The 144,179-nt window shown below is 37.6% G+C and overlaps 7 protein-coding genes across 11 annotated transcripts; 2 read left to right on the forward strand and 5 right to left on the reverse strand.

Moving 5' to 3' along the window:
* Positions 1-2,593: 2,593 nt before the first annotated feature.
* LOC117568318 (uncharacterized oxidoreductase SAR2567) lies at positions 2,594-26,722 on the forward strand. The gene is made up of 4 exons (XM_034248895.2): positions 2,594-2,769; positions 3,187-3,287; positions 25,240-26,012; positions 26,071-26,722. The coding sequence occupies exons 3-4, from the start codon at positions 25,250-25,252 to the stop codon at positions 26,289-26,291; spliced, it is 984 nt and encodes a 327-aa protein (XP_034104786.1). The 5' UTR covers positions 2,594-2,769; positions 3,187-3,287; positions 25,240-25,249; the 3' UTR covers positions 26,292-26,722.
* Positions 26,333-30,363, reverse strand: LOC117568317 (molybdenum cofactor synthesis protein cinnamon). The gene is made up of 7 exons (XM_034248882.2): positions 30,203-30,363; positions 29,342-30,123; positions 28,833-29,281; positions 28,613-28,771; positions 28,390-28,552; positions 27,120-27,221; positions 26,333-27,040 (listed from the first exon to the last, which is right to left on the reverse strand). The coding sequence occupies exons 1-7, from the start codon at positions 30,231-30,233 to the stop codon at positions 26,897-26,899; spliced, it is 1,830 nt and encodes a 609-aa protein (XP_034104773.1). The 5' UTR covers positions 30,234-30,363; the 3' UTR covers positions 26,333-26,896.
* A 176-nt stretch (positions 30,364-30,539) lies between these two features.
* On the reverse strand, positions 30,540-31,255 carry LOC117568330 (cytochrome c oxidase assembly factor 6 homolog). Its single transcript, XM_034248916.2, has 2 exons — positions 31,178-31,255; positions 30,540-31,100 (listed from the first exon to the last, which is right to left on the reverse strand). The coding sequence occupies exon 2, from the start codon at positions 30,964-30,966 to the stop codon at positions 30,661-30,663; it is 306 nt and encodes a 101-aa protein (XP_034104807.1). The 5' UTR covers positions 30,967-31,100; positions 31,178-31,255; the 3' UTR covers positions 30,540-30,660.
* A 2,166-nt stretch (positions 31,256-33,421) lies between these two features.
* LOC117565094 (platelet binding protein GspB) lies at positions 33,422-46,666 on the reverse strand. Of its 4 annotated transcripts, none has more exons than XM_034244056.2 (11): positions 46,527-46,666; positions 43,660-45,225; positions 39,653-41,818; positions 38,304-38,554; positions 37,810-38,234; positions 36,759-37,000; positions 36,500-36,690; positions 35,222-35,383; positions 34,619-35,156; positions 34,179-34,552; positions 33,422-34,108 (listed from the first exon to the last, which is right to left on the reverse strand). In XM_034244056.2, the coding sequence occupies exons 2-11, from the start codon at positions 45,037-45,039 to the stop codon at positions 33,907-33,909; spliced, it is 5,931 nt and encodes a 1,976-aa protein (XP_034099947.1). In that variant the 5' UTR covers positions 45,040-45,225; positions 46,527-46,666; the 3' UTR covers positions 33,422-33,906. The 4 variants fall into 4 exon arrangements, with proteins under 4 accessions (XP_034099947.1, XP_034099953.1, XP_034099960.1 ...); XM_034244062.2 differs by having other exon boundaries at positions 46,453-46,666; XM_034244069.2 differs by having other exon boundaries at positions 46,279-46,666.
* Positions 46,667-47,449: 783 nt separating this feature from the next.
* Positions 47,450-49,616, reverse strand: LOC117577796 (uncharacterized). The gene is made up of 2 exons (XM_034262724.2): positions 49,312-49,616; positions 47,450-49,254 (listed from the first exon to the last, which is right to left on the reverse strand). The coding sequence occupies exons 1-2, from the start codon at positions 49,386-49,388 to the stop codon at positions 47,565-47,567; spliced, it is 1,767 nt and encodes a 588-aa protein (XP_034118615.1). The 5' UTR covers positions 49,389-49,616; the 3' UTR covers positions 47,450-47,564.
* Positions 49,617-50,455: 839 nt separating this feature from the next.
* Positions 50,456-52,069, forward strand: LOC117577958 (beta-1,3-galactosyltransferase brn). Its single transcript, XM_034263003.2, has 2 exons — positions 50,456-50,894; positions 50,953-52,069. The coding sequence occupies exons 1-2, from the start codon at positions 50,615-50,617 to the stop codon at positions 51,861-51,863; spliced, it is 1,191 nt and encodes a 396-aa protein (XP_034118894.2). The 5' UTR covers positions 50,456-50,614; the 3' UTR covers positions 51,864-52,069.
* Positions 52,070-53,356: 1,287 nt separating this feature from the next.
* Positions 53,357-104,493, reverse strand: LOC117571695 (uncharacterized). Of its 2 annotated transcripts, XM_034253992.2 has the most exons (9): positions 103,953-104,493; positions 95,272-95,317; positions 78,119-78,160; positions 56,166-57,321; positions 55,682-55,857; positions 55,336-55,609; positions 54,979-55,273; positions 54,790-54,911; positions 53,357-54,716 (listed from the first exon to the last, which is right to left on the reverse strand). In XM_034253992.2, the coding sequence occupies exons 4-9, from the start codon at positions 57,319-57,321 to the stop codon at positions 54,565-54,567; spliced, it is 2,175 nt and encodes a 724-aa protein (XP_034109883.2). In that variant the 5' UTR covers positions 78,119-78,160; positions 95,272-95,317; positions 103,953-104,493; the 3' UTR covers positions 53,357-54,564. The 2 variants fall into 2 exon arrangements, with proteins under 2 accessions (XP_034109883.2, XP_051864525.1); XM_052008565.1 differs by lacking the exon at positions 95,272-95,317.
* Between the last annotated feature and the right edge of the window lie 39,686 nt (positions 104,494-144,179).

The raw sequence follows: 144,179 nt of genomic DNA on the forward strand, positions 1-144,179 counted from the left end.
TGGTTAACGAGAAGTTTTGTAAGTGGGGTAAAAGCATCAACAACTTTGTACCATAAAAATGCGAATCTTATAAAAAAAAGATTGTAAAAGCAGAAATATACATACACTTTCAGGAAAATGCTTAAGTAAATTATAAATTGCTGAATTGCAATTCAACAATACTTAAAAGGAATATTGTAAGATCTTTCTTGAAAATATATTTCTGCTTTTAGCACAATGTTTTAGTCAATTAGAAACAATTCTAAAAGCATTTAAAATGCGTAATTTGAATCTTTTGATTTTCATATGTATTCCAATCTCTAATCTCTGAAATCTAAAAGTACTAAAATCGTTTTCTCTAACTGCAAGTGGCTGCATCTTTAAGTACCTCAAGTATCTTTAGCTTTATTTACGTTTGTAAGTATCTGCATGTGTATCTGTCGTTGCCAAAGTATCTGTATTTGTATCTGTATCTGTATCTGCATCTACATCAGCATCTGCAGCTGTGTGCTGTGTGATGGCTTCACTTCGCTTTGCCACTGCAAATCCTTGCTGCATTTTCTGCAGATTGACATTCGCACTGGAAAAACGAGTTTTGTTGCTGTTTGTTGTTGATTGTTGATTGTTGTTTTTGCTTTTTGTTATTTATCGTTAGTGCTTGTTTTGTTTATGTGTTTGCCATTTATTGTAGTTGTTGTAGTTGTTGTTGCTGTTGCTGATGATCAAAGCCAATAGCAAAAGCTAATTTGAGACGTTTCCCAATCGCTTGGCACGGGCTTTATTGAAAGTTTTTCGAATTTCCACCACACACATACATATGCACATGGTGTGACTCTGTGTGTGTGTGTGAAATATATATTTCACAGTTTGCAGTCACATGAGATTTTCCTCAAATCAATAACAGGTTTTTGGGCCTCTTGGCCTGGCCAATTTCAACGGCTGCAGCAACAGCAGAAAGTTTTTCTCTTTGCTGTTTTTCCATTGCTCTTTCTCCTTCTTTGTGTACTTCTCCTCTCCTCGTATCTTTTCTATTTGCTTCTTGGCCCGGACCTGAAGCTCATTGAAGTGCAGCCAAGTTGCGGTCAGAAATATGCGGATGACAAGCGACCAAATGTTGTCGCTCTACCAACTCATTCCAGCTCTTTCTCTCTCTCTCTCTCTCTCATTTTTCTCTTTTGCACTCTCGTTCTCTGTCTCTTTCTTGATGTGCAAGTCTATTTGCTATCGCTTAGCCTTCGCTACGTTCCGTTCCAGCCTAACTGCAACTCAGTGTCAGCGTTCGAGTCTGAAAATTGTCCGTCATCATCGGATGCATTCCAAAGTGCCCAGGTTCTGTTTGGCCCACTTCGACTCTGGCTTGTTGGCTTGTTGGTCTCTTGGCCAACTCAGTTGCTGTTGCTGTTGCTGCTGCTGCAGTCGCGGGGCAATCCGCTTAAATGGGCGTGCCATTGCCACACTGCAATTGGAGCAAACGGTTTTAGATATGGCACAACTGCAACTTACTCCATCCGCAAGTCATAGGCCCAATTTTCAGCTGCATCGGTTTTTCAATTACAATTTCCTAAAATGAAAAAAAGATTAATCATCGATTGTTAATTGTTTTTCTTCTAACACAAAACCTCTAGCTGCATATATGTATATATTTAAAGAAAATAAAGAATACTTGGCAAAATGGATCAATTCATTAAAATTGCAATAATCTTTAAGAAGATATCGTAATGAAAAGGCCTCAGAATTAAAAAGAATTGTACTTTCATAAACTTTACATAATTTAATACAGGTTAGGTTGATTTTTGTTATTTTTTATTCATTTTCAGAGACCTGCCTTTATGTGAAATTTTTTTGCAAGTTCAAATTTCACAAAAATGATTTCGTACTGTTGACAAAAATCATATCTGATGTATTTTTATAAAAAAATATTAGTATCCAATTATAGAATGGATTTTTATATTGTTGTATTTTTGTAATTGCTAAATTTGGCACAGTATTAAATGCAAAACTGTGCTTACCGAACTAAAACAATATTTTAACTTGGTTGGTCAAGTTCACACTCTAAACACAAAAAGGCTACTCAAATGTATCAATCAGCTTTTGTTCGACTCTAAGCACAGAAAGGAGTTGGCTACATACAAATATTGTTACTGCGTCTGTATCAATCAGCTTTTGTCAGTCGTGAGTGATACAGTTATATTATTATATATTATGCAGGGCAAGCACGTACACCAAAAAAAAAAATACTTATTGGCAAATGTTTTGGTTATGGCCAAAAACAAAACTGGCACATTGCGAGGAACTGCGAAACTGTAAAACCAGTTGAAAAAAACAACAACAACAACATGAAAAATAAACGCAAAAAGAGGAAGGCAATCAAAAAAAAAACAGAAACAGTGGCCAAACATGAAATCTGCACTGAGGAGGATCACCTGGCTGTGGCGATGGCGATTGCCGATGGCGTTGATATGACATTTTGTCGCCTTTAGCCGACAATTGCCGAATGCTGTAGCGAACGACGACGACGACGACGAAGCTTCGTTGAGCACGAACGAAGTTGAGCACGAACGAAGCGAGTGTGCAGCGCGCGCAGCTGAGCTCAACTTGCAGTTGCCTTTCAGACAGTCTTCGGTACGAACTCAAAGCGCCAAGTCGAAGCTCAGCTCAGCTCAAGTCGCGGCAGTTTTTGCGTGTCGCGTAACGTTCAACAGAAACCACACACACACACACAGGCACAACAAAAATAGACGAAGCCGAAGACATACGAATCGTCGTCGTCGTCAAGTTGCTGACCAAACTGTGCGTGAAATTTGGTAAACAGCAAAGGCAAAAAGCAAAAACAAAACGAACCGAACCGAATACAAGAAAAACAAAAACAGAAACCGAAACTCGTACGGTTACATTCCACATGCCGACAACGAAACTCAAGACCATTTTAATGTGATTTGTTGTTATTTTCGTTTAATTTTTTTTTTAATTTTTGTTGTTGTTTTCGTACGCGTCGCGTGTTTTAAAAATCAAACACAAAAATTGCTTGTATTTATTTTTTTTTTCCTTTTTTTATTGCATTTATCAAACGTTTTTATTTATTAGTTTTCAATATCAAGCTGAAGACGCATCGCCAAAAACTCGCTTAGTGTTTAAATTATTTGTTGAATTTTGATTTTGATTTTGTTTACATTATTTAGGTTGTTTTTTCTCTAAATTTATTAATAGCTATTGTGCGAATGAGATAAAGAGAGAGAGCACTATATAAAAAAACATCTAAACTAGGAATTAAACTTGATCTTCTTTTGCCGCACGCGTCTCTATCAAGGGTAAGTCTCTCCACAACAAATACGTACTTAAATGTGTGTTATATTATTTTAATTGACTGCCAAGAAATCGGGCCAGTAAGACAACCCTCCGCACTCCCCTCCCCCTTCCTCGTCAACTCAACTCTTTCCTAGCCTCCGCCCTTGCGCACTTACAGTCAATGTCAATGGGGGGGTTTTGACTTTCAAAAGCCAGTACAATAACTCAATGGAAACAATCGGCATTCAATCAAATCGTATCGATAGACACCTGTCGGCGCCCAGCCAAGCATAACCTATCGATAGGTTCGATAACAATGGCCATCCTATCCAGCTGCATTTCGAAATGCGAAGAGCCCAAGCAAAAGAAAACGAACAATATGTCGCATAACCATTTGACCCCAACTTCGTAATCATCTTCGTCCCTCATTCCGCATTCCCTTCGCCACGCCCCTTTGATGCTTACGCAGTCATCATTTCGGGCAGCAGCAGCAGAATGAAGCGAGACAACAACAACAACAACAACAATAACGACGACGACATGCTGCGTTGTCTCGCTCGTGCCAAATCGCTGGAATTATCATCAATCTTAAGTTAAACAATCCAACAATACCTGTATGCAAATGAATGTGGCATAAAAGCAGCCACTTTGTCTTGGGCAGTTCTTGTTTTAATGTCGTCTCAAAGTCAAGACAACTCAGTTCACCTCAACTCAAGTTAGCGCGACTAAGAGATACCTAAACGATTAAAAACGATTAAAAAAAAACAACAAACTTCCTGAACTTTTAAATGCCAACAATATTGCAAGAACACTTTAATTTGCTTTGCTTTAACTTAAGTTGTCTTTAAATCATTTGTGAAATTTGTGAGTTCAAATCACATTTAGTGCATGTTTATTTTTAAGATTCAGTATTTTTCCTAGCTTTCTTTATGTATTTCAACTAATAGAATAATACTTCTGATGATGATGTTTATATTCCAGTTATACAATATTGATTATTGTTTAAACTTTAAACTTGAAACAAAACATGACTAAGAGAACTCAACTTTTTTATTATAATAAAAAAAATGCTAAAGTTCAATAAGTTCTTATGCTTTAAATTCCAAAGATTAAAGAATGAAGCTTATTGATTTTTTTATGGATGTTTTAGTGTATAATTTGTCAACTTTCAAATAAGAGTTAAAGTTAAAGTTAAAGATTGCAACACTTTGATTGTTTGTATGGAAATTGTAATGTATTATTTAAAAAAAAAAAAATGTTTTAAATAGATTACTTGCTAAAGTATGAATAAGTTCTGAAGCTTAAATTCCAAAGATTAAAGAATGAAGCTTATTGATTTTTTTATGGATGTTTTAGTGTATGTCAACTTTCAAATAAGAGTTTAAGCTTAAATTCCAGAGATTACATTTTTTTTTGAATATTTTAATGTATTATTTTCGTTGTAGTAACGTTTTTAAAACGATTACTTACTAATTTTCGAAATAAGTTTTGATGCTTAAATTCTAGAGATTAACGATTCGAGCTCTTTGATTTTATGGAAATTGTAATATATTTTTTTCTTTGCAAAAAAGTTTTAAAACGATTACTTACTAAAGTTCGAAATAAGTTTTGATGCTTAAACTCCAGACATTAAAGAATGCAGTTCTGTAATGTATTATTTTTGAACTTATTTATTATAAAAAAAAATCATTTGGCTAAATTCCAGAGATTAAAGAAAGGAACTCTATGGAAATTGTAATGTAATAAAGTTTTAAAGAGATCACTTTACTTTGGTAAATGCTAAGCAGAACATTGACATTTAAATTACAACATAAATTGTGTAAGTTTATTACCCAATTAATTGATACCCTATATGGCAAGCAGCGACGTCAAGGGTATAAGATGGTATATGGTTGAGATGAACAAATGAGTTGTTGAAAAGGTCAGCGAGAAAAATCAAAGCACTTGACCAACATTTAGTGAATAATCTCCTGTGCTGTGATGCGCTGTCTGCATTCAGCTGTCACTCGATCAACTCGATTCAACTGGTCTTTAGCTGTAAATGTTGTTGTTGATCTTAAGTATGCTGAACTTTGATCTCTATTATTGCAGTATTTCACAGCTACAGTTAAGCATTGTTTTCCACATGCCTCCCAATTTTTGTGTATGCTTTTTTTTGGAGTCTGAGCTGAACATCTCTTAGAAATGCCATACAAAAAAAAAAACATCACGCACGACAACGACGACGACACAAATAAAAAGTGTGAAATGAGGAAAAAAGAAAAGAAAACTGAAATTAAGGTAAAGAAAAACAATAAACAAACAGTTGAGGTCATTGCTCAAAACATGCGAGATGCGAAGCTGAGCTCTACAAATAGACAACTTGAAGCTTGTCTTCGCATAACTTTAACTCCAACTACAAGTTTATCTTAATTTTTGTATCTCTGTATCTGCCGCTGTGTATCTGTATCTGTATCTGCTGTTTACTGTCTGCTGTGTCCGCAGATTTGTCTGCGTTTTCGTATTTGCATCTGTGCGTTTTTAGCTACACGAAATTCTACAATCAACATGCGTGTCTCAACTTAATTCTGGCGAATTGACAGCTTCATTTGTTGTTTGTAATTTTCTTTTTTTTTTACTTTTCACTGCTGTCATTTTGAATGCTGACTTTGAGCAGTGGGCTGGAGGGCGATGGCTTGACCCACAACTGTGACCACCCAGTGGGCTGAGTCCATTCGAAGAGAGCTGAACTGAAGACACATCAAGAATTTCGCTTACAGAGTTTGAAAAGCTTAGCTTAAAAACTGTATTATATGTAAAACAAAAGTGTTAGAAGAGTAATATATTGTATTAAAATAATATAATAGATTGCTTGAAATATCAAATTAGAAACCAATCTATATAACGAAACTAGAGAATGCTTAAGAAGTTTGGAACCTTAGCATTATGTTATGTAACGTAACTTAACAGAAAACTTAACTTTAACTGTAACTTTAGCAGAATTTGTATAAAATTTTCTGAGATTTTTAAATTTAATTAAAAAGTTATCGCAAAATTATCGCAAAAAAATGAAGTTATTATACCCGCTACCCATAGCGTAAAAGTAGTAAGCTAGAGTGTCGAATTTACAAACAATAATAATATAGTTTTTATGAATCCTGAAAATTTGGTAGCGATCGAATAAAAATTGTAGAAATTATATAAGAAACACTTTTGTATGGGGCAAAACTACAACTTACTGGCTGACAATCTGGTATATTTTGCACTCTATGGTATATTCTGACTATATACTATGAATATACATATATACATATACATATATATATATACATATACTATATCAATATACCAAATATAGCCTTTAGTATATTTTTTAAAGTATTTCTGTGGTATGTTCATTTGGCACAGTTTAAAATATTTTGGTATATTTTTAATATTTTTTCGGTATATTAATTTGGTATATTTTAGAATTAATAGCTAATTGTTCCGCTTTTATTAAAAAAAAAATGGCGCATATCTCACAGTCGAGCACACTCAGCTGTAGTTTTCTTATTTGCTTTTGTTATAAACTCTTGTTTTTTTTACTTTTTATAGTTTGAAATATTTATGCTTTGCTTTACATAATTGTATAAGTATATTTTAATATTGCATAATTTAAGCTACTTAACTTTGTGGGCACATTATTAATCATTTTATTGTCAGCTCTCTGCTTTGTGCTTTTTAATTGTTAAATATTTGCATAAAATATGCTGAAGATTTCATATGAAGTGCAATATTCAGTACCAAATAGCTTTCTAGGGTAACTAACAAGTGTGGCATGCTCGACGAATGCATTCTAAGTTGTTTGCTGTAAGTACTGATAAGTATTCGACAATTGGTTTTGTGGTGAAAGCGAAGCTTTAATTATAACTTTGGTCGGTTTGCTTGGCTGACTCACATGCTGCACTTGCTGCAACTCGCTGTTGCAAGTTGTTGTTGCACGTTGCACGTAGTTGTTGCTGTTGCTGGAGCGGATCTGGCTATTAGGCATATTGCAAATCATCCTATTCCCAAGCTGCACGTAGTACTACGCTCCAAATGCCAAGTGACTAACTAAAAAAGTTCAAACGCAACGCACAGATACAAAAATCAAAACAAAAACAAAAGCGAAGAGTGAACAAACAGAAAAAAAAAGTGAAATTTTCAAATCGAACAACGTCTTTGACGTTGTCCATAATTGGCAGCAAAGCAAAGCAGCTCCAAGTAGGACGCTTGGGTGGATGCCCCCAAGCTGCAAGCAGGTCTCCCCCTATCCCCTCCCCTCCTCTCTGCCCCTTCCCGCTGCTGCAGTTTGCCCCCCGCGCGCTCTTGAGGTTTCAATTTCAACTGCGGCCCGGAATTGAAATTGGCATTCGCATTTTTATTTATAGACTCTTTGCAATCCATAAACGAAAACATTTTTGTTTTCTATCGAATTGAAATGGAAATCGAATTGCCAACGCACAAAACACATAAAAACAAACAATTAATTAATCAATATATATATATGTACATATATAAATGGATGGAGGCAAGAAAATAAAAGTAAAACAAATGCAGCACAAAAAAGTGATTAAAATTCCTGAAGCGTACGCGTAAAGACTGCGACTTTGCCAGTTAATAACACTAACAAAAATAACAACAACAACAACAAAAATAGCAATAACAATGCCAGCGGTTACAACCAAAAAAAAAAAAAAAAGCTAAACAACAAATTTTTATTGTTCATAAATATTTGCAATGCTTTTGAAAATGTTTTTTTTTTTTTGTTGTTTTCAATTTTAATTTCTTCCATTTTTTTAATTTAATTTTTTGCACGCATGCGCAACGAAGTGAGGTTGAAACTGAGGGGGGAGACGAAGTGAGTGAGTGACTAAATTGATGACTTCCAGTTAAAGTCACCTCAAAACTCTTAACACACTGCCATGAAAATGCCAATCGCAAAAAAAAAAACCATTTAAAAACTCATAAATCTTTGGCATTACTTGGAGCTAACATTCATTTTTTTTTATGATTATTTTTAACAATTCAATCTAGTAGCTGGTAGTAAAATTTAGTATTTACTGTCAGGGCCTTCGATTCAATAATCTTTTTGGCAACAAACTTAAATTTAATGAATGTAGTGTTTGAGCAAACTCAGTGGCAAATAATGAAATTCTATTTTAAAGCTAACAACACAATCATAATTTTATGGGAGTGCCGTGAAGTGTTGAACAATTTATCTTAAACTTTGGAAAAGAAACAAAAAAAAATGATTGCATACTAAGAACTTGGATAAAGTTAAAGCAAAGTCTTAAAGAATTTATCTTAAAGTTTGCAAACTTAAAAAGAAAAGTGAAAATATTGCATACTTAGAATAGTTAAGCAGGCATTTGGATAAAGTTAAAGTAAAGTGTTAAAGAAGTTATCTTAAGCTTGAAAAAAAAATTTTTTCATACTAAGAATAGTTAAAGAACTTATCGTAAACTTGAACAAAATGAAAAAATATTGCATAGTAAGAAGAGTTAAGAAGGCATTTGGATAAAGTGTTAAAGAATTTTTCCTAAATTAAAATAAAAGATTGCATACTAAGAATAGTTAATAAAGTTAAATCAAAGTGTTAAAAAACTTATCCTAAACTCGAAAAAAATGAAAAAAGATTGCATAGTAAGAATAGTTAAGAAGGCATTTGGATAAAGTGTTAAAGAAATTATCCTAAACTTGAAAAAGAGATGAAAAAAGATTGCACATTATTTGAAAAAAGTTAAAGCAAATTGTCAAAAAAGTTATTCTAAACTTTGGAAACTTTGAAAAAAGATTGCATACTAAGAATAGTTAGGCAGGCATTTGGATAAAGCGCAAATTTAACTAAGATTCTCTCTTTTTTTTTCTTTACTCTAACAAAACATGACCCATTTATTGCGCAGCACAGAAAAAAACAGAAGAGAGAGGGCGAAATGTGGGTGATTTGCGTTAGTGGAACGTGACTTTTAGTGACATTTCTAAGCAATTGGCGTTGCTGATTGGATGGCAAATCGCATCCATATGAAGCATATCGCACTTACTTACACTACATATACATACTATATGCAAACTCAGGAACGAGATACAAACTACTCCCCAAAAAGTGAATGCAAACTCTGCACCTGCTGCAATTGAAGTTGGCAGCTGATTTGAACTCGTTGTTGTTAAATGCAATTGACGATTTAGTAACACAAAACAAAAAATAAAACGAAACTCAGACAAAACAATGGTAAAGTCTAGCTAGAAGACGATGTCGTAGAAGCAGCACAAATAGAAGGTAAATAAAAAATAAAAATGATGAAAAAAAAAACAATTCCACTTGAAAGTGGCACAAAGCAATTTTAAAGCTGAATGGAGCGTTAAGTTTTTCAACTGCAATTGCAGTTTGGCTTTTCAACGAAAACACAATACAAACACACACACAAATAAAACAAAAGAATTCAGCAAAATGAAAAATGAGAATGAAAATGTACGAAATATGAAAAAGGCGAATGCAAACTGCAGACTGTAATTAAAATTGGCAAACACTTCCCCAGTGCAACATAACGGAAGCGAGTAATTTCGTGACTAGAACCTAAAAAGAAATGTTAATAGTCGAAATGATATGCGAGTTCATTCAGCTCAAATAAAAGACAAAAATATGTCTGTTGTGTTTTAAACTTGTTGCCAAAGTTATAGCGTATCTAAAAGTCGAAGCAAGAACACAGCACATACAATTATCGGAATCCAAATCCGACAATTAAGAACTGAGTTTCCGTTCCGCAAAAGACAAAAAAAAACAGAAAAACAAAACATGACTGTGCGTGTCGCTGCAAGTATAGACGTGTTTCTGCACATATACAATATAGATAGCGACCACACACACACACAAACACAAACACAGAGAGCAAGCTTGTCGCGTCGATAGTTTGCATAATTGATCAAACTATATCGTGAAAATGATCATCATAAAAGCACGCCGCATCGTCATGGAATGAGGGCTATTCATTAACATGAGAAAGCGCTCAAGGGGGGTGAGCACAAAATGCGGTAATATCTGGTAAATAGGCGATTAAGCGCCCAGCGTTCATCGTCCAGCCAAAAATGATCAAATTTACAAAACCGAAACAGTTAAGATAACAACACATCAACAGCATTCAAGAGTTGGCCAATAAAACGGCTCTAAATCAAATGCTTTAGTCAAGAGGTTGCGATGACATTACACAGCGAGAAAAAATAGTTTAGTTTGTAATAAATAACTACATTTTAATATTATTACTACTTCTGTATTCCTCTTTCCATTCTTCCTTATATACCCTTTCCTATTCCTATTCCCGTTCCCGTTCCTATTCCTATTCCTATTCCTATTCCTATTCCTATTCCTATTCCTATTCCTATTCCTATTCCTATTCCTATTCCTATTCCTATTCCTATTCCTATTCCTATTCCTATTCCTATTCCTATTCCTATTCCTATTCCTATTCCTATTCCTATTCCTATTCCTATTCCTATTCCTATTCCTATTCCTATTCCTATTCCTATTCCTATTCCTATTCCTATTCCTATTCCTATTCCTATTCCTATTCCTATTCCTATTCCTATTCCTATTCCTATTCCTATTCCTATTCCTATTCCTATTCCTATTCCTATCCTTATTCCTAGTTTGTAATAAATAACTACATTTTAATATTATTACTACTTCTGTATTCCTCTTTCCATTCTTCCTTATATACCCTTTCCTATTCCTATTCCTATTCCAATTCCTATTCCAATTCCTATTCCTATTCCTATTCCTATTCCTATTCCTATTCCTATTCCTATTCCTATTCCTATTCCTATTCCTATTCCTATTCCTATTCCTATTCCTATTCCTATTCCTATTCCTATTCCTATTCCTATTCCTATTCCTATTCCTATTCCTATTCCTATTCCTATTCCTATTCCTATTCCTATTCCTATTCCTATTCCTATCCTTATTCCTATTCCTATTCCTATTCTTATTCCTAGTTTGTAATAAATAACTACATTTTAATATTATTACTACTTCTGTATTCCTCTTTCCATTCTTCCTTATATACCCTTTCCTATTCCTATTCCTATTCCAATTCCTATTCCTATTCCAATTCCTATTCCTATTCCTATTCCTATTCCTATTCCTATTCCTATTCCTATTCCTATTCCTATTCCTATTCCTATTCCTATTCCTATTCCTATTCCTATTCCTATTCCTATTCCTATTCCTATTCCTATTCCTATTCCTATTCCTATTCCTATTCCTATTCCTATTCCTATTCCTATTCCTATTCCTATTCCTATTCCTATTCCTATTCCTATTCCTATTCCTATTCCTATTCCTATTCCATTCCTTATCCTATTCCTATATTCCTATTCTTATCTTTTCCCATTTTTCTGTCTGTACATTAAAAACAAAAAAGCTATCAAAGCGACACTAGAGAGCGACTCGAATGCCACATAAAGAAGACAACTTAATTTTGAAGTGTTGAAAAGAAATGCGGAGCGCGAGTCGGGGAGCGTGTGAAAATGCTCGGTTTAGTGTTGTGTAGGGTAAATCGCATATACAAGTATGAAGTCAGTCGTACTTCACCACTAAGTATTACCTCATAAAATTCCATATGCGATAATGATAATGCGATGCACTGTGACGAGACATGCGATTTGTGTGAAAAATGCTGCGAAGAGAGCTCATGAAGTTATAGCATAGCTTAAGCTGATTAACTGACGGAATTCACATATGTATATGTATATATAGTATTATGTATGTTTGTACACTCAAGTGCGAGCTCTCACAGTTAATGCCTCAGTCCATTAATGACATCTTTACTCAATCGCTTCATTAAGCATTTCAAGACACACACTTTGTTTTGTTTTGTTCTCTTTTTCTTTTTATATACATTCAGTTTTTTATGCTTTCTTCGCTTTAAATCAATCTACATTTTTATTGCCATTGTGCTGACATTTATGGCTTTTGCCACTTTACATAGTTTTTGTTCTTTTATTCGCTTCGAATTGTGAACATTTTTAGTCAACCCTCAAATTTGCATAATATAGATTAAAAATAAAAAATAAATGATTTTCGTAAGCATGTAAACATCAAATTTGAACTCTTTGCATAAATTTATACTTTATCTCAGCTGCAATCTTATAATCTTGTCAATCAACTGACCCACAAATAGATTACATTTGTCACACATAACCTCACTTTTTGTCTCTTCAAAATTACACTAAAAAAGTTTACAATTACATTATAAAAACTAACATTTGCAATAAGTTGGTCACTCGTTAGTCACTTTGTGCACTTGCAATTATAAGCAACAATTATATTTACTTTTTTTTTGTTGACACTCCCTTTTATTCACATACATAACCTCACATTCTCCAAGTGTTGCCTATAAAAACCCAACACTTTGACGTATAATGAAATGCATTTTGCATTTTACCAACTATCTATCAATTAACTGGCAATTTAAATGGTATTTTCGACCAAGTCGCTTTATTTAGTACGAAGTGCCGAACATAACCTCACATTTAAAAGACCTTAGCATTATAATTAAGGCGTTTACCAAGCAGTCGCTCGGATAGCTTCATAATTAATTGCTGGCAAACAAAACAATATAATGAACGACTGACTTAAGTCATTCTAAATGGAACTCAAGAGATAGACGAGTCTACATGAGTGTAAATCTCAATTCGCTTGCCTCTAATTTTGCCATCTTCTCGCTGTCATGTGGCTGGTGTCATCTTGAAGCTGTAATTTGTCATCAGTCTTTGAGATGAGGGGGATGTTGTTGGAAGTGTGCCGTCATCTCGAGAGCGTCGTCAACGCCCTCGCTTAGCTCACCTCGTCGCGACGATGATCTAATCTCAAGACTTTGTGTTGACAAAGGAAAGCATTGCAAATGTTTTCATTTTATTATCAACTATATTTCACTCTCCCCCTCGTTTTTTTTTTTCTTTGTTTTTCGCAATTTTACACCGCATTTCACAGCGGTTGAACTTGAAAATGCGGTAGTCAAGGGACAAGGACAGCATTAGGGTCGACTTTTTGGGTGGCGGTGCATAAAAACACACAACTCTATGCAAGGCGGGTCTTATTACCCCCCTCCCTCCATCTCCATCTCTTTCCCTTTCAATCTTCTCCTCTTTCTCTCACTTTCGTCTCAAAACATCATCAACAGCAAAGAAGACAATGCGAAGACAGCGAAGACAACGCGAGTTGATGTTGCGGGTAAACGCTTTCAAGAGTTCAGCGAACTTCAGTGAAAATTGCTGAGTGTTTATTGTCGTTGTTATTGTTATTGTTGCTTAAATTGTTGTTGTCGAGTCAAACAAGCAGACTGACTATAAGGAGAGTAGACAGACAGACACAGCGAAACGGCGGCGTCATTGTGATCATTATTGATACCTTGAAACGCCCGTTGAAATGTAAAAATATCTCGTCAAATATTTACAAGTATCTTTGAGATCTAAAACTTTATCTATATCTACATAATACATTGACTGCTATCATCAAAATGAAGTTGTCATTATGTCATTATAAAATCAATCGAATGAAATCGAATGCAATTGCATCAAGTTCGGTTCGCTGAGTTGAGCTGGTCACGTTTATTAATGAACGCCAGGGACGAATGTAAAGTATAAACTATATGTACTATATATATTTAGTATATACCAGCTGAACCCTGAGACGACGTTGCAGCAACGCATTTCAAACAGTTCAAAGAGAAACACGTTAGAAAACTACAGTCGAGTGTGCTCGACTATGAGATACTCGCACTTTAGTCTGTATAAAATGAATAAAATATACCAAAATAATATAGCGAAAAAATACTAAAATATACCGAAAACAAAATTATTCATCTGTCTCATAATGATTGCATGCAAAACAGTGCGGTGTTGTGCTTAAAATATACTGAAATTATATACCGAAAAAATACTAAAATATACTGAAGACAAAATTATAGCTGTGCGGTGTTGTGCTTAAAATATACCAAAATTATATACCGAAAAATACTAAAATATACCGAAAACAAAATTATAGCTCTGTCTCATAATAATTACATACAAAATATACGTAATTATATACCGAAAAAATACTAAAATATACCGAATACACTATACTTGTCCTGCTCTATCTTTTATAGAGATACCCTTCTTTCCTTTGGGTAGCGGGTATAAAAACAAAAGTTTCGTAAACGTAACCAAACCCGAAACTTAATAAATCTATTGAAATTCATAACAAGTTTACACCTACACAGCGGGACAGCGATAGAGAGAGAGAGAGAGTGAGTGAGATGGCAAGCTAGTCGAAAGATATCTGCATATTTTCACCTTTGTTTGTCTGGAGAGAGATCCGCGTATTTAGGCCAAACTCAAAGGTGGGCCCAGGAATGATGACTGACTGAGAGACGAAGGTGTAGTAGGCAGACGAAAAGTTGAGTTGAGTCGCGTCTCTGTCCAGCGAAATTAGCGCTCTCGTAGGTTACAAACGTCGCGTTTCCCCCTCCTTTGCAATGCGTGTCTAAAATGTGTTAAACCGAAAGAAATCGCCAAGCCGAACGGGCCGAAAACAAACCAAACAAACATCAAAATACCAAAAGGTAGAAAAACAAAAAAACAAATACAAACTGAAATCGCTGAGTTATGCGAGTGTCCATATAAGCGAGAGACTCGTACTACTTATAGACATGCTCGGCATATGTAAATCCGTTGAGTGCCAAACTGCTGGCGACCCATTGGCACCTGTTGCCATACCTTGGTTAAAAATACCCTGCAATCGCCAAGTCTGTCCATATAAGGTATATGCTTGAGTTAGGAGCAGCTCTGGAAACTGATAAACTGGGAAATTTGCCAAATTTGGCTTGTAGGTTAATTTGAAATTTACATAATTGCCAAATAATTTAAATATAGCTAAGACAGTTTGTAAACATATTCAAGAAAAAATTCAAGTCATGCTAATAATAATTCTATTTGCTAATCCAAGCGACATTCTAGACATTCTAGAAGGTATAGGAATACAAATAAGAAATAAAAAAGAAATGACAAGGGAAAATGAATACAAATAAGAAATTAAAAAGAAACGGCCAGGGAAGCTATAATTATAATAATAACAAGAATAATAAGAATAATAAGAACTAAAAGTTATAATGTGAAACTTTAATGAAATTATGCAAAAACAAAGGAACACAAATAAGAAATAAGGAAGAAACGGCGAAGCACATATTATAATGATAATTGCAAGAATAATATGAATTACAAATTATAATATGATATTATAATTATAATAATTAAAAGAATAATAAGAAATAAAAGTTATAATGTGAAAGTAATAACTGAAAATGATTAAGAACACTGCAAAAAAGTTTTAAAAGTTTTTCAAATTTGTTTTAAATAAGATCCAAATATTATGTTTACTATGGTGAAGATAATCCCGACAATATTGACAATGAAAAACTATCTCAAGATAACAGCGTAGTTATTATTTCTACACAAAATAGAAAATCAGGAATAAATATGCAATAGCTGGATAATTTCGAAATTACTTGAATTACAAAAAAAAGTTGATTTTTATAATCTCCAGAATCCTAAAAAAGCTCAAAAATGATTCATTTTTCTTGGAATATCAAAGTTTTTAAAAAAAAATATTGAACAATTGAACAAAAAACAAATTGAATTGATATTAAAAACAATATACTTTTTTAATGTATCTTTTATTATATAGGGTATCTTAGAGTCGAGTACAATACGCTGGCTACGTTCTTGTCTGCAATTGTTATTTTGAAGTATGTTGTTGCTTTCAGCTTTCGAGGTGCAAATTAATTGGGCTACTCGAGTTTCGTATTTCATTTCGTTGCGTTTCGTTTCGTTTACCACGATCATAATAAAGTTTTTTTTTATTTTGTTTTCTTGTATCTTTTCTTTGCATCGATTCTTTAATTATGGCAATTAGCCAATTTCGTGCGCGGCAAAACGCCAAAACCAAAACGAAGCCAGGCCACAAAAAAAAAAACAAAGCAAAACAAAAACCAAACAAAATAAAAGTCCAAAGAAAAGAAATAATTGCAATTGCAATTGCGGTCTGAATTTTGCGGCATTAGAGTTTTTCAATTTTGCGCATTTGCTTTGCGCACTTAATAAACAATTTTCACTATTTTTACACCATCAATTTCCATCAAGCATTCCATCGCAATACCAAACCAATTACAATTGAAAATCGAAATATATATATCGGAAGATATTTTACCCAATTATACAAGTCTCAACTAATCAAAAAGAAATGCCTTTCGGCCATAGACGCGTAACACTTGCGATTTTTCAGGAAACAAACTTCAGAGAGTTTACTTTATAATCCAGTTGAAAGTTAAAGCAAAGAGCGAACTATCTTTAAACACAGTCCGAATGCCAAAGAAAGGAGAATTAGACAAGAAACTAAACTGATGTACAAAAAAATGTTAATCACAATAAGTGTAACTTCAAATGTTAACTTAATTAGAAAGGTCGCAATTAAAACCACAATTGAAGCATGTTTTTTGAATGTGCAGCTAATGAAAGTAATTAGGGAAATTATTGTGGTGCTAAACATGAATTTTAAGGAGTGAAATTTAGTATTTCATTCAAGAGTAAAGTCAACAAAAATTAACTAAACTAATCGCTATGAAATTTGTAATGAGAAATTTCTACTACTAATAAAAAATATATATCAAATGCAAACTAATAAATAAATATTGAATAAAATTGATACAATTTAACGTTGCAAAATTTGAAAAATTTGTATAAAATCAATGAAAGTATGTTATTTATTACTCGACAGAATATATAAAAGTTTAATAGGAATTATTTGAATTGTAAATTAATAATTGAAAATATAAAAAAATGAGATATTTGTCAAAAAAGTAATGAAAAAAAGTGTGTATAAAAAATATATATAAAATGTAAACTAATAATTACAAATACAAAAAATTATATAAATTATATAAAACCAAAAAAATTAATAAGAATTTTCTACTACTATATGTTTAAAAGACATATAAGAAATGCAATTTATAATTACAAATAGAATGAAATTATTCAAAAATTGTAGTTAGAGAAATTCTTAATACTCGATTGAGTATACTACATATTTAGATATAAAAGATTATTAAGATTTATAAGAATTGCAAATTATTCAATATTATATATTAGAAACATTGAACAAATTTGTTTATAAAAAGCAAATATCAGAGTGCTTATTATTTCTACAAAATCAATAAAATCAGGAATAAATGCGCAATATTTAGTTAGTTTAATTACAGATTTACTCAATTGATTTACGAATCTTAAATCTCGTTTTATAAGTATTATAATGTAAGAATTAAAAAAGGAAGAAATATTAACTGAAAGTTAGAAAAGAGTTTCTAGTATTTATAGTTTCAATATTTAAGATGAAAGACATCATTTTCCAATTTTTGTACATCTATATCTCAATGTTATATATTTCTATGTATTCATTGATATATTTTTATATATATTTGCAATAATAAAATGCATCAATTCAGTTAGTTTTAAAGTCAATCTCTACTACTTTTTGCTATCTCTCTCATCCTAAGGGAAGAATTATTGCTCACTCTCTTTCTCTTTCTCTAGCTCTCGATCTCTCCTCTCTCTTTAATTGCAGCTTTACCTCAACGCTGACTCATTGGGGGCGTGGGGAGGGGCAGAGTCAACTTGTAACTTGATATCTCTAATCATTTAAACAAACGATTTTAAATTTTTGTTAAGTTTTGTTTTAGAGTTTTTGGCTGTTTGTATCTTAAAATGTAGTGTCAAAATCGTGTCTTACTCACATGTTTGAACAGAGTCGTGTCTCCGCTGCTGTTGTTGTTGTTGTCGTTGTTGTTTGCATTACGACGATGGCTTCATGGCAGCCATGTTGTGCAGGGTGTGTTAGCAACACACACACACACACACATAGACACTTGCACATACTCACACACACACATCGCACATACCTTTAAAATATGTTAATTGCGACATTTGCCGATTTGTTGCGGCGATTTCAGCAGCAGCAATTGTTGTTGTTGTCGTCGTTCGTTGTTGTTGTTGTTGTTGTTAACATTCAACCCAAATATGTCAGCCTTGTCTCGCCGCATACTCAACTGGCATCCATAATGCACATCCATATTAATCCCAATGGCAAAAGATGCTTATTATTAAGCATTATTAATCATACGTACATATGAATATTGCGTATACGCAGTGGGTTGCAAGCAAGCAGCATCATCATCAAGCTTTGCTTGCTTTTGCTTTTGCCAGACAGCGTGAGTTTAATTAACATTATTTGCCTGGCATTATTATGATTTCATTGATGATAGATTAAAGTCTCATTTATGGCCGAAGAGTGCGCAAGAAAGTTGTTGCTCAAGTGCTTTCCAAGTGATTGTCAAGTGCATGACAGAGATGACAGAGTTTGAGCTGAGCAGCTGTAAATTGAATGAAGATGAAGAGAAAAACGTTTATTAATAAAATATATATTTCGCTGAGATACAAATGGATTCAAATGTTGACTAACTAAAATGATTCACAAAGATACTTTGTTTATCTTTGTTTTTTTTTTTGGGCTGACATAGATAACATTTATTCATGCCAAGTATGCGGCCGAAAAGATACATCTCGAGACGCTGACAGATACATTTTTGTGTGTTTGCTTTTTAATGAGCCGCACTTTGTGTGCAGAAAATTAGCTGCGACAGCGACAGCGGCTCACTAAAAGCCAAACTTGAACTCGAAAGAGAGTCAAGACTCTTTGTGCTACTCTAATTGCCAACAACTATTTGTATCTGTATCTACGAAATGTACATATATGTATCTATATGTGTCTACGTCTAAACTTGAGTTCTATGCAAACGTTGCTAATTTTGTGGCTGACTTTGACTTGATGATGTCAAAAAATGTGAGCTAAGCTCACAGCTTACTTATTTTATGAATGTATCTGCGGCTGCTGCTGTAATTGTATCTTGCTATCTGTACCTGAGTTTGGTTTTGTTTGCCTTTGGCCAACTTCTCTCTCTCTCTCTCTCTCTCTCTCTTTTCTACTCTATTTCTTCTGCTCTACCTTTTTTTCCCTCCTCACTCTCTCGCTTAACTCTATTCCTTGCCTTAAGCTGAACTGTAGTCGAAAACATTTCAATTAGCGTTGATTTTTTTTTCGGGCCTCGCGATTAGCATAAAAGGAAATAAACAGTAGAGCAATTGTTTGAGTTATGTGTGAATGCATTCACATAAATCTTGATGAATATGTATGAGTATAACGAATAACGAATACTTGAACATGAATTGGCAAGCAAACAAATCTGCGCCTCAACAAACAATGAAGCGTCACACAAAACAGGTGGCCAAAGCTAAAACTAAACTCAATGTTATAGTTGAGTATGAATTGTTTTAAGAGAGGGGGGAGAGAGAGAAGAGAGAGAGAGAGAGAGAGAGAGAGGGAGACAGAGTATAGTTTACATAGTCATTAAATTTAAAGTTAAAGTCCCCAAAACTTTGCTTATAGAACTGTCCAATAAAAGAGACTTTGTGAAGCATAAAATATATTTTTACAAAGTGATTTCAAATAATGATGAGTTTTTGTATTTTCACATAAATTATTTTGTATATTTGAAAAGAATTAAATATAAAATTTTAGGAAATTTAATTGAATTGTTATATATATTACAAAATAGAGTTAGTTTAGAGTTTTAAGCTTTGTAGAAAGTCATCACTTTAAGCTCATAATTGCAGACAACTATCTTTGTATCTTTATCTGCAGCTATTATTTGTAGCTGTATCTGAACTGGCTTCTTAATCACTCACAATCAGCAATAAACAATTAAAATCAGATTGCAATTGGCTCATTACTGACACAGTCTCGCTGCCACTTGTGGCAAGTTCAACGCATTGAAAATGACCAATTAACTTGGTCAACTGTTGTTAACTCAAATCGTGAAGATTTTCTTGTCGTGTGTTGTGCAGCAACTGTTAGAACTGCTTGACATAAGCAGCCAAGTGACAGGCAACATACAAAGTGCAACATGCAACATGCGAACGTGATGCAACACGACGCATTCGATTATGCAACACATCAACATCAAGACAGCTAAGCACATTATGTTAATGGTCAATCTGCAAAGCAAGCATTCCAAATTGGCCACAGAACTGGGTCAACGCTGTGGCAGTTGCAGTTGCAGTTGCAGCCAAGTGCCGCTAACTGGTTGCCACTCAACTGGCTGCACTTGCTGCTGCTGTGGCTGTTGCTGCTGACAGACACGATGTTGCCCAAAATTCAACTGCAGCAACTGCTTCAAAAAATAAAAAGCTCAATGAACTTTAAGCGCAATTTAATAGCGCACAACTTGATTGAGATAAGTTACAGATATATATATATATATAAGATACAGTAACTACTTATATTATACTATTATATATACTATATATACCATACTATACAATTAGTATATATAATATAATAACCTTATCTTTGCTATAAAAAGTTATTCAGTGATTACCAAATCAAAAATATACAATTCAGATAAAAATATATTAGTCAGAAAAATAGATTGGAGGAAACTAGATAGTACAAAAATTAGTGAAATAAGCATTTATATTTTTACATTCTAATCGATTTTTGGTACCTACATCCATAGTCTTTATAATTATTGAAAAATTGTCGAAGTTATCAAAGAAATACTTTTGTATTGGCAAATTCGTCAGATTTGGCGACAATCTAGTATATTTTTAATTCTATGGTATATTTTGAATGTAGTACAATATCAATATACAATATATATGGTATAATTTTAGTATTTTTGTGGTATATTATTCGGTATATTTTAAGAATAATACCGAACTATGTATTTTGCTTTTATTCAAAATATGTCGCGGGTACTTTTTTACTTGTTTTACTTTCTAGTTTCATTCAATCTATTTTTGTTACTCTTCTATTTGTATCTGAACTATCACTGAATAATTTTTCATAGAAAAGTTATAGTTACTATATATATAATATATATACAAATTATTTGCCCATATCTAGTTGAATATACTTAAATAGTTTTTACTTTCTGGTTTCATCTAATCCGTTTTTTCTTTCTTTTCTATTTGTATCTCTTTCATAAATTTTGAATTGTGCTTCACTCATTGATATTTTTCATAGCCAAATTCCATAACTATTTTGTAGTCACTTAATTAGCCCTCATCTAATAAAGTAAATCACTCTTTTCAAAAGTAGAGCAATCAATCATTTTAAGTGCTTTTTAAAGATGCAACTGTCAATGCAGTTAAACTAATTTTTGAACCTGCCACTTTAAACATAAATTGTTTTACATTTAAAACACGCATCGCAAATAATAACAGTGCTTAAATTTTAAATAGATTTAAATGTGGAATTTTTAGGATATTAGTTTAACATAAATTTAGTCATTGAATATTTGATAATTAAATACTTTTTAGTATGAATTTTTTTATTTTTTCTACAGCCTCTAGTAACATAAATTATTTTGCATATTTAAAGTGAGTTAAATATAGAATTTAATAATATTAATACTTTTTAAGTATGAATTTTCCTGTTTTTTAAAAAGAGTTAAATATGAAATTTAAGTATATTAGTTAAATGTAAATTGAACCATTGAAAGACGTGTTTATTTCACTTTATCTACAGCATAAATCTTTCTACTGGTTAAGTTTACTTTTTTTTTTTTAAGTTGCGATGCAATTTTGACATGACAAAACGCAATTATAATCTTGTGATATCTAATTGTAACTTGAGCAGTTTGTAACTGCACGAAAAGTATCTCGTTGAGAGAGAGAGGGAGAGAGGGAGAAAGAGATACAAATGTATCTAATGTACATTTTCACTTTAATTATGAGTTGCAGTTACGACGACAGCAACGCATCAAGTTACAGCGACTGCGACTGCGATGCGTTTGCTTTTAACTACGTATGAAATATGTATTATATTTAGTTAGTTCGTCTGTTGCTTGGCTTAATTATTTCGCTTTTTTTACAATTTACGAGGCAGTAAGCTCGACCCTCTCAGTCTCTCAGTCCTCTGCTTGTCAGTCTATCTTTCTATCCCTCTACCTATCTATCTCTCTATCTATCTGTCTGTCTGTCTGTCTGTTGGTTTGGTCATAGCAAGCTTCGCTCTTCCCTTTGCCAGAAATCGAAAAGCGACTTCACTTTTCCAAGCGGCAGACCATATACATACATAGACTACAACTTGGCTGGCTCTTTGTGGCGTCTCTCTTCACGTGGCCAGCAATGCGTGTCCAGCCCCCCATTTCGTGCATTTGGCAATAAATTATGTCTACGTGCTTCACAAGTTTTCACTGCACGCGCCAAAGCAGAAGCTCGTCCTCTCTCCCTCTTTCTTTGTCTGTCTCTTTCTTGATCTAGCTACTAACTCGTCAGTAAAAGTTGTTGTGGGCGAATGCCCAACCCAAAAAATCAACAAAAAACAAAAGAAAAATGCCATCCAGAAGATCGACAACAGCCGCATATCTCGGTGCATCCATCTTTACATCATTCATGCCCCCAAAATGCGGCAAGTTGCAACTCCATAATGTTGCAAATGTTTCGAGTATGTTCCGGTGTTTTTTTATTTTTAATGAATTTCACTGCAAATGAAACGCATGGCAAACGACGACGACGACGACGTCTTCGAGTTGTCGACATGCGGAAATGGCTTTGCCATATGCGATGTGCCACGCCCACTCGCAGTAACACTCCCACTCCCACTCCCACTTGCACTCCCCCACCCCCTCGTGACCAAAGCGTTACATCCGCCAGCGGCAACCGTTACGCAATTAAACGTCGCTAATATGCGTCGTCAAGCGGCAACATTCACGCACTTTCTTCCGCAATCAAAATGCACAAAATATTATCGAATTCTACAAGATACAATACTTAAAACCCTAGCGAAGTGGTGACAAATTAAAGATATAATATAAAATAATATTAAATTATATATAAAAGAATATTTAATTATATTACTTTATATTACATATTTAGTGAAATATTCAACTATATTAATATTGATTATATTTCACAATATCATTTTTGATTATATGTTTCATTTGTCGTCATTTCTCTAATTTTGATTTCAGTTACAAACTTAAAGGTAGCATTAAGTTCTACTTAATTAGCATTAAGTTCTACTTTTAGGTTTGTAACTGAAATGAAAATTTGTGAAATGATGACAAATGAAATATATGATATAATACAAATTATAAAGTTAAATATTATTTTATATTATATATTTCAAATGGTGACAAATGAAAGATATAATATAATACTACAGTTGCTGATTGTGAATGATAACAATTGAAAGATATAATAATAAATGATATTGTGAAATATTATCAATATAGTTGAATATTATTTTACATTAAATCTTCAATTTGTCATAATTTCTCTAAATATTTATTCGGAATTCTTTTCAATACACAACTACAAACTTTAAAGTATCACTAAGTTCATTCGCTAAAGAAGTTTCTCATTTGAAATGTTACCACATTAAGGAATAAATAAATTTTATGTGATTATGTATTGTATCATTTTAATGGAATGCTTATTATCAGAACTATTCGTTATAGTTTTATTATAGGAACCACAAAAAGAGATTAACTAAAATCTTTATGATGCTTTAAAATTTCACAACTGATTTCTTACCACTTTTAATGACACTTTAAAAATCGAAATTTGTTAATGTTAAAAAGTTTCCTTCGCAAAAAAAGTTTCCCAGTTTAATTTGTATTACTTTAAGGATTGTGTATACAATTTTATAGAATTATATATTAGTTATTATTATTTTTATCGAACAACTATCCGTTTGTGTTTTTGGAATAGTTATTAAAAAAAATCATTCGTTATATTTTTTTTTGGAATAGTTATTATAAGATCCATTCCACAAAAATATATTAACTAAAAAACTTGCTGCTATTTTTAATTTCACAGCTGATTTATTTCAAATTTAAATGACATGAAAATCTTTTCTGCTTAACAAAAGTGAAAAAGCTATGAAGTCAACTTGATGTCATCAATCTATTACTCATAACTGAAATGTAATCAAGCTATTTATGGCATTTCTGCGACCTTAAATAAGCTAAATTCCAGCACAAATGAATGCATTAAGTCAATTCAACAGCTACTTTAGGCATTTTTATTGCCTTAAACTTGCCTTTTGCTAATGCAGATGAAGTTCACTTTTTGATAGGCTCTATAAACTCGAATTTAAGCAGCTAATGAAATCTGAATTATTAAAAAATATACATAAAATTGCCATATACAAAAGCAACTAGCAATTGATTTTTATAGTGTGCGGGAGAATTTCTTTGAATTTAAATTTTAAGTAGCATCTAAAAGTGCATATATAGTATGTTATATTCCTCGCATTACTTTTTTTTTAAATTATTATTGAGGGCTTAAAAATTATAAAGAGAGTCGGACAGGCGTATTAAATTTATAAGTCAGCAGTTGAAAATTATCGCCTTGATGATAGTCCTTTAATAATTTATTATTAGTTTGCCAAATGAGGTTTTTGTAAATAGTTATTCCCAAAGAAATCTCTATACTTATTATATTATATGTTAGATGCGATACTAGTTTCAAAATTACGCTTGTTATTGGATTTTTCCTATTTTGGGGAGAAATGTTGCATGCAACATAAAGAGTGCTGTTGAAAAAGAAGGAGAACTCCAGCTCTTAAGGTCTCTGCGATCGAGGTGTTCATACGGACGGACAGACAGACAGACAGACAGACAGATGTGGCTATAGAGTCTCAGCTGTTGAAGCTGATAAAGCTACTTTATAGGGAGATGCTTCTTTCTGCCTGTTGCATACATTTTCTGCAGGCACAAATTTATATTACCCTTCTACCCTATCTATAAGTTGAGGGTATAAATATGTTCTCAAGCTCTTTTACGAATCAATGACTAATGGAAAATGTTTACCTTTTCATTGCAGCGATGCCATAATGGAGCCAATGACCATGCTGGTGTTGGCCTTCCAGCTGCTGGCGCTCTTCTCGATCGCCGGCGCGCTGTTGATCTATCTGATATGCAAGGTGCGCGAGGAGAGTCAGGCGTGCAACGCGGAGCAGCCCGTCAGCCGTGTGGTGCTGGTGACCAGCGCTGACACCGCACTCGGTCTGCAGCTGTGCACGTATCTGGCGAACAAGGGATGCCGAGTGTTTGCTGGAATGAAGGAGGCAAAGGACTCGCTGCCAGCGAAACTGCTCTGTGGCTGGATGAAGATACGCGAGTACAGTGAGGAGCCCATAAGTGGCACAATCATTCCGATGCGACTGGACGTGACACGCGAGGATGTGCTGCGTGAGGCAACGATTGCCATGGGCGCCCATTTGAATGCCAACGAACGTGGCATTGCGGCGGTGATCAATACGAGCGGCAGCGTTTATCGTGGACGTGTCGAGTCGCAGGATGTGCAGCAATGGGAGCACATGCTGAAGACCAACATCCTCGGCACGTTGCGTGTGGCCAAGGCATTTGTCGGCTTCCTGCGTCCGACGCGTGGTCGTCTACTTTATTTGGGCGGCAGCACAGCGGGCGCCAGCATGGGTGGCGATGGTCTGGTGGCGTTCAATGCATCGCGTGTAGCCGTCGAGAAGTGTGCCGATGAGCTGCGCAAGGAACTGCAGCCGTATGGCGTCAATATTGTGGCACTCGACACTTGCGGCATGACCGTTGAGTCGCTGTACAAGGCGCCCGTGGCGCAGAGTGAGTAGAGAACAACTTTTGCAATTTCAATCCTCATTCTCATTCCTATATTTTACAGCCATCTCGCAGGTGCCCGGCGCTCCGACACAGTATACGGCGGATGTTTTAAGTGCCAGCGCCCTGCAGGTCATTGAGCGGGCGCTGTGGGATTATACGCCGCAGCAGCGCTACACGTTGCTCTCCCACAACAAGTATCAATTCACGTTGCCATGCCGCTCATCCTTGCGTCTACATCGTCCCAGCAGCGAGTCGCCGGTCGCCGCCACGCAGTCCGTCTAAACACAGCAAGCAAAGAGAAAAGCACATTTTTTTGGGAAGAGAATTCGCAATCGAAGCCGAAACTGAAACCGCAACTGAAACCGAAACCGAAACCGGAAATTACGATTGCAGCAGCTAAACAACTTTCTTTCTTTCTGTACATATGTTAAACGCGTTTCAATTGTGCAACTGCAACACTGCAACACAGCAAACTCTGCATCTTTCGTCCTTCGTCTAAAGCATCCTTGTCTGTATCCTTATGTATCTGCAGCTTCGATCTTCTACGGATTTTTTTGTTTGCTGATTATTATTAATATTATTACGATGATTTTTATACGTGTTTTTTTTTGTGCATATTTTTTTTTTTTTGAAGGCTACAATATTTTTATTTGTAGTCCTGCTGCCGGTGTTCGGTAAATTTCGGCAACCATTGCGTATACATAATGTTACGATTTATACACAATAAATATTATACAAACATATCAATATATAAATACATATATAGTTATATGTATCTTCCATGTATGTATACAAAAAAATTAGTAACGTTTATTGTCATTTTGTTTGTGATGCTTTTCTTGATTGTTTTGGGATTGGGATTGCGATTGCGATTGATTTGTCGCAATCTATTCGTATTTTGAGATGAAATCGTAGCGCAGCACGGAGGCGCTGTAAACGTCACCCGAACGCGCCTGCGTCTTGTCCGCTGTGCGTCCAGGCAAATGGATGAGCACATCGGCACCCACAATGCTCTGTAGTCGACTGCTGATCTGTTGTTGATGGTAAGAGAAATGCGATTAGCGAGGGAGTGAAAAGTAGGAAGCTGTCCTCTCTAGGCTCCAGACTTACCTGATCCCCATTGACGCTGGCATGCAGCTGGCCCTTAATGCTGCTCACTGCAGCACGCACGTATTCCGGACGACCATCCAAGTCGATGGCATCGTTCAGCAGCTGCAAAGGAGTGCAAAAAAAAAAGAGGATTAGTAAAGAGATTTACTTTTATAATACATAATGGAATGGAAAGCAAACGAGTAAGAAAACTTACACGCAAACAATGCGGTATTAATTTGAAAATATACCGAATTAATATACCGATAATATACTAAACTATAAATATAATACTGTATTTGGTATATTGATATAGTGCGTCTTACTAAATATGTCGCAAAAATGATACAAAAAAACCAAATGCAAATTTTAGTATATTGATATAGTACTACACTGAAAATTTATCATAGACTGCAAAATATACAAGACTATCAGCCAAATTAACCAAGTCTTCTACTCTTTGGGTATCGGATATATGCACAAAAGAGTTTACTAAAGAAAGAGATTTACTTCAAAGCTACATAATAAACTATCTGCTCTTGTCTTGTGCATGCAAATCGACATAAATACCTATTTTACAAAGCAACTGAACTATTAATAAAAAAAGCTAAAGTTTAACTACTAATTTGCTGCCTGTCAAACATTAAATCATTGACAAAGCAAAACTGAATCGTTGACTTGCTAACTAAATTCCAACATCCAAAAACTAGCTCATTTAATTAAATCAAAATTGACTATAAACTAAATTCACTGCGCTTTTAAATGTTCCAGTTTATGCCAAGCATTTAAAGCATTTAAAGAATAGTCTTATCTACATTTATCTAGCCATAAATCAATTTTACGTATGTTTTTGGCCAACATTTCTGCATTAGCATAGTGAACGTAATCTTAAAGTTAACTAGTTAACTTATAAACACTTGTGAAAGTCATATTTGTTTATGTGCTAGCCCGATAAGAGCCAAACACTTCAAGTTGCTGCATGATTTTGACGAAAGCCTTTAAGACGTTCTCGCGCTTATCGGAAGCAACTTAAGAAAAGAGATAACGACGCAGCGCAATAGCGTCATAGAATCGAGTGTGCGGGGGGAATGCGCATAGGAAATTGATTGATTGGTTTTTGGCTTTCTCAATTGTCTGCGATATGTGGTCGAGTGCTTTCTACACACACTTCGCGTCTAATCTACGCTCAGCTCAGAATATGCTGGCAAAAAGGTCGCGCGATAACGACGCCGACAACTGCAATTTCACAACATATTTTTGTATTAATAATTAAAACGTGTGTGTTTCATACCGTCACATTGATCACGGGCAGGGAGCATTTGGCACGCGGCCAGCCGGCGGCCCAGCGTATCGCTGGCAATGCAAACAGATGGAATGTGACAAAGGCGGAGACGGGATTGCCGGGCAGGCCAAAGAAATACTTGCAATCCTTGCTCGCAAATGTCATCGGTTTGCTAGAGAGAAAGAACACATTTCAAATTCAATGCTTTTTGCTGCTGCTTCTTAAAGCTTACCCGGGCTTCATGTTGACGCGTCCGAAATGCAACTTAAAGTTAAGCGCCTGCAATGCGGGCTTAATAAAATCCTTGTCGCCCATGGAGACGCCACCGCTGCAAATGATAAAGTCCGCAGTCTTAAACAGTTCCGACAACGTCTGCTCAATATTGTCCAAACTAAAAGAGAGCATAAGTTTAGTTGACAAATTCCCTTTGGTAATACTCGTCTTTGACTTACTCGTCGCTCAGCACACGATGCTGTAGACAATCGAAGCCAAAGTAGGCCAACAGCTCCTCCAGCATTGTGGTATTCGAATCATAGATTTTGCCATCAGCTGCCGGCTGATTGGGTGCCAGCAGTTCGCTGCCCGTTGAGATTATGGTCACGGTGGGCTTGCGCTGACTCAACTGGCTGCCAACGGAGGCCAGCAGCGAATTGCTGACAACGGGTGAAGCATCGTAGGCAGGGAACACACGCTCACCCCTGGCCAGATCATGACCGACAGGGCGCACATCCTGCCCAGCCTTGGGCTCGACGAGAATGTCCACCAGACTCTCGTCGCCATATTTGTCACGCTGCAGCAGCTTGGTGTCCTCCACCTGCACTACACAATCCGCATGCAAAGGCAACGGTGCACCCGTATTGATCTTAAAGCACTCATCTTCCTGCAGGTGATGTTCAACGATCTGCAGCGAAATATTGTTTTAAAAACATATGAAGCTGATGAAGTCAATCATTAAGCTTACCTTATCGCCAGCTGCAATGCAGCCCAGCACGCGTTTGGTGCCCGAGAAGCCTGTCGACTTCATGGCATAGCCATCCTTGATCGAGGCACGAAACGGCGGAATATTCACCGGTGACACCAGCGCTTCCAATTGCTGCACATCCTTGTAGTTGAGGCGCTGCACAATGCTCAGTATGGTGTCAAGTGCCTGTTGCACTGGCAACATGGGATACGGTGAATTGCGATCCGTATCGTTGCCAGCGCCAGTTTTATGCGGACAAACATGTCGATGATGCTGACGCTGTTCCGGTTGATTAGTTTGCTGCAGTGCAGCATGCGTGCGCTGCACTAGACGCAGATTGTTGCGCATAAGATGGACGGCATGCGGCAACAGATCACGAACCACATCAAAACATTCGATGACAGCCTTCTCGCTGCCCGGGAAATTCAATATCAACGTGTTGCCGGCAATGCCGCAAATGCCACGCGATAATGCCGCAAATTTCGTCTTTTGCAGCGATGCCATTGCAATGGCCAGCGTCAGTTGATTGCATTCGCGGTCGATCAACGGTCTAGTTGCCTCCGGCGTGACGTCACGTGGCGCAAAACCGGTGCCGCCGGTGGTCAGAATGATGTGGACATCGCCACGATCAATCCACTTGCGCAGCTCGCGTTGTATCAGATCGCGTTCATCGGGCAGCACGCTGGCAATAACATCGGCATTGTCGAAGGATTCACCAATCAGCGTCACCAGCCGTGGTCCGCTGCGATCCTTTGCAGGCTCCTCATAACAGCTGTCACTAACTGCTCCCAAAAAAAAAACAAAAAAAAAAAGTTTGTAGATCGTTCTCATAGAATTGAAGTTTTGAGAAGTTCTACTTACTTGTTAATACAGCAAATGTGATGGCATCCATGGCGACATTTATGTAAGCTCTGTTGCGCAGTTGCTCACTACTTGCTGCTACCAATTAAATTAAATTGTGTTTAATAAAGCGTTTAGCACTCAAAACGAAACACGCACCAAAAAAACTTTTCGATTGCTTCGACCGTTTTTGTAAGCCACAACGCGTTTTGGGCATTTTTAGTGCATTTCACTCTTTACTTCTGATTCCAGGCGCGTGTACACACTGGCAAGGCAACATTTCAAAAAATTGCCAATTGGAATTTTATATTTCACTTAAATAATGGGTTTTACCAATTTGCATATAGTTGTTGTACAATCGTAATGTTAATTTATGTTTTATTTACACTACACTACAACAATAAAAAAAAATAATAAAGATTTATATAGCGTAACAATTAACTGAACATCACGAATTCCACTGGGTCATTTTTATGTATTTATTTGCCTGGTGTTGCGCCAGCTCCAGCTCCAGCTCCGCCAGCAGCCTTTGCGCGCTCCTCCAGAGGATCGTAGCCGGACGCCATCTTCTCTTTAAACTGTTCATACGTGCGCTTGCGATCGAAATGTTTCACCCATTGGCCAGGGCAGGATTTCTCAAAGGCCTTGCGCATTGCTTGACAGGCACTGGGCACTTTTTCGCCGCTTGTCGAACTGTGCTTGGGCGCATTCTCGTCCAAACACTTCCAGTAGTCATCACGATTCGCCCAGCACTTGGCACGCTCCGCTTTGTCCGGAAAACTCATATTGGCAGTGAACGATTTGTTTTGATACGATGGGGGGATGTGCTGTGATTTTGTAGTCTGCTTCTTAGTCCACTATCTGGTTTTGCATGCTACACGGTCGTCAAATCGTCTCCTGTTATTGCAGTCTTGCAAGTCTGCATTGTAAAACATTTTAAATACACGTAAATTAACATATAAGTTTAGCGTTTAACAAATATTCATCAGAACCAACCTCAAAAAATTACAAAACATACAATTTGCCGAAACTGTGTGCCCAGCTGTGCGGTAATATTGCCCTAACAGCTGTGCGGCAAAATTAAATGACTGGCAATATTGCACGCAGGGTTGCACTGAGAAATCGATGCGCGCAATCGATATCGAGCTTTTGAATTTCAAATATGACTGTTACACACAGCACACACATTTGATTTGATTAAACGCATGATTTTTCAGTTGTATTACAATTTTATTTGATTTAATATCTCTGTGACCTATATTTAACATTATTGGCTTTCAATTTCAACTAATCAGTGTGTGTGTGGTCTATCCAAAATAATAAAAATATTGTACTTGCTTATCAATTCCAAAAATAAAAATAAAATATATGTATATGGAACAAAACAAATAATCGCATACCGATAACAATAAAAACGTGAGTGTATCTACTTAATTGGTAAATGTCGTGCGTGGAAACCGTTATACATATACATACATACACATATTGTATTTATGCAAATATTGTTTATATATATGATACATAAATTACGTATTGAAAATGCTGCTCTGCGGTTCATATGCAAAATAGGGGGCGCAATAACTGCCCCGTTTTAATTGAGCAAATGGCCACGACGAGCTCTCTAGACATACATAATACAATATAATAATAATAATGATAATAAAATATGATGTGTGAACTCTAGGAACACTGCAAATCTCAATGCGGTGATGTTCGTTTGTATTACAAATTGGATTTCTTTTTTTTCTCTTTCTTTCGATTCTCAAATGACATTTTAATATCGTTAGATATAGCATAGTTATACAATTATATTTGATTAACAGTTGTGGATCTCTCTATAGTGTGTGGATTTATTTCAGCAATGATTACTTATCCTTAATGTATATATATATTTTTTTATATTTATATATATCTATTGTACATACATATAAACATTTACACAAATACATTTATTAAGTTGGGAGGCCACGCTGTAAACGCTGCAATACCTCTATGTACATCTATGTATATATATATTGTATATATATTCTATATTTCTTAATAGATCTCAAATGATGTGATTCGTTAGACGCAAGGATATGGTTGGAACTCAAAGATTAAGTAAGATGATTAAGATGATGATGATGCTGCTTTAAGTGGTCACATCTTAAAATGCATTGCAGTCAATGTATTGTATTGTTTATTTTTTTTTTTATGTTGTATTATTCCTGTAGTACCTTATGTCCTGGCCTCCACACGTAGTATTAAACTCGATCCAGTCGAGGGAATGAGCCATACAGTGGGGCGGCGCGGGGTTCTTTGAAAGCTTTTGAGGCACTTGTGGCTTTCTAGCGCAAAGCGAAAATGCAGCAGCCATTACAGTTCAATTAACCATAACAGTAGCGACCAGGCTGTAACTTCGACGTCAACATCCGCCGTTAACTGTTACAGTTGCTTTGCCGTTTAAACTACAAAACCAAAAACAAAACAAAAAAAAAAGCAACAAAAAGAATTCGGAAATGGGCGACACGACAATGGGCAACACCTCTTTTATCTCTGGCACACAATCTCAATCTCTGCCTTCAAAAAAACTAGTTTTTCCGTTTGCTATATATGAATCTGTGTATGTGTGTGTGTGTGAGTATTTATGACTAAAATACAATGTTCAATGTTACAAGTATTAACGACTATCAGTACTTTGCCCAGCACAAACATTCAATGATCAATTTTGATTCTTTTGTTGTTGTGTATAATTTGTTATAGATTTATGTTTAGTTTGAATGCATGCTCAATCGAATTGGTCTAAATAATGTTTGCCAAAGAAACACATACACAAACATACATACATACACATGCATATTAGACATAACTAGTTATATATTGTAGTAGAAAACAAGTTATAATTTATTGTTAAATTCACGTTGTGAGTGCGATTGGTTGTTGCTTTTGCTGTTGTTGTTATTGTTGTCTCGCTATTGTGTGTTGCATTGTTGCTGCTTGTTAAAGCTCGTTTAACAATTCCAAAATTACATACATACATATAGTATATAGTATCTGTACATACGTATTATATATATGTGCACTCTATATGCTTATGTATTGTTGCCTATGACTAGATACAATTCTATCTCTGCTTTTCGCGTTTGTTCTTCGCTCTCTCAATCGTTTAGCTTAACATTTAAACAATACAAAAAAAAAGGGATGTCTTAAACATTTATGTATACATATATCTTGTATATATATATGTATATATATTTATAGATTGTTTTGTTTTGCCATTATTTTTGTATTGCACAATGCGGCATGCAGCTTATTGTATGATTTTGTGTGTGTTTTTGTTTTGTTATTAAAAGTAGTAAAAAGAAAACGTATTTAATTAGCTCATAAAAACAAATACATAATAATAATAATAAAAAAAATTAATGTGTGTCATCACGTACATGCTACATACATATACATACATGTATAAACAAATAACTAAATTAAATGTGTCGGTAGATAAAACCTTCAAACATATTTTGGCAGTCGCAGATTGCCAACACATCAACAATTTGAATTTTGTTGCTGCTGCTGCTGCTATTCTTGTTGTTTCTTTGTGTTGTATTTTGCATATTTATTTGTAATATGGCGCTTGCAATTCCTTTTTCCTTTGTGTGTGATGCTTGGCAACTTGGCTTGGCCAAGAGAGTCCATGTCGAATTGATTCGTTTTGACGTATTCCGTTCACTGTTTGTTGTGTCCTCTGTTTAAAGTGTTGGCGTTTGGCATTGCTCTTGTCGCACAGCCTCCGCAGCCACTGGCAACGCTTCCTCCTCGCCGCCCGTCACTGTGGGCGAAGCATTCGAGCTTCCGCTATGCAACGCGTACTTGCAGCTGGCTGTGAGACAACGACAACCGCCGCCGCTGGCACGTTGCTCCGCACGCCAGAACTTGTCACCATAATCGTAGCTAGAAAAAAGTTGAAGAAGTAAATAATCAATCTGCAAGTGAATGGATATCCTACTAGCTTAGAGCTTACCAGATTTCCTCGCCGGCATCGATGTCGCGGCAGGCGAAAAAGGCAATTTTGGGAAAGCGATAATCCTGATGCTCGTAAAAGACACGCACAGGCAATATATTTGGTTCGCACGAATGATTGAAGAAGCGACTGACATTGCCGTAATAATTCGCATCGATGCAATGCCCATTGTCCAGATCAAAGTAATAGCTATCATCAGTGCGTCGATCCGCCTCCGGTGCGGTGAGAATCTCGCCCGTATAGCTGGCCACAAAGGTGCCCTTGGGCACATTGGCCAACGCACGCACTCCCCAACCTTTGGCTGGCTCCTCGCACTCCACAATCTGCAGCGGCGTTCGTGTGCCATTCTGCACCACGCGATTCTTGCACGACAACTGCAGAAGAAAGTGAAAGAGAGCTGTCAGTTATTGTTGAGAATGATTCCCCATCAGCACACTCACCTGATTGCAGCCACAGACATCGTTGCATTCAAAGATCACCGCCGGATCGTCGTAGTTGAAGTCACAATTGAGTCGACTCTCGGCCGTGTACCAGTTCTGCGATGAGGCGCCGTTGCACTGGCACAGATCACTGCTGCAACTGTCAAGGCACGAGCAGATGCGCATCTGCGACACCCGACGATCGATCTGCACCGGATTCTGCAATATTATGCAATTGGTAATGTACTTGAAATCGGGCCACATCAATGCGTCCGCCTCGTCCTCGTGCTCCGACATTGTCAGCTCGTTGCGCACCGCCTGAATCGGACGCGATTCACGGCCATTCGAGGCATCGGCACACACAACTCGCGTCCTCAGTCCGAGTGGACGGAAGCTGCGCATTTGCATGTTGAAGCCAACGGTTCGTCCGCATTCCGACTCCTCGTTGGGTATGCAATCGAAGGGCAGCTGCTCCGCCTTGTTCTTGATCATCAGATCGGCGCCATTCGCTATCAATGCGATGCACATACGCGTCACCGAATGACGACACGCAATGTGACTGTGAAGATAATATAAACATTAATGCAAGTTTCTTTTCTTGTTTGCCTCTCTACTTCTACTTACAGCGGCGTATCGCCCTCGACATTCTGCACATTGCAATCGGCGCCCGCTTGCAGCAGCACCGTGATCGTCTCGAGGCCATCGTTGTGCAGCGTCGACCAATGCAACACCGTGTTGTTGTCGTTGTCGCAGATGTTCGCATCTGCGCCATGATTAAGTAGCAAACTAAATAAAAGAGTTGTCCATTAACATACATATTATAAGAATTGAAGTTGAAAGTGTCAGTGTACTTTTGTAACTAACTTAATACAATATATTATTTAATTCTTGCTTAAATTGTGACTAATTGTTTCTATATGATATGTTAATTTGTTGCAGTCACGTGAAACAACTAACTAAGATATTTTTGCACTATCTTATCTATTTATATTCAGGGTAATCATAGATTTGGTTACTACATTTGAATAAATAATAAGTTTACTAAACAAAAACATAATGAAAGTTGAATAATACAAGGCGAACAGCCTAAGCTAATAGAAAATTGCACAAGTAAGAAAGCTACAGTCAAGTGTACTCGACTTTGAGATACCCACTACCCATTGTGAATAAAATCAAAAGAGTGGCGTATTATTCTTGAATATATACCAAATATTTATTTGGTTACCGCAAAATATTTAAGAATATGAATAATATTTAAGAATATGAAGAATACCGAATTCTACATTTTGTACCAAATTAATATACCGCTAAAATAGTAGAAATATGCCAAAGGCTATATTTGGTATATTTATATAGTTACTCATTAATAAATTTACCATAAAATGGTAACTATACCATATTGTCAGCCAAAGCAACTAACTACAAAAATATTTCTTAAATAACTTCTACAATTTTGATCTGATTGTAACCAAATTTTCAAGAATCATAAAAACTATAGTTATTATTCTATCTCGACTCTAGCTTCTTACGGTTGTTATTCGATTTGTATCGATTTGCGGGGGCGGAAGTGAACATGGCAACAATTTTGATACGTGATCTGCGTACAAATATTACAAGTGCTGTCGATAAAATTATATTTTTATCTCTTATAGTTTTTGAGCTCTAGCTGCTCATGTGGACGGACAGACAGACAGACGGACATGACTAGGGTGCTGACGCTGATCTTTCTGCCTATTACACACATTTCCATGAGGAACAAAGTTATAATACCCTTCTATGAATATCGAGTATAGTTACAAAATACTTGCAATAATAAGCATGTTATAAACTGACTACAATAAAAAGTGGCAGATAGTTTTGAAAGTTGAGAAACTCAGTTCACTAGAGAGTAGACCCACACACCTGACGATATCCGTGTGTCCCAGCTCAGCTGCCCAGACCATCGCCGTCCAGCCGCCCTCGTCTTGGGTGTCGATGAAGCTCAGAAAGTTGGCAATGTTGCGCGAGGCGCGATAGCTGTCCACAATGAGCTGTGCCGCATCCAGATTACCCAGCTTGGCTGCAATATGCAGACTCGTCATGCCATCTGGACCCTGTAACATGAACAGATAAAGGTCAGATAAGTCAGAGCAATACACAAAAAGAATATCTCTCCACTTACCTTGATGGCCACATCGGCGCCGCATTGCAGAAACAAATTGAGCATATCGCATTTGTCATTGGTGACAGCGCACATCAATGCGGTGCGCAATTCGCTGTCCACGATGTTCACGAAATCCTGCGAGCTGGCGCCCTTGCAGAGCAGCAAATAAGCCATCTGGAGAGTGCCCGAGTGAGCGACCAGATGCAGGCAGGTACCGTTAAGATATTCACGCATTCGAGTCAGCACATTGTAATCGGCAGCTTGAAGTGAGAGGGAGAGAGAGGGAGGTAGAAATGCAATGAATTAGAGCGAGAAAGTTGAAATAGATTGAAGAAAATAGCGAGAGCTGCTTTTACAGTTTCTCTAAAGAAATTACAAATTAACAATAAGTTCAGTGCAATCAATTATGTTTGCATTTTAGAAACAAATTATTCTGTTTTTCTATAAGCATTGGAATTCTTTATAATTGGTATTGATTGTACAAAATAACGAAAGCTGATTTTATAGTTTCTCTAACAAAATTACAATTTAAGAATAATTGAATCGGATTCTTTGCATTTTATAAACAAATTGGTTTTAGTTCGGTTTTTCTATACGAATTGAAGTTCTTCATAATTTGACATTGATTGTACAAAATAATGAAAGCTGCTTTTACAAATTAACATTGGTAAGTTAAGTCGATCAATACGGAGAGGACTGTAAACAGTTATTTGAAGCATTGCAATTCTATAAACAAATTAGATTTAGTTGTTTTGCTATAAGAATTGAAATTCTACATAATTTAAGTTAGTTTATAGTTGTTGCACATATAACATTCTAAATAAATGTTGATGCCAGTATTTAGTTTGCAAATTGACTGACTAAACAATATTGCAAAAGGCAGAGAGCAAGCTACAATGAACTATTAATTATAGCAGCCACAATTATACATTTTTTTAACTTGGTTTTGCAAATGTTACCAAATTTAGCTAAAACGAAACGAACGCTAAAATAATTCACTTGACTTTAGCATATGTTTATCTAGAGCAATTAGAGAAACCGGAAAGCAGTTTGTGCGTGTTCTATCTACCTAGTATCTCGGCCACACGCTCCAGATCATCGTTCTGCACCGCGTAGTACATGTCGCGTGAGTTGAACTCGGTGGTGACGCGACCGCTGGAGGAGACCATGCGACCACGTTGCACCACATTCATCACGGACTCGGGTATCAGCTGTTCAAAGTTGATGACGTTGAGTGCATTTCCCGCGCTGTTGCCGCCACTCGCTCCCGCTGCTGTTGTTGCCGCTGTTGACGATGAAGTCGAGGCTGCTGTCGATGCCTTGCCATTGCTACTGCTGTTGGCACGCGTGCCATTCGATTTGCTGGACGTGGAGGCGACGTTGCCGATAGCTGTGCTGCTCTTGCCACGTGTGGCACTCGATGTTGAGGCGCCTTTGGCGCTGGGCTTGGCGAACTGCGTGAGATGCGCTGACGTCGTCAGCTTGGCGGGTTTGCTGTGAGAATGATTATAAAAGATTAGTAGTTAAAAGTTAAACTTTTGGTAATCAAAGACATCAACTTACATTTTGGTCTTCTGGGCGGGCAGAAAGACGGGCAATGTTTGGCATTTCATGGTTACGGTTGAGGTGCGCTCCGGCGTGTCGAGGCCGCAGTGCGGACACTTGAGCACCAGCAGCGGACTGGGATAACTGTGTGAGGAGGAGGAGGAGCCGTTGTTGTTGCTGGCGCCATTATCGTAGGGACTGTTCAAGATGAAGCGTTGCGCACAGTCCGGATGAAAGAAGTGCTGTTGCTTGCACAGCACGAATTTGCCCTGCAAAAACAAAGGATTGATTGAGTGATTGACTGATTGAGGTACTAAATATTCACGGCTATCATTCAACACGATTCATTGACTGCAATTAGCTAGGCGATAAGGGTTTATTGATTGATTGATGACGATTGAGTGATGAAGGCTTTGAAGAATGACCAACATGTTTTGATTGATTAATTATTTATTCAATCATAAGTATAGTAGAGCATATTTAAGGGTTAATTGTTTGATTGATTATTTGCTCAATGAAATGGTAAGCATCAATGGCTTGATCGATTAAGTCTCAGAATTAACAACATATTTTGAATGATTGATGAATCGTTCAATCAAAATTATGGTAAAGTACTTAAAATTTAATATTAATATATTTAATCAAATTTTTGGTTATATAAAGCAACTATTATTTGGTAGATCTTTGATAAATGTGTAAGGCTATTCCAACAAGAAGGCTACAGTCGAGTGTACTCGACTGTGAGATACTCGCTACCTAATTTTAATTAATTGTGAAATATACCAAATTCAAAAAAAACTTGAAAATACTATGCAAAAAATATACCAAAGGATATATTTGGTATATTGATATACAATAGGATGCAAAATATACCATATTGTCAACCAAAGCACCCAAATTTTGGAAAGTTTAAAGAATTTTGAAAAAAGCCAGCCTGCCAATTTACGTTAACCAAGCAAAATTCACCCTTCTAGCTGCTTCCGCTTAAAAAAATAAGGATTTTTGCCCTAATTTTAATGCGCGATTTAGGAAAGTTTAAAAGTAAGTAGTATATTGAAGAAAAAAAACCTTGTAAATGATTTAAACTGTGCTGTGTTCAAAATTCAGCCTCCTAGCTTATATCGCTTATAAATTTATGGATTTTTACCCTAAATTTAAAGTTTAAGAGTAGGAATTTCGAAGAAAGTTGTGTACAAAATTCAGCTTTCTAACTGCTACCGCTCATAAGAATAAGAATTTTTACCCTAATTTTAATACTCGATTTAGCCAAAGATAAAGATTAAGAATTTTGAAAAAAAATGGTTACAAAATGCAGCCTCCTAGTTCCTACCGCTTGAGCGCGTTAATCAGTCAGTCAGAGCACTCACCTGTGTGCAAAAAATGCCACAGCCGGCGCAGCAATTGTGGGACTGCAATCGCTTCTTGTGCTCATCACAGAGTATCATGTAGCCGACGCGTTGGCTGGGACGCAAGAGATTGTGCACGCCGGCAGAGAGCTCATTGCAGCAGCCAATCTTCTGCTCATCAATGTTGTCGATGGCACAGCAATACGAAGCATCCGGCGCATTGGGCGCATAATACGGCGAACTCTTCTGGCACAAACAGATGAATTTGACAACAGCAGCCGCTGCGGCAGCGGCAGCCGAGGTGCTGGCCACAGCATCGCTCGCATCATGAGCAGCGGCCAAAATGGCGCTATTCAATGCCTGCAACTGAGCATGATCCAGCGTCGTGGTCGTCGCTCCTCCTCCTCCTCCTCCAGCTGCAGCAGCTGCTGCTGCGTTGGCGCCACGCACGCCAACGCGTCGACTTAGCTTGCCACTCGCTGTGGTTGTTGCTGGAGGCGGTGCAATCGTGGCTGCTGCTGCTGCTGCTGATGATGGCGGTGGCAACGAAAGCGATTGCTTCGTCCGGCCGCCGACAGTCGTCTCCTTGCTGGCATTGCGCAGTCGCAGCGTTACACTTGGTTTGCCCACTTGGACTCGGGTGGTGGGCACAAACTCCTCGTTGTCCGTGTTGGAGCTATCGTTGTCGCTGGCCTCCTCGCTGTTGTTGCGCCGCAAGCCCAGCGTCTTCAGATGCTTCTCCTTTTGCTTGGCGAGCTTGCGTTGCTGCTTCTTGTTCAGCTTGCGCTCCTCGGGCGAACGATTCGCATTCAGTTTGGCCGCCTTGATGTCGCTGATGAACTGCTCGAGATCGGGACACGGCGGCAGCAGACTTTGCGCCAACAATGCCGCCCCAGAGTTGTCAATGTCACGCTGTGACTTGGAGAACAGACGCTTCTTAATCGAATTACTCCCAGCCGGATGCTGCTCGAAGCCGCTTCCCCCGCCATCCGATTTGTCGCTCTTCTGACGCGACGTCGATGAGCCGCCATTCGATCCTGCGCCACCTCCACATGATTGCAACGGCGTCTCAAAGTGTGCGGCAGCGGCAGCTTCCCCTTCGGCAGCTGCCTCCCAGTGGGTCAAGCGTTCGATGCGCTTCGTCTCGAATTCGCAGCGCAGCTCGTCGTTCTCCAGTATCTTGGGCGTTGGCTTGATGCGTCGCTTCGATCGCTTTGGCAGCTGGACATCACCCACGCTGCTGCCTGACATCGAGCTAAGCGCACGCTTGTTGCCATTGGACAGCGCTGCAGCTGTTGCTGTTGTGTTGCCCATGTTGCTGCTGGCAGCTGCAACACTTGCCGCTTGTGGCATTGATTGAACGATTGTCGCCGCTGTCGCTGTGGCTGGCAATTTGGCCTTGCGTCCGCGCTTCTTTGGCGGCGTCTTTTCGTCCAGCACCGTCGCAACAACGGGCAGCGCTTCCACAATGGAAGCTAGAGGAGCTGCAGCAGCCACTGTTGCCACTGACAGCTGCTGGGTGTGGGATGACTGCACCTGCTCCTGGGCTGCCGTCGTCAGTGGCTCCGCTTTGATCTCCTCCGGCCAGCAGACTGCAACAGCCGCAGCAGAGAGATCATGACGATTGCCTAGACGCACGCTGCGTCGCATGCGCTTTGCATCGCCACTGGGTGCAGTTGTTGTGGCTGCAGCTGTTGTGTTGCTGTCATCCTCGTGCTCCAGCTTCACCACCAGCAACTCCGTTGTCAACTCATCCTCCGGCAGCTTGCGTCGTCGTCCCACTTTACGCTCTGGCTGCGTGGGTGTTGGCGTCGGCGATGTTGTCTCCTCAGCTGTTGGCTGCTCCGTTTCGGCAACTGTGATTTGATCCGCATCGGTTTTTATCTTTTTGGCACGTCCACGTCCGCGTTTTGGCGCTGGCGTTGCGGCTGGCGTCGCCTCCTCGACAGCCGTCTTTTCTGGCTCCTTCTTCACATCGCTGACCAGCGGCGTTTGGTTATTCTCCTCGGTGGCCAACTCTACCGACGTCGTCGCCTGCTCCAGCTCCGGCAGTGGCTGCTCCTCATCCTGCTTCTGCTGCTGCTCCTGTTCCACTGGCAGCGATGTCTGTTCCGGCTGCAGTTCTGCTTCGTCTGTGGGACGCGGCGTGCCACGAAGTCGCCGCATGCTGCCTGCAGCATTTTGTTCCTGCGTGGAAGAAGCAAACGATAGCGTTTAAATATTTTATGTTTAAATCTTTTTTATCTGTCTAAATTTTATTTTCTATTCATGTTTTTCACTTTCAAAGCTTTCGCACTTCTAACTCCTTTTCTTTCAGACCACCTACTGACTCTCTCCTTTCCTCTACCACTGACTTTTCCTCACTGCATAGCAAATTTCCTTTTATTTTACCTTCTCTAAATTTCTGTGTAACTTTTAGTGCACTTCATTCATATAAAAACAAAATACACATTTCACTTTCTATGCCACATGTTCTCTATTTTCTTCTTTTTCTTTTTTTACTCATCTACAAACCATTTGCTCCTATTGCTGTGGGAATTTCTTTGAGCTTTGTGACTCCTCGACCAGCAGCAGACCAAATGGAGTTCCAGCTGCAGCTGCAGCGTCCAACTGCTGCTCTCAGGCTACTCCCTCAATACCACAACTCAACTCAACTCAATTCAGCAATTCCAACAATTGCGAATTCCAGCTAACAACTGCTGCTGCCATGTCCTGGCTGATATGACGCCACAGCGTTGTTATGACAACAGCACTTGCCCCAACACACATGCCAAAACGCTGTGGCACCGCAAAAAGGGGGGCGGCACTCAGTACACAAGCTGCCACATTGCCACTCTTTGCTCTTTGCTTTGCAATGCTGCCACACTCAGGTGCAGCTTAGATAATTGAATCATTTGCTGTGCGGTCGGTTAAAGCAAAGGATGCTTTTGCCTTTTATTTTTTGAGGGATATTCGAGCATATCAAAGTTAATGTGGTTCAGAGCATTAATTATGCTAAATAATAAAGAATTTGCAGAAACTTTATTAAAAAAAAAAACCAGACGAAAAAATGAATTTCTTAAATTTTCAATAATCTGTCAGTGTAAATTTTCCCAGAACTTTCTTATGTCAGCATTAGACAGTTTCAAATTACCAAAGTTTTTTGAGTTGATGCTCAGCATTCAAATTGAATTTACTCAATGCGTTTCTCTCTTTGCTCTGTCAAATTTCCTTCGTTGTTTTTCACATTGATTGAAAGATTTATTAGCGCTTAGCGAAGCCGATTTCATCATCAATTTGTTGATGTGCGCGTAGTTCTCTTTGTTTTCGGTTGCGACTCTTTATTTCCCTTGATAACATTAAAATTAACTGTGAAATTTCGGAATTTTGTAATTTTGCCAAATTTATCTATAACCTAAATTCTCTGCTAATCCCATATAACTTTCATTTACTATTACCGTCTTTGAATATATTTTTATCATTCACTTTGGAATGTCAAGTTCCATATTTTACTAATTAAACGAAAATCAAAAAATCCTATATGAACAATGAGCACGTATTCCTCGAAATCTCCATAAATAATCTGTCTATAGTATAGATTTGCTCTGAATATAATTGAATCAAGCTTAGCGCTGTTATCGCTTTTTATTTGATTTGCAGTGAATTATTTCTGCAGTTATTTTTAGTCTCAATAAACCGTTGCAACTATACACAGACTATATAGTTATCTGTATATACATGGTTACATTACATATGAATCATATTCCTAGCCTAAATTCGAATAATTTGCAAATTATATTTGATGTCTGGGGGGAAATCCCAGTTTCATACCATTTACATGCTCTGTCTTGCTCACACACACACAAGCACACACAGTAAGCCCTTCTCAATTTGCAGTGTGGCCAGCTTGTGTTGTGTATGCGTCTAATTGGGACGCAAAAGTAAAACGGAAAGTGAATCAAACACAAAATGAAAGAATTCGAACATTACCAATACACACCCACACACACACATGCATAGCGCAAGCACGCACACGCGCACACACTTACGTTTTTATCAGCAGCCAGCGCTGCCTCTGCGGCTGCTTCTGCTGTCACTGTTGTAGTTGTAGTTTCTGCTGCTGGCGCTGCTTCGGCTGTGACGTTGTCGCTGCCAGCGTCGCCGTGAGCAGCTTTCGTTGATGTTGAATCTGTTGCGTCAGCAGCGACGTCGGCAGCGTTGACAACAAGTGGAGCGTCGTCCAGCAGCATTGGGGATGCCGTTGATGCTATTTCTGCTGCTGCGGTTGTTGTTGTTGTTGTGACCTCGACTCCAACTTCAGCAGCAGCAGCAGCCGCCGCTGACGTTTGCTGCTCCTGCGTTTCATCCAAAAGCTCTTCTTTAGGTGTTGTTGCGGTTGCGTTTGCGGTTTCCAATTCATTTTCATGTTCAGTCTTAATGCTTTCGGCTGTTGTTGTAATTGGTGTTGCTGCTGTACTTGTTGTTGTTGTTGCAACTACTGTAGCAGCTGCTGCTACGGTCACAGCTGCTTCTGCTTCTGTTGTTGTAGTTGTTGTTGTTTCTGCTATTTTGCACGCTTCCTGCTCCACTTTGACTGCAGTTGTTGTTGTTGCCGTTGCCGTTGCTGTTGACTCTTCTTTTTCTTCTTCGATAGCATTTACTTTATTTGCATTTGTTGTTGTCGCCGCAGCAGCGTCGATGTCATCGCTGCCATTGGCGTCGGCGTCGCCTTCGCCTTTTGCTTCGGGTGCGCATTCGGCAACGTCATCGTCATCATCGTCGGCTGTCGTTTCGTTAGGCGGCGCTGCCGCTGTCGACGTCGACGTCGCTGCGGCTGTTGCTGCTTCAGCAAACTTTGTTTCGTGTGTGTCTACTGCTGCTGCTGCTACTGCGGCTGCTGTTGCTTTCGACGCATCATCTTCTGCTGCTGCTGCAATTTGTGTTATTTCTGCAGTGACAGCTGCATTGGCGCCTTGGCTTTGGCGCTGGCCTTGAGGCGACTGCGACGCCGACTGTAAAAGCTCAGCGCCAGCATCGGTAGCAGCGATTGTTGCTTCCGTCTCCACTTTAACATCCGCATCGAGTTGTTCTGTTGTTGTTGTTGCCGTCGTCTCCTGTTGCTTCTCGTTGTTATGGGCAGCACTGGCATCGGCATTTGCATTACTCGCATTGGCAGCACTGCTGGCAGCAGAAGCAGCAGCATCGTTATTTTGTTGTTGTTGTTGCTGCTGCTGCTGACTGTTGTGCTGCTGCTGCTTCTTCTCCTTATCCTTGCACGCAAATTGATTGTTGGCCAAATTGCGCCACTTGAGCGTTTTATCCTCGGCCAAATCCAAATTGAGCAGCGTATCGCCTTCGGCAGTGCTTGTGGCGCAGTCGCTGTTAAATTTGCTCGACATGCTGTTCATCAGCTCCACAAAGTCCGTCATCTTGTCGCCTGCTTCTGCTTCTTCTTGCTATTGCTATAGCAGCAAAATTTGTTATTGTCCTTCGTTGTATTTACTATGTTATACTTTCTGTCTTTTGTTCACGTTTTGTGTTTGCTTTGTTTTGATTTGATTTCATTTATATTGCAGTTCATTTAAGCTGCGCTTCTGCTGCGATATCGCGTCGCGCTACATTAAAAATCAGAAACGGAATCGGAATCAGAATCAATATTCGGTATTTTCCACCACACGAATAGTTGACTGGGCCAAGGGGGAGGGGGTTTTAATGCGATAAGATTTGAAGTCACTTCGCGTTCAACGATTTATCTATTTTTTTTTTCACTTGCTATACAACCATTTTTCAGAATGAAAATATACTAAATAGCAAAAACTATAACAACTAAAGCAGCAGCTCAAGCAACGGTAAATAGCAATCTGGCTCTCGCTCTAACAAACACAGGCAAAGCCACAAACACACAGACACACACACACGCGCAGCCATATGCATATCAGTGTTTGTGTGTGTGTGCGACAGGAGGCGCCTTTTTACGAGCAGCCCACCTTCGCAGGCAAAAGGGGCCACGCACACACACACAACTGAAGGCACACACGCGAACGCTCACTCACACACACATACACACACTGGCACGCAGAGCAGCAGCGCGGTTGGAGTTGACGTTGACACCACGAGACGACGTCGACGTCGCCTTTTGCTTTTGCTTTTTTTTTTTGTTGTTTTTGCTTTGCGCGTACATTTTATAAATACTACCATATAAAACATGTCGTTTCAATTGCAATATACATATGCATATAATACTTATTAATTACATTTCAATATTCAACTCAACAAACAGCAAGGAAAAAAAAAAGAAATACACCTCTCTCACTTCACTTCACTGAGCTGATTCTGATTAGCTCACAACATGCTGTTTTTTTTTTCTTTGCATGAATATGGCCAGCTTTATTGTTGTTTTACTTTTCGTCTTCTGCTAAACGACGACCGTGGTGGCTGCTCAGTTGCTGCGCTGCTGCTGCTGCGGCGCTGCTGCTTTAGAGCAGTTATACATAGTTTGTAATTGTAATTGTTAATTTGGATTTTTCAGCTGCACTTTTTCGCCCCCTCCCACAATTTGGATATTGAGACATTTAGATGCAAATTTCATGTTGATTATATTTCTTTTTTGCTGATATTTAAGTTCGTCATTTTCACACCTAATCACAGCGAAATCAATTTGCACTCACACATACAGAGGCAGAAAAGTGTGTTCAATACTCTGACTGCAGTTGCGTCGTTTTCGATAATATTAATTATGATTTAAGTAATGTTGTTTTGTTGTTACAAAAGAAAATAAAGAAAAACACGCACACACACACGACGAGCAACACACGCACATGCACACACACACGCGCACGCACACTTTGTTGTTTCGCTTCTTTCTGTTTTTTTTTTGTTGGTCCGTCGTTCGCCGTTATCCGCCGCCAGCACATACTCAGTGCGTAACTCTTAGCGAGCCGTCTTCTTCGTCTCCTCGCTCACTCTCACTCACTGGCCTGCTGCTCTGTTGATAGATTTCTGCTCTGGCTACCGCCGTGCCTTCTTACACACTACATACATATGGCCGTATAATTCAACACACATTTTAATGTCAATTTGGTATTTTTTGTTTCTGGTATTTTTGCTTGTCAATTTTGATTGGACAGGTGGTCATTAGTGGAGTTCAATCCCTATGCTGGGGTGTGTGACAAGGAAACATTAATCCATTCAAGCAATCTATGATAATTTTAAATGGACTTTTTTGGTGCCACATTTCTAAATGCAACAAAATGTCAGAGACATACTCAATAAGATATTACTTGTAGCAAAGCATTGAGTGCAACTAATTTGGTATAACGTGCGTACTAATTTACTAATTCTGGCCTCACACAAGTATATTCGTAATGGCGTCAAATTAACCGCGCACATTAGCAGACATTTGGCACTTGACATTGCACTAAATTGGAATTATGGTATTTTCTGTAATTGTAGAATTAACATAAAAGTGCGTATATATGTGCTCGCGTGCTGTTAGCTCAATTTAGCGTTAACAGACTTTTTCCTTCGTTTGGAAAATATACTAATATACAACACATTGATAACATTATGGCAATTATTGGGGGTTTTGTGTTTTCGCTTGGCTAATAACTATATTTCGTCAATTGATTGCTGTATTATGTTCATTACTAAATAATAATAATTGTTAAATATTGTAATTTTATATTATTTGGCTGGGAAACAACAGTAATGTTAACCGTCAAAATCGATAGCTCGAAAAATGTCAAAAACATCGAAACTTAATCGATAATCCTCATTCTTATCAGTTATGCGCCCCATATTTGAATAAACAAAACGATTTTAAATGCTAATTGAAGGGGAAACACACTGCTCAAATGACAAGACAAGAATAATAGTCAGCTTTAATACAAACAAAAGTAAAATGTGGGAATTAAGCTTAATCTCTAAATGACAAATTGATTTCTGAGGCACACGTTCACAAAGTAGACACATAGTAGATGCCTTGGCAGACGTTACAATTGTGTCGCCTGCTCTGGCCCTGCTCCGTTTCCGGATCGGGTTGCAGTGATTCGAAATAGTTGTTGACCACGTCGAGAATGTGCTGACGACGTCGCTCCAGAAAGTCAGCGGCGTGCTGCTGATAATTGTTGATGCAGTGCATCAAGATGCGATACAGCACTAGTTCGGTGGAGACAAACGTGTTTAGCCGACGATCTATGCCATCCACCTGCTGCTCCATAAAAGTACGCGTCAAGCGCAACAGAAACTGTGTTGCCTGCTCGCTGTAGTAACGCGACGTGGCATCCAGCACATCCATAAAGCTGCCCAAATTGCCAATTTGTCGTACAAACTTGAGCCCAAATTGGGCGGCCAACTGTTCCACATCCAGACGCATCTCGCCATCTTCAGTAGTCACAACAAAACTGGGCAACAAACCAGCGGCAGCTGCTCCAACGGCTGTTAATACTGTGGCACCTTGGGCGAGATGTGAGTGTAGCTTGTGCAGCCCCAGCAGCGCCTCCTTCACGGGAATATCGTTCAAAGTACGCACAATGTCCAGCTTAAACTTCTTGCCGCCACCTTGCAGCTTGCTCGACTCCTGCGAAATGCGATTCAGGGCTTTGCGCGTCTGCTGTCGCAAGGCACGACGCAAACTTGCGCCATTTGAGACCTTGGCAGCGATGCGGAGGTTGTTAACAGAGTGCGTAAAAATGAGCAAACTGCTGGCCACTTGCAGCACATCGTAACGCGTCAAGGACTCCTCATCGCGTAGCTTCAGATATAGCTCGAAAACACCGTTGAGCACACCACCACCCGATACCAGTACGGACGACACATTGATGCCACGCACGGCCAGCTGCGTGCCCAAACTTGCCCGGCTCGCAAATGCTGTCAGCGCTGTGGTGGCTCCTGTGGCGCCGAGACCCACCACGCCTCCGGCCACGCCCAGCCAGCTGGTGCGTGCATCGCGATCACGCAGCGATGTGGACTGTGCGTGCCAGCGACGATCGATCAGACGTCCCACCGAACGTATTGTGCTGTAGGCGGCCGTTGACACGCCCACCACGGTGGCAGCAATTAGTAGCGGCGCCGCCACTGGCAACGCCAACGTGGCAGCCACGGGCACAGTGGCCACTAGACCACCCATAGTGGCAATGTTGTCGCCCACAAGCAGCAGTTGCTGCTTGAGACACGAAGCTGGCGTCGCTTGCACTGTGAGCAGCATCTGATCCTCGCCAGCGCCGCCAAATGTGTAGATGCCCAATTGAGGGGCTATCATCAGGCCCTTGGGTAGCGAGTTGTTGCCCAGATAGCTTGACCAGTTCGGATAGACGCGGCCCAGCTCATCGATGAAGATCATGCAACAGTTTTCACTGCTGTCTCGGTTACCCGTCGAAGGTTGAATGCATTTCCTGGTGCGCACCACGGGATGACAGCTGAAGCTGGTGGACTGCAGTGCTAGCTGGGCATTCGTTTCGCTAGTGACCAGCACATAGATAATGCTGGAGAGCAGTGTGCCATTGGTGTAGATCCTTTGTTTCCAAACGTTGTCGAAGAGCTGTTGTCGCTGCCTCTCCAATTGTTTGACATTTTTGCTTGCATTTGACTCGCAAATTATGTTGGTAATCTTTTGTTTCAGCACCTCGGACTGTTGCGCCGACAGGCTGAAACAATTACAAGGAGTTGGAGTAGTTTTTGATTAGATTTTCTCTTCAACTTACGAGTCCCAAATAATTTCCGAGCGCAGTCCGCTACTGAGAGCAAAGTCCCGTTGCACATCAAACGCAGTGCGCGCCATATTTAAAAAACATACACACACAATCACACAACACAAGTAAACACCAGTGAGCCAGGTGCTTCAACAGCATTATATGTAGTTATTTATTTTTATTGAATATTTGTATGCGCGCTTTGTACGTCACTTATTTAAAACAAAGTAAGACAACATGCACAACAGGAACTGAATTTCACACTCAAGTGCTACTGCAACAGCAACCGAACCAGTCAACGGTTATTGGCAGTGTGACCGCAGCTTATCAGCTCAAATACGCCAAAGAAGCTTAAATGAATATTCTACTATAAATATACCAACGCGAAAACTTAACAGCAATTTATATACATATGTACATATTTATTATTTTTTTTGTATCGGTAGTCAACATATTAATAATAAAATAATAGTTTATGGCTTTTAGCCAACATTAAATACATAAATATATTATTATTTGCTTACTTTATTTTGGCTTATATTAATACTTTGATTTTATATTATGATATACTGCTCAATTGAAAACTTGTTTTTCTCCTAATAATACAGATCATTGAGAATATTAAATTTAACAAGGAAAACTGTAAATGTGCAATGATCTACAAATTAGCTAACTAACAACAACTACTAATTGATTGAAAGAATATGCTAATCGCTTGTTATTTGTATATGTATTTCTGTATTGTTTGGAAATTATCTACGTTGTGCAATGAAATGAAATGTTCTATAAGCAAGTATATTTTTACAATCGACACATAAATGCAAACAGCAAATTAATAATTTTACACACATTCGTTTAATTTTATATTTAATAATGCATGTACCTAATCCACTATTAATTTATTTGAATAGCGATACTCAGCTTTGCTTGCAAACTCTACAACTAACTTACTATAAATAAATACAAAATTTTCCATGCTTATTTATTTGTTTTGCATTTTTGCTAATTTAAATAGTCAACTGAAAAACATGCTTCATAGAAAAACGTTCGCATTGATTGTTGTGACGTCACAAGCGTATAAGACATATCGATAACACTGTCTTTTGGTTGAGCTGCATTTCTCTGTGTATCGATATTAGTACACAGTACATTGTTGTTGGTATTGCAGTGGTGCGTGTGTGTGTGTGTGATGTAGTTTTGAATAATTGTGATTTGTTTGCATACAAAGCGCCTAATTGTTTACTAAACTAAAAGAAGTAAGCATCGACATAGTAGAAATACACACACACACACACTAGTAGCGTAATGTTCGAAGATGCGCATGCGCGGCCGCAGATTGCTACCAATTGTGTTATCGCTAATCGTCATCATTATCTTGTGCATCAGCTACATATCGAATCATTTGCATCGTGATGACGATAATGATGAACAAGATGAGTTCCTCGTTCATCTGCCTCCCGCCCCCGCTACTGCCACAGCTGCAGATGAAAATAGAGTCATCACCCCTTCTGCTCCTGGTGCACTGCTCAATCTGAGCAACTTTGAGTATCTGCTGGCCAGCGACGTTTGTCGTCGTGCCGAGCGAGAATTGCTAGGTGAGCACTTGAAATCCACTTGAATTGGTCACAATAACGTATAAGCAACACTTTGCAGCCGTGCTCATTGTCACCTCGTATGCCGGACACGATGCACTGCGTGCCGCTCACCGTCAGGCGATTCCACAGAGCAAGCTGGCCGAGATGGGATTGCAGCGTGTCTTTCTGCTGGCAGCGCTGCCGCCGCGCGAAAAGTTTGTGACACAGCCGCAGCTGGCGTCGGAACAGACACGCTTCGGGGATCTGCTGCAGGGCAACTTTGTGGAGGACTATCGCAATCTGAGCTACAAGCATGTGATGGGATTGCGTTGGGCGGCCAACGAATGCGGCAGCGGGCGCAGCAAGTTCATCATCAAGCTGGACGATGACATCATCTACGATGTGTTCCATCTGCGACGCTACTTGGAATCCCTAGAAGTGGATGCCCCGGCGCTGGCCACAAGCAGCACTCTCCTGGCTGGCTATGTGCTCGATGCCAAGCCGCCCATACGTAATCAGGCCAACAAATGGTATGTGACCAAGCAGGAGTATCCACATGCCCTGTATCCCGCCTATCTGTCGGGTTGGCTCTACATCACCAATGGGGCAACGGCGGCGCGTCTTGTGGCGGAGGCGGAACGCGTGGCCATCTTCTGGATCGATGACACTTGGCTGACGGGCGTGGTGCGCACTCGTCTAGGGATTCCGCTCAAGCGGCACAATGCTTGGTATTCGGCCAATGCCGAGTTCCTCGACTGTTGTGTGCGGGATCTCAAGCAGCATGGCTACGAGTGTGAATACTTTGCCGGGCCCAATGGTGGCGATGCCAAGCTCCTGGTCGAGTTTCTGCACAATGTCGAGAAGTGCTACTTTGATGAGTGCAGCAAGCGGCCAGCGGGAAAATCCCTCAAGGAGACGTGCCTAGCCAGCGTCAAGTCGCCAGCTCCCGAGCACGGTGTCGCCCATGTAGAGCCGCTGAAGCTGAGATGACCACCGATCAATATTACTTAAGAGTACCGTCCACAAAATACAACCGAGTCCAGCGCAATACTAATCTATAACTATACAAATACATATATATACTCGTATATATACTCACATACACAGACTAAGAGAATCGTAGGCTTAGGCATATTCCATTGTGCAAGCTGAAGTCCAGCCATAGTTTTAAGTTGCAAATGTAAACCGTAATTTATATTTATACATAAATCTTTTCTAACTCGATCTGGCGTGTTTTAATTCATTAAAAATGTGTAGGTATGTATGTTTGTACATAGAATGAAGTTATCATTAGATGACTTCAATTATCATAATTAAATCGAAGCAGAACGTTTACAAATTGGAAATTATGTACATGTGTACATATGTATGTATGTATGTATTTGTATAAAATATCATGTTTAATGAGATAGTGGATAGATCATCAACACTGGAAATTGCTGATATGTAGATTCTTTTATCATATTTACATATGTGGTGAGTCTATTTCAAAAAGTATAAGAGATTTATACATACATATTAACTATTAACCTGAGATTTTTTTTTTTTTTTTGTCTTTTAAGTTACCACCCGAGTCATGGGCTAACCTGGGATTAATATGTATGTACATATATACACACTTAAATACATACATATGTATGCCTTTTTTTGGCGGAGCTACATATGTACATATTAGAGAATTATCTTCCAATTGAATACATTTAATGCCTTTTTTTAATTAATTTCATACTAAAAGTTAAATAGAAAATCTAAATATGTAACTTAACGATAATATAATCAATCCCTTAAATAACGTTTCTGACCATTTTGAGTCCGTCAATTTCATGGAAAAAAAAACTCACTCAAAGCTCACTCACTAATCCTCTCACATATATATGTATGTACATATGTATGAACATACATACCAACAAAAATAAAAGCAAATATGCACACATCCATACGCATTTGTATATATAAACATACATACATACATACATATATATATATATATATATATATATATGTTTGTACATATGTACAAGAATGATTACACTTCGTTCCTTTTCACTTGCACTGAAAAAAATGAAGCTTAACTTTTCAGTGTGGCGAACAAAGCAAATTCGAGAACAAATATTTTTTTGCAAATTTTTATTTGGGTTAATTCTATGCTTTTAATAGACTTGTAAGCATAATATGAACGCCATAAAAAAAAATATTAAAGTCTCCGATGCCAAACATTCTGCAATCAACGAAAATGCAAATTTTTCCAAATCCCAATAACAAAACGCATGCGAATGGGAGAAATAGCGGCAAAGCTTGGGAAATTGTTGTTGCTCAGTTAGCTTATGGTCATATGTATAATGGAAGAAAGAGAAAGAATGCGAATGCATTTCTAGCTCATATGTACATATGTATGTATGTATGTAAAAGAGTATTTACAAAAACAAATGCTCTGTTAGAAGAGCAAAAGGGACACAAAAAGAATCAAACATAGTATTAGGATATTTGTTTTGTGTTATCATTCTTTATTATCATAAATAGATTTAAATTAAATAAATGCAATACAATTAAGCACAATTTCATTGTACACGCTATGAAATTCTGTTCATTTTGCTCTTGTTTTAATTTCTGTATTTTTCTTGTTATTCGTTATTTATGTATTTGTATTTGTATTTGCTTAAATTGCATCAGTTTGCTGGTTTCCATTGCGTTTTCTTTTAAATTAAATAATTGTGAGTATGTGCGTGTGCGTGTGTTTGTATGTGTGTGTAATGAGTGGAAAATTAGCTGGGCGTGTACGAGTAGACGTGCGTGATTGCACGTGTGTATGTGTGTGTGTGTGTTAGCGGCCGCAGTCTCTATACAAGTTACAAAAGAGAACGATCGGATTGAGCTTTAAGCTCGATTCTCAATCTATCTCTCTCTATCTGTCGCATATGTTTTGTTGCGGCTGTATTTGTTTTTGTGATTAACTCTCTCTTTCGTAACTTTATAGAAAGTACGTGCGCGCATTATGCGTTCTTCTTCTTCTTATGTTACGCATAAATATAAAAGTGCATTTGATTTTTGTTGTTGTTCTTGTTGTTGCTTTTCTACTAATTGTTAGAGAATATGTTTTTTTGTTTTTTTTTTATATGTATGCATAAAAAATAGGCTTGGGCGATGATCTGGAAGTATCTCACGCTCTCTAATTCTAAATAAATATAAATAAATAAATTGTATATATAGTAAATTAATTAAAAAAAAAAAAAACAAAAAATATACGCTTGTCAGCTAATTGCAGGCAGCTTGCGCTATGCGTCCGCTATCGCAATCGCATTCGCTATCGATATCGAAAGTGCGATCGATGTGCGATAATTGTTAAGTTACTGCGCTGCGCTGTGTGTGCTCTCATTGCTGGAACTCTCCTGCAAAAGAGAGCGCTGAGTGCCGACAACGATAGCGATGGCGACAACAATAGCAGCGTGCACAGTGCAGGCTTTAGGGCGAGAGAGATAGACATAGCGAATGAGTGTGTGAGATGCTGTCTGTGTGTGTGTGTATGTTTTTTGTGTAGGTGACAATTTTGTTGTGTATGATTTTTGTTTTCCTTTTTCTCCTCTGTGTGTGCATTTTATTTTGTTTCAGCTTTTGCTTTTCGTTGCTGTTTTTTTTTTGTTTACGCTTTCGCTGCGGATGCTGTTGTTGTTGCTTGTTACTGCGGCGCCTAAACTTATGCTACGATTTTGTGGGGCTGCATCCATTTCTTCATGTAGTAGCAGAACAATGTGGAAATGTAGAGCAGGATCATGAGCGCACAGGTTACGGCCAGCGCCAGCACGGACGTCTTTGTGGGACACGGCTCGATGATGGTCACAGTCTTGTCTGCAGTGTGCGAGAAAGAGAGAGGCAGAGTTGAGTAAAGAGAGGTTAGATCAGGTTAATATCGATTGCTTACCTTTGGAGAAGTCTGTGCTGGGATCCGCCTTGAAGAACTCACGCTTCTCATCTCCAAAGTCCAGCACCAGAATCTCCTGTGAGATGTTCATATGATCCTCGCTCTTAGTCTCATTGGCGGGACTAGATTGGAAAGAGACGGAAAGAGTCAGTATGGCAAATTCGTTCCATAACTAAAAGTAGAACTCACCTCTCAATGGAACGACGACGCCTTCTGCCCAGGGATTCAAAGGATTCCATGTTCCATTCACAGACAGCCGGCTCACAGGGACCCAGACAATACTTGACGTTGCACTGGAAGATGACGCCATAGCTTTCGGTGAAACGGAATGCCTCATAGGTCGATTGCAATGCATTGCCGTCGGCGGTGAATCCGGGGAAGATGGTGGGATCGGTAGGGCAGCCATCGTCGTCGATAATCTTGAAGCTGGTGCGTGCATCCTTGGCCATGGCCACACACGAGCGAGCAAAGATGCCATAAGGAGCTGGAAGGGAAAATCAAATTAATTGAATTTCCAAGGGGGAGGGAAATTTGTGAAATACTCACTGTCTTCGGGGATCTCGATGCGGAAGTTGAGGCGATCGCCGATGCGCACAGTCTCCACTTCGCGCTGACGTGTGTCCAGAATGCGAATCCTTGGTGGTGGCGCCTCGGGCGATGAATTGATGTGAATCATCTCAGGATCGCGGATGGGCATCATGCCGAATGTGATGTTCTTGGAGCTCATGTCATATGTGCACTTCACCTTATAGATCTTATCGGCCTTGGTCATCACCACGCTGTGATGCTGCAGCACAACTGTATTCGAGTACACACCGGTCTAATTGAGGCAGAAAATAAGTACAAAGATTAGCTAAAGTTCGGGATAATATTTACTAGTTGTCATACGTACCACGCTCTGGGTGTTGCAATCCTGGCCAGCCATGGTCAGATCGAGACGGAAGGCATCGGAGTTGATGACATCAATGTTGCAGGTTTCGGAGCGACCCAAGGCATAGATGCGGCCATTGAAGGGCTTGTTGGTGCGAACCTGGACAGCGATACGTGTGTCCTTGCAGTGTACCGAGACTGTGGGAGATAAGAGTGGCGATTAGTATGCAAATGGGTTAACGGGAAAGTCAAGAAGTAATAGATAAACTCAGGAAGTCAGGGGAAGATAATAAAATACCCTTGGGTAATAAAGAAATCAGAAACTATAATGAAATACTTGTGGAACTACAAATTTAGATAGCGGACTAATCAGGATCTTGGAAAGTCAGGAATTGTAATAAAATACCCTTCCTAGATTAAGACTAGACAGCGGACTAGATAAAATCAGGAAGTCATGTGGTCAGGGGAAGATAATAAAGTACCCTTGAGTACTTAGAAGTACTCACCGTCGTAGCAGGTGCCGGTCTTGTCGCAGTTCACATCGTTGCGCGTCATGTTGGTCAGATTGGGATCCTCGATGGTGTCCAGGCTAACGGGCAGTGTATCGATCTTGTCCAGTGTGCCAGGTGGTGAGTTGCCAGCGTTGCTGCCAGAGTTCGATGCGGCGGACTTTTCACACTGATTCTCAAAGTACTGGCCAATGGGTTCGCCGTGATCGATGAGAGGACGCTCGTGATTCAAATAGGTCGAGGGGCCATCGGGCAGTGTCTTGTGATCCAAATGATACAAGCGGCAATTGTATTGAGCACCCTGAGGTTGTCCGAGATACAGGAACGAGCGGCAAAGGAACTCCGATTCGATTTCACAGGCCAGACGGCAAGCGGACTCCGAGGTCACCTGCAGTTCCTTGTCGGTGTAGTAATGGAGTCCCACATACTGAGCGACCTTCTCCTCGGAGACGCCCATGCGTGCGTTGGCAAAGGAGCGTGTGTTCTTGCAGGCTTGGGTGGGTTTCAGGCAGAGATTCTCAAAGTAATCGGTACCCTGGGCATCGACCAGCTGCACAAATTGTCCCGAGCTGCGACGATCCGAATCGCTGAGCACACACTTCATGTTATTGTAATCGTACTCCACCGAGCGACAAATGAAACGCTTCTCGTTCAAACAGGCCGACAGACAAGCCTCCTTGGTGCTGGTGTAGATCAGGGCATTGTCCAGACCGCGAATGATTTTGTTGGGCACCCGTTCAAACGACCAAGGACGATGACAGACGTTCTCGCTGCGCAGCTGCAACTTCACCATGTAGTACATGTTGGCCGAACGTTGTGGCGCCGCCGATGGATTCGCTGCCGACGAATCGTTCTGCAGCTGACAGTGCGTCTCCTGCGACGGCGACAGCGGATTGACCACGAAACTGAAGGCGGCTGCCTGACAATCGGCCTCCTCGCGACACCAGCCTTGGCATTCGTAGAGCGATAGATTCTTCACGCTGTAGTAGGTGGTGCCAGCGAAATCGTAATCTGTCAGCTTCTCGAACGCCATGCGAGCAGCTGCCTCGCTGGGCAGCATCATCAGCATCGCCAGTCCAAGAGCCAGCACACTGAGAGTGCACATCCTCGTTCTGCTGCCTGTTGTTGTTGTTCTCCTCGCTGCCATTTGCATCTGCAAGTAGTCCATATAAAAAAAAACAAGTGGAGATTGAGAACAAGTTCTGGAAGTCAGTTCAGTTCGGTTCAGTTAATGCTAAAGTTTGCCTTTTTATGACTGCATTTTACAATTTTACATTTCCTCACTTAAGCTGCTAGATTTATTGTTCAAGTCTCTCGGGCGAAAACTATTTGCGTTTTACGCAGATACGCAGATGTTTGTGATTACTTCAAGATTCAAGAGCTGTCAACTGCATACGCTCAGATTAAACTCTAAACGTGTTCTGCTTTAGATGATCCTCAAGTTAAGCTAAAAGTTCTGGTTCCCTATTTTTATGAGTTTAGTTATTTAAGGGAATTTTCAATTCAATTCATATTCATCATATAAAAATTAGAATTTCCTTTCATAAAATCGCATTTTAAAACAGATTTGCGAAAAGATGCTTTCTTATATCTATTTCTATTTCTAAGAAATCTTGGGATTTGGGAAACGATTTTCCATGCTTTCATTTCACCATTTTTAAAACCTTAGAATTTATCTTATTCCCAAAGATTTCCAATGCTTTTATTTATCTGTTTACATTCCTAAGTATTTTTATTATTTACACTTATTATTGTACATAAATTAAATATATCTTTTGGGATTTGGAAAAAGATTTTCCATGCTATTTTTAGTCCTTAGTATTTTATTAGAATCTTATTCCCAAAGATTTCTCATGCTTTTATATATCTATTTCTATTCCTAAGAATATCATATAAAAATTATAATTTCTTTTATAAAAATCGCATTTTAAAACAGATTTAGTTTGGGATATTGGAAAAGATTTCCCGTGCTTTGATTTTACTTTTTTTTGTTATTAGAATTTATCTTATTTCTAAAGATTATTTTTATATAACTATTTCTATTCTCACTTATTCTTACATAAATTTAATACGACTATGCTTTGATTGAACTATTTTTAGTCATAAGAATTTATCTTATTCCCAAAGATTTCCCATGCATTTATATAACTTTTTCTATTCTTACTTAAATTGAATACTATCATACTTTTGAGATTTGGGAAAAGATTTCCCATACATTGATTCAACTACCTTTAGTCCTTAGAATTTATCTTATTCTCATTTCTAACTTAAATTGAATATGTTTCTGTGTGGAAACGGGAAACGGAATATGCAAATTGAATTAGGTGAAATGTGCAAATCTATTTTTGCTGCTGCTGTTTGACGACTCGCTAATTGCGGGTGCCGACAGCCGACAGTCGACAGTAGAGAGGGGAAGAAGAGGGGAGCAAAGAGTGGGAAGAACCCTTTTGGTTGAGTGGGTTGTGCTGAGCTGCGGCTGAAAACATCCGCTGGTCTATTACACGCTTAACTGAACTGGCCAGCAGCAAACCAGCGAACCAATAAGAAATGCCTCCCCCTGCTCAGCACTTGCAACATCTTCCCCTCCTCCCATCATCTTGAGCTGCCCTTGGCCTCTTGGCTGGTTGGAAGTTCGTTGCCACAACGTTGCGAACAAGTCGAAGACTTTAATGAGCTGCCCAGGCGGAAATTACAATGGCCTCACTGCCACTTGCCACCGGGCAGATGCCACCAGCTACTCTAGTTGCCACTTCTCTCGCTCTCGCTCTTGCTCTTGATGTTCTGTTTTGTATTTCTGCGGTTGAAAATTCTAATGGCCTCGTTTCGAATTTCGAATTTCCAATTTCCAATTGCAATTGCAATTCTTGTGGCTTCCATTTCGGTGCTGCAAATTGCCTTTGGCTCTTGTTTTGCCAACTTGCAGCTGCCACAAACAGCCGCACTTCTGTCTTGTTGCGGGGGCGCAACTCGCAACGCGCAACTGGCAACTTTTGTGCCTCGAGGTGCGAAAAGCGAAAGCGCGTCTCTGCTGCAAAGTCTGGCAAGTCATTCGGTTTAACGAGTGCGATTGTGAATGAGTGTGAGTGCATTCACTGAGTGTACTTGAACATTATCGCTTATTCAATTGTCGATTCTTAGCTTGCAAATCCTCAAGTGCGTATCTTATTATTATTATCCGCAACCATTAAAGTCTCATTATACGCTCAAGCTCAAGGGTTAAGCTTTTGCCTACGCCGCAATGGACAACATGGGTTAAGCCTTGGGTCAAGCTGTGGATTTATCATTTATTCACACTCGTTTTATTCAGTCACCCTTCAATGCTTCTGCCTTTTTTTGTTGACACTCGACGTGTACTCAAATTTATGCAGTTTATTCTCTCGTGAGTTTATTCATTATTCATTTGCATTCGATTTTCAAATATTCGAGATGCGGAAGTCAGACACCACCAAAACAAAAGAAGCTTCTTGAGTGGGAGTTGCTGAGCAAGCATGCAAATTGAGTTATCGATCACGATCGACTGTTGCATTGATCGATAATAGTGAAGATTGCATGAATGTTGTTTCTTACGTGGTAACTAGAGAAAGAAAGGTGATTTTGTAGAAAATTACATCCTTCGATGATGTGATGTGATCGATATTGAATTAAAGAAGATGGGAACGCATTATCGATAAGGTGTGATCGATAATTGTGAAGATCGATGTTGATTCAGCTGCTTTAATTATAGGTAACTTTAATAAAATATAGCCAAATTAAGGGGCTATCGATAACGACAGGCTTGTGCTGCAACGTGTCATCGATAATTGTAAAGATCGATCGATTGATATTAGAATCTAACTATTGAATGTTTGCATGTTCATTTCTGTTTGCTCAAGATGAATAGCTGAACAACTGAAAAGGCGTTAATTATGGAATTATCGATAACGATAGCCGTTAATTATGGAATTATCGATAACGATAGGCTGTAACGTGTCTGTAATGTTATTGTATCGATAACGATGCTGCTGTTTGCAATTGTGTTTATTCGCAAGCTGCAATTGATGTTCACTGCCACGCCTCCTTTTGCAGTCAGTCGCATTGCGGGAGTGAAGAAGAAGAATCAGTGAAGAGAAGGGAGAGGGAGAGGGGGAGGGGCCACTTGGGCAACACAGCTCTGCAATTATATTAACATATTGAATTCAATTTGTTTGCTAAATTGTCCCAGGCGAAGTGGTCAGCGATCGTTTGGCCAGCGATCAGCGAGCAGAACTAAGCAACAGCGGCATGCAACAATTATGAAGAGAGTGCCGAGCGAGGGAGGGTGAAGGTAGAAGGTAGAAGGGGGGATGGGGGGAAATGATTACAGCGCTCGGAACGTGGCTATTACAAACAACATTAAGTCAGAGCTGTGGCAAAGCGAATGCCGTGTCCAATTGCAAGAGGGAGAGCAAGAACTAGAGAAAGAGAAGGGTAGAGGGAGAGAGGGAGAGATGCGGGGCATGCAACTAGAGAAGCAGCAAACATGAGCAACATTGACAACGACAACAGCAACAGCAACAACTGTTTTGCAGGAGGTGGCAATGCAATGCTGCCAGCTGCCAGCCAACAGCTACAACTTGCAACAAGCAGTGGCAACAACAACAAGCAGCAGCAGCATCGCAGGGAGTCGCTTTCGAGTGTTGCCTTGTTGCTGCCTTTTTTTTTCTTCTTGTGTTCTTGTTCTACAATTGCCAATCTGCATGAGACACACACACACATACACAGAGAGCAGTTGCAGCTTGTTGCTGCTGCTGTGGCAGTTGCAGGCTGAGCATTTGGAGTCGCCAGCCGAGAGCCAATTACATGGCAAGCAATCGAGCGTAGCGAGCGATCGTCTGAGCGAGATAAATGCAATGCAATGCAACCAGAAAAAAAAAACACTTGGATTGCATTCGATTCGTTTGCGAAATACGTTTGACGTCATTGCCACCGTTGTGTGTGTTGCACGTTGTGAGTTGTGCGTTGCACGCTGCACGATTCGCATTTTTATTTATAGCCCCTAAATGCGCACAACTCGCCCAAGTTTATTTTTGGGGCGTCCTTGGGGCACCATCCAACTCAAATCTCCACTTCTTGAGCACTTCTCTAATTTGCAGATGATGCGCAACCAGTTGCCAGTTGCCTCTTGTCTGTTGCCTGTTGCCTGTTGCACTCACTTGTTGCTGTAATTGCGAATTGCAATCAGCTGCTAAATGCCACCGCTGGGCTAACAGGAAATGCCAGCTGAGTGCCCAAAAACAATTCACACATATGTATGCATATGAATGGCGCTCAGTTTGGAATTGAAGAACTTGCAACTTGCAACTTGCCACGAGCAACTTGCCACAGCACATCTTAAGCCATGTGGGCGTTAGCCACATTTACAGCGCACTCAATCAACGCTAACTCAACAGCAAGAGCAACAACAGCAGCAGCAGCAAAGGTTGAAGTGCCACAACTTGGGCGGCATTTGCAACTCATGAACAACACATGCGGCAGCTTCGACCAACAATTTTTATGACTTTGTGTAGTTTCTAGTCTTTTTAAGTAACTATAATAAAATCAAATTTATTAAAGTAAATTTTGCCTAAAAGCTTCAGGTGCGATTTAAACTAAGAATGAAAAAAATGTTTGCGTAGTTTTCTGAGTAAATGAAAATGAAATGGTAAAAATTAATTTGCTCTTTATTTAAAACTTCTATAATAACTTTATGTTGTTCCTTTTGGACTATAATAAAATCTAATTCATTAAAATAAATTTTGCCTAAACTAAAAATGTACAAATCTTTGCGTAGTTTTCTAAAAAAATTTAACAAAAAGGGAAAAAATATATTTGTTCTTCTATCATAACTTCTATAATAACTTTGTGTAGTTCTTTTTTTTTTGTTTTGTTTATAAATTTTGTTTTATAGATTTAGCTTCAATTTAAACAAAGAGTGTAAAAATCTTTGCGTAATATTTTTTGTAAAAATATATTTTTCTTCTTCTGTTATAACTTTTATAATAAATGGTGTATATTTTCTTTTTCTAAATATTTAGAAAATAAAGTTTTAAAAAATATATTTCTCTTTTGAATATAAAGTTTTTCTTAAAGTAAGCTGTTTAAGTAAATCAATTTTGTTTGTTATATAAAAATTATTTCTCTTTTCTCTTTTTTTTAAGTTTTTCTTAAACCAAACTGTTTTGAGTAAATCTACCTTTAAGTAAATCTTACCGCCACTGATTTCAGCTTGTAATAAAACAAATTCTGCTTCTCATTAATCTAACAAAATGTTCGAATTATAAAAAATAAGATATTTATCTTGCTACGCCTTGTTTATTTGATTTCGCTTAATTTTCAACTAAATTGTGTATCTGCTAAATCTTATATATTCGACCGATCGCATTGATATCAAGTCATGTCGCAGCTATAGACGTAAGACAAGTTTGTGGCAAGTTTTAGCAAAAGTTCTCAGCTGCAAGCTGAGTTACAAGAGGCGAGCAGAAGAGTTGGGATGCCAACTTGAAGCAACTGCAGTTGCTTGGCTCACAAAAAAAACGAAGAAAAGAAAAATGAGTGCAATATAGTGTTATGAGTGTGTGAGTGCTATGAGTGCTCTCGTATATGAGTGTGTGTGTGTGTGTGTGTGTGTGTGTGTTGTGAGTGTACTCATCACATTCCATTGGGGCAACGCTTTGGGTTCTACGCTGTAGCAGCGACTGTGGCAGCGGCTGGTCAGTGGCGCGTACTTAGTTAGATGGATGATGCAGCGTTGAACTGCGGCATAACTAGCAATCATGAAAATTGTATGGCTATAGCTATAGCTCTAGCTCTAGCTCTAGCTATGGGATAGTTACATTGGCTCTGCTTTCGTTTCAGCGTTCGGCTTGTGGACGCCTTGTGGATGCGCATGGAGATTGAGATGGCGATGGCGATGGCGTTGGAGTTGAAGTTGAGGTTGAGGAGTTGGCTGTGGCTGTGGCTGTGGCCACAAACTGGGAAACGAGCTAAAGGTTATCATTAGGCACGTTTACTTCCTCTTCGCGTATGGCCTCTAATTTCGAGGCAAGCTGAGCAAGTGAATGCCATAAGCCGTCAGCAGAGTGAGCGAGACAGAGAGAGAGAGGGGGGGGGGGGAACGCGCATTAGAAGAAGACGTTGAAGAATTTTGGTGGAAGCAGTTGAAACCCTGAAAATGAAAACCTTCAAAGGTCACGCCGTTAGCGAGCGAAAGAGCGAATTGTACATCATTATTTGTGGCCGAAAAGAGATAGCATTCAAAGCTAACGGTCACAACAAACAATAAACAGAGAGGGGAAAATCAGAAGAAGACGAAAGAAATAAAGAAGAAGCAGCGTCAAGCTGAGCAGTGAAAGTAATAATATGCAATTAACTCAATTAAAATGAAATGAATAAAGCGCGTGAATGAAATGAATACCCAAACGAAACGACTCTCCAAAACACAAAACACAAAAAATAAAACCGTCAAAAGAAAATAAACGAGAAGAAGCAGCAACAACAGAAGCTGAAGAAGAAAAAAACAGTCATCAAGAGGCCAACGGCAAAGTCGTTTTTTTTTTCTTTTGGTTTTATTTGTTTTGCTTCGTTTTTCTTTTTTTTTTGTAGAAAGGCGAAAAGATCTGACACAAAAGCAGTTCCAGTTTTAATTAGTCCCAGTGACAGTTATTTCTTTCTTTCTTGCTTTTTTTCATTGTCGTAATTGTTGCAATTTTGTGAGGTTAGATTGAGGCACAGTTTTGCACTGTGTGTGTGCGTGTGTGTGTGTGTGCCGTGGAAAGTGTCTCAAGTGTCTCCAGCATTGTTTTCCCACTCAGAAAGAAAAAAAAACTGCATTCAATTTGCAGTTTGTGAGGTTAAGTCGAAGCATGTCAAATGTTGCTTTGCATTTTTCTGCTAAATTAAGCATAAAACTTTTTTTATACAAATTGTAGAGCATTAAAAATTGCATTCATTTATCAATTAATGCGTGAAATTGTCAAGTTTTGGCATTTTTGAGGTTAAGTTGAGTTGCCGCTGTTGCTTTCTACAAATTGAGCTCTAAGCTCTCTAAATATCTATTGTTTGCGGTATTATTGTCACTTTGTGAGGTTAAATTGAAGCTTAGTTTCTAATTTCTCTTTGTAGAATTGTTAAATGAAGGGCTTAAATGGTATTTAGATGTTTATTTCTTATGCAAACTAAAAAGAGTTTAGCTAAATTTGCAATTTTTTTTAAATTGAGCTCTAAACTCTCTCTACATATCCATTGTTTATCATTTAGTGAGGTTACGTTGAAACTTAGTTTCGAATTTCTCTTTGTAGAACTGTTAAATGAAGGGCTTAAATAGCGTTTAGTCGCTTATGTCTTATGCAAACTAAAAAGAGTTTGCTTAAATTAGCAATTTTACAAATTGTTGTCAATTTTGTGAGGTTAAGTTGAAGCTTAGTTTCTAATTTCCCTTTGTAGAACTGTTAAATGGAAAGTTAAAATAGCTATTATTTGTTGTATCTATTATTTGCTATGCAAACTAATCAAAATTTGAATTAATCTGTCATTTGTGCAAATTTTTATCAATATTTGAGGTTAAGTTGAAGCTTGAATATATTGCGTTGTATTTTAAAAACAACTTTCAAGCATATTATGTGCGATTAAGTGCTTTAGTTGTAAAATAAATGCAAATTTGTGAGAGAGCTTAATAATAAGCAGACTAGATAATAAAATTGTGTTAAATTGAGGTTAGGTTGAGGCATATTGTTAATTTCTTAAAACATTTCCAACATTTTGCAATCTCAATTCGCTGGAAGTGCAAACAAACTGCTCGCCTCGTTGGCAGATCAACTTCTAACTTCCTTTCGCCACAAGTTCGAATTCTAGACGCTTGCTTTCTCACTCTGCTCAGTCTATGGCTATTGCTATCTCTCTCACTCCCACTGTAGCCTGTGTCAACACTTGTGAACACTCGAAACGGATGTCTGGCCTTACAGCTTTGGACTTGCTGTTTGTCCGTCTGCGTTGTCCCCTCGATCAGCAGCGGAAATGGAGGTCTATAAATGTGCTATATATATATATATATATATATATATGTATATATATATATTTGTTGTCACAACACGCGTCTCTCTTTCTCACTCTATTTCTGCAATTATGCAATTTTCAATCATCGCAGTTTAAAGATGCGCAACGTGCAACCGCCGCAACTTTGCAGCACCTGCCACAATCATTCAACATGAAGTGTTGCCCCCTTCTGCATGTGTGTGTGTGTGCGTGTGTGTGTGTATGTGTGTGTGCGTGACTCGAGTCCCAGTTCCCAGTTTGCCGCAATAGAAGTGCGATGCCATAATTGCAATCGAACAATGGAGCAGGGCAACTTGGAGGCAACAACACCTGAACTCAACTCAAGACTTGCCACAATTACCAGCTGCACACACACGCACACACACATACATACTCATATATATGTGTGTGCGTGAAAATATTAAAAGTTATAATTAAAAGCAAAGAAAAGCAAAGCAAAGCGAGAATAAAGCTAACGAAGGCCCAACACGAAGCGGCCTTCATCTAATGGAGAAAAACGTTCAACGTTCAGAGATGCCTCTAATGTTGCCACAGATTGCAGCAGCAGCAGCAATCGAAGGAGTTGCAAGTTGATGTTGCTTAGAGTTAAAACTATATTCAGTGCAAAACACTTTAAGTATATTAAATGCCAGGCAGAAATGATGAAACTGCAAAGGAGGTAAGAGGCAAGCAGACGAAGCGACACAAGTTGGTGCCACAAAACTTAAAGACAACATAATGATGACTAGCAAATTGCATTAGCATTAGCATTGCATTGCCAAATGGAAGGCCAAGGCTGCGACTCGACTTTGCCAGCGGCATGCGGCAAAGTGCCAAAGTGGCAAGTGGCAAGAAACTTCTTCTCAACAGCAATTTCCACATGCCATAAATGCAGCAAGTGGCCAACTAATAGTCGAGTCACTTCGAGCCAGCCAAAAGGAAGTATTTATGATTTACTTAAGCAAAAAACGAATGCTGTATAAACAGAAAAGTTCTTCTTCATAAAATTTAATGAAGCGAAATAAAATCGAATTAAAGAAAATTATAGGAGTTAAAATAGTAGAGATTAATAAATTGGTAAATCAAATTCAATTGATTAAACTTATAATTTAATGAAGTTCAATTCCGTTTAACGAAAACTTTTAGTGCAAATCAAATAAGAGATTAAAATGCAAAAACTAAAAATTGTATTTATTTTTATTAAAATATTGTATTAGCAAAATAAAGTAATAATAAAAATGAATTTAAGTAAATCTTTAAAAACTATTCTTTGAACTGCTTTTCAAGTTTTCACATTTCCAAATTCCCGTTTGTTGCAAGCAACTTTTCGCCTCAGCAGCGGCAAACAGAGGCAGTAAAAAAAAATAAGGAAGCCAACAGTTGTCTATTACAAAATGAAATTTTTGTGGCTGTGGCAACGTTTTGGAAAACTGACTCAAAAAGTTGCTGCAACAGGCAACAGCAGAAACGAGTTGCGAAAGTTGGAGTGGCAAAACAGTTTTTGGACATGCATAAAACAAATGACTTAGAACACAAACTTGTTCTGCACTGCAAAGTGAGTCGAAGTAAGTGTGTGTGTGTGTGAGTGTGTGTGCTATTAAATGCCGTTACTAATTTGTAAAGTTGACACCCACTTAAAATGAACATCAGCCTCGCAGAGAACGAGTTGCTGCTGTTGCTGTTGCTGTGATTTGGCGTGAATTGCATGCGATATGATTGAAACAGAAACGAAATCAGGCTGACTGCTTGTCAAGTGCAGGTGTTGCTGCCTCTGCCACTGCCGCAAGTTGCAAGTTGCAAGTTGCAAAGTCACATTTCGCATTCGTTGCGCATTTAGCAAAAACGAAAACGGAACAACACGAGTAGAATGTATTTTGTGTGTTTCCTAAAACCGGAAATTTATTGCATAACAAGTTGAATGTAGCTTGATAGCCGTGATATGAAAAGTGTGCATCCAGCTGAGTTCGCCTGTCTAAGACTGCGTTGCCTCAAGGTTGTTTATATACTAAATATACTGTATGGTATACTACATATATAGTTGATTGGAAAGTGCAGCTTCCCTTCTGCTCGAAAGCAAGCGAAGCAAGTAAGAAAACTGCAGTCGAATGTCGCTCGACTGTGAAATATCCACTATCCAATATTGAACAATAGCAATATTGTGTGGTATTAATTTGAAAATATACTAAATTAATATACAACGAAAATACCAAAACACATTTGGTATATCGCTGAAGTGCTACATTACAAATATATAGAGATAATAATATACCAGATTGTCAGCCAAAGCAGCGAAAATACTGAATATATACTGAAGGTCATATTTGGTATATCTTTGAAGTACGTTATAATTAGACAATAATGGTCAAAATATACCAGACTGTTAGAGAAATCAATAAAATACTGAAATATACCAAAGGACTTATACGGTATATTGTTAAAGCACTACATTCGAAATATACCACAGAGGTTCAAAAATACCAAGGTTGTCAGCCAAAGCAGCAAAAATACTGAAATATGCCGAAGGTCATATTTGGTATATCGTTAAAGTACATTAGAAATATACCATAGAGGATAAAATATACTGGATTGTCGGAGAAAGCAGCAAAATTCTAAAATATACCAAAGGACTCAGTTGGTATATTGCTGAAATACTGCATTAGAAATATACCATAAAAGTTAAAATATACCAGATTGCCAGTAGGCATAATTTGATGTACAAAAGTAGTTTTTAATTAACTTGTTCAATTTTGAACCGATTCTCAGGAACTATAACTTCTATGAGGAGATTACATTTCCTGCAGCCACAACGTTATAATACCCTTCCATCCTGTGGGTAGCGGGTATAAAAACGGGTGTGGTTGCTTTTTTTCGAGTTGCCCACGCTCAGCTCAGTTGAGTTGCAGTTGCCGTTGCCGTTGCCACAAGTACTTGTGGCAGGTCACACACTGCGCCACATTTCATAAATTCTTCTTGGAAGTGCCATGCAAAGTGCCCACAATGAAGAACACTGAGAATTTGGAGCTTCAAAGTTGTGGGAGTGGAGCAGCTCAATCGCTGTTCGTTGCTCGTTGTTTTCGTTGCTGTTCGATTGTGTGGCGCATGTTGCTTGGCTGGCTGGTTGGCTGGCTGGTTGGCAATTTGATTTCAATCAGCTGTGTGGGCTGCAGCGTCGCCTCGTTCCTGGAACGTAGCTGCAACAGCGATGCGAAGCGATGCGACGAGACGCGACGCGGAAGTTATGCGAGGCAAAGTCGAGGAGGCCAAAGTCGAAGCCATTAGCTTGGACTTGTAGCTGGACTTGTAGCTAGACAAAGAACAGGAGTCATTAGAGCGCATTTGAGACGCGGAATGTGGCGGATAACAACAGCGAACAGCGACAAGCAAACAGCGAACAGATAGCTGCTGCAACTAGGGGCACGGTCAGTTCACAGTGTGGCAAGTGCAGCGTTGCATGATTTATGGCAATTATGATGATGATGATGCGGCTTCAATGCGCCTCTACGAAATTACAATTAATTGCAAAATGCTGACCCTCTCTCTATGCAGAGAATGCCAGCTCTCTCTCTCTCTCTCTCTCTCTCTCTCTTATTCTAATGTTCTCTCCCACTCTGCGGCATAAGTTAATGACAGGGCTCTTCTGCAGGGCTTTCTGCATTGTTTTATTGATAGAATGTGTTGCCAATGAAAGTGTTTCGATTAGCATAGTTTATTATTGCATTTATTAGAGCAGATTAAGTGGCAAGTGCAGCACAAGCAGCGCGCACTCAGTAATTAGCATTCAAGTTCATTCAACTTGGCCAATGCAAGGGAATCAAACTGCAAAGCATGAAGCATACTAATGACACTTGCCGAAGAAATAGATTTATGTGCAGCTTGAACTTTAAAGTTGGTAAACAAAATTGTTTCAAAGTTACAGAATTTAAAGTTAACAAAAATAGTTAATTTATGATTGGAAATACATGCTGAACTTAAGCATTTAATAGTTGAAAAGCTATGTAAAACTGAAAGCAGTAGAAAGTAGTTGAAAGCTCTTAATGAAATTGTTTGGCATATAGTTTGACTTTAATATGAAAATAATTTAAAAATGCATATAATTTTTCTGCCTTTAAATCTTTTAAGAATAGATAAATAGTTGAGTTAAGTACATGCTGAATTTAAGCTTATAAATACTTTTTTATTAAGCAAGACTGAAAGTAGTTCAAAGCACGTAATCAAAACTAAAACATCATAAATGAAAAAAAAGAACATTTTAAATCAACTAAATAATTTAACAAGAATCTAAGCCAATGTTTTTAAATGAAATTAGTTAACATATTGAAAGCACATTAAAAGCTTAATCAATAAATGATAGATTAAATACATAGTGAACAACTTTTAGCTATTGGAAATATTGTTTAATAAATAGATATAGATATAAAATATAATGATGCAAATATACAGCTATAAATATATTATATACTATGGCAATTGAAAGCGTGACAGAGAAATAATTCAAAGTCCCTTTATAATTATTTAGAAATCTTTATAGACAATTCTTGCGAATATTTTAGACAATTATTTTAAAAGGAATATTTAGTAAGCGGCGAGTGTTGGATTTCTGGCCATTAAAGCACATTAAAAGCTGCGGGCATTTAAAAGCTATTAGCATTGCTTAAAGCACGTTCCTAGAAGAGCTTTAAAGCTCTGTCATTTGAGGCTGATGCTGAGACTAAAGGCGAAAGGCAACAAGTGTGGGAAGCGAGGCGAGATGGATGGTTGAGGAGTGGGCATAATTGCGAATACGTGTAAATTGTGAATAACTCAAGATGTTGCCACAAATGAACATGACAGCTAGTTGCCCCTTACATGCAACTGCGAGTGTCTGTGTGTGTGTGTGTGTGTTTGTGTGTTATCTTATCAGTTTGTTGGATTGCTGTGCTGTTGTATTTTTAGCCGTGGCATCGCTCATTACAACACGCCTGACACTTTACCAGCTGCAACTGTTGCTGGCGCTTGCAACAGCAACCACAGCAAGGAGGAGGCTCATTAAAAATTGTGGCAATTTAAAAGTTTGTGCCGGCCTATTTTTATTTTTAAATGCAAAACTCGCGCTGGCCGCACGACAAGACAATCAGGACATGGAAATAATTGAATGCGCCAGCAACAACAGCAACAGTTGCTGCAGCAGCAGAGCGCGAGGCATGGCTAAAGATGCCACATGAAGATGACCAATTTGCTTGCTACATGGCAACATGCCACAGCAACACAACACAACACAACACAGCAAACAGCGTGAGGCAGCAACCGGCTCGATAAGCAAATGCGGCCACTTGCAACTTGCCTCATTCTCTGTGTATGTGTGTGTGTGTGTGTGTGTGCTCCTAAGTGGCCCATTGTGGCTCATTTTGCAGTCGCAATTTTAAAAACCAGCATTTAATTAAACCACAGCAGGACATTGCAACAAAGAGAGAAGGAAGAGAGCGGTGCAGGAAGCGCAGTTGAAGGCGGATTCAGCTCTGACTGCCGCACGTGACGTTGCAAGGGGCAACTGGGAGTGATGGAGGAGGAGGAGGGGGGGAATGGAATGCCATGTTGCATGCTGAATGATTGTGCATGTTTCTGTTGCCTTCTCTTTCGCTCTTTGTCTCACTCTGTTCGCTGTGTGTTTGCCAAGAATTATGTTGTGTGTGATTTTTATGGCATTCTACACACAAACATAGGCATGCCACACACAAACATACGCACATACATACACATATACACACACACAACTGCAATAACATCTGAAACAACAACTATAACAACAACACATTAGAGCTTACAACGCACTGCAAATACTTTTCATTTGCAGCTCGAATGCAACACGCAAAGATCAATGCTAAGGACATTCGCACAGCGGCAGCACGACGTGTCAGTTACCCTGTAAATATGAGACAACTAAGTAGTAGTTAGAAAAGTGCCAACAAAACAAGCTAAAGCTATCTTGAATGTGAGTGATTGAACTTTAATTAACTTGATTACCACTTTAATTAGAGATAAGAATGATTTTGGAATTATTTTTCTATTTTAAGATAATTGCAAAAATGAACGAATTCAGAAACAAGCCAAAAATGAACGAATTTATTTATGTATTTTTATAGTAAAACAGAAAAAGCTTCTAAGATCAATCTTGTCTCTAGCATATTTCACATATGAACAAGTTTTTTGTTTCAAAAGCATGGCAAACAATTGACAGCAACAAAAGCAAAAGTTAAGCTTAAAGTGGCAAAAGATTACAATCTTATAGAAATAGTAATAAAAGTAACATGCATTAATACAAAAAAACGTTAGAGAAAAGTGAGTAGCAAGCTTGGAAATATTAAAAAGAAAGTTAAGCTAAAAGTTATATAAAAAGTTCAAGGCAAATAAAGTGGAAATTCTAGTATTAAGCAAGCAACATAAAGCAAAGTAAATTTGGCACTAAAAGTAGTAAAAATTATTATTATTATTCTTATTGAAAGGGCAGATTTATGTAGTAGAAATAGTAGCAGCAAAAGAAGCAAATATAAAAAAGTGGCAATAACATTAAAAGCAGCAGCAAAGCTTCAACTCAGCTGCTATTTTTACAGGGTATCAGCTGGGTGCATGCAACACGCTGTGGCATGATTGATGGCAACACTGTTGTCATTGGTTTGTGTGCTTGCCCAAACATTAATAAAAGCAGCAGCAGCAGCAGCAGCAGTAGCAGCAACAGTTGCCGTTGTTTTGTTGCGGCTGCAAACGAATGACTTAGGCAACGAACTTGCGCTGATTTGTTGTTGTTTGCATGCCAAATGTTTTGATGGGCAGCTGTTGCTGCTGTTGTTGTTGCTCATAATTTATTGCAATCAAATGGAAATTGTTGCGGCAGCTTCATTAGGCAGCTATTAGCTGTTTAATGGCCAAGAGAAGGCCAAGAACTGGCCCAGAGAAGATGAACCAAAGAGAGAGAGAGAGAGGGAGAGGAGGAAAGGAATTTAATGGCCACTGCGCCAGTTGGCACCTGAAGTGTACCAATTGCTGCAGCAGTTGCTGTTGTTGTTGTTGTTGCTGTTGCTGTTGCTGGCCCTAACTGTTTGGGCCATTAGGCAAATCGGCTTAGAAAGCTGGCCAATTCGAATTACTGAAAAGAAATTACGCGCATTTGCAACAATTATTTGCCATTATCAATAAAATGGCAAAGTCTTTTCTCTCTCTCTTTAACTGTCTCCCTCTCTCTATCTATCTCTCTCTCTCTTTTCTGCTGCTTTCGTAATTGAAAGAAAGCTGGAAAAACCAATAGAAGAATTGAATTGCGCTCGTAATGTGTGCGTAAATTAAGCGACTGAAAGAAAGCACAAAGAAGAGAGCCGCAGACTCTGAGAACATGCCAACGGATGCGGGCAGAGTGAGAGAGCAAGCGAGAGAGAGAGAGAGAGAGAGCTAGAGCGGGTGATAGAGATTACGAGTCTGAATGAATGAGTGTTATTTGTTTAAGTTGGCTTTAACAGCTTGCGGCCGTTGCCGTTAGTTGACCTGGTTAACAGACGCTGAGATAAGCGTTAGAATACAGCAACAACAGCAACAGCAGCAGTAAAACGGAAATCAAGCAAACGAGCAACAACAACAACAACTACTAAAAGATCTTTGAGAAATGACTGCATAACTCTTTTGGCCAAGTTAAGAGCAGACAGCAGATCGGCAATGTGATAGAAACTGTTTTTGTTTTGTTGTTTAAACTTCAAGTTGCTATTGCTATTGCTTTTGGCCGTTGCCATTGCTGTTGCTGTTGCCCCGATTGCCCATCACAATGGGGCACATTGAAATGTGCCTTCTTTCGATTTGAATTGTGCACAAAATTGTTGCTGTTATTGTTGTTGTTGCCCCTTCGAGTGTCCGTCTGCTTGACTGGGGCGGCACACAAAGGTCGCCACATAATCCACAACAGTCATCGGCAAATGCTACGCACGTAGCAACCACCAACTGTTGCTGGCTATGTCGATGTGGTTGCTGCTGTTGCTGCCTTCGTAAAGGAAATAAGTGGACGAACGCGACTGACAGAGCCTGTCATTAGTGCCCCAGCAGCATCATCATCATCATCATCATCATCATCATGCTTCATCATTAACTGCTTCATCATCATTGCGATTTGATCAAGTTGAATGCTAATGCATTTGGCATTTTGTTTGCTCAACGCTCGTGATCTGATCTGCCGACTTCTTCTTGCATGTTAATGACGCACAAATCCCTACCTCCCCACCTCCCTCCCTCCCTCCCCGCACAAAGGGCCAAGGCAACTTCTTTTGCTGCGGCTCTGTGGCGCATCTTCTGAGCTTCTGAGAATGACACTTTTCGTGCGGAATTCCTTGAAATTAATCATATTTCGTTAGCCCAACAACAAAATGCAGCAGCAAACATTGCTTTGCAGTTGAGTGCATGAAATATTGCTGCCGCACTTAACAACATATGAACAGTATCTATCTTTCATAAGCTTATCTTTTTTATGGTATATAAGAATGGAATGTAGAATTCGACTTTTAAACTTCAAGCACATTTTCTTCAACTTATTATACAATTTACTTTATTCAAAAAATGAATACATTTTTCGTTTTACTAAGATAATAAATTTGTCTTGCTTAAACTTTAATTGAAAAGGCGAATCAATTGTATTTCTTTTCATTTCTAATTGCAATTTATCAGCATAGAATGCAATTGATATGTCAATATATTCTGGAATGAATATAAGAAATTAATGTTAAATTAAATCTAGAAATCTACTAATTTTATTGCCTAAAATAATTGTTATTCACTTAAATTTTGTTTGATAAATGAATCAGTTGTATTTGCATTTAAAATTTGTCAACAACTGATATAACAATATATCAAAATGTATGAAAACGTAAACGTTAAATAAAATCAACGTAATTCATTTAAGCTTTATTCTATTAAACAATCAATTAAGCGTTTCTAAATGCAATTAAATTAAGCCTTTTCTTTTAAATAGTTGAATTTTTTGTATTGCCTAAAAAAAGAGAATGTAAAACTTGAAGTTTAAACATTCAGCTAGTAAAATTGCTAATGAAATAAATGTGATTCTTTTTCATTTCAATGCATTTTTAAACTAATCTTTACATAGTTTAGTTTTGAAATGTAAAAATTAAAATGTTGAATAGCTTTCTTTGATTTCAACTCTCTTTGATTAAGCAATAAATTGTAGTTTCAATTGCATTGGCTTGAATTGTGTTTGTTATCGATTGCAAGCGCAGCACTTGGCCCAGTTAATTAAAGTGAGTCAGGTGGCAAGTTCGCTGTGGGAAAGTGCGTTGGCTGCCGTCTTGCTTGTTCTGTTTGTGCTGCTCTTTCTCTTTTTATTGGCAGCAATAGCAAAGCAACGAAGCAACGAAGCAGCGTGTGGCAGTTGCAACGATTAGAAGTCGCTGCACAACATCGGCTGCGGCAACAATGAGCCAGCAAATGCGGTCACATCACATCAAAGTGGGCCAAGTCCCACACACACACACACAAACACACACACATCGAAAGACTGTTGTTGGCTGATTGTCAAAAGATTTGGTGTGGCTGGCAAACATGCAGCAAAAGGCGGTGGTGGGAGGGGGAGACATGCAAATGCTGCAACTTGTGGGTCAGAGAACTGAGAGAGTTCGTTTTTTTTCTTTTATTTTTTGTTTTGTTTTTTTTTTTGGGGATACCTCGCGCTTGGCGAGATTTTTATTTTGTCGGTCTCTGGCTCATTTGACGCCATTTGGCCGACGCTGCAGCTCTTTTTGGTTTTGGCCGACAAATCAAACCAGTTTCGAGCAACATGCAACATGCAACTTGCAACACGTTGCACTCTCCACCTTTCTCTCCCAAGCTGCTCTTTCTTTTTGCCTGTCGACTAAATGAGTTTTTGCGGTCAACTGTGGGGGCGATGATCAAATGCATGCCAGTGCTGTGCAGCCGCCTATCGATAACTCCAGTTGTTATCGATCAGTCATTAATGCTTGAGCAATTGTTTGCAATTTAAGTAATTAATGTTTGATCAACTATTTGAAAAGTGATTTTCGTTGCTATCTAAATCACTTTCGACATTTATTTTAAATAAATTGATCGATCACTTTTATAAAATATTTTTTATTTCTCAAATTTTTAAGCATTCTTTCACTAATTGAAAACTTATAACTTATTTACGCTGTTGGATAAATTTATCGATCACACCCAAGAATACCTTTTACTTATCGAAAACTTGTCAGTTTTCCAAAAATACTTTTTGAATGTAACAAAAGCATTTATTTTGCTGTCTTTTAATTGGTTAGCGACAACAGCTTTTGTCCTTGGGTCATAATTATCGATACTTTTGTGCAATGCAATTGTGCAAATTAATCGATCGGAGAGTGAGAGAGAGACAGAAAGAGAGATAGAAAAACTGCTTTTAGAAGCCTCGCAGCGACAGTTTGAAATGTGATTGCTACGCTTGATTTTTACAACCCAATTGCGGTCATTCAATTTGTTCGGCCAGCTTAACGATTTGCTCTGCTCTCCATCTTCCCCTCAATTTCTTCGCACCCCGCACTCTCCCCTTGCTGCTGTGTGGTCTCTTTGCTGTGCTCTGATTTTCACTTTGACATTGCGGCGTTTAGTTTTCTTTTCAATTTGTCTATGCGTACATTTTATTTAATTTTCTAATTTTTTGTCTTTATTGATTTCTATTTCTGTTTCTGTTTCTATTTGTATTTATATTTTTATTTGTATTTCGATTTCTTTAGTTATATTTATATTTTCTATTTATGTTTTCTACTTTTGTTTATTTTTCTATTTTCTATTCATTTTTTGAAGTTTTTGTTTCTATTTTAATTTTCTTTACTATTCATATTTTACATTCCTATTTCTATTTTTATTTATATTTTAAAATTTTTTCTTTTTCTTTTAATATTTCCTTTTATATTTGTAGTTTTTATTCCTATTTATATATATAGATTTTAGTTTTTATTTCGATACTGATTATAGAATTTTTGTTTCTAAAAAATTTGTTTATCAATTTCCATGTATCTTAATATTTGTATTTATTTATTTTTTCCTACTTTTTATTTATATCTCATATTTCATATTACAATTTATACCTATATTTCTTTTTCTATTTCTGTTCCTATTTTATAATTTCTTTCTTTATTTTGTTATCTAGTTTTTACATATATTTAATTTTCATTTCCATTTCAACTTCTATTTTATATTTCATATTTTCACTTCTATTTCTATATCTATTTTCTATTTCTTCTTATTAATATTTCTCTTTTTTTTTTGTTTTATTTTGCTGCACTTTTTGTTGCACTCGTTCTAAATGTGTCGCACAAATATGTGTCTCTTCCCTTAAACTCATTTCCCTCGCTTTCTAGCTTTCCACTTTTCCGCTCCAGCTGTCAATAGAGCGCGACGTGCGCTGTCAAAGGTTTTCAGACATTTCCAAATGCTTGAGAACTTTTCATTTTCATTTTTATACGAATATGTTGCTGTTGTCGCTCTTGTTGTTGCTGCTGTTGTGGATTTTTATAATGCGCCTCGTTGCTGGCACGACCTAAGACAATTTCTGTCCAGCAACAACAGCGACGGCATGAAGAAACAAAAAAAAAAACGCCAAACTCTTTACCAATTTTACTTCGATGGCGTCTCATTCACATGCCACTCAGGCAGCTGGCAGAGCGGGAGGCGAGGCGAGGCGAGGGAAGCACACAAAACATTTGCCACGGCATCGTGGCTAAAAATTCATTGGCATGCCAACATGTGCTGGGCCGTTGTCATATGTCCCGCCTCCTCCTCCTTCTCTTCCTCCTTCTCCTGCTTCTCTGCTCCTGTCTACGGTTTTATTTAGCACTTTGTTGGTTGCTGGTTGCTGCTGCCTCCTTTGACAATCGCGACTTTTTCCAACATGTTCCAAATGTCGCATCGCCTCAAAGTTGCAGTCCGTCTGTCTGTCCGTCTGTCTTTTTGGTTGTTTCGTGCAAACGTGCTCGACATGCACAGAATTCAATAAATAAAATGATTTCGGTGAAAGCGAAGTCTCCTCTCTATGTTATATGTAGAACCAACTTCAACAGCAGCAACAGCAACAGCTAACAGCAACAGCAATCGTGTCGCTACTAATGGTTAATACACCTCCTCCTCCCCCTTCTCTTCTTCCTCCTCCTCACTCTCTGCCTTCCATTAAATGTTTTGCATAGTTGAATTTGTTACTTTACTATATAACGATTTCCCATGCTTTCTCAGCTTTTTTTCTCTTCTCTGGTTTTTGTTTTTATAGCCAAAACGCGACTCGTAAAAGCAAAGTCAAGCCCGCTCTTTATGGCTCGAAACGTTTTGCAGCTTAGCGTAATTTATGAATTGTTTAGCAGCTCAATGAAAATGAAATGAATAATGCCAAAAGCATAATCAATCTTCAAACAGTCTCTTGCTTACTTTTCGAAGCAAAGGGTATTTCAGTTGCTTGAGCTGAAGTGAATTCTTAGCATAAAATTGTGGTCGTTTTTTGGGTCGAAATTTAGCATTTATAACTATATTTAATAAATCTTCTTATTATTTGACTAAGTTATATTGTTTTATTTCTACATCTATATCTACTTCGACTTCTATCTCCATTGCTTTTTATATATAGTATATATTTCTATTCTTATTTATATATCTATTTCCATTTCAATTTCTATTTCTACTTCTATATTATATTTCTATTTCATATTTTCACTTCTATTTCTATATCTATCTCTATGTCTACTTCTAATTTATATTTCTGTTTTCATTTCGTTTTCAAATTTCTACTTTTATTTCCCTGTTGCTTACATTTCATCTCAAACAGCTCAAAATTGTTGCAGATATAAATAACTACAGGGTATCTGGCCAGTCAGGCTGACATGTAAACATAAAAGTACATAAACATATTTCTCTTTTTAGAAACTTACCTTAATTTGTAGTCTGCTTAAGATTTGCTTTCGTTGTGATATCTGAAAGTAAAAGCCAAAAAAATGATATTTGATTAATCAAAAAAGTTTCGAGAGCTGAACAAAATAATAATAAATAGAATTATAAATACAAAAATACCAACAAATAGCAAAAATAATAAATAAAAAGAACTCAAGCACAAAGTAAAATTCAGGCTTGGGCTTGGCGAGTTTGTCGCTTAAGTCTTTTGTTTGGCTCAATACGTTTTTTGTTCAGTTGTGTTTATTTTTTGTAATACGCTCATAAAATGGCCAAGAACAGCAAATTGGCGCAATGCAAAGCCATGCGCCATGAAAATGGAGGCGAAAAACCCGCATCGCATCGCAGCCATCGGCGCTCGATTATGCTACTTTTTTTTTTGTTTTGACTTTTTTTTTGTTGTACTTGAGGTTATCCCATGAAGCGACGCACATCGCGTCGGTGTTGTGTGGTAAATTACCGTTACTTAATGACACACGACACGTACCACGGCGATATTACTGAGCAGAAGCAGCAGCAGCAACAGCAGAGAACGCGGCCCGCTTCAAACGTGCTGCAGACTCGAGAGCTGAGATAAGCGATGGCAACTGGCAACAGAGGCAAATGGCAACTGGCAACTGGCTCTAGTTGCCGCCAGTTGGAGGCTTGTTGCCCAGAATCATAATGGCAGCGAGCTTGCGATCCCAGTGAAAGTTAATTGAATTGGGCAGTCAGCCAACAGCAACAACAACAACAGCAGCAACCACAGCAACAGCAGCAACAAGAGCAGCAGCAATATCATCAGCATCAACATCAACATCAACATCAACATTAGCTTCAGTTTGAAGTCCGCTGCTTGATGCTAATGCCACATGGCCAGAAGCTGACACTGATGTTGCTGTTGCTGTTGTTGTTGTTGCTGTGGTTGCAGCTATTGCTGCAGCTGCTGTGATCCGTTGATTGGTTCATCTGCTTGGCCCTGGGAGCTGCTCTGAGCTACGCCGAGCTGTTGCTTTGATGAGCTGCTGCCGCGATCACTTAATTGCACAGACTGAGAGAGAGCAATAGATACAAAATTTACTTCGATTGCTGCCTAGTGATGCGCACTTGGCTTTTTTAGTGCCAAACAGAGAAGTTAAACAAACTATGAAAAATAATTTGGAATTCTATTCAAAAATTACATTCAACTGACAAAAATTTAATGTTGGCAAAAAATCACTTTAAATAACATTCTAAAAAATACATACTATATTCAAATTACAAAAATTGTAAATATGTAATTATAAATCATATGACATTCGACTGCTGATTAAGCTAAAGCTTAAAGTTGATAGACAAATATTAGATGCAACTATGCAAAAATTGTAAAAAAATAAAACAAATTTCAATGTAAGTGTTGCAAATAATATGAGCATATTTTCAACTAATTTTTTGGCACAGAAAGAAAAAACGTCGATAATAATAATTTTGAATTATAAGATATCGCAATTTAATCAAGAAGAATTATATTGGAATCAAGATTAAAATTTTACAAAAATGTTTGGTTGCCCAATCTTGAAATTCAGGATTCAAGATTATAATCTTGTTTCACGAATGGTAAAATCTCAAAAGTTCAAACGTTTTAACGTTGTATAAATTGATCGATTTCACACAATACAAGTGAAATAATTTGCAAATGTTCTACGAGTATTTTCAACTAATGGTTTCAGTTTAGATTGGAAACAACGATTGTATTCTAAGATATTCTAAGGATAAGAAATTATAAATGTTTTTAGAGCCCGAACAAAAAGCAATAATTGTAAATAAATGCCGCCACATAATAAACCATAAATACAAAAGTTATCGCTGCTGGATATCAGAGCGTACGATATTGACGAAATTTATGAACTATTTTTCAGCTGTGGTAATTGCTGAGCACGTAAACGGAAATTTGTTAAAAATAGCTTTGTTTTTTTTTTTTTGTTTTGTTGTTGCCTTGCGGCAAAGTTGCCAACACTGCTCTGAATGCGGTGCGCTAATCTAACGGCGACTGAACTTAACAAATATCTAACAAAAGAGCACAGTGAAAAAAAAGACTGAGAGAAAAGAACAGGACAGAAAAGAAGGTAAATCCGAAAACCTAACGATGTTCAACGCATAATCAGCAGCGCTCGATCTCTGTTATCGCCAACACTGAGGCTGAGACTGAGCTTAAGAATTGAGTGCGGTGGCGAAGGCGGTGGCAGAGGCAGTGGCAGAGGCAGAAGTTAGCCCCAAGTTTCATGGAAACCTTTTCTGATATCTCGTACAGAATTGCGTTCGCTTCGCATAAATTGTTCGCTCCCCCTTACCTACGCCTTCTATTCTTTATAATAAACAAAAACACAAGAAAAGAGAAGAAAAAAAATGTAGTGTAGAAACATAGATAGAAAAAATTGTTATGCATGGCAATTTTCCATTTTGAGGCCTCTGCCTCTGCCGCTGCCTCTGCCGTCTTGTGTTTTTTAATGCCATGAATTACATTTGCCGTTTGCCAAAGAATCCGATGCGGAGACGGCGGCCAAGAAATCATCCTCAGCTGTGGCCATTGTTGTGGCAATGCAACAAAAGCGGCAATCGGCAAACTTGCAACTGCAACTGGGCGGCAGGGCCAGGGCCAAAAGTGAAATATTTTAAACACCAGCTAAGCTAGGTGTGCGAGTGTGATGATATCTTTGGCTAGTTGCTTCTAGGTATACACTGAGACAAATTTGTGTTGAGTGAGAGCGAGAACTATTTGATTTTGTCAGACAACAGCGAATGTCTAAATTTGATTATTATTAAAGCTTTGTCCCTGCAGACACAAGGAGTCATAAAGTATATATATTCTTCTATGTATATAGCCATGTCCGTCTGTCTGTCTGTCCGTCCGTTTAAACACCTAGATTTCAGAGACTACTGCAATATGGTCTTAGCTGCTTTGGCTGATTATTTGGTATGTTTATTAATATATCAAATATAGCTTTGGCTATATTGTTCCAGTATATTAATTCGGTATATTTTAAAAATACTACAGCACTGGGTTTCGTGTATCTCACACTCAATTATCTAAATTCAAATCTTGCATTTGCTGATGACATATTTAAAAAATCAAATTATTATTTCCTTGATCGCAAGAGTTTCTCTCAGTGCACAAAAAGTGACCAAGTCTAGGCTGCCTTTCGGTCCATGCTTGGTGTTGCAGTGTCAGTTTTGCATGCATCTGTAAACAGAGCGAAACGTATGTGTGTGTGTGTGTGCCACGCCGTTGCATGCCCCCTGTTTTGTGGGGCGTGGCTCGTTCTATGCAGATTTGTATTTGTTCTTTTGCTTCTTCTTCTGCTGATGGTTTTCTGGGCTGCTAACGGGCCGAACCTTTTTGGCGACCCCAAGAAATATTTGTTGCTTTCGCTTGCCATATGCAAATGTGTTTAGCTGGCCGCAACAAAAAAATAAGACAACGGATATGGATATATGGGAATATCGAGATATGGAGATATGGAGAAATCGGGGCGGGCTTATTACCATTTATAGCGTTCTGATTCTGTTTGCATGTAAATCAAGTGAAATGCCAACTGCCAACTTCCAACTGCCAACTGCAGCCGCACCAACAACAAAAAGTATGAGCACGAAAACCTAAAATTATGATTTTTAATTTATGGCTGCAAAAAATGGCAATTAAAAACAAAGGCAATGCCAAAGGTAAGCTATAATCAGGCTGAGCTTAGAAAAGAGGGCAACAAGTGCATCTGTAATTAAGTATTCTAATTCAACAGAAGCTTTCTTTCTCAGAACATTTCTTGCAATGATAATTAAGCAACAGCAGAATGTTTGTGTGAGAAGTTTCCTCTTGGCAAATAATTATCTCTTGAGTGAGAGAAAACTAGCAAGAAAGCTACAAAGCTGCTAAAGACATATTCTACAAATATAATAAATATATACTACAAAAATACTAAACTATATTATATTACCCACATTTTGTATATTCTTCATAGAACTACATTTTAAATATACCATAGTTTACAAAATGAAACACACAAAAAATTTTAAAATATACCGAATGCTACATTTGGTATATCGACATAGTACTATATCGATATACCAAAATATACTTCAATATTTGGTATATTGATATAGTAAATCATTCAAAATATACCATTGAGTACAAACTATATTAGCAATATACCACAAAAATGCTAATATATACCGAAAGCTATAATTGGTAGATCGATATAGTATTGCATTCAAAATATACCATAGACTACAAAATATATCAGTTGGTTAGTCAGAGTATTTCTTAAATAGCTTCTACAATTTTGATCTGACTCAAATATACAGAAGGGTATAATTAGTATATCGAGATAGTAAAGCATTTAAAATATACCATAGAGTACAAAATATACCAAAGTATATCGAAGGCTATATTTGGTATTTCGATATAGTACTATTAAATATATACCATCAAGTACAAAATATACCAGATGGTCAGCTTAAGTATTTCTTAAATGACTTCTGACTTCGCAGCCAAACATTTGCTGGAATCTTAAATACTGTAGCTATATGTTAATAGTGTGCACCATAAATCTACGTATAAAAACATAGACGTGGTTTGCTAATTCTTGCAGCTCGCATCTAAAATGCATCTTGTTGTGTGTCTGCAATGTATCTGTGAAATGCATCTTGAAATATAGCTGAGCAGCATACGCAACGTCTAGGCTAATCAATTGATAGCTCTCGACTTCTTCTCGATGTTCGATGTTCGATGCTCGACGCTAAACTTTAAACTTTGCATACCACAGAGCCGAAGGCAAGTTGCAACCTCCTGGGGCAGCAGACAACAGCCAGAACAACAACAACAGCAACCAACAACAGTTGCTCTTGTTAACCTGCCCTTTGGGCAACCAGAGAGTTGACTCTTGTAGTTGGTGTCTTGTTACACATCCCAAAACAAAAGCAGAGCAAGGCAAAGAAAACGAGAAGCAGCTGAAGTCGAAGTAGAAGTCGAAGTAGAAGAAAAACATCCTGTTGCAGCCGGGGACCAAATGGTCGCCATTATCCAAATGGCTGACATGCAACGACATTGATGATGTAGCCGAGCTCTCAATGCGGCAGATCGGAGCGGAGAGACTTCACTCCTCCGCCTTTGCCTCTGCCTCTGCCTCCGTCTCGTCAATGTGGCCTCCTGGGGCACGAACACAAGAGTTTTTGGTCTTGTTGCCAGTTGTTTTTGGACTGTTCTAATTGCTGTTTGCCTCGTGTTTTAGCTCGTCTCGTTTTGGGATTTGAGCAGAGTGTTGGTTGTGTGTGTGTGTGAGTGTGTGTGTGTCGTTGGGGTGTTTAACTGCGATTTGAGTCACGTTTCATTACTCGTGATGCCAGACAGTAATCACTTGATTCTGCAGCTCTTGCTTGCTGCCTTACTTGCAACACGATGCTGTTGCACGAATCGTTTTGGCTACTGCAAGCCAGCAGCACCTTTTTTGCTAGGGCGTGGCAGACTTCTTTTCTTTTCTTATTTTTTTTTGGCTTGGGCAAATTCTAATTTGTGTTGACGCTGTTGTCATCTTTGCTACTGCCTCATTTTGTGGCTAATCAATTAAGCCGCAGCCGCAGCCGCAGCTGCAGATGATGATATCGACACACTCTTGGCAAACTAACGTTAGACCTGATTGCGGTTGCAAGTTTTCTTTCCTTACTCTATTCTATTTTCCCATTTGCTTATTCTACTTTTTTCTTTCTCATTACGTGTTATTTTCTCATTTATTTGCTTTTTCAATTTCGCAGCGCGGTTAACCTCAGAGTAGAAAGAAAACTTCATCTAGGGAAATCTAACAGTTCACAAATGTGCCACAAAAGAACGTGCAACGCAATCAGACTCCAGTTGCAAGCTGCACACAGCAAAAAGCAGAGTCAACCTCAATCTGACAGCAGACATTGCCACCCATTTGACATGATATCCCCACACATTATGAAATCCGATATATACTCGAGTATTTATACTCTTCTTACTGCTATCGGTTATTTGATAGCTCTCTCATTACAAAGCTTCCCCCATTCCTCCCTTTCTTCTTCTCTCTTTCTCACTTCAATGCAATTCCCTAGAGATTTATGCCAAGCTGCGGTTTGCGATCTTAACTAGATGCACCACAAACTGCTCTCAAATCATGTCAACTTTTTTCTTACATTTTTCTCTCCAATCATGTTGCTACATTTACATATATTTCAATTTTCTTTTTTTTTTAATTCTTTTATGCTTTTACGATTACAATAAGAATTTCTAATTTCTCAAAGGTGATAGAACAGTTGAAAATAAAGATGCTTAATTTTATGTTGATCACAAATATTTCTTTAAATTTGTTTAAGAGTTTTTCCGAAGAAAAATTCAAAAAAGCTTTCTTTCTTAGAACAATGCTTGCAGTGAAATTTGTGAGTAGCAGCAGAAAATTTGAGTGAGAAGTTTCTTCTTGGCAAATAATAATCTCTTAAAGAGAAAACAAGTAAGAAAGTTAGATCGAGAATTATCGATGACCCATAAATCATATTCTAAGAATATACCAAAAATATACCACAAAAATACTAAAATATTCAAAAATAAATATGGTATATCGATAAATATAAATATAAATATACTAAAGAATGCAACATATACTAAAATATACCACAAAAATACTAAAATATTAAAAATTCTAAATTCGGTATATTGAAATAGTAGTACATTATAAATATACTCACGAATACAAAATATACTAAAATATATATAAAAAATACTGAAATATACCGCAGTCTTTATTTGGTATATAGATGAATTCTTTCTTTTATTATAAACGAAGTATTGTAAATAAACTAATATAAATATTTGAAGCTGAATTCAAATATTTCTGAGGAGCTTTCTGCTGGATTTTTGTATTCTGCAATTATTCTCTTCTGTAAACTGATTTAATATTTCATATTTATTTATTTAATAATTTCATGCTTAAAATTAGTTTTGTTGGAATTTTTTATTTCTATAAATATTAAACTGATATATTTTCTCAACTGTTATGTTTGTATATTTGAAGTTGAATTCAAATATTTCTGAAGATTACTTTGTATCATTTTTTATAGCTTTGTAGTCTTCTTTGAAATAAATATGTTATTCTTTCTTTTACGTTTTTTTTTCACAAGTTCTGCTTAAGAACTTTCCTCTCACATTTCTTTAGAGTTGGGTAAACTGATCTGATTATTTGAGACGAAGTAATAAGAAGCCGAAAGCTGAAAGCTGCCCTTCTAACTTCAAATGTAACGCCTTTGCTTTCCCCAAAAAAGGAGTTGCGTTTTGTTGTTGCCTTTGCCATATAGGGTTGAACTTTGTTGTTGTTGTTATTGTTGTGGCAACTAGTATATAATTTGCAGCTGAGATGCGCCCGAGACGGTGGGGGGAGGGGGCGTGGCAAGTGGGCAGTATCGTTATCGCTGGCGCTGGTCGCGTGAGCAAAGCTAAAGTTGAAACGAAGCGAGGCCAAGCGAGGAAAAAAATGATAATGATAATTATGATTTGAAAATTTTCTAGGGTGCGGAAAGAAGAGAAGAGGCGAGGAGGGGAGAAGAGCGTAGCTGCAACATCTTCGGCCAGCATCTGTGGCACGTACAAAAGATTTGTTTTGCTTTTGGCTTTTCCGTTTTCGGTTTTCGGGTTTTCAGTTTTTCGTTTTTTTTTTTCTCGGTTTTCGGTGTTTTGGGGGAAAGGCGAGAGCAACTGGCGGTGCTTTTTTTTCTAAGTAGGTTAATTTTGACCGGTTTGCGGCGGCCACAAGATGCCGATGCAACAACAGCAACAGCAACGGCATTTGGCCAACAACTGATTGTTGTTGCTTGTTTCGGCTGCTCTCGCTGATTGACTTGAGAGTTGCCTTATTAACCAAAGCCGGGTTTTTATTTTGTCTAATGAAGCAACAACGACAGCAGCAACATCGACATCGACATCGACAGAGCTCCTCTGGCTAACGATGCAAATGTCAATGTTGTGTCGCCCAGTTGCTGGTTGTTGGTTGCTGCCCCACCCCATTGCCCCTGCCCCTGACACTGACTCTGACTCTGCTTGTGGCACAAGAGTCGAAGCCACCCATTGACATTGACATTTTTCTATCGTTGTTCGGTCATCTCGTTAAACAAAAAACAAACTGGCAAGTCGAATGCTGGCCACCATGCTTCACTTCACTTCACTTCTGCTTTTGCTGATGTCTGCCACATTGCATGCCACATCAACTGTTGCACTCACACACACACAGTTTGAGTTCAGTATGCAAATGAGACGCAGTCTCCACAGCCATATTGCCATTTGAAATGTCCACTTTATAACGATGTGTCAGTCTCTCTCTCTCTGTCTCTGTCCCTCTCTCTCTCTCTGTCTCGACATCAATGGATATCATTGCGTATGATCAACTTGCAATCAACTACTTGCAACCAACAACTTGCAACTTGTGGTTGTTAGTTGTTAGTTGTTCTTCAGCTTGTTCCTCCACTTCAACTTCATTTCTCTTCTTTAATTCAATTCTAAAATTACTTTTCCTCTGTTCTCTAACGGCTTTTGGTTTGCACAGCCCACGATTGCTTGCCACAAATACGAGGCTATACATATAGATATATAATTGCAATCTGCTGCACATCAATTGAATTAAGACTGCGCCATATTTATGACAGATATTTACTCAACTATTTCCACAATTGATTGCAATTCTAATTGCGAATTTGCTACAGTTATTCCATCAATCTATTTGTATTTTCTTCAATTTGCAATTGTGGCAATGTGAGGAATAAATACTTGGAAATTATCTTCTTAAATAAATCTCTATATAACAAGATATATATTCTGTCTTGTTTTGGTTAAAGAATTTAATGCTGATATACAATAAAGTCATATTGAACTAGATTCGGAAGACACTCAAATTTCCATTCTGTTTTCTAAAACTATTTGTAAACTTTTTACTAAATAAATAAACAACCAACCAGAGAACATTCATCATTTGTTCTTTAACATATTTAAGATGTATTTTTTCAATTAAACTGTATCTAACAACTTCATTTGTTTTCTTTTCTTTTTCAAATTTGAAATAATAATTGGTTTGAAATTCTAGAAAATAAATTTGATTTATTTCATGTAATTTTCCAAATGTTTTTATATATTATATTATTCCCAACTGTCTTTTTCTTTCTCTAAACGTATTCTTAGCTTTGCTTTACAATAAGTGGCTGCTGTTTAAATTCAAATTACACATGCAATTATTGAGCATCTAGTACTATCATCACTTCTTGAAGTGTCTTCTCTGCATTTCACTTATAAATCTAATAAAGCACATCAACTTGTTTCCCTCTTCGATTCCGCTGATGTTTCTATTGAATGCTCGCTTTCACACTTGCAACACTTTGTGTCTCACTCTCTCTCACTCGCTCTCTATATCTGTCTCGTTGAGTTTTGAAAAGTACAAGTGTCTGTGCTGCCCTTCAGCTCGTTTGTTTTCTCTGTCAAGCTGTTGGACAGTTGCCTTTGGGTTTGTGATTTATGAACATGGCATCAACGAATCACTCAATAAGCTGCCTGCCTGAGTGTGGCAGGCACTCGAGGGGTTCATTGTCAGGGTCAGGGTGTGTGTGTGTGCCTCACAACTATTTGCATTTGTGTGTAGTTAACGCACCTTAAAAGGCAGATGAGGCAGCGAGATGAAGAGAAGAAACAAACAAAGGTAACGCACACACACACACACACACACACACAGATGATGATGTGAACTGGCCAACCCAAGCATTACCTTAACTGGTCACAACAGCAGCAGCGGAGCCCATTTGGTGTGTTGTCGCCGTAGCACGTTGCACGTTCCACGTTGCACGTTGCACGATGCCCCTACAGTTTGCTGTTGTTGCGTGTTATCTGTCCCGTGTGGAGCTGCCTTTAGCATAAAACATAAATAGCGACTGCATTCAAATGAGTCTGACAAACAAACTAAACCAAAGCAAAGCACAGCAAAGCAAAGCAACAACAATCACGTCCTCCACATTCTGCTTCTCTCCTCTTTCCTCTATCCTCACTCTCCCCCTCCCCCTCCTTCTCCATTCTAGTTCTCTTCTATAAAATGAAAAATGCAAATACATGCACAAAAAATGCCATGTTGCCTGGGACTCGGGGACTTGAGGACCTCAAGACCCGAACGGAACGGAACGGAACAGACAGCTGGACAAACCTGGACAACCAGGGCACCTGGGCACACTGTCTTCTCCCCTTCCCTCTTTCCCCTCTCTCTGCCACTGCCTCTGCCTCTGTCGCTGTTGCTGCCTCTTTTGGCGGACCGCGTGGGCGCTTCATCTGCCACAAATGGTTGCACTGCGCATAGCCAAAGGCAGCTTAAATGCCGCACACTGCGAGAAATTAGCGTGCAATTCGAATTAAATATGAAAATATAAGTGAGCAAAGTTTACTAATAAGTTAAGGATTAATTCACTTTCTATCTAAATCTAAAATGTAGTTGAGAAATTCAGCATACAAAAATCAAAGGGCACTTTAAAGTCTTTAATGTTTTATTTCATTAAAAATGACTAATTCGAAATATTGAAAAAATAAATAAGTTCCCTAAAAGCATGAACAAGTTTGTAATTTACTTAAAACAAATTACTTTAATTTCAATTTATTTTTATATATTAAGCATTGCGTTAAATTTTAATGTTAAGGCCGAACAATTTAGCATAAACAAAATAAAAATTATTTTATTTGAAGCAATGCTGTATGATAATAATTTAGTATTTATTTAGTGTTGAAAAAACACAAAGTCGAATACAAAAGAAACATTTGGTATATAAAGAATTAATTGCAAGTGTGTGAATTTAGTATTAAATAATAGTATTAAATAAATGCCAAATTAAATGCTTTGATAGTCGAGGAGAGCAATATAATTGAAATAGTAAATTACATATTAATGAAAAAAAGATTTTAAGATTAAGAATATGAATTTAGTATTAAGTGAATATTTTGCAATGCCAAGTTTAGTATTTTAAAGTTAGAAAGAAGTGTTTAAATAGTTTAGTTTGAAAGAAGTATTTAAATATAAGCGAAATAAAAGTACCAAAAATAAAACACATAATTAAGAAAAACCTTATTAAATATGAATTACATAAATTTAGTATTTAGTTTAGCAATCTTAGTATTTCAAAGTTAGATACAAGTATTTAAGCAGCACGTAGAATAAAGCAACTAATATATATTTAGAAAATACAAATTTGCTATCAAATAAATCTTTTTTGATGTCAACTCGAAATAACAACAAACTACAAAATATTTGTTGTATTAATTAGAACGCAAAAATTGGCAAAAATAATTAGGCCGAGTTTACCGCTAACTTCTCGATGAGAAAGTTTTCTGAGCTTTGTTCAATTCGTTTAACGGTTGCCCCAATATTTTGTGCCAGTGTAGAAGAAGTGAAGAATGTGTCGGACAACAAAACAAAAAAATGAAAAAATGAAGAAAAAAATGAAAAAAAAATCGCCGCAAAGGGGCTGCGGTGCATTTTGCAGCTTGTTAAAAGCATGCTCAATAATTGCAATTATTTCTCATATTTTATGAGCACATTTCAATAATGAAGCCAACAGACGTTCGTCTCTACCTAAAGTGGGAGCCGGAGTTGGGATCGGAGTTGGAGATGGAGTTGGAGATGGAAACGTGGTCTCTATGGTCAGTGTCCATAGCGGGTGCATTTGGGGCGTTTTTAATGAGCCTTAAACTGCCAGAGTCTGAAGACAGCTGCCAACAGGCAACCGGCAACTGGCAACTGGCAACTGGAAATAGTTTGCCAACAACTCTTTGGCTAAAACTGTGATCAGAGCTCGGCAATTTGGTCTTTCATTTATGGCTAAATTGCTAAATTTGGTTGACTTGCCTCTTGGCTTTGATTCTTGCCCGGTTTATCGGGCAAACGCATTCAGAATCGCTTTTCCTCAATCGATCGATCGAGCGCTTTGATCGATGGCTAGCAACTCTAGGATTGACTTTGCTTTTTGGCTGCTGGCCGCTAACTTTCTCGCCAATAATGGAATTCTTAGCCCGCCATTTAGCTCTCGCTTGCCCTCGGCTAATGTGCACAGCTCTCTCACAACAAATTTCTCTTAGCCAAATTCAATTGGCCAATTGATAGTAGAGCTCTGAAAGTGTAGCGATTGCAGCTTGCGGCTTTTTGGCGGCCATAAACACTGCATTTGGCCGAAAACCATTTCAGCTTCATTAGATGCTCATTTCATTTAAATGCAGCTCAGCTTGCTACAATTTGTGGCAAGCTTCAACTACTGTGTTTGCGGTTTAAGATTTTAATGGCAGCTCTTAATTAATAATTTACTCTTTGATGGCTTTAAGTGGACAGAAAATTGATTGAAATTTGTTTGCCACTTATGCTTGCTAAATTATAAATGCACTTTCAAATATTCTCATTGCTTTTTTAATATCAGCATTTGTGAGTCAACTAATTAATAATCAGCCTTTTGCTTAAGTGCTTTTGATATTTCTGTTTACTAAATGGTTAATATAATGCAATTTATCAGCATCCTTCATCCTACAAAACTTTGTACTTTGTATTTGCAGAATAAAACGGAGAATAATAGCTTCTAAGCCATCAAATAAAAACATACTTTCTTCTACACCTTATACTTTAATACTATAATACTAATTTAATACTATTCTTTTCATTTGCTGTATTAAATTATGATGTCTAGCCTCTAAGCCATCAAATAGAGATCAAATCCAATTGTTGGTTTCAAGAGAAATGCCAATAAAAAAAATACGTTCTACTACACTTAATACTTTAATACTAATTTAATACTTTTCTTTAATACTTTAATACTATAAAATAAGTATAGTATTAAATGCTGTACTAATCAAATTGTTAGCTTTAAGATAAATTTTCAAATAAACTTTTACTGTTTTCTATTGAACTAAGTATTTGAAAATGCTTTACTAAAAAGTCGAAAATTTAATTAACTCGCCTTCTAACATTTTGTCAATACTCAACTTATGTTTTGTACATGCTGTAATTAACTTTGCCGTAGCACCTTAAATTTGGGTTAGACATGGATTTCTAGCTGGCAATTAAGCAGCTTTTCTTGCTGGCAATGCGAGTTGGAAAAGCCATTAACAGCGCCATTAAAATTAACATGGCTTTAACATTTCGTTTGGGGAATTTTCAAGGCTGCAGGCAGTCGATGTTGCTGTTGTTGTTGTTGTTGTTGTGGTTGCTGTTGCACTTGCAATTAACAGTGCAATTTACATGAACATGGCCAAAGCATTGCGATGTGCCGCTCAAAAGTGTTTGCCACAAACAACAACAACAACGAAGAGAAGTCGATGTAGAAGTCGAAAGAAAAAATGTGATGACAGACATTTGGAGTGATTGACTGATGGGCATTAAGTAGCTGGAATTGCATAACATTCGCGACGACTCCGCTGCGAATGTGAATGTGAATGCGAATGTGAGTGCGAATACAACTGCGTCGCTTCGGCTTCGGCTTCGCCTTTTGTATTTTGTCTTTGTCTTTGTCTATGCCTTGTTTTGTTTTGTTTTGGCCATTTGGAATTGGCATTGATGGGCTGCGTCTGATGTTTAATGCTAATCCCAATGTCTGTCAGTCAAGAGAAGAGAAGTTGCTGCTGCTGCTGCCGGCCAAGTTATTGTTACTGTTACTGTTATGGTTGCTGCTGCTGCTGCTGTTGCAGACGAAGATGAAGTTGGCATTGTTGGCAGCCTGGCAGCAGCTTCTCTTCTAACTTGGCAGTTTCATAAAGTGAGCAAACAAATGACAAGCTATTGCTCCTCCTTCTCCGGCTTCTCCATCGCTTTATCTCTTTGCCTTTGCTCTGCTTTTGCTGCTTAATTTGTGCAGGATTCGCTTACAGGATGATCTACACTTTGCCTCCCGCTCTCTCTCTTTCTCTCTCTCTCTTGTTCTCTCCCTTGTGCAGCTTGTGTGACAATTTGTTGCCACGCATTGTTGTGCAGCATTCCATTCGTTGTGGCAAGCATATCCGTTACTTTGGATGTTGTTAGACTGTTGCCGCTGTTGGCCATTTGTTCTTGCTCAAAATTGACCATAAAGTACAAAAAAATGTATGTGAATGGCCATTGGCAACAGCAGTAACAACAACAACAACAACAAGGAAGCAGAACAACATTGTGGCAAGTTCATGCAAGGAATACTTTGTCGTTGTCCACGTTTGCCGCAAACTCTTGTTGTCGTCATTCTCTCTGTTGTTGTTGTTGTTATTGTTGTTGCTGCCGCACGCAATTTGGAATTTATTTGCACAATAATTGGCAAGCTGAATCAATAAACGCTCGCGGGCAGCCGAAAACAATAAATTAAGAATTGCCACTTCGAAATGATCATCATCATCGTCGTCATTAACTCGATCTTCATTATGATAGGGAGCAGCTGTAATGATCGTTGTTGTTGTTGTTGCTGTGAGTGAAAAATGAGCCATAAGCGTAGCGTAGCGAGAATAATCGAAAATTGTGGTAGGACAGCAAAAAAAACGAACAACAACAAGCGAGTAGCAAATAAAAGCGAAATTGAATTTTGTAAAATCGATAAATTGAAATCGATTTATATGAGGTGTCGTTAAAGCAAGCAGAACTAAGCAAAGCCAATTAACTAAAGTGCTATCGATAAATTATCGATAAGTTACTGATGTATACAACTTGTGGAAGCAAAGCCAATTAACTGAACTATGCAGTAGTTAACTAAATTTTATCGATAAATTATCGATAAGTTTTAGATTTATAAAAGTAAAGCTGAAGTCATAAAAATACAAAGCCACTTAGCTTAACAGAGCAGCAGTCAATGTAAGTGCCTTCGATAAATTATCGATAAGTTATCGATGTATATAATTTGAGTGTAGAGCGACTGAAGTCATAAATAAGAAACGCTGTTCAGTCAAATTAATCGCTATCCATAATTTATTGATAAATTATCGATATAACATTTGAAAAGATTTCTCATTGCTATCAGCAGTCTATGGCATATCGATAACACGACAATTATCTGCACAGCGATTAAACACAGCGATCGTTTATCGCTAGCGGTTGAAGTAATTGATTAGACACACTAATTGGCTGCCGCATGCCATACATTGCCAGCTTTCCACGCTGAATTATCGATAATAAATCAATGTGACAGCTATTTGCGAGATGCCTTCGATGTGATTGCATGAAAAATCGTTGACAGCATTCGATTAAAGTGGGAGTGCAAAGTGGGAGTGAGACGGGGGATGAGGAGAGTCAAGATGCCACATGACTGATGATTGAGGCGATTAGCGAAGCGTTAACGTGCAACAACACAAAAAATGAAGAGAGTAGAAGAAGAAGAAGAAGTAAACAGATAGATAGATATAGAAAGCGGCGAGCGAAAACAAAGCGAAATCTTTTGCGAGCCGGAAATGAATGTATGCGAGGTGATAAACGAGATAAAAGTGCAGCTAAATAGCAAAAGAAATACAACAACAACAACAACAACAACAACAACAGCGGTAACAGCTGCAGCAACAACTAATGTGAAATGAAGCAAAGCGCAGCTAAAGAATGGCCAACGAATTGTGGCAACGCTGTGGCAACGCGATACAAGCGACTGATACACACACAATTTTCTTTGTGGCAGCAGCAACAACTTCCTCATACCAACAGCAACTGTTGCTGGTGCAGCAGCAATAGAAAAAACGTTTGACAACCGAGGAGCAAGGGAAGGGAGGTGAGCGGGGAGGCATGGCTTAATTAGTGCAGCATAGCAAGTGCAGCGGCATACTGCGGCAAGTTCGTGTCTTAAGTCTTTGGTTTTGTTGTTTTTGAAAACGTCGAGCAAGTTTGTTGCTTAAGTCACTGCCGGCGCAAGTTCGTTGTTCAAGTCTTTTTTCGGTGTCTATCAAAAGCGAGAAGCTAACTTTGAAATGAAATGAAATGAATGAAATACGAAAATAAGCGAGTTCGTTGTGCAAGTCTTTTGTGCAAGTTCGTAGCTTAAGTCTTTTTCTCGATAAAAATGCGCAAGTTTGTTGCCCAAGTCACCCAAGTGGCGGTGCGAGCAAGTTTGCCGCTTAAGTCATTTCGAGTGCTAAGCAAAGAAAGAGAGACGAACGCAAAAGCAAGTTCGTTGCCTGAGTCTTTTGTGTTATGCACAAGTCACATCAAAATATTGATGCAAAGTGGCAAAGTGTAGCGGCAACGCCCACAGCCCCAAGCACCGTTAACAATAATCAAGGGGGCGGGGAGTGTAGAGATGGGCGGGAGGGGGAATTAAAAATAGACATAGAAATTAATTGCGATGGCAGCGAGCAGAAAAGAAAAGAAGAACAGAAGAACGAACGAATGTTGTCGATGATGGGCGCGGCGCACAACGCATTGCAACTGGGCAGGCATGAAGATGCATCTTACAGCTGCATCAGATAATAAATTAGACGCAACAAGAGAGCGATGGAGAAGGCGGGGAGGGGGGAGGGGAGAGAGACGCGCCCAGCTGCAGAGCTGAGAGTGAACTTCGGGGCGTTGTTTGGCTGAAAATTGTTCGCCGTCTGCTTTTGTCTTTTGCTATTTTGAAAGCGGCAATTCATTTTCGTTTTGTCAGCAAAAGAAGATGACGGAGTCGGAGACGGGAGAAGAAGAAGCAGCGGCAGTTAATTGTTGGGCAGTCGTCAAGAGCGCGTTTTTCGCGGCTTGGCGAGTCCAAATCAAAAGCGCAGCAAACGTTTTAAAGCGTTGCTCGCATTACTCAATGTCATTGCCGCAGAGCCGCCAACGCTGCCGCCAAAGCCAAAGCGAAAGAAGATGCTGCTGCTGCCACAGCTGCAACTGTTGCAACTGTTGCAACTGGAACTGCAATCGTCAATTAGTTGGTGAGCAAAGCCACACTGACATTTATCTGTGCAGCGCCCTAATTGTGAAGTATGGCCAACTTGCAACGTCAACGTTTGCCCCGTTTGCTACGTTTGCTTGCAACCGGCGCAATCATTGTCAGTCAGTTTGAGTGACTAATTGCCAACTGATTGCGGCTCTGACTTATAAATAGTCAACAACGTTGCGTTGCGCTAAAATCAAAGTCAAGTTCAACTCAAACATCAAGCAAATCAAGCAAAGCAACAAAAAAAAAAACAAAAGATAAAACTTACCTTCAAGTATTTTTGTTGTTGTTGCTGCAGCTTCAAAGTGCGTCAGCTGCAACGAGACGTGGAAAAAGAAAAGAAATGCAATTTGTTAGTGACACAGTTTTCGCGGTTTATGCAAATACTTAAACAAAAACATGCAAAGTCATGTCAGGACATGTCCAATTTACATTCATCAATCGACTTGACATGATTCCTAACCAAAATACACTTCAACACAAATCGCACAGAGACGATGAAGCACAAAAAAAAAATACAAAAAAAATAACTCGCAACTAGAATTTCAATATGCGAACTCTCGACCTCCATTTGCCAAGTGCTTTTTCCTAACAACTATTGACTGAGTTTTTCATGTGCAGCTTTCCCTCACTCAATAATTATGCATCAATTTCTACTTGAAGCCCAAAGTGCTGACTAACTTTAACGTTTTTTTTTCTCTATGTCAGTTTAAATCACATTAAATTTGCGAAAGCTTTCAAATTTTTTTTTTCAATTATATAGAATGAAATACAAATAGTGGAATTTATAAGAAAGTAATTGTAAATTGTAAATTGTAAAAGATAAAAAAGATCTTAACATTTTATCAATTATAATGAATAGAATTAAAATAGTTGACTTTGTAGTTCACTTTTACAACAAATTTAAAAGTACAATATGAAATTAAATACAAATTGTTGAATTTATAGAAAAGTTGAAAAGATTTTTAATCAATTTTAAGTTGTAATATGGAATTAAAAAAAAAATAGTTGAATTCATTGGAAAATTTAACTGCTTTCGAAAATGAAATATTGAATTCTAATCAATTGAATTGTGAAGGACAATACAAATCTTAACATATTTTCAATTATATTGAATAACATTAAATAAGTTCACTTTATGGTTGACTTTTATAGAAAGTTTGAAGTTGTAATTCAAACTGAAAGAATTTAAACGAAAATTTGACTGCTTTTGGAAAATAGTTATTACATTTAAATCACTTAAATTGCAATAGCTTTTATGTGTCTTAATATTATTTACAACTATGTAGAATGCAATACAAATAGTTGAGTTTATAGAAAGGTTGAAAAGTTTCGAAATGAAATATAAATAGTTGACTTAATAGGAAGATTGAACAGTTTTGTAATGAAATATAAATTAGTTGCAAGTTTTACAAAAAGTTTATCGAAAGTTTAAATTCGGTGTAAGACTTTTGCTCTATAGTTAATTAATTCTATATATCTGTCGCATTTTAGGCAGTTTTCCATTTGATGATTTTGCTATTGTCTCCAAATGTTTTTTGATTGTATTCAGTTATGCTTACAAATTGTTTGCAGCTGGGGGCATTCATTAAAAAAGCTGCAAAGCTTTGTCTTAATTCCCAGACTGCGTCGTAAATCAAAAGCAACTTGATAAAAAGTTTTTGTTTTTCTTCTTTTCGTTTCTTTTAATAAGCTGCATCCAGCTGCGTCTGCTGAAGTCTTTCTGCTGCTGCTTTCTTTATGCTGTGTGCAGCAAAGTGCAGCTAGTTTTTATTTTTTTTTTTTTGTTGTTTGGGAGCCAAACAATGCGCCTTAATTATTAGTTATTCCCGAATCTGATCATAATAACAATCAGCTTAAAAGCGAGACCGAGAGAGAAGAACAAGTTTGTTTTGGTTTTTTTTTTGTATTTTTGTTGTTGTTAATTTAAGCTACTTTTCTTTGGGCTTTGATCATCATTTTCTCAGCGCTGCTGAATGCATATTTGAACTTATTTGGTGGTCAGCTGACGACGACGACGACGACGTCGACTTCGAGTCGTGGCCATTGTCATCATCATTAAAGCCACGTTGTGGCATGTGTGTGTGTGTGTTTGCTTCATTCTGGTTTCGAACATGTTCTTTGGCTTGTAAGCCCCGCTAACTGTCGCTCTCCACTCTCCGCTCTCTCTCTATCGCTTAGAAAAGTTGCTGCGTAACGGTATCTACTACTCAGAGTCTTCGTCTAATGGGTTATTGATATACGCTGCGGCTGCGACTCCGGCTGTTGCATGTGGCAACGGTCGCCCAAGTCATCATTCAATCGTGTGTGGAAAGTGCAAAAAGAAACGAGCGGATGCCAGCAACTAAACCAACATCAGATCTCCATCTATATATTGCTTTATATACATACGTCTATATATGTATTTGTGTGTATTTGCATGCTGAGTAATTAAACTAACAGCTGCAAACGAAAACAATTAAATCGAGGCAACTTGGTGACATGCAACGGCAGCAACAGCAGCAACGGTAGCAATAAATGTTTTGCTTTCTATTTGATTGCAAACAAAAGACTTAAGACACAAACTTATGGCGAGCACTTGCTTTTCTTCATTTTTTATTAGGCCGCATGCAAATGTGCAACGCCTCGCTGAGCTGCCACGCTTCACGTTGCCAACTTGCTCCAATTTCCACAGAAAATTCTACGAAGCGCAGAGAGCGAGAAGCGAGAAGAAGAAGAAGCGAGCAAGCAAGCGAGCGGTGCACAACAGCACACATTCGCATACTCCACAAACATAATTTACAAACACTCACACACATACAAACTCACACTCACTCACACGGCAATGAATCGCATTTGCATGCGCCCAAAGTCCAATTACAGTTGAGCTCATTAAAAACTGTTTGCTGCCCATTAAATGAGCGCAAGCACACGGCAAACACAGGCAAATACAAGAAATAAGAAAGCTGAGATACCCTGTACGCATTTTGTATTACTCTAAAAATATACCAAATAATATACCACAAAAATACTGAAATATACCAAAGGCTACTTATTCTTTATAAATGAAATACAGTGCGGTTTTATTCTAAAAATATATACCAAATTAATATACTGCAAAAATACTGAAATATACCGAATGTCACATTTGGTATTGGTATTGATATAGTAATACATTTTGAATAAAGCCAAAGTAGTACGGTATTATTCTAAAAATATACCGAACAATATACCACAAAAATACTGAAATATACCAAAGGCTACTTACTCTTTATAAATGAAATACAGTGCGGTTTTATTCTAAAAATATATACCAAATTAATATACTGCAAAAGTACTGAAATATACTGAATGCCACATTTGGTATATTGATATAGTACTGCATTCAAAATATACCCATTTGGAATTAAGTCAAAGCAGTGCGGTATTATTCTAAAAATATAGCGAACAATATACCACAAAAATACAAAAATATACCAAAACTGCTAAATATAAAAACAATACACTGCGATATTCTAAAAATGTACGAAATGAATATACCAAAACAATACTAAGATATACCGAACCCTATATTTGGTATATTTATGTCAAATCAAAGATATCAGCCAAAGCAACTAAGCCTCTATTTTCTATAATTTCTAAGATCTGGGTGTTCATATGAATGGACAGACAGCCGGATGTGGCTATATCAAGAACATTTATACTTTATGGGTTCGAAAATACCTTCTTCTGCCTGTTACATACCTTATAAAAAGGCATAAGTACATAAGTAATACTTATGAACACACATGAAATATATATAAGCAGACATTTACACGTCAAGTGCAATGATATCATCATCATCATCATCATGATCGCTGGCAACTTGAAAATGACACTCGAAATGGGAACACTTTCACGCATTTGCTTTGCCAACAACAACAAGAAACCGAACCGAGCGAGCGACAACAACTTGATTTGGGGAAGTGCTACACACAAGACCTCAAGAACTTGCTAATCCATCAAGCACAAAAGCAGCACGCCCAGCGGAGACAGCTTGAGTTAAGAGTTGCTGTTGAGTTGAGTTGAGCTCTTCTGTTGATGACTCTTTCAATCAAATGCCAAAAACAAAAAAGAAAGACAAGAATATTCAGTGGGTGCTAATCAAGCGAGTTGCTGATTGATGAGAGCGAAGACAGCGGACAGATAAGAGTTAAGTCTTAACAAGCGTAAGCATTTCAAAATTGGCCATTAAAACGAGGAGAGAAAAGCGAGACAAAACTCTCGACTATTACAAGCATTAGATCATATGCTAATTGCAGAACAAAAACAAAAACCATGACTAAAGGCCAAGCGAAAGCCAAGTTAAATAGTTAGTAAAAAGTGCCACTCGACTACTTTCATTTGAGGAAAGAATTCTGGAACTTCTTTTCTTTTTTTTTTTGTTTTTTGTTTTGGGAGGCTGAATAATAATGCTGACCCAATTCATCACGCAGTCGACAAACCAAATTCATAATGGGAACTAAAAGAGCGGAGAAAAAATAAACGAAACAAAAGCCAAAAAAAGAACCGTTGACTAGCATAGATAGCATAGATATATAGTATATAGTATATACTCTGTTTACTGCCCCATTATCATCATCAAAAGAAAACGAAAATATTTCAGCTGGAACGAGGAAAGTGCCAGATCATCATCATCATCATCATCATCGTCATCATCGTCATCATCGTCATCATCCACACACATTGCTGAATTGGAACAGTCTTCGGTTGCTTCTTCAGTTCTGTTTTTTTTTTTTTGTATTCTCTTTTTTTTTTGCTGTTTGCTGTTTGCTGAATGATTTCGAGTGCACTCACTCAGATTCACAATCGCTGTATCGCTGACCATTCAACAGCCACTCGAATTTGTCAGCTCAAGGTGTGAACAGAAGAGTCTCTTCACTTCACTTTGTTTGTTCGCTTTGCCGAAAAACAAAAACAGAAAAACACAAAAGCAGAAAAAAATCAACTAAGCTGCGCGCAAATTCAACTTGGTGTATTGTCGCAAAACAGGTGCTTGCCACAAATGGTTGCAACAAACTGGGTCAGCAACAGACACTGACAAAACTGTGCCACACTCAAATTTTGAGACGCAGCGAAGCGGTAAATCCAAACTACTTCCAACTGATGCAACACAACTTGCAACATGAGTGGGAAACGAATCTCTCTCTCTGCCTTCAAGTTCAGCTTTATCGCATTTAATTGCAACTTGCAACTTGATTACAAATTGAATTGCACTTCAATAAAACGTTGCTTACTCTAAGCTAAGTTTATTGCACTTGTTCTCAATTTAGCTGCGACTTTTATTTCCACGACTTGCTCTCGCCAGGTTTTCAAATTCCAGACAAAACTGCAAACTCATCAATGCTCAAATGTCTGCAAGATTTTCTCTGCTGTGAAATTGCATTTCCTTGATAGAAGACATTTAAAGTCGCATGTAAATAATTACAACAAAAATATAAAGTAACGCACTATAAATAAATAATTGCAAATTTTCTAACTTGTAAATTCTTTGATTTCTGCTCAGCTTTGTTGACTTATGAAGACTTTTTTGTTTTAAGAATAGAAAATTGTCAAAAATCAAGTGTTTCTTTAAAGATGATTAATGATTATGATTGTAAATATATAAATGCTATTATTATATTTTCGAAATTTATGAGCATTATTTAAAAATACATTTTAAATTCTTGTTAATTTAAATGGAATTTATTTCTCAATTGAGGCTTGCATTTATTTCCTTGTAATTGAGAAATGAATAAAAAAAGCTTCTATCAAACGCTTCTCCACTTTGTAATTTAATTAACTATAAACTATGTTTGTAAACCAATAAATGATCCTTTTTATATTTTCTGAACTTCTAAGCATCATTTCTAATTAGATTTATATTTAAATTGGTTCAAAATTTGAATAGAATTTATTTCTCAATGGAATCTACATAGTAAATTCATGAATGTTCAAATATTTCGCTCGATTTTCTTTTAAAGTTTTGAAATTAGTTTTTTTTATTTGATTACTTTTTTATAGATATTTATGGTTGAACCTTGAACTTATTTATTTATTTATTTATGTTTACTTTAACAAGTTCAATTTCCTTGATGGAAAATGCTTTTGCAATAACAGCATTCTTTTTTCTGTAAATTAAATTTATTATTTATGACTAGATTTAATATAAAATATAAATAAATAATAAATTTGAATTTCTTGTAATTATGAAATGACTTCTCGAAGATTGCTCTAAGTTTAAGCGAATACTAAAATTCGATGCTACAATTTGCAAAACAGTTTTTCCTCAATAATATTGTACTTAATAATATAGTAGTTTCTCTTCCTCTTCTTCGGCCTTCTTCTGCGCTTTTGCTGTGACCCTTTGAAGCGTCTTTAGACTGTCATTCACATTCGACTCGTGTCGTGTACTTTATTCTAATCTAATGAACATCGATTTCATCAATTTCCGCAACAAGAACTTTGCGATTTTGCGACTTGGCAACTTGATTGCCACACGAATGAGAAAAAAAGCCGACAAATGCGAGGCGCATTGAAAAGTGGGCCAACAACAACAAATCGAACTACAGCAAAAGCTTTTAGCGCTTAACGTTTAGTTCGAGTTGTTGCTGGCATCTTTTTTTTTTCGTTGTTGGTTTTCGTTTTTGGTGTTGCGCTTGGCTGTGGCAGATTTGGGTCAGTTTTGTAGCAGCTGCCGACACGCATCGCCTCGGAAACGGTCCACATGAAATCGGGGCGCCGGCGGCCAGCAAAAGAGCAAGAACACCAACAACAACATCAACAGCCGAATGACTGACGACAGCTAACGACAGAGAAACTACATTCATTTGCCATGAAATGTGCATGGTTTAATTAAAGCGAACAGCGAGAGAGAGAACATCTAATGCAAATGGTTGCCTGCTGCGCAAGTTCGTTGCCTAAGTCTTTTGTTTGTACTGAGTGCTGTGTGCAACGCGTTTCGTTCTGTAAATTGTTTTTAAGCCCCGTCTTGACCAGGCGGGCGGTCTGCTTTAAGTTCTCTTTTTTTTCCAGCGTTTTTACGATTCGATTATAAAACAACAAGTCATTTTTATGCAACATTATTACGTTATTTCCGGGGCGGCAAGAACATCAAGACGTCGACGTCGTCGACGACGACCACAACAGAAACAATAAACTTTAATTTCAACAAAGTCAAGCTAAACATTTTTTGGCTTCTGCCCGAGATGTTCTCTGTTTGTGTGTGTGTGAAAAGCCATAAAACAAGACGCCGGTCTCAATGGTGAGGTGCAATGTGTGTGTGCGTGTGTGTGTGCCACTGTTTGTTGTGGGGTAAGGCGCTGCCTTGGGGGGCTGCTGCGACTGCTGCTCCGCATTTGACTTCTTTTTTTTTTTCTTCTTCTGCGTGCGCATTTTTTCTCTTCTGCTTCGTTTTTTTTTTTTTAATGCGTTTCTCATGCTTTGGCCCGTTGCTTTTTGCTGCGTTCTTTCTCTCTCCTTCTCTCTCTCTCTTTCTCTGGCTCAGCTTTTTTTCTTACACTAAATGCTTTCCTAATGAATTGGGTGACCGGCTACGTCGACGTCGACGACGACGACGATGGCGGCCGCGGTAATAACGGTTAATTGCGTTAATGACTTTAACAGAAAATATAAAGCGCAAGCATTAAAATAATAATAAAAAAGCACGAAGCAGGCAGCAAAAGGAAAAGAGTTGAGCAACCAAACAGAGTCAGAGCGAGGGAAAAATTATCAACTGCATTTTCCAATGCATTGAAAATGTCGCAACAGGGAAAAGGGGCAACTCTTTCACATACATACACACTCACACACACACACACATACACATTCGCACACTCGCCTCTTACGTATGCATAATTTTGCATTCAAGGCATTTGGTCAACGCAAGTTCGTTGCCTAAGTCTTTTGTTTAGCGCCTGCATTTGAAATTCAAGTGCAAACAACAAAAAGCAATGAAGAACAGCACTGAATAGAGTTACCATCATCAACAACTAATAAAGTGCATTTTCATCTATAATATTCGAAATGTGTTTACGACACATAAAAATCATTTTTATTGCTGAGCATAGCAAGAATAACAAAAATTTATTGATTTATGCGCAAAAATAGTTTGATATGTTTCTTAATAGGATATTGAATTTGATATTTTGTTGCATTCATTGAAAATGTTAATATGCGTTTTTCAGATGAAATGATTTTTTATTGCTTTCATTTAAATAATTCGATTCATTTATATTTTGAAGTCATCATAATTATGAAAATTACATTTTATTTTCCAACATTGTTATTTCAAATTTATATTATTTTATTTTAAATTTATATTTTATTAGTAATCATTTTTTTTTTTGTTTTTTCTTCATTATTTCATTTTTAATTAATTTATTTTTATGGAAATTTATATTTCATATGAAATAATCATTAATAAGGATCTAGATGCCAAGGCAGCTAAATTACATATTACTTTTCCGTATTATATATTAGATTATTTTCTATTTTTATTTTAGTTAATAGAATTTAATGTTTATTTTTATGGAAAGTTTTTATATTTTATGCGAGATCAAAAAAAAGATATTAGTTAGGTGTTTTTAAGTATCCTTTTAATAAACTGAATTATTCTTGCATTTTCAGTATTTATTTTATATGCTGATCAATTTTGTGTCATATTTGCAAACATTGCAATTCTTAAGTTATATTATTTTATTTTTTGAAATTATATATTATAAGTTATGCTTTTATTTATTTATTTAGTTGTACTAATCTTTAATTTTTTATTTTGCTTGCATTTTCAACACTTCTTACAAAAATCTCATCGAAAAAAAATATACAAAAAAAATCCTCTTTGATTTATTAGATGTTATTGTTGTTGTTGTTGGTTCTTGAGATCATTTTTATTGCAGCACTTTTGGGACTCGGATTTTGTCTCACGGGAAATGTAAGTAAAGGAAATCTTACCTTCTTTGTAATAATTTATTGCACGATCAATCACGAATTACAGTTTGTTCTTGTTGTTGTTGTCGTTGTTGTTATTGCAGACGCTTTCTTTCTCTCAGTTGATACAAGTTGTTTACCGAGAATCCTTTCGCGTTTCTTGTTTTGTGTTTGTTTCTTTTCTTTTCTTTTTTATGCCGTTTTGTTGTTTGCTTTGGCTGCAGTTGTTGTTGTTGTTGTTTGTTGGTAAAACAGACCAAAGACAAAAAAAAAAGATTGAGAGATGCTTGCACTTTTACACTTTCGAAGCACTTTTGTTGCAGAGCGGCGAATTTGGGGGAAACTCAGAAGGAAGTATCCGCCAAGCGAAACAAATGTTGCAATCTTGCACACACAATTTGTAGTTTGAAGTTCACTAGGAAGCACACTTTGCTATTGTGTTGTTGAGATTCTCAACCAAACCAAAAAAAAAAAGAACTGAAGATATGTCCACGCTGTTGCTGCTGCTGCTGTTGCTGCTGATGCGACTGAGACGAGACGCTGTTAGCACTTCAATTGCATTACGCGCAATGGCTGGTGGGCCAGCGAGTGCGCCACTTTTATGCCTTTCCCAGAGGTCTCCACACCAACACCAACACGAACAGCGGAGGTAACAGCAACGGCAACAGCGGCAGAAGCAGAAGCAGCGACAGCAACAAGAACTGAGCTGAGCTGAGAGAGCGACCTCGCAGAAGAACAGCAATAGCAACAGCAGCAGAGAAAGCTGCGTCGTCAAGCACAATAAGAAAGCCAATGCAGAGCTGGCGACTGCGGGCAGCGCATTGCAAACGCACAAAATGACAAAGACAACAACAACGACAGCGACAGCGACAGCGAAGAAAAGCGCGAGCCCATTTCTACTTCACACACACACACACGCACATAGTTCAGTCGAACGCGCGATGCAGAACAAGCAAGAGAACAAGAGAGCGAGCGCACTCTCCACACAAAGCTTACTCTCCAGCCGGAGACTTCTGCGACTTCGCCTCTTGCCTTGGACTTGGACTTGGACTTCGAGTTGCTCGTGAACTTCTTCTAGTGGCTTAACAGCAAGCAGTGTTAACAGCAGTGTGCGCGTAGCATTGAACTTGAACAACAGAGTCGCTTGCTCTCTCTCGCTCTCTGGCTCTCTTGTGCGCGCTCGCGCTCTCGCGAACGAAACGAAATGAAACGAAGTGAAGTGAACGAACAAACGAATACAAACGAATGAGCGAGGCAAGCGAGTCATGGCAAGACAACGGCACCTGTTACAGCGCATCGATTTGCATGGCTACCGTTTTGGGTATTACGATGGTGAGTACAGTTTGTGGATGGGGCGTAGACAAAGGGAAGGAGCTTGGAGCGGGGAAGGGTCGCCATTAGTAGGATTAGCAGCAAAAGCAGATCGCGCTCGTCGTAATCGTAATCTTGTCAGCATCTCTACACACACACACAGAACAGAGTTCTCTTTCTGTCTCTGTCTCTGTCTTGATCTCTTCCATCTTGCTATTGACTGATAAATATGCTAATGAATTACGAGTCCACTCTTTCTAATCTGGGCATCTGGAATGTTGTGCAATCAGCATAATGATAAATCAAACATGCATAAATCTTTTTTTTTTACATCATATGCTCCTCTTAATTTGGACTACAATTGATAATGAGCGCAAGAGCGCTCTTAATGATGAAGAGCTTTTACTCCTGCTGTGACCTTAAGCTGCATACTATAGTTCTCTTCCCTCTAGGGTGCTAACCATCGCCTACAGCGTGTGGGACACACGTTCGTCTCTTAGTCTATCTATTCAGTTGAATGACTTTAGTCTATGTATGCCCAAGATGGGGGACGACGACAAATACCACAACTTTGGAAGATATGTATTGTATGTGCATATCTATTCCGGGGGCTTCAATTATGTGCATAAAATTCTCAGAAAATTTCTTAGAGCTAAGACTTTTCCTTATAGAGTTGCGTTTTGTTTACTGCCAAGTTTAGTGGAAATTCCTATTGACTTGGAAATTTCAATATTTGCTTAAATATAATAACAGTATATTTGGAAGTTCATTTAGTTGGTTTTATAATTATTATTTCTTTTTATATATTTTCAACTTGTGGGATTAAATTTGTAATTATTGAATTTAATGAAGAGCTTATAAAAGTAGAGTTAATAATTATGTAATTGCAATTATGGCAAAAGATTAACAAATTTCCAAAAATTTTGATTTAAGTTGACTTTATAATAATTTGTTATGAATAGTTTTCTCGCTGCACTGGGCAAAAAAAGAAAGTTGAGTTTATTTTGATAGCTGCTGCCAATTAAAGCAAAAAGGGCGACAAATTTCGCAGCCGTTACGTTAAAAATGTACAAAAGAAGCAAAAGAAGAAGATGTACATATGTACATGTGTTGGTATGCATGTGTGTGTGTGTGTGTGTGTGTGTGTGTATTTGCATTATACATTAACGGAGCTGGCAACACAAAATAGTGAACTAGCAAGAAGTAAAGAAAACAAACATTAAAGTCGCTGCCCGCTTACTCAAACAGACAGCGAGCAGCGACGTCGACAGCGTAATGAGAATTTTAGTTAAAGCTCTTCGCTCAGTTTTGCTCTGCTCTGCTCGCAGTCGGCTACGCAGTCGCAGGTCATTGCCATGCTACTAACAGCGCTGCGACCTTAACAGTGACGCTGACGCTGACGTCTTGTAGAGTTGCCAGACAACAGGACAGTGTATATGGTGTGTGTGTGTGTGTGTGTGTGTGTGTGTGTGAGTATGTCGCTGACTGTAAATGTAATCATAATTCATTAGAGCGGCATCAATTGAGGCAGTCGCCTTGACATAACAGCAAATGTTGAGAGTTGGAGACTTGCCTTGCGACTGCGCAGCGACGACAATAATTAAGATCGCAACGAATGCTGTGCAGAGCAAAGCATTGCAATCGCAATCGCAGTCGACGTCGCTGCTGCGGCTGCTTTGGCTGCTGTTAGAGTTAAAGTTGAAGCAGTTGCCGCGAAAGCGTAAAGAAATCACTTAAAATAAGAAAATTGCTTGACGCTTTGGGTTCCGCTTACTTAAGCTGCCTCTGTCGCCGCCGATGCCGATGTCTCTGCCTCTGCCTCCATCTCTGCTGCAACGCTTTAGCATTAGTTTTAACTGTGCACCCCCACTTCATTTATCTCCCTCTCTCTCCATCTCTCTCTCTCGCTCTTCCCGCTACCTTTGCCAGCAAACAGCGTGTTCTATGTCACAGCTGCAAATCGCAAAGCACCGTTGCAGCAAAGTCTCCATTGCAATTGCAGCTGTAGTTGTTGTTGCTGTTGTAGTTGTTGCTTTTCGGGCGCCACAGCAACAACAATTGCATGCTAGTGATGCGTCGATGTGCGATAGGCAGAGTGTCACGATCATCTGCTGAGTCATAGTCGCGTGTCACGCGCCCAATTCACAAGATGTGCGTAACCTTAATTAATCCTCGCCTCAGATTCCGCACATTTCTGCTGCTGCACTTTATGCGTTGTCATAGCCGTCATTTTGTGCGTGTCACGCAGCGGAAAGGTGGAAAAAGAGAAGGAAGAAGAAGGGGTATTAGACAGTTGAGAATGTTAAAGAAGCTACAAAAAATTCTGCAGGGTAGAAAGATAGAGGAGAGAGAGAGTTAGAGAAAAGCAAGAGAGGTCGTTAAGGATCGATTGGTAAGGATTTCTAGAAAGATGGTTGAGGAAAAGTTCGTCTCTAGCTAGGGTCATTAAAGTATTTCTTCGAATAACATATATTTGTCCGTTTAATAAGTTAGTTTCTTCAATTTGCAAGTATTGTGAAGTTAAGAGTTGGCAATACCTTAGAATTTCTAGTCAACGTTGGTCCATTTTTAACACTTAAGACTAAGATCACATAATCATATTACGGAATAATAATTCTGTTTTATGTTTTACAAGCTTCTTCGATTTGTTTTCGTCTGCTGTTCACATAAATTATTCAATTGTTGAGCTGCCTTACAAATTTTCAACTCGTGTCACGCTGCCATCGCTAGCTGGCTGGAGGAAGCATTCCGGACAGCTGTTATGACAGGCTTTGCTCGCATCTTGCAATTGGCAACTCGTATAAATCGCACAGCTGACACAGCGCTTTTGACCAGTTTGCCACCGCACAACAAACAACAACAAAAAATACACACATTGTTGGGTGTGTCGAGTGTTGTTGTTGTTGGTCTCTCGTTCTAAATATTTGCAGCTTTGCAGCTTTTGGTCATATCTTGTCTTGTCTTCTGCCGTGCGACAGCCTTTCTTTTCAGTTTTGCTCAGTTTGGCGAGGTTCTCATTCTCAATCTGAATCGCGGATTCCGATGCGGCGGCTTCCAGTTTCAGTTCCACATCCAGTTCCAGTTTGCAGTTTGGAGTTCCAGTTCCAGTTCTCTGCAGAGCCTGTTGCTGAGCCGGCTTTTACTTTTGCTACCATGGGATCTCATGCTTTTGTTCCGGTGGCCAGCTAGTATCAGCTGTAAGCCGGAGACAGAGACGAAGACGGCAAAGTCCGCATAACCTTTCACTTCCCCTGGGCAAAATGTTGGTCCGTCCATTTCGTTTGTTTGTTTTTCGTTTTGTGATTCGATTTGATTGCCAGTTAATTAGTTGTTATCATACATATCCCCCCAGTTAATCATAGAGAGCAGACGTTAACCGTTAGCTTTCCAAAAAAAAGCTGAAACCGCAGTCGAATCTCTGTCGAAAATACTTTGGCCGGAAGTGGTTTACTCGACCAACGAACCTCTCTGATGATCTCGAGTCGAGTCGAGTTGAGAGTATTTGAACTGATTCTAAATGCGAGTACGAATCATGCAGTTTCGTGTATGGCCAAAATGGCATTCATAATGCTTACTACAAGCCTCTTGCCAAAGGGTCAAAACGCAAAGCCGCTCATTAAAGCAAATCTCTCGATGCTCTAGAAGATCGTCTTAGCTTTTTTTGTGGCTTGTGAACAACAACTTTCCTCTTACAGCCAACAACAATGTATTCGGTATTATGTATTTTATGCTCTAAGTTGGCTAATTTTGTAATGGAAATTGAAAAATTATCAACAAATTGCTGCTTTCAAATTGAGCAAGTGAAACTTGCTCTGAAAGTTTGTAAACATTGAGTTATTAAATAATGAAGTGTAATTGAACAAATTCCTCATATTTTTAGAACACTTCATTTATAAATATTGACTTATTAAATAATAATAATAAAATAATTGAAAAGTTTCTTCACATTTTTAAAACATTTTATTTAGGAAATATGAACAATTCAACAGAAAATTTGAATTAATAAGCAATAAGCTTTTCTATTAGAACAGTTCAATAGCATTCAAAAGAAAAATGTTATATAATATAATATATTATATAATACAGAACAAATGTATATTAAAGAAAAACTACTCATATTTGTATTTCAATAGCGATAAAATAACTGTCTAAAAGAAATATTTATAAAAAAAATATTATGAAAATTTCGAAACATATTGTTTTTGTGGCTTTTAAAGAATACAAAAAGGTTGCAAGTCCATAAATTGATTTTCTGCGTTTTAAATATGAAATATTCTAGGGAAACGGAAAATTATTAAGAATTATGAAATAATAATAAGTAGTTGAAGAGTTATTTTTTGTATATTTGAATTCAAAAAAATATTTCAACTTTGAGAAATGTCTGAAGATTCATTTTGAAGTTTACGAAAAACGAAATTGAAGATTTTATTTCCGATATATTTAGAATTCAAATTATTATTATTTTGTTGAAATGACGAATACAATTCCTATTTGTAATGAGATGAGCGAATAAGCAGAACTTAAATTATATTTGTATGTTGCATAATACGAAAGCAATTTTCCCCCAAACTTAAAACTAACTAAACAAAATATGAAGTATTAAGCTATAAAGTTAAAATTAAAGCGCCGCCTCTTACTATAATTTATTATATTAATATGAGCTGTTTGCAAAAGACATATTAAGAAAACTTGAAAATATATTATTATTATCGATTTTATTGCCGATATAATTCAAGCAGTTTTTGCGGCCTACAATGAATTGAGAATATTGCAAATAAATCAATGAATTTGCTGCATATTAAGGATGCAATTTCTCAATAGATTTGCCTTGATGCAATTGAATGCATAAATAAATGCGAGAACGTGTAATTTATGACACTCGTTAAGAGATAAGGTTTTAAATAGAACAAATGCAGCTGCACAATTCTCAACTTTTCTCTCTCCGTTCTCTTCGTTCTCGGTTCGTCTTTATCACACCTGTGCTGTCATAGATTAGGTAGAGACTACTTAGTTATAAGCACTTTGATAGAATGCGCTGATCATGGCGTTTGCTGTTCTCTGTGCTCCATTCTTATCTATTCTCCAGCATAGTTGGATTTGAGCTAATGCTGATGATGTTGTAGAATGCTGAAGAACAGCAGCCCGCACGCTTAATGGCCAGACAGATGGACAGACGGACGGAGAAGACATCGTTACAGGTAGCCAGAGTTAAAGTTAGAGTTGGAGTTAAAGTTAAAGTCAGAGCTAAAGGTTCTTTTCATTTCCATGGCTGAGCTGCCGAAGGGGCAATCTCAAGAGTCTAAGTATTTATGTGTAGCTGCTAAAATGCGGGTGCCGCTTTCTCCCCCGCAGCCTCTGTTGCTCTCTTCTTCTCCCTCTCCCTCACCCTCCCCTCCAGCTTTGCGTGTCCATCGCACTCGGTGCTGGGCGGCCCATCTGTTGTCATCAAGGCCCCATTCGCCGTCTTCTCTGCCACTCAAAGTCTGGCCAGCAATTCGTTTGTCAGTGCGAAAGAGAAAGAGAGAGAGAGAAAGAGACTTGAAGTTAAACCGAAACTCAAGACTGTGTTTGAGCCAGCATTAGAGCCAGGCGAGCCAGGCCATTACCAATTCCACAACGCGGCTAATTAGCGCCTTGGATGCTGTGCGTCTAACAAGATGCGACAGCGACTGCGACGGCGACTGCGACTGCGAAGCGGGCAGCGCCGTCAACTGCAACGTCAGCGGCAACAACTTGCGCTTGGTCATTTGTTATACCCTGCTAAGCACAAAGGCTCAAAGGGTATGATAAATCGGCAGCAGCAAAAAGGCAATAATATAGATTAAATATAATATGAAAAGTAGGCAGTATAGATGAAATAAATATACCTAGAGCTATATTTGGTATATTGGCATTTAAAATATACCATAGAGTACAAAATGTATAACCTTGTAAGCCGTACAAAAGTATATCTTAAAAAACTTTTACAATTTTAAGCTTTCCTAATTCCTATCAAAATTGCAATTACCCATACTGTAGTTGTTATTGTACGTACCACGACTCTAGCTTCAAAATAACGCTTGCTATTCAATTTTTGTATATTTGCGGGTGTGGAAGTGGGCGTGGCAAAAATATTCAACAAACTTTAAACAAATTATATGTCTATCTCTTGTAGATTCTGAGATCTAGGTGTTTATGTGGACGGAGGGGCAGACAGACAGACGCGGGTATATTATCTCGGCTGGCGCTTTGGCTGACAATCTGGTATATTTTGTACTTTATGGTATATTTTGAATCGAGTACAATATCGATACACCAAATTTAACCTTTGGTATATTTTAGTATTTTGCGGTATATTTTTGGTATATTCGTATATGATTTTATCGAAAATGGAATTGGATTTTAATGAAAATTGTATTTTAGTTTCTAATTTGTATTTTTTTCTGATCTTTTATTTTCTATACGTCTAAACAAACAATAAGCTCAATTTTTTTCTTCGTTGTTCTGATTTTTATTGTCATTCATTTTTAATTAGTTAGTTATGTTTTTAAAATTTATTTTACTCTTAAAAAATACCAGATTTATTTAATGGCATGGCCACACTTTACATGACTATGGTCACACTTAATTTGTATTGCCATGCTCATGTTGTATAACTAACTAGCTGGTATCTGAAAGTCGAGTAGACTCCACAAATGTTTTCTTCACGCTCTCGGCTCTGATTGAGTTGTGCTGTGCTGGTGATTAGCGAGGATTGTATTAGCGTCATCCTGCACAGGATTGAAAGAGAGTTAGAGTTGCAGATCAAGTTGTGCCAGAGTTGTCGCCGCTTTTGCTGATGCCGTTGCTGAGTTGTCAGACGCGTCTATTTAGTCTCTAATTAATTCTGCTGCGAATTTCTTTAGCTGCCGGGAAGATTCATGACATTTATCTTAATAATTTTTGGCAGCGCTTGTCAACAGCTGGCCAAGGCGCGAGGGGGGCGTGGCATTTGCATATTTTGCCAATTTAAATGTTCGACGTGCGAGACAACAACAACAGCAACGAAGACAGCGACAACATGCGACGCGCACATCGATCATCATTTGCGGCACGGAAAAAAAAGTGAAATGCCTTTTGCAGCAAGTTGGCATGTTGAGCGCAGGAGGCGTGGCTGCTTCAAGGTGTAGAGAGGGGGCGACGGAGGGTGGAGGGGCGGTGAAACGATGCGGCACCGCCGGTCACACAATCGCTGGAATTCTGATTTTCTCGCTGTTTCCCCCTCGCTCTTCCTCTCTCTCTTCTCCATCTCCATCTCCATCTCGATCTCCCTCTCACTTCATCTCGCTCCCATCGCTGTCTTTTGCTGCCACATTGCCATTGCCTGATGATGATGAACGTCTTCTTCGTGTCCATCCTCGTTGGCTGGGCATTAGAATTAAGCTGTAACTTTGCATCGAAATTAAATTTATAGCTGCTGCAGCAGGCAACAGGCAACAGGCAAACAAGCAACCATGCCAATGCTCACAGCAACAACAGCAACTGGCAACAACAGCGATCGCTGCCATTAGAAACAACGCTGCAACATTAAGTGCCTGAGATACTTTGGCATTGCCGACAATTTGATGCGCTTTAATCATGTTATAATATAACAGAAACTCGATTTGCATTCTGTTGTGCAAAATACACTTTGTTTTAATGAGTTGCAAACTAATTCAGTTGTATTAGCTATGTTTCTGTTTTGTGTTTGTTTTTTAATTTCAGATTTAATAAGTAGATGAAGCAATACATAATTAAAATACCACAACAACACATTTTAGGAAATACTCATTCCCTTATAATGTAGAACTTTGAGATATTGTTTATGATTCGCAAACTTTATCTACAGCTCTTGATTAAATTGTTTTATATGAACTTTGTTTATGGATTAAGCAATTTTCTTTTATAAATTAATATCACTTTTATCCCTCTTATGTTTCTGCATTGATACGCGATTCAGTCAGTTCAAACAAAGAATTTACTATGTGTCTTGACAAAGTCAGCTGTTGGTAATCATTTGGTGGGTTTATTTATTTATTAACTTGTTGAACCAGAACAGCAATAAAGTCCTATAACAAAACTCCTATAATTTTGAAGAACTTTGAGATATATTATTGATTGACGAATTTTATCTACAACTTCTTTTTCAGTTCTTTCATATGAACTTTGTTTATGGATTAGGATATGTTGGTTGAAATTTTGCCGTATTATAGCAATATTCCTCATTTTTCTGCTTTGATAGGCGATTAAGTCAGTTCAAACAAAGAATTTGCTATTTTTGCTATTTGCCTTTAATAAATTTTTAGTATATTTGCGGTATATTATTTCAATATATTTTAAAATTAAAACATTTCTGTTTTGCTTTTATCCTCGCAATTTTTATCTTTCTTACTTTGTTTTTAATATTTATTTTTAATTCAGAAAAGATTTACGACATTAAAAATAGGAAATATATTTGTATTTTTACAGTTTATTTCTTATTTATATATTTATCTGCAACTTTTAATCTTTCATCTGTAGATATTTACCAGAATAATATGAAACAACAAAATGTTTTTTACTTGTTTTACAGTGGTATGTAAGTGAGCGGTCAATAAATTAATGTGGTAAGTGCTGCATCTTAAAATTATAAATTTAAAATTAAGTCAACATTTGGGAATATTAAGCGATGCTGTTGTTGAAAATGATCATAAGATATTGCAAAAGTATCTCCCATCGATAGTTAGTTATTCATTGAATTCAAGTATTCAAATTCTTTTAAAAATGATGCCAGTTCAAATAATGATTACATGATTCCTACATTCGATATGGAATCCAATATTTAATATAGTATACAGTAGAATAGTATATATAATGTAATAGTATGGTATAATCTAATATACAGTAGTATATATAGGAAGTGAAAAGCGAAATATGACAGCAAATCGCCAAATGGGCAAATCGCGCTTGTAGCAACTAAAGCGGTCGAGACATTAATGCCAAGCGCTGCGATGGAGGAGGATGAGTTGTTGGTGGAGAGGGTGGAGAGGGGGAACAGCGGGTGGGATGCGATGGAATGGAGGTGATGACAGCAGTCGACGGTCGTCAGTCGCCAGTCGACAGTCGACAGTTGTCAGACGTCTCGCGACTTCGTGTCGCATTCACATGTGAAAGTTGTACGAAAACAAGAAAAATTATTGAGTAAAAACAAAAAACCGAAAAAAAAAAACGAAAACAACAAAACTGAAAAACGAAACAGAAAACAGAAGGAAAATAAAAAGACAGGCGCTGTTGCTGTCCAATGTCCGTTGTCCGCTGTCCGATGTCTATGTCGATAGCGATCATCTTAGAGATCTGAGAGATCGCCGAGAGATCCCAGAGATCATGTCATGTGCTGCTTGTTATGATGTCTGGATAATGATGATGGCACTATCAGACTGATATGCATGACCCAAATTCGATATGGCTACAGTTGAGACTGCGATTGCGACTATGATTGTGACTTTGACTTTGACTATGACTATAACTGATACATTCATTGGACATTGTTAGAGAGTGCGCTAATCGAGTCTCTCAGCTGTACTTAAGCAGAAGATCCTGTTGTTAATGTTGATTAGTTAAAGGAAAGTATTTTTCCTATAATTTAATATTTTATATACTGTTGACTGTTGATTAAAAGTTAAGCGTAAGGTGTGACTTCGTATAGCGCATTATTTGTACAGCTGTTGACATAAATGTAACTCGAAATATGTTAAGTAAAAGCATGTTAAAGTTACGCTGAAATACAACTGTTAATGCAATGTGCAAACAATCAGATTAAACACTCACCATCAAAAATATTTGTTTATAACAGCATGTAGTTGTTGTCAACGTTAAAGCAAAGCAGCAAAAGAATTTTATTAAAAGTAAGCGGAAAAACGAAGCTGAACAGCTGAAGTTTGTCTGTGATTTTTGCTATGATTAATGGTTTAACAAATTAATTAAATTTTAAAGATGTTGCTTAGAGTTTGAAGAAAGCAAAGCAAAGAGAGAAGATTTATGTATTTAGCACTTACGTTAATCTAATTATGTTCTTTTAACTATGTTCCATACCCGGATCAAACAAAGTATGTTGAGAGTGCTATTTTTGTGTGTTGTCTGAGTGCTGTTTGAAGTATTACTCGAGTGTCGCTTTGTCTAACTTGAAGTCGATTTTAGCAAATTCGATTTGTTTGCTTTTCACCTCCACTTCTCTCTTTTTTTCTTTTGCTTATTTTGGTCTGAACTCTTTTTTTTTTTTGGCCATTGTCCAGTATAATTTGCATTATGTTCTAGTTTCCATTTAAGTCTATATTTGCTTTTGCTTTTTTTTGTGTTGGTTGTATTTTCTACTTGCCTTGGCATTTTCTATTTGCTGTTTGTTTTGTTGTAGAAAAGAGAGCACCTAGCCACAAAACGAACGAAAAAGGGGAGAACGAGGGGAGCAAAAAGAGATGGGAGAGGGGGAAAAAATTGAGTTAAAAGTTCCAGAAAACAGTGCAAAGTTTGCTCGTCATTGTCGAACCGTTAGTTGGCCATATAAATAACATATTTGGGCTGAACTTGTCAGGGGCAACGCGTTCTTGGCGCGCGGCAGTGTTGTGCAGGGGCGACTAGCGGAAGAGCAAACAAAAGACTTAGGCAACGAACGCGACTGCGGCAGCGACTGCGAGCTTGAAGAGATTGCGGCATCTTTAGAAATAATTATCGCCTATGTCCATATTGTTCTAACGTGAAAGTAAAAACCGTTAAGAATTAATAACTATACAAAAAGTCTGTTGGCCAAAAACGTTGGCCAAACGCAGCCAAGATGATGAGGAAGAGGAAGCTGAAGCCGAAGCTGAAGCCGAAGCCGAAGGGGGGAGCAACAAAATTTATAAAAATAAACTTTTTCTTTTACTGGGTCAGCATTTTGTTGTTGTTGTTTCTAATTCTGTTGTTTGGTTTCGCTAACAACAACAGTCACAATGGCAACCACAGCAGCAGCAGCAGCCAAAGCAGCAGCAACAACAATGACAAACAAAACGGCGTCCGCGAAAGAACCTTGATTTGATTCGACTCGACTCGACTCGAGTTGAGGCGAGTCGAAGACATCAGCAAAATGCCATAAAAATAATAATAATAAAACCACTTGAAGATTTATTGCGATTATCAATATGAAAGTGATACGCGACCCAGAGACCCACAGAGACACACACACACACATACACACATAGAAACGACGCCCACATCGAAGAAATGTGAAAGAAAAGAAATGCTAATTAATATCAGAGCTGCAGAGTTGAGTTAAGTTCAGGCAAATGGCAAATAAGTAAATGATGAGGGGGCGTTTGCTTATCCCAAATGTTGTGAGTCAGCTTCTAATGAACATAATAATTAAATTGGTTCACCGCATCAACGATGAAAGCTTTTAAAGTTGATCGTTCCATCATTGATCATTCATCATTCATCATTCACCATCGCTCATGCATTTATTCATTTCAATTTGAATACCGTTGAGCATTGAGAGCTGCTGCTGCTGCTGGGAGGTCTCTCTCTCTATCTTTATTTCATGCTTGTCTAGCTGGCATTGTTAACTTCTTAATCGGCATTATAATTGATCAGAGAATTGTCACTCATTTTGCAGTCGTTTGCAGTTTCTTTCTCCCCCCCTCATTCGCTGTCTCAGGGTTCTGTCCAGTTAGTGGACAGTACTGTTGGCATCATTATCGCTTCGCCAAGTCGACTCGAGTCGTGTCGAGGCAACCATTATCATTATCATTATCATCATTAGCATTAGCAGCAACAGCAACAGCAGCAACATTCGCATAAAACGGCGCAAAAACAACTGTAAAGCTTCACAGATACAGATAGAGATACAAATGCAGATACAGATACAGATACAGATACAGATACAGATACAGATACAGATACAGATACAGATACAGATATGCAGACAGCTAAATTTCAAGTAACTGATACTCAGAATGAAACGTTGACTCGCCACTTGACAATTCTTCTCAGACTCTAAAACTCAGTCTTTGACTTTTGTTTCTTTATCTGTTCTTTTTTTTTTGTTTTGTTTTGTTTTGAAGTGGAGATAACTGTTGCATACTAAATACTTCATTAGTTAGAATAGTGTTAACTGAGATTGCACTTTTCAGCGCCCATCAACTTCTTATGTAATATCCATAATTAGAAGCAAAACACAACTCATTTATCACTATCTATGCTCAGGCTTTAACAGCTACACTTTTTTGTCGCTTGATTCACAAATGTATCATATATCATAGAGATAGAATTAGACAACAAGATTTTCAGCTACTATCGAAGAGATATTTTATTTCTTATGGTTTGCATATATGAATTTAATCTTTTTGAGTTATATAAAATATGTTTTATATACATTTTATAAATTTCTTTGCATTATTAATTTTTATTCAAGATTCAAAAGTATTGATACTCCTTTATTTCGATGCAGATTAAATATTTTAATTAAATAATCCAATTTGTTATAGTCGAATATATTTTAAAATTTCTTTCATTCAATTTTTGTACTTCCTACTCATTGAGCTAAAGGGTGTTATAACTTACCAAATTTACATTTTAGTTTTTTTTGTATTAGTGTACTTATTAAATATTTAATGGCTAATAGATTAAGATTAAGCAACGTAACAATTTGCATTAAGATCTGTGCTCTACAAATGAAAAATTGCCCGTCGAGTATATTATTAACTTATTAAATTCGCCTTTTAGTATTTTTTCGGTATACTGAATATCCCAAAACATATAATCATTTCAGTATTTTTCGGTATACCAAATTTATATTTAAGTATTTTTTTGGTATATTATAAAAGGGTATTGTAACTAACCAAATTTGCATATCATTATTATTTCTATATATTATTAACATATTTACATTTCAGTATTTTTTTTGTAGGATATGAAAGTATAACTTACCAAATTCACCTTTTTTTTTGGTATATTGTAAAAGACTATTACAACTTACGAAAGTTACGTTTCAGTATTTTTTCAGTATATTATAAATAGGGATTATAATTATATTAGAGTACTACAACGAACCAAATTTACATTTCAGTATTTATTATAAAATGGTATTATAACTTATCAAATTTACATATCAGTTTTTTTCAGTATTTTATTATAGTGTATTATAACATACCGTATTTATATTTCAGTATTTTTGTTGCTATATTACAAAAAGGTATTATAACTTGCCAAATTTACATTACATTACTTTTGGTATATTTTGCTAACAATGCCGCAAGATTTTGATACTATTGAGAACGTCTAGCGATAGAATGATTCCACACAAGAGAATAAAAAAGATTTTTAATCTTGATTTACAACTTTTATAATAGAATTAATAGTTTAAATTTGAACTTTCAAATCATTCTATTATGATTATTAATTAGTGCACCTATTAAACATTTAGTAGCTAATAGTTGAAGATTAAGCAACGTAACAATTTACATAAAGATCTGTGCTCTACAAATGAAAAATTGCCCGTCGAGCATATTAGAGTAATGGCAACCAAAGGCAGACAACGATTTATGAGACTGTTCTATACTTAAATCTAATAACAGATCTAACGACAACCAAATGTGTGCTAAACTGAAGGTCATTCTTTGAATGTGGGCGTTGACTTGAGCTCAATTTGTTGCCCGTCTCTCTCTCTCTCTCTCTCTCTCTCTCTCTCTCTCTGTTTTTATCTCTCTTGTCTCCCCCTGTGGCATTGCTGCTCACTGTGATTGCGATTGCAATTGCAATGGCCAAATAGCCATTTAGGCCAACATACTCGTAATATGCAAGCCAAGGAGGCATCGAAATGGGAAATCCAATGCTTTGGCTCTGACAGCTTCGACCAGGCGAACAATTGACCGATTTCCATTGGCCTGCGCCTCGTCCATGCGGTGTCCGTGTGGTTGTCTGATAAATGAATGAGACATTGGCCAACACCATAAGCAAAAGCAGCAGCAACATGCGGTGGCAGTGGCTGTGGCAGCTTCACTCCTAGTGCTAGTCACTGACCTAGAATGCAGCTCAGCTTCAGCTTCAGCTTTTACTGTTGTCTCTGTCTCTGTTCCGTTTGCTGTCGTTGCTCTGACTTCAGACTTCAGCCTCAGCCTCAGCTTCAGCTTCAATTCTTGTTCTATTCTTTGCTTGCAGCGCTTTTGGATACGTTTGCGTTCGCGTTCGCGTTCATGACTTTGGTTACCAATACCGTTTGCCGGCAAAACTCCAGCGCCAACTTATTAGCATAATCTCAGCCAAGCTTCGCTGTTCGCTGGCTCAACTCTCATTATGCCTGCAAGAGAGACAGAGAGAGACAGAGAGAGAGAGAGAGAGAGAGGAGGCAACTGGCAGTGGCACCTCATCATCGGCGGCATCAATTCGCCGCTTGATGCATCGCCAGTCAGCGTGTGAAGCAGCAACCTGGCCAAAGTCAAAGCCAAGACCAAGACCAAGACCAGAACACAACAGACCAGACCAGACCAGGCCGGGTTGGGCAGAAGCTTGCTCTTGCTCTTGCTCTGCGCTTGCGCTTGCATGTTTAGCATTCCAGATGCAGCAATAGAGAACTGCAGAGAGACAGAGACAGACAACAAAGGCAGAGCGAGAAGCGAATACACACAGAGCAAAATATGATAATCTAAAAAAATACGCTTAACAAAAATAATTCAAAGCTCTATAAGTTTATTATTATCGTTGAAAGCACAATATATAGTATTAAAATATAGTATATATGTAGTAGTAGTATTTTGTATGAAGTATAGTATATAGTATAAAGTATAGTATATTGTATGAAGTATAGTATGAAAGTTCAATTATAATAATAAGCAAACAGAATTTTTGAAAACGTTTCGAGTTTGCAGAAAATTTCAAAACAAAAATGGATTTCATATTTTTCTGCCAGTATTTAAAAAATTGATCTTTAATTAGAAACATTTTCCGAAGAAATGTAATAAGAGTAAAAAGTCCGAATTTTTCAGACGTTTGAAAATTAAATATGCATAGCTTTCGATTCAGACTATACTGCTTCTGAATCTTATATTTTGTTGTTCCTTAAAGCTATACGAACCAAAAGTTTTAACAAAAATAAGTTAAGTTTAGGAAATTAAAAAAAAGATTTTGAATTAGAATTAGTTCTATTTAAGATAAAGTCAAATTATATTTTATTCATTTTATTTATTTATATTTTTATTTATTAGTTTTTTGTTTTGAGTTGAAGTTAGACTAAACATGTACTTTTTTTTTTTTTTTTTTTATAGTCAATGACTTGAAATTAAACTAGAAATTTGCATCCGATTAAGTATATGCTATAAACTATAAATTTAAACATTAAATAAAAACGCAACTAATAATTAGTTTAGTAAACTTAATTAATAGATCGTTTTAAACAATGCTAAACTAATTCTATACATAAAAAATGCAATAGGTAGCTAACTAAACGACTTTTTCGCTCTGTGTAGCAAGTGCTTGAAATTCAAATTCAGTTTGTTTGGCTTTTTGAATGTTCTTGGAGTAAATTAGAAGAGAGGCCGAGGCTGTTTTTTCTTCTTCTTCTTCTTCTGCTGCTTGTGTCTCTATCTCCGTCGCAGTCGCAGCGCAGTCGCAGTCTTAGTTTGAGACTCTTGCTTATTGCTATTCCCATTCGTATTTGTATTTGTATTGGCATAATTTCTGCCTCTAACTGTGAGTGACTTTGTGTGTGTGTGTGTGCGCCATAACGGCATTTATAACCTTTTCATTAGCTTTTTGATTTGAAACTCAAATCTGCCTATATGTGTGTGTGTGTGTGTGTGTGTTTGTGTCTCTGCCAACGTCTTCAACTGGAACTCGAAGTCGATGTTGAGCTCATAACTCTAGCTACCGTCTGCAATGACTGCTTCCCTCTTCTTCCTCTTCTTCCTTCTTCCATTTACGCGCATAATTTCGGTTTACGACTTTTATTTAAGAATTTTTGTTATTGCTTTGCTTTTGTTTTTGATTTGGTTTTTGCTCTGCACATTTTGGCAGACCATCAGCTGCTCTGCCTCTGCCTCTGCCTCTAACTTTGAATCTGGGTTTGGCTTTGGCTTTGAGCCTAAGTTTTTGGGCATTCCATTCTGAGAGTTGTTGCGTCCAACATCGTTGGCTTGGTTATTCAACTGTCTTTCGCTTTGACCAATATTGAATGAACGTCGTGTTTGGTCAACGCTTTTTCGCCAGTTTTCTATTTGCCCAGTTTTGGGCATTGACCAAGTGCAAATAATTCCTGATTGAGTTCACTGATTTGCGGCTGGCACGAGTTGAACTCATTACGGTTCACGCCAAAAAGCTAAAGCTGAAAGTTCTGCTTGTGCTATCGATACCGATGATGTCATCGATAAATGTCGAGCAATTGACAGCGAAGATACCAAAAACTGTGTTCATCATGGCAGAGTTTTTAATAAGTCTTCGAAATATTGTTTTTTCGCATATCAAGTTAATAAATGTGTTATCAATAAGTTTCTATCGATTTTCTTAGTGCTTGTTTAGTCGGAAATTAAGCCCTTTTAAACTGCTTAGCCCTGTCGCTTCTGGGGTTTGTATTTATAAATGTGTTTACTCATTCTATGATGCGAGTTTCTTAAAAGAAATTTACCTTTTTTAATGCAGACTTTAATTTTTCTTATATAGTTTTTTGCTGACTCTCTAGCAATTGTCTTACTTCCATACCTAAGTTGTCGATATGAATTTCGATAGTAGCAACAATTGTTTTTAATGTCAAATTTCCAATTGACATGTGCGACTGACAGTTTCTTTGCTTTTTATTATGTCTAGCAATTATAATTTTTCCTTAACTGTGTTATCGATAAGTATTTCGATAGAAGAAACAAACGTTGACACTTGTCAAAGTGCTTTGTGACTGTCTATTTCTGGTTTGTCAATTGAATTTCTAATTTTATTCTCTGTTTTCTGCGTTGACATTGTACGAATCATGAGGTGAATATATTTCAACGTTCGAACAATGCAAATAAAATAACAATAATTGACTACAGTGCTCCTGGATTATCAACATCTACAACTGCAGTGCATCAAGTTGCCATGAAGCGATCGTGTGGTACAACCATCAAGCGTAAGCTTCCAGTGGAGAATCCACAATGCAAAGCTAATGTCAAGTCACATTTAAGCAGTCCAAAACGCAGCAAACGAAGGGCAACGCAAGAAAACAATGACAAATTAGAAACTTTGGTGAAGAGATTAGAAGTGTTGCAAGAAATTGGAAATGGAGACTATCATACTAATGTATATGAACCAGATTAAACAATCAAAAGAACACTAATACACTTATTTCTGATTAACCAACAGAAACTATAAGAACAATAATACAGCTTATTCCCAATGAAAAACATTTAGTTCATTTAACATTTTGCATTTCTATTCTACTAACTTTCTTGAGCTGTTAGGCTTTTTCTTATATATATAGTATCTTAAAGTAGTCTTGCAATTAAGCCAGAAGCTGCCAAAGTTTATGTGTGGCTGTGTAAGCCCAGAAGCAGAGATTGGCACAGATTTCAATGATTTACAGTCGCGTAATTAGCACAGCACAAAGAAAGAAAACGTATTAATTTGCCTGCAGCGTGTTTGCTTGCTTGTTCGTTTTTGTTTTTTTTGGGGCGCGGTATTTGCTGGTCGGGCAAACGAAACTAAACTGCACTCTCATTATGTGCTCTCAAATGGCCTCTTAATCATGTTTGTGTGTGTTCGTATGAGTTATGAGACTTCTTCTATGCTATATGCTATGCTAGCTGTCTACCTGGGGGATCGCAGTCATTGGACTTCATAGAGAGCCGACTCAACGCAACGCAACGCGTCGCTCAAGATTTCACTGGCCGAATGAAAATGAAAACGAAATTATTTTCACAATTAAAGCAATTAAACGCGAAATAAATTGTATTTTAAGATGCAGTCCAACAACAATAAGCTTCTCTCCCCTCTCCCCTCTCACTCTCTCTCTGTCTCTCTATCTGACTATCGCACTCTCCCCTCTTTGTGTCTCGTCTCGAAATCTCCCCTCCACACACACAGGTGCTAAAGAAAGAAAAGAATACCATGATAAAAGCGGAAAACAAGTAATGATCTACGCACTTTTCATTACCCATGTCCGACCCTCGTCGTCATCGTTTCAGTCGCCGTCGTCGTCGTCGTCGTCTTCGTTGTCGTCGTGTGTCCCTGTCCACTGTCTGTCATCTTCATCAAATACCTCAACCTATGTCTGCGGTTTTATTAGCTATATCATGCAGTTTGCGTCGCTCGGCTGAACTTCATTTTACCAAACATTATGTTTAGATAAATGTGTTTATTCAAGCTTAACTTAGCTTTTTGCTGCTCAAGACAATTCCAACATTATATAAAACAATTCAAAGAACTTTACAATCAAAAAGACGACTTTTTTAGTTTACAAATTAAATTGAAATACAAAATCTTGTTTGGAGTTTTTTTTTTTTAATCTAAAAATCTAATTTGAAGATGGTTTTTTAAGATCGAAAAGTTCTTATATAATGATTTGCATTGTTCTTTACAATATAGATTAAAACATTCTTGAAGTAAGATATTAATCTTAAAATAAGATTGTCTTTATTCTTAAATTCAGATATTTTCAACTCAAAAATCGTATGTCAATATTTTTTTAGGATCGAAAATATCAAAATTTGCAATTTACTTTTCAATCCATATTTTTGTTTCTCTGTGTACCAAATACGAAGACTTTGAATGCATTTTATTTTAATATTACCTTACTAGGAACAGTATATTATATAGTATATTTCCAGTATTTTTCGATTAAAGTTATAGCTTATGAAGATATAACTTTTATAGCTTTTTTCGGTACAACTTTTATCATTTATTATATTTTTGCAACATTCTTTAACTTATTTTTAGAAGTAACCAACAAGCAGCCACGTTTCCTTCGGAGATATGTTATTGATTGTGTCCCCAACTTATATTTGAACAATTTGTAGTTAAGTAAGAGTATCGCTTGTGGTGGCATTGCAATGATATATATGTTAGTATAGTAATGTAGTAAGTAACATAGTGTTGCGCTTCTTATGTGGCGCATTGTAGACTTTGTGGCATTCAAGCAAAATTTCACTTCAAAGAAAAGGCACAAAAGTCGCAACGACTAGACTTGAACTCGCCTCAAATGAACTGAAATGATACGAATTGTAGTGAAGTGAACTAAAGCGAAGTGAAGTGAAGTGAAGTTAACTAAAGTCTGTTGGGCGGACTGTTTCTATTATATGTTTTTTTTTTCCTACTGTTTCCAACTTTAGACAGACTTCTTTTGACGCCAGTGCGTTGTTGCTTGGCCTTTCTTTCTTTCTTTCTTTTTCTCACTCTTTTTTTGTATTTTAACAATTTTCGTGTTAACTTGATTTTATTTTAATGTCGCCCCACCAAGTACAAAAGTCTGAGCAGCTACATCGAGTCTTGTATTTTTCATTTTGGATTTACACGTGTCGCACGTCTGCTTTCTTGTCATGGTCATCGTCGCTCATTGAATCTAATGGGTTTTACTTTCATTATAATTTTGATAAATGTGTTGTTGTTGCCGTTGATTTCACTCGCTTCTCGCTTCTCGCTGCTTCAGCGAGACACTTTTTTATCCATCCACACGAGGTGCAAGTGATAGAAATCGCTTCACATAGATCAGACTATCTATCTACATATCTATCTATCTATCTATCTATCTTTCTGTCTTGCACTCTTAAGTGAGCCATAATAGATTAGTTCCATTTCCATATCTAATCTTCAACTGGTTCTTAGTGAAGTTCTTAGCTCTCAATTTATTCATTTGAAATTCTATGCATGCTTCGAAGTATCGTTTATTATGCATTTTGCCCTTGATTTGACTAATAAATGCATCGAAGAAATGTAAGAAAAAAAAACTCCATCAATAGGTGAAAGTGCTAAGCCGAAGACAAATGAGTTTCAACTTCAATTTCGGCTTAAGAAAGGCTTTCTTTGTTCTCTCTCTCTTTTTCTGTAGCAGCAAGATGAAACGTCTTCTATATAAAACACATCTATCTGCTTATATGATAATATCCATAAAGTAGCTCAAACAATCGTAGTCAGAACTTGACCGACAAACTTTTTGTTTACCATGCGATCATCAGACACTTTTCGGAATATGAAACTAAAACTTTAAAGCTTTCAATTCAGTTTGCCAGTTTGGAATGGTAATTGATATTTTCACAACAAACAAAGACCGCATTCTGAATACAACTCAATCCGAATCCGAGTTAGTTCACTCAACTCGCAGCTAACTAATAAATAAATGTCTATGTTGAATGCTGAATGCTGAAAGAACTGATTAAGTTGCTGTCAGACCACAAGTCAAAAATTTCTTTGTAAGGCTTTCAATATTTTATAGTGCAGTAAATAAAGAAATGAATTGCTCTAAATATTTTCTACAGCATTAATAAAGTGTTGAATTTGTTTAAATATTGCTTAGTATACTGAAATATTTATTTGTAATAGCCTTAAATGAGAAATTGAATTTCTTTAAATATTTCGACGGGCATTAAATTGACAATTGAATTAATGGAATTTCTTAAAATTCCAATTCTATATTGAATTAGAGCTGTAAATTCGTATAAAAACAAAGTGGAGAAAAACGCAAAGAGAAAAAAATCTGGATTAATTAAAAATCTAGATTGAAAAAAAATCAAAAATAAGATTTTTAGGTTAAACAAATTTAAATCAAGATTCAAATGCTGAATATGCATTTTACGATTAAAATCTTTATTCAAGAATGTTTTGTTCTAGATTGAAAATAAGAGGCAAATCTTGATTTCAAAATTTTCGATCTTAAAACAAAATCGTGAAACATAAATCTTTTTTTTTTTTTGTAACAATCTAAATTTTAGATCATTTGATCTTGATTTAATACATTTCTTTCTTAGTTCTACTTTGCGATTTTCTCATTCTTAAAACAAGATAATAATCTTGAATTTCAAGATTGGGCAATCTAACATTTTTGTATAATTTTAATCTTGATTTAAGAATAAATCTGATTTTGCCATAATATAATCTTGATTCAAGATTTTATTCTTGATTTTCGGAAGTTTTGTTCTTCCGTGTGGATACTTAATGATTTAATAACCAAAGAATAATTATTTATAAAGTATTTATTGTCTAAATTTACACATTAATAATTTTCGCTTTGCATAGAAAGCTTAATAGAATATTTCAAGATTTAATAACTCAAAAACATTTCGTCCGTTTTAAAATTTCGTCCGATTTTCAATTTTTCAATAAATAAATTTTTGTCGAAATTTACAATTTTCTTGATATTGAATTCTTTTGAAGTTGAATTTTTTAAAATCATTTTCTTAGATAGAAAGATTATTTGAATGAAATTTGAATTCGACATTGAAGGCGGTTGCAAATCAAACGAAGTTTGGGGTTGAACAAATAACTTAAATAACTTCACTTGTTGCACAGAGAAGCGTAAAGATATGCAATCTTTTCTTCGAATTTGGAACATGAAATTTCACTCAAGAGGTTGAATTCTTTTCCGTCTTCTTCATTTGCCTGGATTCAAATTGTAAATTGTAATTGTAATTCTGGTTTTAATTTTGGATTCTATTGCTGTTTCTTGTTGTTATTTCTTGTTTCGTATTTCTATTGCTGTTTCATTTGTTTGCTGTTGGCTGTTGGCTGTGTGGCTGTGTGTCTGGTTCTATTTCAATTCATGTGGCATGTAATGCGCTCTAAGTAATCGTAATGGTTGCGGACACCATCCGTGGCAAGCGACGTCGTCGTCGCCGTCGCACCGGATATGCGGCAACAGAGACAAAACAACAATAAATTTTTCAAGCGGCAGCTGAGACTCAGTCAAGAAAGTGAGAACAGTTATGTAGTGTAACTGATGCCGTTAGATAGCATTTTCCAGCCAGATACAACAAGCCAAGCCAAGAAGAACAAAAGACCCAAACCCCGTCTCTGAGAAGTAGGCATAGGCATAGACAGATAGATGTAGATACTACGACTCCAACTACAACTACAACTACAACTTTGGATGAAGACACAAAAAGCCAAACGAAGCAAAACGCTCAACGAGAAAACTCTAAAAACAAAAAACCAAAAAAAAAAAAAACACCCAGAGAAGAAGAAACACAAAATACTTATAAAACGAGCCCTAAAAGCATCGGAAAATGTCCAAAGATTGCGGTGTCTGTGGCGAAAAACTTTCTTTGGCCATAAAGAAAACGAACGAAAATAATTCTAAATGTGATTTTTTTCGTTTTTTGTTTTTCGTTTTCGGTTTTGACTTTGACTTTTTGTCGCCGTTGGCGGGCTCAGCATCTTTGACTTTGGCCCTGGCTAAAAAAAACACTCAAACGACTGTGAAAAATAGTTTTCGATTTTCGTTATGGTTTTTTCGCTGCAGCTTCAGCTTCAGCATCAGCATCGATTGATGTCTGAGGCGCTCACGTTTTCTGGACTTTGGCGCTCTTAAATACCCTGTAAAGCAGGCCAAGCGCAGTCCATCAACGACTATTCAAGTCAAGGGTAATTCAAGTGTATGACATACTCTTTAAGTTTAGGAGACTCTTAGCTGCCATTGAAGATAAATTTGTATATAAATATATTATTTTATTGTATGTTATTATATATTATTTGTTTTATATATACTATTATTGAATTATCTATTATGTTACATATAAAGTCAGTTGAAATTAGAATAAAATTGTTTTTTAATTTAAATTTAAATTGTGAATTAAGTCAAAATTCAGCTACTATTTTGTTGGCCTATAAAATAATAGTTGTCCTAAAATAAAAACACAATTTTCTTATGGTAAACATATGTTTAAGAATATTACAAAGTCTGTTCAAATTAGAAAATAGGCGTTTAGTAAAATTGTGAGTTCAGAAAAACTAAGCTCACACTTTGTTTCCCAACGAACACATTATAATCTTATAGGAAAATGTTATTTAGCGAAATTATAAATTGAACTGAAATTAGTATTGGTTAAAAAACATAAAAATCACTTGAAAAATTGTTAGCAAAGTTATCTATTTTACTAATTTTCTAGAAATTTCGTTCGGCTGAAATTTGAAGCTGCTTTGCCCATTCACAACTACTAATGTGGGCAAGAAGTAAGGTGAATTTATTTTGAAAAATTTAAAATCTTTATATATATTCTTCTACATAATTTTCATTCCTGTTCAATGTAATCTTCTGTTTTTTTTTAATCTTCGAAACATGCCAAATAGTTCCTTTCCAGCATAGCCTTATATAGTAGATTACATTATGTTTAGTATATGTATGCAGTATATTGTATAATATATAATTTATTAAAGATTTTAGATAACTGAATACTCCAAAATATGTTCAAGTCATTGTTCAAATTGCATCTGATTATAGATTTATAAAAATTTTAGCTAACTGAATACTCCAAAATATGTTCAAGACATAGTTCAAATTGCATTAAATTAAGCGATCGAAATTTAAAAGTTAAAGTTATGTTATTAACCCAAATGAATATATAAACAATTGTGGAACATGTAAATTATTTAGAGGGTAACTGCTAGTCGTATTAGTCTCAGCTAGTTCACAGTTCATTTGCGCATTCCAGCACAAAGCAGTTTCCCAACACAGAATGAGCACAAGCTGAAATCGAGACGAGTCTTAAAGACAGGCGAGAGCGAGGGAGGAAGCGAAGCTGAAGCTGAAGCTGCCACAATAAAAATAAGAGAGCCTGTGTGACCAAAACTGTGGCAGATCATCTGCCCCCTCAGTAGAGTGGGAGAGGGGAGGAAGATAGACGAGGGAAGTAGGAAGTAGCTTTGGGGCATGGAGCAGAAGGAAAGTGATTTCTGGTAATTGACCAACGATCAGTGATCAGCGATCAGCGATCAGCGATCAACTATCGATCGGGGTGGTCAGTGAAAGCCAACTTTGTGTACGACTACGAGGCGAACTCTTCTCAGAGAAGAAGAAGAAGAAGTAGTAAAAGAAGAAGAAGAGGAAGAAGTCTCGAATACAGTTAATGCAACTGTTGCAACATGCAGTCATAATTTGGCAGCGAAGCGAACGAATGGAACAAGCTGTGACAATTGACAGTTAGATGCGTTGCAGTTATGAGTGTGGCATGCGGCATGCGGCATGCGGCATGCAGCATGTGGCAGTTGCAACTGTTGTTGTTGCCAAACAAATTATGATGTCACTCGCACATAACATATGCATACAGCAGAAACAGAAACAGATACAGATACAGAAATAGACTTGTTCTCCTCAATGTATCTTTGGCCTGGCATCAGCTGTGGCAATTTTCGTAGGCTGCGGCTCGAAACCGTGCGATCAGCGATTAACCACAGCAACAATACAACTAACAAAAACAACAACAGCAGAAGAACAACGACATTGCGACATCTGCGAAGCATGAAGATGAACATTCCCAACATTTTGAGGGACAACAACAACTTCGACTTCAACTACGCATGTGTTTATTAACTGTTAGAGTTAACTAACTAAATCGGAGCGAGCAATATTGTACTTGTACTTGTCTATAGAAAGACAAATCTACTTTGTGCGCTCTAGACGTGGGCATTACCTATTAGACAGCGCAAGGTTCTGGAACCAATTCCATTGTTCAGCCGATCAAATCCCAAGAAATATGAATTACAGTGACAATAGAGCAGCAAGCAGTTGAGGATTAAAAGCTAGAGAGATGCTAGAGGAAAGTTCAAGAAAAGGTCAGGATACAAATAAGAGAGAGAGAGAGAGAGAGAAAGAGAGATAGAGAAAGAGAGAAAGAGAGAGAAGTAACATCGAATTTGGGGAGTTCAAGAAAAGATTACGATAACAGAGAGAAGCTATAGAGAAGCTGCATAGAATTTGAAAATAGATGCTAGAAGAAAGTTAATGGATAAGAGAGAAATAAGTTACTAAAAAGCTATAGAAAAGCTACTAAGAATTTAAAGATAACTGAAAGGACGCTTCTGATAAGCTGCCTAGAATTTCAAGTTAAACCAAAGATAAGTTAAAGCTTCAGAGACAATAAAGAGAAGCCACAGAGGAGTTAGGGAAGCTTCAGAGAAATTACAGATGCCAAGAAGAAAACGTTTTAGACAAGTTACAAGAGATAAACTACAAATAAAATATAAATAAAACTACAGCGAAACTTTTGATAAATTACGAAAAAAAACTATATACAGATTAAAGAGAATTTTCTAAGAAGCTACGCAAAACTTAAAAATAAGCTTCATAAAAGTCAGAGAAGCATCAAGGAGAAAAGTTAGAGCAGAAATTAAAGAGAAGCTTTATAGAAACTTAAGAGAAGCTATTCAGAAACTGGAGAGAAAAACGTAGCAAGAATTTGGAAAAACGCCACAAAAAAAATTGAGAAATGTTGGAGAGAAGCTAACGAATGAAAACAGGAGAAACGTTCGATCTTAAAGAGGAGCTTTAAAAATGTTGATAGAAAATTAAATAGGATAATACAAAAAAAATATTCGAATATAATTAAAAAATTGCAAATTTTTAACAGTCCTAAATTTCATTTGTATTTATAAACTATGTAATTTTCTAAGGTTGATAAATCGACAAAAATCAATTTTTTAAACTCAAATCAATCAAATTAAAAACAAGATAATAACAAAGTATTTTTTAGCTTAATTTCAATTGTTTATCGGAAGTGGTCTATAATTTTAGTTGTACGGAAGTTTAAAGTTGGAGTTGGAATAAAATTTCAATAAATCTTGAGTATTGCACAAACCTAAAAATTATAAAAATATGTTATATAGGTAATCTATTTATATAAACAAAGATTTAAAGTCGAACTTAAAAGTGTCAAAGCGTCGACCTTAAAATGGCAATAAGACAAAAACTTGGTAAAGACCCTTTGGGAAGAAGAATCGCTGGCAAAGATTTAAAGTCAGCCACATTTGGCAATAGCCAAGAGAAGAAGAAGCGTGATGACAGGCGGCAGCATCAATCAGTTTGTGGCAAGAAGGGTGAAGTACCAAGAGGAGGAGGAGGAGGAGGATGAGGAGGAAATAGAGGCGGACTCCAGGTTGGGATTGAGGCAATCTCATTAAACATTGTCAAGGCACCGAAATAGGTTAGTTCCTGCAATTTGTCCATATGCGAAGTGAGGAGGTTGCCAACGCTCTATCCACTTGCAACGCTCTTTTGCTTGGCTGCCAACTGCCAACTGCCCGACTGCCCGCTTGCCCCATTGGCAAGTTTGCCACGTTGCCGCGTCGCCGTGTCGCCAGATTTGCCAGATTGCCAGCTTGCCTTGTTGTGTGGTAACCAAATATGGCAAATGTCTGTGACACCTTTTGCCGTAGCAGCAGCAGCAGCAGCAACAGCAGCAGCAGCCACGTCTGTGGCTGTGGCTGTGGCAGCATCAGCTTGCAACTTTTGGCTTTGTGTGGCAAATAAATGAGCGCATTGTGGCATCGACACCAAAGCCAAAGCCAAAGCTGCCACCACTGACACAGTTTTGTGCAACAAAAGATGCAACCGTGTCCACAGGCTGCCATGGGATGTGGCATGCAGCGTGCAGCGTGCAGCATGCGGCACAAAGGTTTGCGGCTAGCTATTTGCAACTGGGTCAGCAACGTCATCATCATTACATCAATGCCTAGGCAAATGCTTTATCCAACACTGCTTGAGCGTGTGTGGCATAAGTCTATCACTGTGTATCTGTATGTGTGTGTGTGTGTGTGTGTGGCGTGAACGAGTGTCGCATTTGCCTCGCGGAATTGGAGCAAATTTGCGACGCAGTCCCTAACTGCCGCCGCACAACCTGCTGCCAGGGCATTGCCTCAATGGCTGCCACTGCAACGCTGCAACGCTGCCACATGCCGCAGTCGCAGCCTCCTTAATCGCCATCTTCTTAGACGCGATACACTGCGACAAAGAAATGGGGCACACTATTTGCATTGCATTTAGCATTAAACATGAAGAATTTATTGTTATTACCTTGTTAATTAATTCATGATTCGATTTTGTAAATATTTTTTATCAATATTAGAAAATCGCATACTTTACAACTTTATCATATTAGCAAAAGTTTGATAACAATTTGTAACTTTAAGAATACTTTTTGTGATATCAATTGGGATTTGGGATTACTTTCCATACAATTTAAAAAAAAACTAGATGTTATAATTAGTATTCAAATATTATATATACTCTGTTTAGTACTTGTTTTGTTTTTATAGAAAAATAGAAGATAAATTTATTAGTCATATTGATATTGATCTTTAAGTTGAGTTAGAAATATTCTTATTTAGATTTCAACATGTTTATTTTCTTTCCTATAAATTACTTAAAAAAGTGCATGTTTAATTTAAATAATATTTTTTTCCTTGATTTTAAAAATCGTATATTAATATGTAATATTTTTTATTTGTATTTTTTCGTTGATTATTCAATTTGAAGATTTTCTTATTTAAAATAATATATGGTACATCTTTATTTATATTATGGACTACAAATAATAGAAGTTAAATTTGTTATATACTTTTTTGAGATTTTCCCTTTGGAATTTCAAAAGTTTTATATTTATTTGTTTGTTAATCTCTTTTATTATTCAGTTTTAATATATTCTCTTTTTGATTTGCAAAATTCAGTTCTACATTTTGTGTGTCATATTTCAAGTACAAACAGTTCTTTAAAGTGCAAACGTAGTTGATAGATATTTCTCTCAGTGTATCTTTGCACCTCGCACTCTGCTCTTATTATGCGAGCATTGAGCGCTGAGCTGAGCTGAGAGTTGAGCGTTGAGCGTTGAGCGTTGAGCGTTGCTCTCGCATTATAACGGTTCGCAATTACCATTCACCGCTACCAAGGCAAAAGCACAGCACAAGCTTGCCCCGTTTGCCGCTAATGTGGCTGCCCCCCTCTCTCTGCCTCCCCCCTCTCCAGTGCCGCCCCCTTGTGGACCGCCTGCCGCATAATTAGTCATTTTCCTGTATCGCCTCCCGCACCATTGTTGTTGTCCATGTTGTTGTAGTTGTTGTTGTTGTTGTTGTTGTCTTTGTCGTTCTCATTTTGATATTGCGCTTACTTATTATGTGAGTCGACTGCGACGTGAATCTCGTTTGCGCTTTTGTCTTTTGCTATTCCGATTCTGATTCTATGACTCCACGACGATTGCCAACTCCCAACTCGTCTGTCTCTTTCTCTGTCTCCATCGCCGAGACTCACTTCTAATGGGCCGCTCTCTTCACACGCCCCCAACTGGCAGCGGCAGCGACTGAGGCAGCGACTGAGGCAGACTGTTGTGGAGCATCTTCAGTCGCAGGAGAAGGCAGGCTAGAGAACAGTTGGAGAAGTCAATTGGCTCAATTGCAGTCTTCAAAGCGTGACAGAAATGGAGCAGCGACACAGCTAAACGAAGTGCAAAATGCGACTAACAAATACCCTGTAACAGCAGCTAAAAAAACAACTGAAAGTGCTGGACTTCTAGTTAGTTAGTTGCATAGTAAATTCTATAAAAATAGTTAGAAACTTAGAGAACTGGAAAGGTAATTAGTTTGAAGAATACAAAGGACTGCTAGATAAGCTCAACTGGTGAATACCCTGTAGAAAGAGGATTTATTTTTAGAATAAAATTGGTTTAAATATGAACAAGAAATTCAAAAATTCCAAAAACTAGAAAAGTGACAATAAATCCTTACTATATGTACCTTAAAGGTTCCATTCCTCAGATTATTATATACAACATTTCATTAAATTCCCATAGAAACTAATAAAGTTATCACAATACAAGTGAAGCTACTCCTGAGGTCAAAAACAAAATGGATTCACAGCAAGATTTTTGGCGTGGCTTCTTATAACATACATACAAAAATCTTACACTTGGTAATACTTTAAGTACTTTCATTCAAAAACAAATTGTACTAAAAAACTGCTGAATATAACAACCTTATTTGATTTTTATTACTTTCAGAATTTACTAAAATAGTCCTTAAAGTAATTAAAGTAAAAATTTAAATAAGATTTTTTTAATGAATGTATTTAAAATATTAAAATATTTAAAGTATTTAAGTATTCAAGAATTTAGGATATTCAAGTATTTAAAGTGAAACAAACATCTACTAAAACATTTGTTTTACTTTGTATAAAGATGAATTTTATAGCTGTCGGTTAACAGTTTAATTAGAGCCACAAATTAGTTCGAAATTATATTTCCTTTTTAAGATAATTGCAGAAATTAACAAATTCGTCCAAAAAAGCAAAAAAAAAAAGAGCTAGTTTATATATTTTAGCGTGAAATAGAAAAAGTTGCCAACTATCTGTAAATATTTTGCTAGTCCAGAACTTTAAGATAATCCTTTACATTTTTTTAAATAGTTTCAGCTTATGACAATTTTTGTTAGAGAAGTACCCATATACAAATTTGACTATTTTTAATATAGCATAGTCTATATATGTACATATACATATACTAATTCTATTCAGCTTTGTGCATACGCTGTTAATAGCAAAGGCAGCCAAGCTACCCTGTTTCTCTCTCTCGCTAGTTAAGCGGTATAACAAGCTGGAACCAAGTGACATAAGCCAGACTTGGCCTAAGTTAGACATCGTGTGGTAGCCGCGACAGGCGCCGAGGGGCAAGGAGTGAGGGGGGCGTGGCAAGGCGGGGCGGGGCACAGACGTTGCGCAGGCGTGACGAACAACGTTGTCGTCGTTGATTCTGATTTCAGAATCTGATGGTGATTGTGATTGTGATGTTGATTTGCTGATTTGGCGCAACTCTGATGAAATCATTCTAAATAGTTAGTTAGTTAGTTGGCCTCAACTGCTGCCCCGCACCTCAAGCTCTTATGTAATTCGCAGTCAACGTATTCACACAGGCACTTGTACTCATACTCACACTCACACTCACACTCATTCGTAGGGCATTCATGAGTGCTGCTTGGTGAACCGTTAACTTTACGGTCGTGAATGATGCATGATGGGAGCACGTGAAGAAGTCGACTGAACTCGCCTCATATGAAGTGCTCAAGACACGCAAGCCTACGACCTACATCTCGAATAACTGACTAGCAAAATAATATAATAAACTTGAACTCTCAGCTACTATTTGTTCTCCTCCTCCCAAGCCCAAAGAAGATCGCTTCTGGCTGATAATGAAACCGATGCCAAACTTGCGACAAAACTGCAAAAGCATGTTCAAAAGAATTCAACGAGTACTTTAATTACTTATAAAGAAAATAATTAACATTATGTTTTATTACAGATTTGATTTACACTTTTGGAAGGAAGCATTTTCCGACTGCTCGCTGAACCGTAAGTTGCATGAACTCTTTTCTGTTTTCTATAATCTGCTTTGGCACTGAGGCATCTACTAAGTGCGGATATGAAATAAATTGAAATAGTAATAGGCAAGTAAGTAGTACATCAACCACACACTAACTACTTCAAACCATAGCAATTCAGTTCAGTTCAGTTCAGTTGAGTCTTAGTCGAAGGAGATGGAGATGGAGATGGAGATGGAGAAGTCAGGGGAAATGAGAAGATGACTGCGTCTGAGAGGAGCTTTCGTAAATCATTTTGCACACTCGAGCGTGGACGAGCTGACACTTGAGGTGCACAGCGCTGCGGTTCCATTTTCTGCAATAGATTCCAAACCCAACTGCTGCTGTATGATCTCAATCTGAATCTGACTCTGGCTCTGGCTCTGACTCTGACACTGACTTTGGCATGAGGGGGTTCGGTCAGGCGTGCTGTGGTTCCCATACAAAACCTGGCGATACACTGCAATAAATGAACGAGGCACAAGTTGGATGCATTTCAATATTCTTATGAATAAATATTATTTGAAGTAATATGATAAAGTAATTAGGAAAAGGAAGTTTAACTTTGAATAGCACAATTTTAGATTTCAATATTAAGTAGTTGAACAAGTACTACATCAAGAAAGTATCATAATAATATATTTCAAGGAAAACTCATTCAGGCTAAACATCATATCATACTCATATCATAAGAACATATTTTGAATAGTAAAATATTATTATACTTGAATACTAGTATTAATAGACAACGAAATATGTAGGAAACAAGGGAACACATAAATATAAATATTATTTTTGCATAACAATACTCATATTATTGAAAGAAATAAATATACAGAATACAGTTGTGCATTTAAAGTTATAACACAAATAAACTATATGTTAGCAGGGATCATATAAATATTCCTTTATTTCAAATATAAATTCTGAAATGTAATTGCCTAGAGCGCAACTAAATAATCAAAAACTAGTATATAAATAATATCATGCCAATTACTAGGCATATTTTCTCTCATGCCTGGAATCACAATGTTTTGTAGAATTTCCCATTTGATCGAGCAGATCATTAACGTTAAGAAGCCACAACTTTTCCAATTTTGCTCACTTTATTACACAAATTCCGCAACTCTTTTTGATCGATCTTTAAAACAATTATGCATAAAAGGACTGAGAATTAATTCGTATAGTAGATTCTAATTGGAAACACTCAGTGTTTAAAATGTTTATATTACATTATTATTCAATTCTATTGAATCTGATGTCTTAAACTAGTTTTATAATCATGCAAAACTAGAAAAAATAGATTTAGTCGTAAATATAATATATTAAATTTGGGCTAAGGCAAAATAAGATTTAATGGGAGAATCCTTAAGTTACCTATCCCTAAAAAAAAGTTGTTAAAAGTCTGGAATAAGCTTTGCTAATATTATATAATTTCTAATGGAAAATCATCGAAAGTTTCTCTCAGTGCAGTGTTGCATGCCACAGCATCCCATTTCCATCCAAGTTGATCTGCAGCATGTTTGCTCGTCCGCATTTCTCACTGCGTCTTCTAGCGTCTTCCTCCTCCTCTACCTCTGCCTCTTCATCTTTACCTCTGGCTTTGACTTTGGCTGCGTCTGCTCATTTGTCGCTTCGCTGATGTTCGCTGACAGTCGTCGGCTGGGATTCTGACTGTTGCGATTTGCGATCTACGATTTGCTATTTGCGATTTGTTATTTGTGATTTGTGATTGTGCGCAATCCGCACTACACTCGAAGCATTGCCTCAATCTGTCCATCCATCAAGCAGTCAGTCAAATGGACTCGACTGTCTCTCTCTCTCTCTCCCTCTCTCTCTCAAGGCGTTTACTGTCCACACTCATGCTCGTATTGTAAGAAACTGCTTCATCTTGTACTTTAGCCACTTCTTCCACTTTCAAGCGACAACTTCCAGCTGCGCAGCCCAAAGGCGTGAGCATGCTCCACACAAGATCTAAATAGATTAATGCAGTCCAATCCAGTTCAGTTTGAGTTCAGTTCCAGACTTTCAGAGCAGAATGCAATATGCGGGTGCAAAAGCATTCTGCGGGCATCTAAACTTGGCTCGTAAGTTAGAAAAACCAACGCAAACATACCCTGTAAAAACACCAGCATGCACTCAAGAATCTTCGGCATCGAATGCCAACGTTTACATGTGATTGACAAATGAGTGAATAGACACATTCCATCATTCCATCGAACGGAACAGCATTCAACATTCAATGCACTGCCAATGAGTGACAATTTGCGGAAATTCCGCCCATTTCAAGTGAGGGAATTTCCACATTGACATGTGAATACAAGCTGCGTAAAATTCCTTATTAGAATAAGGAATGTGAATGGCAATTGCAGAAATCAACTGAAGCACGCTTAAATCTTTAAACTAATATAACATATTTGAAAAGGGGAAACTAGAATTACAAAAAAAAAAAAACAGACTTGACATGTGAATGGCAAATTTCCATAAAGTATAATTTATGAAGAGTCAAAGTATAAACGTCAACACGTGAGTGACAACGGAAAAGGGAAATTGAAATGAAGAGTAACTACTCCTCGATGAAAAAGGGACTTTCTACGTGAACACTTGACTGGCAATTTAAAAGCCGTAAACCTGTGAACTGTCAACGCAAACACGAAAGTGTCAAAATGGAAAAGAACAACTTTGCTGTCCCAGTGAGTGACAACAACTTGACGCTGTTTATGCCAAAAAGAAAGGCTGCATAAATAATAAAGAAAATACATAAAACGTTAACACGTGAATGACAAGTGGAGGAGCTATGTATGTTACTGTGGGGTTAAACATTTATACATCAATTTCTGCAGCATGATAATTATTTATAGCAGTTAAGGCGAAGTACTTTAATTTGACAGAGTTAATTGGGAAATTTACAATTTAAGCTAATGGAAAAAATGCAAGTTTTTCATTCTTCTCCGCCTTCTACATACTGCTGCTGATGAGTGTTATTAATTTGCTGGACGTCAGCTGGACAGTTTTCCATCAAGAAAGCTCATCAATTTTCAAATTGAAAAGTGAGGGGGAAGGTGTGTAAAGGTGTGTGTGTGTGTGTAGGTCGCCGAACATAATGATGATAATGGCAATGATGATGATGAAGCTAGAAATTGGCGAAGAAATATCTAAATGGGCAGAAGCAGAAGAACACCATTTAGACTCCAAACTGCCCATTGTACTTACTCTGTCTCGCTCTCATTTTCTCCCCCTCTCTCTTTCTCTCCTTCTCTCGTTCTGTGTGTGTGTGTGTGGTTGTTGCTTGGGTCATTTAGTTGCCAGTTTAGCTGCAGAATTGGCTGTTGCTTGTCTGTCACTTTGCTTGGCAGTTGAAACTTTTTGATGCCACGATATAATTTTTGGCCTAATGAAGCATAAAATGGCAACGTTGCCAAGCAGCCAAGCGGCCAAGCAAGCAACTTGGCTGCCAACTGGCAACATCATGATCATTCTGACTGCTCATTGTCATTGCAGGTAAATTCTTTTTAGCCAAGTTGCCAGTTGCCAGTTGGCCGTTTGTGAAAGTCCAAAACCGCAGATCAAGTTGGCTGGGCAATCGTGTTTACCCTAGAGTAGGAGTCGCTAGACATGGTCGCAGAGGGGTGGTGAGGGGAGGTAGGCAGGGGTGTCATGTTGTTGTCGTTGTCGTCGTCTTGGTTGCTGTTGTTGTTGCTATTGCTGTAGTTGCGGCTTCACTGGTTAACTGGCATTTGCAGACGTTCGCTGACTTGGGCGCACTTGAATTTCGATTCCCATAATTTTGTAAATTATGCAGAAACATTCACGCATACACAGAGCAACAAAGAGACCGAGAGAGAAAGAGAGAGAGAGAGCGAGAGAGAAAATACATAGATAAACGCAACAGATTGCGGTCTCTGTGAGTGGCCCAGGAAATGGACATTGACGACATCACAAGACAGCAGCCACAGCAGCAACAACAACATCTCTGACCAGCATGTGGGAGAGAGAGAAAACCTGACCATGTCGACCCATAAAAATGCTCGTTATGCCAGCAGCAGCAACAGAGCAACAAAAGAAATTGCATTTGTTGGGGCTCTCGCTGGGGCAGCCTTCATCAAAGTCAAAGTCAGAGTCAGAGTCTGAACTGTCTGCATATTTTCACAATAAACACATGTAAAAAATATATGTATATAGAGAGAGAAAAAAAGAGATAATCATAAAAATGAGTGACCCTCATTTTTAGGCATTCGTTGTGCAGAGTGTCAACACTTTTGAACTTGGCCTTGAAGCTGCCCTCAGCAAGAAGCTGTGTGCATCAACCAGACTCTGCAAATTGCCTGCCCATCTAAAATGCATTCACTGTCAGCTCTAACACTCTTCATGCTCTTCATTGCTTTGGCAAATTATCATTAAAGCCAATCAATTTCTGGCTATGGCCATGACCATCAAAATTTGTAACAAGCGCCCGCGGTGCAGAGCTCTCTCAAGTGATTAACATGTTGACTGAACTGAACTGAACTGAACTCAGCTTACAGTTGAGCTTCAGAGTCTACGAGTATTTGCCATCCTGCTGTTTTTCGCTGCTCCTGGTTTGACGGCGTGACGAATGCTCCCTCCCCATCAGCCACTGCCACAGCAAACAATGCCTCAAACACTCACAGAATGAGATTGACTGACTGCATCAACACTTGGAGTCAGGCAGACAGGGATCAGGCTGGGGATCGGCCCACGCACCTCGAGCTGCCTTCGAGCGCGGCATTTTAACTGAGGCAAATTCTTATTTTTTATTACACAATAACACAATATGAAAGAAGGGGCAAGCTCACAAAGCACAAAGCCTTCAACAGCCAAGCACTCTAATCAATCCACTTGATTGGCCCAAGCCTCTTGGCTAGCTTCTGCTCCTGCGCCTGCTCCTGCAGTTGGCTATAACAATTTCTTCAACTCAATCAATCCACTCCGATGATGATGATGAAGCGCAGCGCACCTCGCGCATTCGTGTTTGGTTTTGGTTTTTTTTTCAGAAAGCGAAATTTCCACACTGGCGCAAACAAATTTCCCAGTAAAGATGTTAGATAGAGCAAATCTCCTGTTTTCTTCTTGCGATTCTCTTGAATTTTCATATAAAGATGGGTGCGAGCTCAATGACTTTATTTATACACTGCTGAAAGTTGAGAGGTTTTGCAATTATGATTCCTTTTCTTTTAATTCTGTTCATATTATTATAATAATGTTAACAGAAATTTGAGAGGTGAATCTTCTTCAAATAAACTGAAAAGAAATAAGAAAGAGATACCTGCTACCCATTTTGAAAAGGCGCAGCGGTGAAGCGGTATTATTACCATTTGAATATACTACAAATTACTAAAATATACTGAAGACTATACTTGGTATATTAATATAGTACTACATTTAAAATATACTATAGAGTAAAATACAAAAAATACTTAATGTTATTTTTGGTATATAAATATACTACTACGTTGAAAATATACTACGGAGTAAATATACCCCAAAAATACTAAACATACTGACTGCCATATTTGGTATATTAATATACATACTTTTAAAATATATTATGGAGTACAAGATATACCAGATTTTCAGCCATATGTTTTTTTTTCGTATTAACATATGTATTATTAAATTATTAAATAAATAGTTGGTGTTGCAATTTTCTGGCATTTAACGATATTTATAAATTTGCAAGGATATCTTAATATAGAATAGAATTTTATATATAGAAAGCTTGTATACCAAAAATTTAAGTCTTATAAATTCAACATTTCAGAATACGTTTTAGACAACCTTTCTTTATTTCTAATGCACTTTAATTCCATCATCCTTACTCAAAAGTTGTCATATCAATTATTATGTATAATAAATTTACCTCAAATATGCAAAGGAAAGAAACAATATTCTAAAAACCTTAAAAAAATTGTTTCACCTTAACAAAAATGTAAGAAGATTCCACCAAATTCTGTAGCAGAAAATCGTTCTAGGTTTATATTAATAACTTCCCTTAGGTTACTCAGCCAACTCAAATATCATAAATATTAAGCACACATAATTGAAAAGCTAAAAATGGATGAAGTAAGTCTGAAGCTGAGTTAAAGCTACGCTAACAAATTCTCCGACAAAAGATGTGCTATTATAGCATATTACTATTATTTAGCATTTACTCCATTTGCTCCACAAATATATGAGTGTTGAGTGCATTGAGTGTTGTGTGTCTTCAGTTTCAGTTAGCTGTAATCTCTAATGGAGTCCGAGTTTCCATAGAGACGCTGCAACGAGGCTAAATTGTGGCCAGATCGATTAACGCAAATGATGATTGGTCGGAGAGCAAGGAGACAGCTTTGAACTGGCCGCTTAGATAGTTTAGACTGCAGACTGCAGACAACAAATGAAATGAAATGAAATGAAATACTAAAGAAATTAAGAAGTGAAAACAAACTTGAACACAAAAATGATATGAGTAGTATTTAGTTAGTGTGTGGCGATTGAAATTTATTATTTTTAGTTTGTGCATAATCATTAAAATTAATTCAAATGAAGAGTGGAGAAATGTCGGAACGGAATTGCAGTTTTAACACACATCTTTCTATGTAGTATGTAGTATAGTATATAATAATGAGAGACTAGCAGCAACATCAGTGACGGATGTGGATGTGGATGCGGTGGCTGAGGCTGAAGCTCATTAGAGCGCCGCTGATGGATGCTCGATGATGGGGATGAGGCGACTGCGACTGCGACTGAGATTGCGACTTCAACTGAGACGGCGGCATTTGACCAGCACGAAAATTCAATTAAGCCAAATTACAATCTCAAGGCAAGAAAGTGAGCTGAAAGCTTGCAACTTGCAATTCGCAGCTCTGAGAAGCAAAGTTGAGTTGTCAAAAGGTTGAAATTAGCATTGACCCTCTTGGGCATTTGGGCATTTTTAGGCTGGCTAATGGTCCGATTGCCCCCTAGAGCTGCCTAGGTGTCTGCTCAATTTACCGTTTGTTGCAGACACATCCACATCCTGTCACAAGCTGTGGCACGCTTGGACGCCCCCCGTTCGCTAGAGAGCTGTTGAAAAGCAGCAGCAGCAGAAAGCTTCCCCCCGTTTTTGGGGCTTGCTCATCAGCTGCCTAGGCCCGAAGTGATCTCCATTGCTACAATCCAATTAGTTAGCCGCGTTACGTGGAAGAAGAACTCAAGAGAGGAGAGGAGGCTTGTTAGTGAATTCATCGTTTTAACTGCCCGTAGAATTGTGTGATGTAAAGAGACGACACAACAGCAAGCGGCAAGCGGCAAGCGGCAAGCAAGACAATGACAAAGAACAAAACGGCTGGAAATGAGGAGAATGAAATTATGATTAAGTGCTCCACGTTCCACGTTGAGTTTTCCAGTCTAAATGAAAGTTACCTTGACGAATGACCCATTTAGCCACAATACCAAAACACACACAAGAGTAAGCAAGAGAGACACACAGAGACAGAGAGAGAGAGAGAGAGAGAGAGAGATCTCACTACCACCAGCAAAAAGGTCAAAGATAAATGCTGTACAGACACACAACAATCAAAAAACTAAAAAAGAAGAAGCCACAAACCAGAACCCCAAAATTAGAAGAAAAAAAAAAGAACTCCATAATGTAGCATCTAAATCTAGGGATCGCTGATTAATTAAATTATTATTTCTGTTTACCTTTGTCTCGACTCTTTCCGTTCCATCATATCGTTAGTGTCTCTCTGTGTGTGTGTGTGTATGTTAGCGTGTATTAGTGTGTGTGCTGCCAGCTCTATTAAGTCTAATACCCTGGAATATTTCACTGGCTTCAAATTAACGAAATTTTCATCTAATTCAATTACCTCAACTTTCTAATCTCACACTCCAAAATATGGTTTTGTATACCCTGTACTCATTACGCGAAATGGGTTGTTTGGATTTCGGTCTATTTAAGTCTTTTAAATCCTAATTTAACATAGAGTTTTCCTTTTGTAAAGCAATGAAGCAGTGAAGCATTGTTTTCAAACCATTTTCGGATATGCTTCTCAACTCTTCGGGAATACTTCTTAGAGTTAGAGTTATTTATCCAATCAATTTCAAATATAATAATAACAATAACAAGAACTAAGCATTTTCCTTTATTAGAATCGAAAATACTTTCAACTCTAGTTTAGTACGGATCTTCTTCTTAACTCTTCTGGATTATTTCTTATAATCACCTAAGAAATATCTACTCTCCAATCGATATATAGAAAAAGTTTTCAATTACAATAACTTATCTTTCTTTGAATCGAAAATACTTTCAACTCTAGTTTAATACGCATCTTCTTCTTAACTTTTCTGCATTATTTCTTACAATCACCTATGAGATATTTACACTCTGATCAATATACGAGCAAAAGTTGGTAATTATTGTACAATAACTAAACATTTCCCTTGATAGAAATGAAAATACTTTCAACTAAGTTCTTCTAGCATTGAAAGTCTAAGCACAAATTGAAAAAAATCCCCAAACGAATTTCACTTTTTATCGATCGGCGGATATCGTAATGAGTCTAAAACATAATTTCGAGTCCAACGAATATTGAGAGACTTATTCAATTATGAGTTAAGTAGAACGATTGTAATCGCAAATCTTGAAATGGTCTTTTAACTTGCACTTGACATGCGTCT

This window comes from Drosophila albomicans, chromosome X (assembly GCF_009650485.2).
Source record: "Drosophila albomicans strain 15112-1751.03 chromosome X, ASM965048v2, whole genome shotgun sequence".
Taxonomy (NCBI): Eukaryota; Metazoa; Arthropoda; class Insecta; order Diptera; family Drosophilidae; genus Drosophila; species Drosophila albomicans.

Bases quoted from the DNA above. Each gene is read 5' to 3' on its own strand.
- LOC117577796 (XM_034262724.2), bottom strand. From the start codon at position 49,388: ATGGCGCGCACTGCGTTTGATGTGCAACGGGACTTTGCTCTCAGTAGC. The intron at 49,255-49,311 runs GTAAGTTGAAGA...TAATTGTTTCAG, and splicing joins TCGGAAATTATTTGGGACTC to CCTGTCGGCGCAACAGTCCG.
- LOC117565094 (XM_034244056.2), bottom strand. From the start codon at position 45,039: ATGACGGACTTTGTGGAGCTGATGAACAGCATGTCGAGCAAATTTAAC. The intron at 36,691-36,758 runs GTAAGTGGAGAG...TTCATGTTACAG, and splicing joins GCGCCGATGTGGCCATCAAG to GGTCCAGATGGCATGACGAG. The intron at 34,109-34,178 runs GTAAGCTCTAAG...ACTTTTTTCTAG, and splicing joins GATGCCGGCGAGGAAATCTG to CTACGATTATGGTGACAAGT.
- LOC117568330 (XM_034248916.2), bottom strand. From the start codon at position 30,966: ATGAGTTTTCCGGACAAAGCGGAGCGTGCCAAGTGCTGGGCGAATCGT.
- LOC117577958 (XM_034263003.2), top strand. From the start codon at position 50,615: ATGCGCATGCGCGGCCGCAGATTGCTACCAATTGTGTTATCGCTAATC. The intron at 50,895-50,952 runs GTGAGCACTTGA...AACACTTTGCAG, and splicing joins TGCCGAGCGAGAATTGCTAG to CCGTGCTCATTGTCACCTCG.
- LOC117568317 (XM_034248882.2), bottom strand. From the start codon at position 30,233: ATGGATGCCATCACATTTGCTGTATTAACAA. The intron at 28,772-28,832 runs GTAAGTCAAAGA...GCTCTCTTTTAG, and splicing joins CATCGTGTGCTGAGCGACGA to TTTGGACAATATTGAGCAGA. The intron at 28,553-28,612 runs GTAAGCTTTAAG...CTTTCTCTCTAG, and splicing joins CGCGTCAACATGAAGCCCGG to CAAACCGATGACATTTGCGA.
- LOC117571695 (XM_052008565.1), bottom strand. From the start codon at position 57,321: ATGCAAATGGCAGCGAGGAGAACAACAACAACAGGCAGCAGAACGAGG. The intron at 55,610-55,681 runs GTACGTATGACA...TGCCTCAATTAG, and splicing joins ATTGCAACACCCAGAGCGTG to ACCGGTGTGTACTCGAATAC. The intron at 54,717-54,789 runs GTAAGCAATCGA...CGCACACTGCAG, and splicing joins CAGCACAGACTTCTCCAAAG to ACAAGACTGTGACCATCATC.
- LOC117568318 (XM_034248895.2), top strand. From the start codon at position 25,250: ATGGAGCCAATGACCATGCTGGTGTTGGCCTTCCAGCTGCTGGCGCTC. The intron at 26,013-26,070 runs GTGAGTAGAGAA...TATATTTTACAG, and splicing joins CAAGGCGCCCGTGGCGCAGA to CCATCTCGCAGGTGCCCGGC.